This window comes from Panthera leo, chromosome B2 (genome assembly GCF_018350215.1).
Source record: "Panthera leo isolate Ple1 chromosome B2, P.leo_Ple1_pat1.1, whole genome shotgun sequence".
Lineage (NCBI taxonomy): Eukaryota > Metazoa > Chordata > Mammalia > Carnivora > Felidae > Panthera > Panthera leo.
In genome coordinates this window covers 139,969,229-140,113,407 of record NC_056683.1, presented here as the reverse complement: position 1 = coordinate 140,113,407, position 144,179 = coordinate 139,969,229, and the positions used below count along the sequence as shown (strand labels likewise).

The following is a 144,179-nucleotide window of genomic DNA, read 5'->3' as shown; positions in this document are numbered from 1 at the left end:
AGACAAAGCTGTCTCCAAATTTGTGTGCACTATTTTGTCCCTGTTACCCTTTCTTGCATGGGAATGGTCACGGCTCATGCCCAGAGCTATAACAGAGTAGACAACGTCAACTTTGGAAGTCTAGAAGTCCACCAGCACCGGAAGACCAAAGAGCTATAGATTTTCAGTTTGGCTTTGGTATGGGCTTGGGGTTCATTTCGGGGAGTTTATCTTTATCCATTTAATCTGGCTGCTTTAATGATGTCCACTGAATGGCTTGGAGGTACACAAGTGTGAACGTATTAATGTCTTTCTGGGGAAGGATACAGGGCACATCTCTGGAGCAGAAGGACCAGGTCTTGGCTCAGCTCTCCTGGCCTTTCATCCATCTTAGTGACCACTGCGTATTGCTACACCATTAAGGGTTTTCATGGTGCTATCCTGTCTCTCAGTGATGGAAAAGTAGCTGAAATGCCTGGGTTGACTGCCAATGTTTATTTTGGTGGCTCTGTGTGTGTGTGTGTGTGTGTATGTTTTGACTCCCTTTTTTATTTAAAATTTTTTTTAATGTGTATTCATTTTTGAGAGATGGAGAGAGACAGAGCATGAGTGGGGGAGGGGCAGAGAGAGAGACACACACACACACAGAATCCGAAGCAGGCTCCAGGCTCCGAGCTGTCAGCACAGAGCCCGACGCGGGGCCCGAACTCACGAACCGTGAGATCATGACCTGAGCCGAAGTCAGATGCTTAACTGACTGAGCCACCCAGGCGCCCCTGTTCTGACTCCTCTTAATAAAAATATACTGATAGATTAAAAGCCCCCACCAGCTTTTGTCATTACATTGAATGTATACTGAGAAAGACTACCTTCTAGGTAGGGTGAGAGGTCCGTCACTGACGGCGGTCGCCCTGCAGATGCCAGGAAGGCAGTAATGTTGGGCATTAGGTGTACCCATATTTGCAGAAGACAGAATTTCCACATTTCAATATGCACAGAGATTACTCCATTGTCCCCCCCCCCCCCCCCACATACCAATGCTTTGGAGCCCATTTTATTTTGCACAAAGATTAGCAAACACCAGTCTGAATCCATGCAGACATTTATATAATTACCGCAAAAGAAATAGCATTTTTAGACAATGAAAATCTGGATAATCCTTAAAACGAAGTTACATCAGTAGCCGTAGACTTCAGGCAGCTTTGAAACACCGTGTTCACTGAGGATTTCGCAACGACAGATGGGGGAGGTTTAGGGAGGTAGAGAACCCGGAGGAAGAAAGAGGTGGGCACAGTGGCGGGGCCCAAAACAACACCCCTTCGCAACCTAAACACTTGAGGGAATGATGCGAACCTCTCTCGGGGTCCCTTTACAACCACAAGAAGAGTGCAAATGGAATGTGGGCTGTAGAGGCTTAAAGAATGTGGCAGAATGAATAGAAGACAAAAGTGATATGTCAGCTGTAGAAAAAAACCCTCAGATCTGACCAGCGGTTTATCCCTAGGAATGTCTGTGGTGTTTAGGTGGCTCCTATCACCTGAAATGGGTAGCTCCTGCATTTCCTTTTCCCTCTGGAAGAAATTCGGAACATCCTGTGTTCAGAATCTGCCTCTGTAGGCCGGGTCAGCCTGAGAAAAGCACATTGGATTTTGCTGTTTACATATCTTGACAAACCCAGCCTCGGAGGCGATGCATCTAGAAAGAGCTGTGAGGACATTAAAATGAAAAGCTGGCGTCTTCCCTGTTCACTGAAATATTCACTTCAAGGCAAACTCACCGCTCAGCCTGAATGTAAAAGCTGCTGCTTGAAAGCGGGTTGGAGTTAGTTTGAAAGTTAGTTCACTGCAGAATGCCCTGGAATCAAAGGGGACATTGCCCCTTAAATTTTGAGAGAGTCAGACATGCACCCCACCCAGCAGGATGAACTGATGACAGAGAATAAAATACACATGCATATTTATGACGCTTACCTAGTGTTTCTAGACAGCCTTTCTTTTAGGAACTCAAAAGCTTTACAAGTCTCACCTCAGGGACTTCTGGTGCTGGGGGAGTCCCCCAAGACCCCCCGGTTCACCTCTTTGCCTCCAGGCAGGCCTGATCTAGGCAGGTTCGAGCCTTTCCTCCTCCTGCAAGTCTCCTGGGGAAGGGAGCTCACAACCTTTATGAAAACCCATCTAATAATGAGATTCCTCCTGTTACCCTTGAAGCCCATTTGTTCTTCTTTAAAAGAGACTTTAATAGTCTGATCACAATTTATATACTCAGGCTGTTTTAAAGTCACCTTCTCAGCATGCTACGGCTCACTTAAATCTTACAAACCATTTTTCTCAGGTCCTATGTTTGTCTACTTGATTTCCTTGCTTCCCTCTACTTTGGGTTGGGGTCCGGGGTTGAGGGGCGGGTAGGAGATGGGTGTTTAAGGGGCAGGGCATCTGGGCTCAAACAGCCATCAGTCTGAGTGTGTGAGTCTCAGCTCCAGTATTTCCTGGCTGTGATTTGGGACAAATTACTTGGGCCCTTTAAGCTTTGGTTTCTTCGTCTGCAAAATGGGGATGATGGAGTTGTGACTCCCTGAGTTGGTGACTGTCTGCGTGAGATGTTTGCGTCAGCCGTCGTGCCATGCTGGGTGCAGAGCTGTTTCCTCGCCGTGTTATTTCAGACACGGTTTTCCTTATGCTCCGAAGCAGATGTGCTTTTGAGAAGCTGCATACAAGTTCCAGTTTGGTGAAGGCAGGACTGGAATATGGATCATTTGTGTCTGGCCCCTGTTCTGGTTGGCTTGATTTCTTTCTTTAAAAATTTTTTTTTTAATGTTTATTTATTTTTGAGAGAGAGAGAGAGAGAGAGAGAGAGAGAGAGAGAATCTGAAGGAGGCTCCAGGCTCTGAGCTGCCAGCACAGAGCCTGACGCGGGGCTTGAACTCATGAACCCTGAGATCATGACCTGAGCTGAAGTCGGACGCCTAACCGACTGAGCCACCCAGGCGCCCCTAAAATAGTAAATTTTATGTTATGTGTATGTTACCACAATGAGAAAAGAATAGGTAATGAGTAATTTCATTTCTGCAAAGAGAAACTCTTTTGATCCTGTAAGTGATGGGTTCTTGAGTTTTACGGAGGCACAGTTTCACATATTAGGCAATCCAGTAGCCAACCAAGAATGTATTTCATACTTTATCATACATAGGGTGTGTCAGAGAATCGTAAAACTGCTGTAAGACCATTCTCTTGTCTGGTTGGGTTAAGGATACATTTAGACAAAGAGAGGGCACAATGGAAGTCGGTCTCTGTTACGTGATCGATCCCAAGGAAGAGGCAGGGGATGAATGCGCAGGAGGCAATGAGGGAGAAGTGGGGAAGAAAAGGAGGCCAGCAGGGCAGGGGGTGAGCTGTCTCACTGCCGTGCGGAACCAAGTGGGAGAATTAGGGGCTTTCCCAGGGCCTTTTAAGCAAGGCACTGGCCTTCTGAGTTAAATCAGCAAGGAGCCAGTTTTAGAAACTGTTTTTTTAAAGTCCATTTATTTTTGAGAGAGAGAGAGAGCGGGCAGGAAAGGGGCAGAGAGAGAGAGAGAGAATCCCAAGCAAACTCCACACCATCAGTGTGGAGCCCCATGCGGGGCTCGAACGCACGAACCGTGAGATCATGACCTGAGCCGAAACCAAGAGTCAGACGCTTAACCTACTGAGCCGCCCAGGCGCCCCAACAAGGAGCCAGTTTTAAACTGGAGAAAGCAAGCAGCGTTGAGGAAATGTTTGTCAGTGGCCAGGAATGGACTTGAGGGAAGGAACCAGAAATGCCAGCAGCCCATCTTGTTTTCTCTCCGTGGCTGCGTTGCTTTTCCAGACTGAAGCAATTCTTTTTGTATAGATGGCCCCTACCCCGATTGGGGTTCCTGTGCCTGGAGAGCTTGCTCAGCCCACCTCCCCCCTCCACGTGGTTCCCCTCCCAACTTCCCTCCCTCTGTTTTGGCAATGCGTTTCAGACACACACACACTCGAAATACTAATGTTGTCTTGGCCTCCTGCCTTTCCCTCAATCTGCATATTGTAGACATCAAATCATTTTCCTTTTTTCTCTTGACGGAGGCCTGGTTACGAGGATAGGCAGGCTCATGCTATGGAAACTAAGGGGAATAGGAACTTAGAAGGAGCCGGCGGATTTGGCGATGAGGTGATCCCTGGCTACTCTTTCGGAATTGTTTTTAGTGTAATGGTAACAGTGGGTCTGGGATTATAAACGGCCAAGTAGGGAATTTGGTAAGCAACACGTGGCTGGGAAGGGTATAGTGCCTTGCGTAGATTTGTTTCTGGTAGGAAGTATGTCCGTATTAAGGGCAAGAAACCCAGGAAGGTTCTTCTCATTCAAGCTTGCAGCCCAGAATCCTGGCCTTTCCCCTCATTCCTTTGGTTTTCCCTGGATGGTGGTGATGGGTGGCTTCACCCTCCCAAACTGTCTACAGTGAAGCAAAGCACACCTGCACTTCACCATTGCACGGAGAAATGTGTGCTACTGATCTGGCTGTAAGCCTAGCAGGAGTTTGGCGTTACACACACTCCAGATATAAAGAATAATGCAATTTCCCCCTCCGTCCGAAGCCGGCTCCAGGCTCTGAGCTGTCAGCAAAGAGCCCAGCGCGGGGCCCAAACTCACATAGATGTGAGCTCATGACTTGAGCCCAAGTTGGTCGCTCAGCCGACCGAGCCACCCAGGTGCCCCTAGATAATACACCTTCTTGAATGAAATAATTGATGACTTTTAAAGCATTACCGAGTTCACTATGTGTTTCTTTTTAGCCCGTTGTTATCAAAACCACAACTATTAATGACCCAAGAGAGTAAAAGAGAAAAACTAAAACTTGGATTTCTGTAAAATGTAATTCGCATGGCTGTTTAGATGATCTGTTTTCGCTCAGTCCCTCCCTGCTGTTGGGCAGTGCACCAAAGGGAACCATTAACAACAGTACCTCCTTTAGCCGAGTGCCCCCACCGCTCCATGTTTCCCCCCAATTTCTGTTCTTGCTCTGCTGAGCCTGGGCTGTGGGACTCATGGCTGCACACTGGGCCTCCCGAGGTTTGCCACCTTTGGCTTTTTGGGTAGAAGCTTCTGGTCACTCTGCTGTCCTATCCCTGGCGTTGGCCTTTCTCAGAGGTCTCCAGCTTGGTCTTGACCCAGAGAAAACCACCGTCTGGGCTGGGCCTTGCCTGGTTTAATCTGGGCAGAAGGTGAAGGTCAGGATGTGGTGGGATTCAATCATTTATAGATGTGACATCATTTTTAAAAAATCAACAAAACCGAAGTCAGATTGTGTAACTTACCGGCTTAGCATTGTTCCCAGGGACTCTCAGCTTCTCCTCTCTGAACTCCTTCATTCTTGTCACTCTGACTTGTTCTCAGTGGTCTAAGTCTGTCAGTCTGTTCCCTGTCACCATGGAACCTTTGCAAGCAACCACCCACCCCTGCTACCACCCTGGAAGGTCCCCAAAGCATGGAAGACCAGCGTAGAGGAAAGACATCACATGGGGCCAGACCGTGCAATTCAGACTGCTGAAGCCAACTGGTGTTCCAGAAGGACTGTTCCTGGGGAAGAGAACAAAGTCTGGGCCCAAGTATATGGCAGGGAGTCTGGTCTGGCCGCAAGAAGGATCTTAAAGATAAGCTCTAGGAATTGTTTCCCAAGTTTCCAGCCTTTGGCCACAGAACTCTGATGAGAGTGCTGCATTATCACAAGGGGTTTGTGAATCCATTCAAAACACTGCCTATAGAATGAAGAAGTGTTTCACACATAACTTTTTCAAATGTATATTGATATGGTCATTAATAACGTACATGCAAATATGGCTGAGTTCACAGTTGCTTTTTTTTTAACATTATGGCGTCTTCTCTCATATAATGGCTACTAAAATGATAATTTCCAAGCAAGCGTACTCAGATTTTCAGTAAATTAGGTTCAAATCCTAGCTTCAACCTTGTGTGATGTTTCTTAACCTTTTCTCTCCATTACTTCACCTACTGAATAAGGTTTATGATACCAGAATCATCACATTATTAAATGACATAATATATATGGCAGGTTATGAATATGCTCTACAACACTTGAATACAAGAAATATGTGAGGTTCCTTGTGTGTGTTTTAAATCTGTTTTTAAACAGATTTAGCAGAGAGGTGTACCTTGCACCAAAATTCAGTGAGAGAATTCGGTGCTATGCCTGCTGCTGGATGTTAAAAACCGGAGCTCTGAGTATACTTTTGACTTTTGCTGGTCGATATTTTTATTTGCATGAATGAGTTACAGGACAGTAAAATAATGAAGATGTGTTTCAGAAGTGCACTAGTTTGTAAGGTCGCTAGATGTATCTCCTTTACTGAATTGGATAATAGTTCTAAATATTGAAAGAATATTTCTTTAATTTTTTACGCCACTCGCAAACACAGCTATGGTCCACAGACACAACACATTTTTAAGCTTGATCTGCATTATTTGCATTTTCTCCATCGCTTTTTAAAAAACAGTGAGACGTAATTGACGTATACCATTATATTGGTTTCAGATGTTCAATATAATGAATGATTCACTATTTGAATATATTGTGAAATGATCACCACAATTCTCCATCACTTTCTTAAATCTGGATCAGGGGTCAGCAACATTTTTCTGTAAAGGAACAGATAATAAATATTTTAGGCTTTGCAGGTCATACAGTCTCTGTTTTCACTATTCTATCCCACCATCGTAGAGAGAAGGCAGCAAAGGCAGTAAAAACTTTCATGGCTAGGTAAGGCATACATGAATGGGCATGGTTGTGTTCAAGTAAAACTTTATAGAAACAGGTGGTGAACTATATTTGGCCCGTGGGCCACAGTTTGCTGACTCCTAGTCTAGAGCAATACGTTAAGCCCTGATCTGTAGGGTTTGCCAATTTCTGTGGTATAAATACTCCCATCCAGGTATAGTGAACATAGATGCCTTCAAGATGCCATCGAGAACATAGATTATAGTAAAATGTAGTCAAATGGGTAGGAAATAGGGAGTTTTTAAAGCAAAAAAAAATTTAACGTTTATTTTTGAGAGAGAGAGACAGAGAGAGAGAGAGAGAGAGCTCAAATAGGGGAGGGGCAGAGAGACAGAGGGAGACACAGAATCAGAAGCAGGCTCTAGGCTCCGACGCGGGTCTTGAACTCACCAACCGCGAGATCATGACCTGAGCCGAAGTCAGACGCTTAACCGACTGAGCCACCCAGTCGCCCCTATTTTTAACAATGACCGTGTTTCATAATTGGCTCACAAAATTTCTCAAAATTTAACAATCGACTCTTGTGAGCCAGTAGGCCGGCTGCAGCAGGATCCTGGTTGCCTTCCCCCATTAAAAACTCATATAAAATTCCACCATATAAGGTGCTAGAGAACAGAAGAGGAGTTTGTTCCAAGAAAAGCCTTCCACTCAACGTTGCCAATGATATATCCTGGCCCAGGCTGGCGGTTCCGTTCTCTTTACGGTCAGGGGAGCATAGAGATCTTACGCCAGCTCTCCAGGCATCCGCCTCTCCAGGACCTACGTTCAGCCCCATCGGAGTTGTGCACGGGCCGTGGCTCCTTATGGAATCCACCTTCTCAATCCTCTCCCCTTTCCCCTTACGTAGACCTTCCCCTGCCCCCCAGGTACAACCCCCTGTCTCCAGCTGCCTCACCTGGAGAGTCCTCTCCTCTCAGGCCTGCATTTGCAGATGAAAGCCTGGGAGCTGGGGGGCTCATTTGGACTTGTGTTTCTTTGTGGCTCAAACGGGAGGGATGTTAGAGCCCCCTGTACTCTACCCCCCTCCATGTCCAGGCAGAGTGGAAAGAGGAAGGAAAAAACAATACCTCTAATTCTTTTGAGATTCCACCTGCAATGAGAATAAAAGAGGAATTACTCAAAGAATTCACTGGCTACCTGTTTCTCTTGTTTCGAGCAGTGTTAGCTATAATTGTTAACAAATGTTAGCTATCCACGGACACTTAGGTTGCTTCTGTATCTCGGCTGTTATAAGTAATTCTGCAATAAACAGAAGAGTATGGATACATTTTCGAATTAGTGTTTTTGTTCTCTTTGGGTAAATACCCAGTAGTGGAATGATTGGATCGTATGGTATTTCTATTTTCAATTAAAAAATTTTTAATGTTTATTTATTTTTGAGAGAAGGAGAGAGAGAATAAGGGGGGGGGGGGAAGGGGCAGAGAGAGAGAGGAGACAGAATCTGAAGCAGGCTCCAGGCTCTGAGCTGTCAGCACAGAGCCCGACATGGGGCTCAAACTCATGAACTGCGAGATCATGACCTCAGCTGAAGTAGGATGCTTAACCCACTAGAGCCCCCAAGGCACCCCGTTTTTGATTGTTGAGGAACTTTCTTACCGTTTTCCACAGTGGCTGCATCAGTTTGCATTCCCGTCAACAGTGCGCGAGGGTTTCATTTTCTCCACTTCCTTGCCAACACTTGTTATTTCTTGTCTTTCTGATTTTAGCCGTTCTGACAGGTGTAAGTGGTAACTCATTGTGGCTTTGATTTGCATGTCCCTGATGATGAGTGATGCTGAGCATCTCTTCCTGTGTGTATTGGGTCATCTGGATGTCTTCTTTGGAAATATATCTATTCAGTCCCTCTGCCCATTTTTAAATTGGATTGCTTGTTTTTTTGGTGTTGAGCTAAGTGTCCATTGATAGACAGATGGATAAGGAACAGGTAATACACACACACACACACACACACACACTCACACACCCACACCCCACTGGAATATTATTTACCTATAAAAAAGATGAGATTGTGCCATTTGTGACCACATGGATAGGACCTGGAGGGTAGGATGCTAAGTAAAATAAGTCAGACTGAGAAAGGCACACACCATATGATGTCACTCATTTGTGGAATCTAAAAAACCATAGCGAATAATAAACACAAAGCAGAATCAGACCTGTAAATACAGAGAACAAACTGATGGCTGCCAGAGGCGAAGAGGGTGGGACGGTGGGCAAAATGGGTGAAGTAGGGAGGGAGATGTAGGCTTCCAGTGATGGCACGAGTAAGTCATGGGGATAAAAGGCACAGCACAGAGAATGTAGTCAAGGATATTGGGATAACAATGTATGGTGACAGATGGTAGCTATACGTGCTGTGAGTGTAGCACAATGTATAAACTTGTTGAATCACTGTGTTGCACACCTGAAACTAATGTGACACTTTATCAACTGTGCTTAAAATTTTTTTTAAAAATTTAGCTATCATTATTAATAAATAGAAGAAACTTGCTATCTAGGTTTTACAATAAGTTCTGCAGTAAAACTAAGAGAAAAATTAAATGGAAATAAAGGAGACATTGCCTTAAGCCATGTATTTACCATAGATATTCTAAAAACGCCTTACAGAATTAGGTCATTTGGGCCAAAGTGTATATTCAAACTTTTTAAAAAATGTTTACTTATTTATTTTTTGAGAAAGAGACAGAGCGTGAGCGGGGGAGGGACAGAGAGAGAGGAGACACAGAATCCAAAGCAGGCTCCAGGCTCTGAGCTGTCAGCACAGAGCCGGATGCGGGTCTCGAACCCACAAACCACTCGAACTCGTGAACCCTGAAATCATGACCTGAGCCAGAGTTGGAGGCTTAACCGGGCAGCCACCCAGGTGCCCTGGTGATGTATTGACAATGATGATGGCCTAGCCTATACAGCGTGTAAGAAAATCAGAAAACCAGTAGGCAGGTGACAGCCTTTTAAATTGCTGCCTTTTAGGGGCGCCTGGGTGGCTCAGTCGGTTGGGCGGCCGACTTCGGCTCAGGTCATGATCTCGCGGTCTGTGAGTTCGAGCCCCGCGTTGGGCTCTGTGCTGACAGCTCAGAGTCTGTTTCAGACTCTGTGTCTCCCTCTCTCTGACCGTCCCCGTTCATGCTGTGTCTCTCTCTGTCTCAAAAATAAATAAACGTTAAAAAAAAATAAATTGCTGCCTTTTAAATTTGGGGGATGTGGCAAAATTTGGTCTTCAACTTCACCAGTAAACAGGCATGTTCCTTATTTCATTTTTTGTCTCTTAATATAAGTATCGGTGTCTGGGCCAAAGGAAGGTAGGTATTAAGTCTGCAACTCTTCCAAATAACTTAGGGAGGCATAGTTTTTCTTCCTTTCTTCTGAGGTGAGCTCATTGACGATTATCATTGCCCTATGAAAGGTGCACAGCAAAACAGCACTGCTCCTGGTTCTGAACATTTGCATCCCTGAGGCAGTGAACCAGCCTGGAGAACGTTACGTACAATGCACGGGGTGCCCAACTGCTAATCTTTGTGGCTTGCGTTGACCTTTAATACCCCAGCAACAGAGTTTTGCACTGTTTTTTCTTTCCTATCTGGATTCTTTCTTGGCATCTAACTTAAAATGACTTCCGTCTTACCTTTATTTTTAGAGCAGTTTTTGGTTTGTAGAAAAATCGAGTAGAGAGCCCCGAGCCCCCCTGTATGTTGCCTATTGTTATCTTGCTACAATCCACGAACCGATATGGGTACATTTTTATTAGTCAAGTCCACAGTTTGATTGGGGTTCCCTCTTTGTGTTGTGCAGTTCTGTGAATTTTGACAGAAGCACAATGTCTCACGTATCGGTGAGAATAATTTCATCTGTCCTCTATCCGTGTGGCCTCCCTTTTGCTTCCCTTTGCCTTTGTTTAATTCTATTTTTTGTTTTCTGGCTAGGTTCTTCCTGCTACTTGGAAAGGCCACTTTGTCTTACTTCGTTTGCCACCTCCATTCCAAAATTCAGTCCTCCACGAATTGGTTTCACTGTTACAAATTTAGTAGATAAGCCAGGGAGTTCTATATAGAGGAAAACACTTAAATCCTTTGAAATCTACTGTGGTTTTCTGTGCCTTTTAGGAAGCTTTTTCCTTAAATATCCCACAGTTTCAATTAGGTCTGATACAGCATGTCCAAGTTGGGAGGCAGACCTGAATCAAATCTATTTTGCAAGCCCATTTTCTCCTTTAATTATCTTGAGCCAAATGTTTCTAGTGCCTAAATTATGCTCCTACTCCCCATAAATGTGGCCCTCTGGAAGATGTATTCTCTCTCTCTCTCTCTCTCTCTCTCTCTCTCTGAGGTTCCCAAAGTATTGTTTACTGTGCTACAGCTTTAGTTAATGGAAAGCATCTTACTTGGATCTTGGAGCTGACGGCTTATTCGACGCCCATCTGCCTAAAGTGAGTTATACTTAAAGGATAGCAGTCTGTAAGTGTGATTAAGTCGTATGTAAATAGCAGTAATCCCCTTTATTTGGGCTGTTAGATCTGGCGCAGTTGAGACTCCCAGTGAGAGTTCCTTACGTAAATATACAGTCTTGAGAGTAGCCACATAGACAGAAATGTTATATGAAGCAGTATGCCATATTTAATTTTGATATTAGTTTATGAGATTAGCAGTGATGAAATTTATCTTGGGAAAGAGAACTGACAAAGGTCACCCTAAAGGAAAAAAAAAATCTCTTTGATTTTCAAATTTTGCATAGAAAAGAATTCCCTCTTGTCTTTCTTCTTCCTTCCCTCCCTGCCGTCAGAGATCCCAGGTTCTCCCTTAAGCCCTTCTAGCTGGTGCCAGTTCTCTTTGAGACATACCCTGGGAATTGGCTTTCTTTATAAAGAAACAGAGTTCAGGAATGAAGTTCAAGATGTTTTGCCCATGACTATTACTTGGGGCATTTTTCGATCTCTATTGCCTTGTTCTCAGTCAATGGGACCTTAATCTCTCTCTTTAGAAATTTTTAACAGTACGTATTTTGTGTTTGGTAGGTATCCTGATGGAGTTCAATAAAGCCCTCAGATCTGAGAAACCAGATTGGCCTGGGGCATTTGTTTTTCCTTGCCTCGGTTGACCTCCAGTCTTATTTAATTCATTTATTTGCCATAGTTTTAACTGATCTTCTGTATTATAAGCACTGAAAATACAACTCCTATTACCATCATAGTGAATCCATTAAATAAACATCTTGTGTGCTTCTCCTGGTACGGCAAACCAGAGAAGTTTCTGGAATGTAACAGCATAACGCCACTGTCTATCCACACACATGGGAGCAAAACCCCACGAGTTATTTTCGGAGTTCAGATGGCTTCAGTCTCTTTCTTCCTTTGCCTCAGTGGGCTGGGGAGTTTCTGCTTTTGGTGGTGGTTCAAAATAAGTTAACTTAATGCACCGCATTCGTGAACCCTCGACCCGCTCTAGTTTCTAAGTGAGGTACCTTGGGAAGGTTGGTGTGAAAGTGCCGTAACGGTAAGCAGTTGAGCCCATTGGCTTTTATTTACAGTTTGCAAATACTTTCCCATACCTAGAAATGCAAGAGTACTGATTCTACAAAACACAATAACAACAACAAAAAAAACACATGGTCACAACAAATCCATCTATTTTTAGGCTGAGAATATTATGTTGCTTCTTCCCACATAGCATCAAACATTTTCTCATCCTATTTATACCCCAACTCCAAGAAGATTTACAGCCTTGGTTGCTTGTGGAATTTGAAGTACAGGAAATGTTTTAGTGTATGTCTACAGTGTCTGGAAAGTGCTGTCATGGGCATGAATGATGTCGACTAAAATGTAACGGCGTGTCAGCTGTGTGCTAGGCTCTGGGTGTGCGGGCACCTGTTTCATTTACTGTAACAGTAACAATGGCTCGACATTAATGCTAACAGTGGTTAAGTGTTCGTCCAGAGGGAGGAGGGTGGCTGGGTGGGAGAAGAAAATCTCTGTCAGGTCGCTGTTCACTAGCCTTCTTTCCCTGTTGCCGTGGCCATGTGGCAGTCCCCTGCGGGCTGAACCCTGTCCTTGACTTGGGAAACCATGCTGAGGGCCTGTGAAGAGCCCGATTCAGGCATCCAGATAAAACTCACCATCAGATCAAGTTGGATTTACTGCTCGTGATTCTTCAATCTTCTACCAAGTTCTGGTAACTAGGCCTCTGGGCTGGTCCTGTAACCACACCATGATGCCACACCCAGATCTAGGGGCTGGACTCTCGTCATGACCCACATATCTGCATATCCTGCCAGGACCTGGCTTCCAACCATGACCTGGCTCCTGCCAGTACTCCTTCTCCCCCGGAAGTGAGCCTACCTTCCTGTACTTCCCTCTATTTGCCTTTTCTCAGAGTCTTCAGGGTCCTGGCTGCAAGGCATTGTGATTCTTTGTTTATGTCTATCTCCTTGAATAGACTATGAGCTGCTTAAGGGCAGTTACTGGGCCATTTCTCCATCCATCCAGACATATGGCCACCCGTCCATCTGTCATCTGCATTTATTGAGCACCTATCATGTGGAAGGTGTTTAACACTAAGAACCAGGCAATGAGTAAGAGATCGTTTTCCTTCCCCTTTGTAGCCTTAGCATCAAGCAGGACACTGTAACTAGTGACTGGTAAATAAACGTTGGTTGAATGAATGGATGAGCCGGGGACTTACTGGAAGTTACTCATGATGCAGTGATCTGGCTTCTTACATGGATTTCCTCTCCTTGTCTACAGCAGGGTGGGCTCCTTGGAGCTGGTGTCTCTACAGGGCATGCCCAGTTTCCTGTCTCTGTCTTTCTTGATCCGATGTGTCCAAGGTCAACAGAGTTCCAGAACTCTAGTTGGATCCAAATTTTGGTTGCAGCTCAGCCAGTGGATTGGCAGTGACTGGCATCTTAGAAGGTGATTTTGCTGTGGGTTAATGAAGGCGGGAGCAAAGTCCCCCTCCCTCCTCTACCCCTCCACTGTTGTGCTGGTGCCCTTTGAGAACCTGAAGTGACGAGTGCTTGGTGCAGAGTAAGTGCTAGTCAATTTCTCCTCCTCCTCCTCTCCCTCCCCCCTTCTTCTTCTCCTCCTTCTTCTCTTTCTCCTCCTCCTCCCTCCTTCTTTCTTCTTTTTCCTCGTCCTTCTTCTTTTCCATCTCCTCTTCCCCCTTTACCTCCTTTTTTTTTTCTTTCTTTCTTAAACTGAGTGGCTCAGTTGGTTAAGCACCCGACTCTTGATTTCATGTAAGGTCATGATCTCATAGTTCCTGAGATTGAGCCCTGTGTCAGGCTCTGTGCTGGGATGCTCTCTTGGGATCTCTCTCTCCCTCTCCCTCCTTCTCCCCTTCTCCTGCTCGTGTACATGCTCTCTCTCTCAAAATAAATAAAATAAACTTAAAAATAAACCCCAAAAAACCTCAGTGTAGAGGACTGGGTTTCCCTGGGACTCTTTCCAAGGGGTCCACAAAGTCCAGATCATTATCACAATAAAACTAAGATGTTACTTGCCATTTTCACTCTCATTCTCTCATGAATTGACAGTGGAGTTTTCCAAAGGCTACATGACATGTAACACTGAAGTAAATTAAGCACAAAAGCAGATATATAGGTATATAGTTCTTTTCTGTTAACCTAGACATGAAAAGATTTTCAGAAAGATAAAATAATACCATTTTTCTCACTACAATTTTTTTTTTTTGGTTTTGGAAATAGAGTTATTTTAATAAAAGTGTATTATTTGTATTAACATGTAATGGGTTTTCATTGTTATTTTTAGATGAATTAAGCATTTCTCAGCTTTAAACATTATGAATGGTATTATTACATATATCAATAGCAATAATCTGCATAAACAACATTCCTTTGGGGGTTTCAATAGCGTAAAAGGATCCAATACCAGAAAGTTTGGTAATCTCTGATATGACTGATGGTTAAATGTGTACATTTGGCAATCACAGGGCCCGGGTTTGCCTACGTCACTTACAGCTTACTGGCCACACCAATTACTACTGTGTGACCTTGGGTAAGTTACTAACCCTTCCCGGGCCTTCGATTTTTTTTTTTTTTTAACGTTTATTCATTTTTGAGAGACACAGAGAGACAAAGCTTGAGTGGGGGAGGGGCAGAGAGAGAGGGAGACAACAGAATCCGAGGCAGGTTCCAGGCTGTGAGCTGTCAGCACAGAGCGGAGCCTGATGTGGGGCTCAAACTCACTGACCACGAGATCATGACCTGAGCCGAAGTCAGACGCTTAACCGACTGAGCCACCCAGGCGCCCCTCCTGGGCCTTAGATTTTGAATTGGTAAAATGAGAAGAATAACAATCATTATCTAGCTCGCAGATTTACTGAGAGAATTAAATGACATAATACATACTAGAGATTTTGAATAGCCCTTGGCACAGAGAAGCACTGATTGGTTATTAACTCACGGTAGTGTTTTCAACGTAACATATATTTATTTCAGAAAATTTAGGAAATATGGCGAACTATTGGGGAAAAAGTGAAAGTCATCCATGATCCAACTACTCAGAAATAGTTGTTGTTTACCTTTTAGTGCAATTCTTTCCACTTAGTGTGTTTGTGTGTCTGTGTATTTCGTCTGCTTACAAAATTGCGTTCCATACACTGTGTAACATATTTTCAGCGATCCGTTATATAGTCTCATGAAGGATGAATTTTCACGGCTCTATTATATTACTTATATTCCATTATATCATCAATATGTGCCATAATACATTTAACTCTTCTCTGTTTAGACTGGGCCCAATTTTTCACCATTATAAATAATGCATAATTAACACTCCTATACATAAATCTCTGTCTATATCTGTGATTATTTTCTTAGGGTAAATTTGCAGAAGTGTAACTACTGGGCAAAAACTTTCCATGCATATTTCCAAGTTGCTATTTGGAAAGTTTGTATCCGTTACATTCTTTTCAACGGTGTATGAGAATGTCCGTTTTATGGCATGCGCATTGGCCAGCTTTTAAAATTATTGTTTTATTTCACAATTAATTACTTTTTGCCAGCCTGATAGGGTAAAGTGGCACACAATTTGAAAATTTTTTGCATGCTCATTGATCACTAATGAGTATAGTTTTTGAAAATTTGAACTTGTTTTTTTTCCATGCAATGTTGATTTATCCCATGACTTGCGACACTAACTCTGACCACTTGGTAAATGTGGTGTCTGCCTGGCTTCCCCTATTTAAAAAAATTTAATTTTAATTTTTTTAAGGTATAATTGACGCACAACGTTATATTAGTTTCAGGCATACAACATAATGATTCTATATCTGTATACACTGTGAAATGACAACCACAATAAGTCTGGTTAACATCTGTCACCATACATAATTACAGAATTTTTTTTTCTTGTGATGAGAAATTTTAAGATCTACTCTTGGCAACTTTCAAATATGCAATATACTATTATTAACTATGGTTGCCATGCTGTACATTACGTCGTCATGACTTATTTATTTTGTAACTGGAAGTTTGGACTTTTCGACCCCTTCACCCATTTTCCCCCCTTCCCCCTCCCCCCCCCCAGTAACCATTAGTCTATTCTCTATATTCATGAGCTTGTTTTTTTTGTTTTGTTTTGTTCTCTAGATTTCACGTATAAGTGAGGTCATACGGTGTTTGTCTTTCATGTCTGGCTTATTCCCCTTAGCATAGTGCTTTTAAGATCCATCCATATTGCAAATGGCAAGATTTCCTTCTATTTTATGACAATATTCCATTGTGTGTGTAGGTGTGTATGTATGTATGTATGTATGTATCTGTTCCACATCTTCTTTATCCACGCATCCACTGATGGACACTTAGGTTGTTTCCATGTCTTGGTTATTGTTAATAATCCTGCTATGAACATAGGCGTGCCGATATATTTTGAGTTACGGTTTTGCTTTCTTTGGTTAAATACCCAGAAATGGAATTGCTATATCATACGGTAGTTCTGTTTTTAATTTTTTTCAACGTTTATTTCTTTTTGAGAGAGAGAGAGAGAGAGAGAGAAAGGTAGAGAGAAAGAGGGAGACAGAGGATCTGAAGTGGCTCTGTGCTGACTGCAGAGAGACCCATGTGGGGCTCGAACCCATGAACCGTGAGATCATGACCTGAGCTGAAGTCGGACGCTCAACCGACTAAGCCACCCAAGCGCCCCACCTTTGTTGAAAATCAAATGACCATCTGTTCATGGGTTTATTTTGGGGCTTCCCATTCTATTTCATTAATTTATGTACCTGTTTTTACCACAATACTGTATTGTTTTAATTACTATAGCTTTGTAACATATTTTGAAATCAGAAAGCATGATGCCACCAACTTTACTCTGCTTTCTCAAGATTGCTTAGAATGTTTCAGATCTTTTGTGGTTCCATATAAATGTTCGGAGTATGTGTTCTATTCCTGTGAAAAATGCCGTTGGAATTTTGACAGGGATTGCACCGAATCTGTATATTGCTTTGGGTAGTATGGACGTTTTAACAATATTAATTCTTCCAGCCCATGAGCACAGAATATCTTTCCATTTATTTGTGTCTTCTTCAACTTCTCTTGTCATTGTCTTTCAGTTTTCAGTGCACAGGTGTTTCATCTCCTTGGTTAAATTTATTCCTGGGTATCTTATTCTTTTTGATGCAAGTGTAAATATGATTGTTTTGTAAATTTCTCTTTCTGATAGCTCATTATTGGTGTATACAAATGGAACGGATTTTTGTCTATTGATTTTATATCCTTCAATCTCACTGAAGTTTGAATTTTCATTCTATGACTTGCTGTTCATTTCCTTTGAATCTAAAAAAGGAATGCACTAGTATTTTTCCTACTGACTTTTAAGAGGTTTGCAACTTTTGTCTATTAAACTTGTGGGAAATTTTTTTCCTGGTTGGTTGATTGACATTTTTTTTCAGTTTAAAAATTATGCTGAAAATATTTTGTGAAAAGTTTTACATGGTTATAACTACTTACTTATAAATTTTTTCATTACCTTTCTGTTTGACTTTAATGGCATTTGTGACTTCTGTTTTCTCATCTCTCCCCACCCTTTCCCCTGATTTTCTTTCCTTCCTTTCTCTTCTCTCCCTCTTTCTGTCGTAGTGACCTGCTACTCATTCAATTCTTTTATGTTTACCAGGGAAGGTTTGAATTTCCTTCACACAAACACTACACATCTGTTGTCACGATTATTTCTTGGATTTTTCTGTGAATGATTTTCCATTTCCTTTAGAGGCTCTGTTTATTGCTATTATGTACACAAGCTATTGATTGTATATTTATCAATATACAATAAGAGCTGTTATATTAACAGCTCTTGAGTGTTGCTATTTTCAGAGTTTACATAAGCATCTCTTGGTATTTTTAGATGTGTAATCATATTATATCACTGTAATTTGTTAATTATTTATTAATGTCATCTACTCTTATATAAAAACATTATCTATAACGTTATGTATTATGTTATACAAAATATCTATTATATTATATATTATTTGTTTTATGTCATATTGGTTAATTCGAATTTACAGCAGGCTATTAAGTAGTTACCGTGGTAGCAGATGTTCGTATCTGGGGTCATCTAGTATTTTGCAGTTAAATGATGGCTGATGATGTGAGACAACCAGTCTTTATTATAGTGGCTATATGTCCTTCCACTATTCCTCCTTCTCCCTTCCTCCCTGTCTCCCCCCACCGCGCCCCCATCCTTCTCTCCCTCCCTCCTTTCTTTCCTTTTTTTTTTCCTAATAAGACACAGGCAGGATCTTACCAAATGGCTTTTGGCATTGACTGTACTTAGTGAAGTTTTTCCTATGTGATCTCTTAAAAATTTTTGTAAATTAAAAAATATTTTTTATGTGATCTTTGATATGATGTATCAACATCATGGAGTCCCTAATAGTAAGCCATCCTTGCATGGCCAGGGTAAACCCATCTGGCCAGGTTTTAATTCCTTCTGAGGTTGTAGGATTCCCTCATCTTCCAGAGATTAAAGATGAGGGAGTTTGACTAATTTTGTAGGTATTGGTAATACCTTTAAAGATGCTTTAAAGATGCAAGTGTTTACAAACTTTCTAAATTCAGTGGTAAAATTTATTCCAGAAATTACTTTTTAGGTTTGAAAATAATACCACCTTTTTTTTTTCCTGTGCAAAAGCCACTTTGTAAACGATATTTCTCACCAGTAAAGGTGTCCTTCCTCATCCTTTTCCCTCTTTTTCTTTTTAATTTGACTTGTACCTCACGTGTTAGCAGTAGTTTGAGAGTTGTAATCCTAATCCAATTACAGAAAATGGTTATACTGCATTAAAAATGCATTAAGGATTTCATTCCTTCATTATTTACATCACTCTACAGAAAACAGGGACTATAGGGCTAAAATATGGGTGGTTGAGAGACCAAATGTGGAATAGATTAAAGTGTCTATAATAATAACTAAACTATAATACTTCAATTATTTAACATGAATATGTTGTTAGTGTATTGGAATTTAGAAACATTATTTTTCACGCTACTGACTGAGATTACATTTATATCTCCAAAATAAAAAGGATTATAGTAGGTTACCTCAAAAGAATTTTTTCCCTCATTTTAGTCTTAGAAATTACTTTTTTTATCCTAGCTGCCAGTGGGATCAAAACCAAATAAATATGACTTCAATTAAAATTAGTGAACTATAAAAGAAGCCTCAAACTTTTAAAGAAAACACAGAATTGAGAAAGTTTCTTTCTAGTAGATTCACTTTTGGATTGGAGTCGGCTCGGCAGCCCTGAGTCATTTCTTCGGCCAAGTAAGGACGGTTGTCTAAGTGTTAAGTCTTGTTATCACCGCATTTAGAACATATGAGAACTGCTTTCACTGTCTCTACAACTTGTCAGGCTTCAGCTGGCTCCCGCGGACACTGGGGTGCTTAAGTGCCCGGGTCCTCTCTGTCCAGGATGCAGGGTGGTCCCTCAATTCCCCCCATCTCAGCTTTGCCAAGGGGCATCACCTATCTTCAGGCGTTGGAGACGATTCCTCAAAGTGGCTCCCGCAACCGCAGAATACTGGGCTTTGGTCCTCGGAAGGGGGTTTTAGTCGTGGTTCCATGAACAAGATCAACGCTTGAGTCCATTTGCTTCATACTGGCCCCAGAGGAAACTGGAAAGGAAAGTCCTGTCTCTGGCACCGCGTTAACCCAGCTGAGGGGAGCGAGAGTGACTAGATGTCCCGACTACTTGTCCGTGTAGATGCTGCCTATGTCTAATTGGACATTCACAGTTAAGTATTAAACTCCTACTATGGGCCAGGCACTGTGTTAGGCTCTGGGGCTAAAAACATCGGGGTGGCATTGTTCCTTAAAGTACCTAAAACATTGTTCTATGTTACTCACGTGCCTAAGAAATGCTTGTTGGGTATCTTCTGCATATTTGGAGTTTAAGGGAGGGCAGGCTATTGGTCAGATGGCAAGACATAACTGGGCTCCTTGGTTTTATGTAGAGGAGACCGTTGACAGGTCTGTGCCGACCTAAGTCAGACAGTTGGTCTGACAGTAAGTAACACGATTAATGTTACAGATTCAATTCCTTGGATGAAATGAGGATGAAAAGTAATTCCTAGTCAGCTTCGTGTCTGGCTCAGCAAAATAGTATGCTCAGTTTCAAAATTAATATTGCAGAAAATATCAAAGTGTGATTATTTATACTAATTGTTCAAAGCTATTAACCTTAAAAGATTATTTTTCTTGTTTTTATATCTCATGTTTATATCTTGGTTGTAGCAAAACCAAGATAATCAGCACTGGAAAGAGAGCCTAAAGGCTTTAAAATCATGGAGGGAAGAATCTATTTTTAGACTGTTAACGAATATATTTGGTTTTGAATTTTCAATCGGACACACTTCATTAATATATATAGTGTAGCGATGTCAAGGAGCAGAGAGATGGGGTGGCTTTCGCTGTAACTCAGCATCTTGTTGGTTTGTTTTGAAGAATCTGTACAAGTGGCCTCCGCGGCTGGAGTCCCAGAGATGTCTAACGGTGTACATGGGACACGCCAGGGCTCCTCCGAGGGGCTTGTGCGTGGAAGCTGACCATTCCCGGCCACGCAGGCTTCGAAGTATCCTTTCCTTTTGGCATAACTGGAAAACATGCTGGTAATGGGAAGGTGGCAGGATGGCGTGTCCGGGTTGGAGAGGGAGATGTAGATACAAAAAAAATGCCCAAAGCACCTGTGTGCGACCAGCAGGTGCACAGCATCCTGCCGGGGAAGAGCACAGGAGTGGTTCAGGAAAGCCCCACCGGGGGCAGGACCTCCAGGGTCTGGGATGCACTTCCTTCCACACACACCAGGAAGTCCTGGGAGGGCAACAGAGGGACTCTTGAGGGAACTGGGGTCGGGCTCCTTCTCTCCAGTGGCACAGCCACCGGGGTCAGAGGACTCACCCCCCTGGCGGGACTCCTCGAGCCCTCAGCCTTGTCACAGTGGCACCCTTCCCGGGTTTATCTCTCGGCCGATTCTTTGGGACCTCTGTAAGGTGCACCATGCCCCACACCACCACCCTCTAAAATCCACATTCTTCAGAAGGGCCTATAAGGACGTGAGCCCTGGGGCGTAGCCCACTGGCTTTCTGCCAGCTCACTGCCAGGTCACTGGTACCACCTAGTGACCGCCTTGTGGGGAGTGAGTCCCAAACCGGCTTTGGGGAAGGTGGCAGAGCATTAGCAATGCAGCCAAGGCCGTTCTGAGGTGTTGTCTATGAGAAACAGTTAAGTTCAAGAACATCTGGGGGAGATTTGGGAATAGGTGAAAATGGGGAGATGGGGAGAGGGAAGGGGGAGGGGGGAGGGAGGAGAGAGGGAAAGAGGGAGAGAGAGATCGGTGGATCTAGGTCACAGCTGCTGAGGAGTTAGGAGGGACGAGACAGACACTCTGGCATCACGTTGCTTCGAAGTGAAATCGGGATCGGCCAAGACTGAACAGCCCTTTAAAGGGAAAAGAGACTCCAAACCAGTACTGTGATAGATCTGTTATTTTTAAGGAACATCCTTTAAATTTACGCACACACACAAATAGAGAGACAGGGAAATGATGAACATATACCCTTTCCTCAGTGAAATCAGGTTAAGAATTGTAACGCATTATCGTTTAACTGTTTAAAAAATATCCTTTATTGGTTATAAGCACTAAGAGTTTGAGAGGAAGTTTTATCGGGGTTCAGAATCTTGTCACCAAGATGGAGTTTTGTCATTTAAAGACCCGAGAAGCTAAAATATTAGGAGAATAGTTTATTAACTTCTGTTTCTTTTGCTCTAGATCTTTACCTATAAGAAGATGAGAAATAATTGTATTTTTACCCAGAGAACTCATATGCCTTGGGGGGGGGGAACCCCTTTCTGTTTCTAGGATGGGTTTGAAAGTCAGTTGGCACCGGGGGGTGGGAGCCGGGGCCTTGGCCGCCCTCCAGGGGCTCTCCGTGACGTAGACAGTTCCAGTGTGGGCCTGTCTGAGGTTCAAGGGGAAAGGAGTGAGGATAAATGGAGTTTTCCTTTGAAGTTAATAACCTCCTGCAAAGGCTTTTAGTAGAAGAGCAGACACCTGAAACAGCACTTAACGTCCCCCTTTCTTTCCCTGAGATGGTCAAACTCCGTTCGAGAACGCGTGGTCTTTGAGAGGCGGGTGTTGGCCAATCACCGGGTCTGTGTGCCAGGCACACCCTGGGCAGGACCCAGGACCGGGTGGTTTATGCCCCTTCTCAGCCTCACATGTGGCTTCTCCTCAGCTGGGGGCCCCGCACAGAACAAAGAAATGCTTGGCTCTCCTGAATGCCTCTTTCCCCCAGCCCAGGCAGGAAGGAAGCCAAGAGAAATGTCTGAGTGGCCGAGGTTTCTCTTTTCCGTTCTACTGTAGGACGCAGGAGACCCTTTTTGAATTAGCTCGGTTTTCTTGTTCAAAGGCACACTCTCCAGACGGCATTTGCAGAAGTCTGTCTGTAACAGTCTGTGTCTTCTTATGCCTGGGACTTATTTGGGGAGTGAGAATCTTTCCAGGATGGATTCTGTTGGCCATTTTGGGCCACTTTTGAAAATGCTGTGGGGACACGTATTCTCAGATATGTTCCACCTGGGGCGACACGTGGATGCTTCACAAGGAGCACAACCAAACAAAACATCACGGTGGCCTCACGCTCAGACAACACGCCAGTGGGGGCCGGACGTCGTGTGTACATGAGGGTGAAGTACATGCTGGTGGGGACGTAGGATGGGGGAAGATGAACTCTGAGCGTTTGTAGGCTGTCGCACGCGCATTATCTCATTCAGTCTTCCCAAAGACCATTGTGCGGTGAGATATTTCAGACTCCTATTTTACCCATAAGGAGACAGAATCAGGGAGGTGAAGCCACTTGTCCGTATCATAGCTAGTATGTGCTATAGCTGGATGGGGTTTGTGCCCAGCTCCCAGCTCTGGTCACAGCTTCTCTGTGCTCCTTCCCTCCCTGTGGTTAGTGGTACAGGCGGTGGCCTGGAGGATGTCCCAGGGTCTCAGCCGGATTTAGGGTGGTTCGTTGGGTCCCCTCAGATTCAGATGCTTCTGCCGTAAGAACATCCAGATGGCACCCTTTAACCCAGAACTCTTGGAAGCAAAGTTCCAGAACAGAACCTGAGAACAACAGAAGGAGAACCAGAACAACAACCTGAGTTAACACGATGCAGGTTTCCTCGACAGCTACGTGAGAGAGTACAGAGAATCGGGCTTTGGTCGCAGAGGACATAGGTTGGAATCTAATGGCATGATCTCGGCCAAGCTACACAACCTCTGAATTCAGTTCTCCTCTGGCTTATAATCGTTTGTACCTCAGAGAAGTGTGCGTGAAGGAGGTAATGCAAGGAAGTACTTAGCACAGTGCCTGATGCACCGTGAGAGCTATGTGGAGTGCGGTGTTAGCATTATGTATAACTAGTTGAGTTAATTGGACAGATCTGACTTTTTTCCAGTTGTCGCATCACTTGGGTTGGATTTTGTCTCACCACTGGTATCTAACAGGCCACCTTTCCATGTCAGTTCCTTTATTCTCACTCTAAGTACGAGCTTATGTGTTGATTATTCATAGGATATAGGAATCACCTGGATGGGTGTTAGAGGAAATAAATAAACTTCTGAAGAGAAAGCCCAGTGAAGAAAAGCATTCATTAGGCCCGCATTCATTATGGTAGTGTAATGAGCATTCATTAGGTAGTGTAAACGTGACCAAGTATTGCTGCATGGACCCATATTTATTTTCCAGTAAACATTGCCACTTGTAGTTTGGGGGTTTTAGGATCTTGGTATATTTATGCTATATCTCTCCTGTGGTTGGTTGGCTGTGGGTGTACAGGCTTCTCCTTAACGTGCCAATGCTCTGTGAAAGAAGACCTCAGCGTCAAGAGTGATCTCGGGGTATACAACACGGTTCTAATGTGGGCGTGTCTTGCTGTTTTCCCTAGCTTCGAAGGACTAATGTACTTACAGAGTATATATTCTGGTAGTCCACAAGCTTTTAAGAAACCATGCTTGGGGCACCTGGGTGGCTCAGTCAGTTAGGCGGCCGACTTCGGCTCAGGTCATGATCTTGCGGTCCGTGAGTTCTAGCCCCGCGTCGGGCTCTGTGCTGACAGCTCAGAGCCTGGAGCCTGCTTCATATTCTGTGTCTCCCTCTCTTTGACCCTCCCCTGTTCATGCTCTGTCTCTCCCTGTCTCAAAAATAAATAACTGTTAAAAAAAATTAAAAAAAAAGAAACCATGCTTAAACCTGAGTTTAGAAAGTCTTAAAATCCCCACTGTCTTAGTTCTGGCTGCTGAAACAAAATACGTGGCTTATCAACAACAGAAACTTACTTATCGCCGTTCTGGGGGCTGGAAATCTGAGACCAGGGAGCCAGCGTGGTCAGGGTCTGGTGAGAGCCCACTTGCGGGTTGCAGACCCCTGACTTCCTGTTGTAGCCTCACCTGGAAAAGAGCAGAGAGGAAGTAAGCTCTCTGTGATTCCGAGAAGGGCGCTAATCCCAATCATAGGGGCTCCACCCTTGTGAACCATCCAACCCTGACCACCTCCCAAAGGTCCCACCCCCTAATACCATCACATGAAGAGGGGTTAGGGTTTCAACATACGAATTTGGGGGGAGGTACCAGCATTCCGTGTACAGCAACCACCCACGCCCTCTTGTTTCAGGCTGAGTCTGAAGGTCAGTTGCGATTTCTTGCTGACCCTGTGCTGCTTTTATCGGCAAGGAGTCTGCTTCACTCATCTGTTACCGCCCGTCCTCTGTGGGTAGTTACATGGGTGACCTCCATTCTTGTCACCTCATCAGGCAAACCTCCTTTCTGACTTCCCTTTCGTATAACCCAACTGCCCTTTTCTGTATTCCCTCCCCTCCCGCCTGGATTACCGCTCGCGTTCTCTGGTGGATATCCCATCTCTTTCACTGGAAAAAAAAAATTCCGCTCTGGATTCCTCCACGGATCCTCCTGAAGTTTTCACTGACTAATCCTACATGGTTTCAGCCCTGCTGATTATTCCAACAGACACTCAACAAGGAGGGAGAGAGAGGAAAGAGAAAAAAATGATCAAACTAGTATTTATTGAATACTTAGTAGATAGCTGGAACTTTTAGGTTCTGTCGTTACCTTTTGAAAGCAGAAATTGAGGCTCAGAGAGGTCAGAGATCCCACAGTTTTATTTGTGGCAAAGTAGGACCTACATCTAGACCTGTCTGATTCAAAGGTCCACATTCTCTACATAATAATAGTGTTTATACCTTTTTTTCTGGGATTATTGTTGTCTTTTAACCTTGGTCATTGCAAAACAGAACACAGATAGAGAAAACCACATACAACAAATATGTAGCCTAGTGGAATTTTATGAAGTGAACAAACACCCTTGTAAATGCCTTGCAAGTCAAGAAATAGAACTTTGCCAGACACCCCGAGGGGCCTCTATGTGCCTTATCTCTGTCACTGTCCACTCCCTCTCAAGGCAGCCACTACCCTGACTTCTTCTGCTTCTTCTTTTTTTTAATGTTTATTTTTATTTTGGGAGAGAGAGAGAGGGAGAGAGAGAATCTCAAGCAGGCTCCGTGCTGTTGGTGCAGAGCCTGATGTGGAGCCTGATCTTGCAAACCATGAGATCGTGACCTGAGCTGAAATCAAGAGTCAGAGCCTCAACGGACTGAGCCACACAGGCGCCCCTACCCTGACTTCTTTACAATAGTCACTTCCTTGCATTTTAAAATGGTTTGGCCATTCAACTATGCATCCGAGACAGCATTTATTTGACATATATATTTTTAATTTTGTAATTATAGATTGCCCTATATCCCTTTATTTTCTTTAAAACTTATATGTTAAGGAACTTGGCCATTTGAATTTCCCAGAGTTAAGGTTTGGTGCTTGTAGATGCATGGGACGTTTTGACATGTGTTTCTATCCTGTGTGTTCTCTGCACATTGGCAGCTGAATACGGAGGCTGGTTGAGACTCTGGTTTGCTCTCTTCGACAAGACTATTGGTGACCTTGTGATTTTCATCAGGAGGAACACAATGCCCGCTTTTCACTTTTTTTGATGTTAGCAACTGCTCATCTTCAATGCCTAGATCCATTAATTTATAGTGCTTGCCAAATGGTGGTGTTCTAATTCTACCATTTTATTTTTATATATTAGCTGGAATAATTTTATAGCATAACTCCCCCCATCCCAACTGCTATTGGTTACCCAGAGGTATCATTCAGACAGTGAAGACAGTATAAGTTCTTGATTTTGTCCTTTTATTTACCCAGTTTTTGAGATTATGCATTGGTTCTCTGCCATCTTCAGAAAGTGACCACTTAAAAAATTATTCTAAAAGTGTGGATTTAAATATGTATGTTAAATTTCAATCCATTGCAATTTTAATTCTTACTAAAGCTCAAACAGGCCTTGAATGTATTCTTGATATCTGGTATGTTAGGATATACTAGACTTATCTTCTTATCCTTACATTTCTTGTCCCACCCACTGCCCCAAGAAGCCCTCCCCCCATCTTTTCATTTTTATTTTATTTTTTAATGTTTTTTTCTAACTGAAGTATAGTGGACTGATGATATTACATTGGTTTCAGGCACCCCTCCCCTTCCACTTTTTAAATGATGGGAAATGACATTTCAAGGCTGCCATCTAGGAACCCACAATACTCATTGTTACTGCATTGCTCATTTTTTCCCTAGGCTTTTCCAGTGGATAGATCTAGGAAATAAACACAAGCATATGCATGTTTAAAAATAAAATACCTCATGATTAAAAATAAAATACCACTGATACCTCCAATTCAAATTTAGTACTATGGGATTTTTACCTAAGCAGGATGTACATTGTATCTGTATCTTCTTTCTTTTATGTCAAGAAGGACACAGAATGAGGGAATTAGAAGATCCCATAATTACTTGTTTGCTTAATCTCATATCACCCACACACAAAGTATAGGAGTAACAATGCTAATAGTACGTCACCAATTTTTTTTTTAATTAAAAATTTTTTTAAACGTTTATTCATTTTTGAGAGAGAGAGAGAGAGAGAGAGAGAGAGAGAGCATAAACAGGGAAGGGGCAGAGAGATACAGGGACACAGAACTCAAAGCGGGCTCCAGGCTCTGAGCTGTCAGCACAGAGCCTGACACAGGCCTCAAACTCATGAGCTATGAAATCATGACCTGGGCTTAAGTCAGATGCTAACCGACTGAGCCACCCAGGCACCCCAGTATATCACCAATTTTGATTAATAAAAATAAGTAAAATTATTAAAAGTAGTTAAAGTATTTTCTTAATGTTTATTTATTTTTGAGAGAGAGGGACAGAACACAGGTGGGAGAGGGGCAGAGAGAGACAGAGACAGAATCTGAAGCAGGCTCCAGGCTCTGAGCTGTCAGCACAAAGGCCAACACAGGGCTGGAACTCATAAGCCATGAGATCATGACCTGAGTTGAAGATGGATGCTTAACTGACTGAGTCACCCAGGTGCCCCAGTAGAAATATTAAATAAAGTTTTTATTAAAAAGAACAAAAAAAGCAGGCAGACATTGTATTCTTCCTAATGAAAGAATGGAAGAGCACCTATAATTTTTCAAAGGAATCAATCCTGAGTTTTCTCAGGTCTCTGAATGCAGAGACTTATAAATTTCTTCCAGTTTATAGGAAATATGCTATCTTCACTCCTCTCCCATTTTAAAAATGACTGTGCTATATCCATACTACCATATCATTTAGCTATTACATATTATAATCTCTCCCTTTTATTTTTTTTAGCCTTAGTTCTACAATTAACTATGTATTTAATACTCATCACAATTCTTTTTGTTGATGCCCTTCTAGTCATTTTGTCTGTCTGAATTCATTAGAAATAATGGATTCCTTAGGATAGGCTCATGGAAACAAAGCTCTCTGAGTTTTGCATGTTAACAAGAGTTTGAGCACTTTTTACCTGAAGGCCAGGTGTGCTGGGTATAAAATTTTGAGCTCATATTTTCTTTCTCTGAGTATCTGAAATATATTTCCTTATTTTCTTTTGGAACAAGAGTTGGTATTTAATAGTCTACTGAAAACCCACTTTCATTCTTTTATAAATCACAAGTTCTTTTTATCCAATGTCCAAATGATTTTTTTTCTTTTTTCTTTAAAGTCTGGTGGTTTTTTTAGAATACATGTTGGTGTTGATCATTCTGGGGTAGTCTCAAGGATACAAGAATTCAAAGAGCTCTTTCAATATGTGGTCTGACACTTTTTTTCTTTTAATTTGAGAAAAGTTTTGCTTTTTTTGTTTTTGTTTTTGTTTTTTTTTTAGTTATAATTTTTACGATTTGTTCTGCTCCCTTGATTCGGTTTTCTTTTTCAGGGACTACATATCGATATGTTAGATTTTCTTTGCTTATCTCCAATATTTGTCATTTTCTCTTGATCCTATTAAAATCTTTTTACAAATTTATTTTTTTAAATTCCTTCCTTTTTACTCTCTGAAGTCACTATGTTATTACCTTTATTTGCTCTTGTGTTCCTTATAATTTAGTCTTCTAGTGATTATTTTATGTGTAAGTTTTTCTTAAGTTTTGTCCCTACATTTCTGAGTTTTTCTAATTCTAATTCGTTGCTCTTTCCTGTCTCATATCATTTTCTTAAAGCCTTTAGTTTGTTTTGAAAGAGTATATTGCAAGGTTGTGTGTGTGTGTGTGTGTGTGTGTGTGTGTTTAATATGTCTTTCTGGGATGTTTTTGTTGTTTGTAGTGATGTTGTTCTGATACATATTTTATTTTTTGATAGTCACTTTGTATGGGAATTGACCTATATATATTTTTTATTCCTCATTTTAATGCGAATTTAGTTCTCTTGAATTTTTAGATGGAGGCTGAGTTCATAGAGTTTTGCTTACTTTGTAGAGCTCCCTCTTATGGTATTTTTATATAATGTTAAAAACATAGTGACAGCTTGCTTCCTGAGATTTCACAATTCTCTTCCCTTCATCTCTGTCCCACTTTTCTCTGTATCTTATCTTTTCTTTGCCTCTATCATCCCTATCCTGCTCAGTTTTGGTTACATTCCTGACTGTCTCCTCATGGGGCCCCTTCCTGGAAGGAGACTTTGTTAGTTTGCTAGTCAGTTTGGAGGGTTCAGAGGGACCAGATGGCTGGAGAATCTTCAACCTTCTAGTCACAGATTCAGCTGCTCTTCTCAGATTTGCCCACCACACTTTCCCGGATACACCTGTCGGTTATTTTTGTTTTCACCTTCGTTTTTGTTTTCATTTTTGTTTTGTTTTGTTTTGTTTTTCTTCTCCTGCTCACAGGCTTGCTCTAAATCCTTCCCTTGGATTCTACCTCGCAGTTGCCAGTAACGCTCAGGTATTGGGGCATTAAGTACTTTAGCAATATCCACTTATATTTTGGGACTTGTAAAGAAATCTTGTTGCCTACTTTTGTCACAGATGTGGTCCATGTGTTTCAGTTGTGCCATCTACATGCTCTGTTTTACGTCACAATTCTGGAAGGTCCAAAACTGTGCCATTGACACCACAGCCATCCTCCCAGAATTCCTCTACTAACTGGTTTCGCAGGACTTTACATCTGTGTTCCGTGTGATATTATACAAATTGGGCTGAGCCCACCAGTTGTTCCCCTGAGGCTGAAGGGCACCCAAGGACAGGAACCATGCTCTTCTTCCTTCTACTGACGCTTGTCACTGGACAGAATTGTGCTCTGAATGATAACGATGGGCCTGCCTCCCCATGACCGCTTGTGTGGTAAACAACAACTGGTTAACATTTCCTTATTCAAATTCAAGAGGAAACCAGCCTTTGTCCTTTCATTTTTCTCATTTTCTCTAGAATTAGCAGTAACAGTAATTAGGGATCTGCAGCCGGATCCCTAGAATACGCCTTAACGTGTTCACGTTTCTCTATTCTAACCCCAGAAGATGGACTGTGAACCAAGATTTAGAGTTAACATTGACCCTCCCTTTTATTATTTTTTTTTGGCCTATAAAACTTTTACTTGGTCTCCGTGTAAAATGTGCTGTTATAAAAGCACAAGGGCATACGTGTCTGAAATAACCTTAAGTGAAAAGAAGTAAATTAATTAGCATCCAGTAGATTCTTATTGTTAAGTGGGAATGTAGCCCTTCCTGTGGGGATTGCTGTTAAACAAGATGATTGATAAATTGTTATATTCGCACAGTGTCGCTCAGTGATATAATCATGCCTTTTGTAAATATTTAGTCAAGAGAGCAATCCAGCTGTTCCCAGTCAGGTTTCATCCAGTGTCAGCCAATGCTCTGTGCCTCTGATTTATCTCTCGTGCTGTTTAAGCATTGAGGAAGCTCACATTTTTATGAGCCTCTAAATACCCATAATAGTAAATAGTGAAAATGATGGCTACAATAGCAATAGCCCAAGTAATTATAAAGAAGGATATCTGCGATGGCCAGAAATAAGAATAAGGAAGAGGCTATTTTTTTTTCTTTCTTTGTGTAGAAATAAATGTCACTACCTCTACCTTTAGAGCCACTGTTAATACCAAGAAGCCCATCACCCCTCCTTAACAGGGTCATAAAAGACCCATGGATGAGACTAGAAAGTTCTGGTGAACTGAACTTCTAACCTTTGACCATTTGTTGGCTGAAGAATAGAAAAACGTTCTAGAATGTACTTTTCCATTGTCTTTTTTTGAGTTGTTCAGAACGAATCAGTGCTTGTTTTAGGAGTTTAGAGTGATGGCATTGGAAGAGGCAGAATTATTCTTCCTGAGCCCTTCAGGCTGCCCTGTGGAGGTGGGAGCAGAGAGGAAAGCCCCATATGGAGCAGGAGATGTCCTCTGCAGACACTTGTCCTACCAGAGGAGAGTGGGCTGGTGGGCTGGAGCCATGGTGGGAGAGGCCCCTGGAGGCAGGCACCTCACAAGTCTGGGAGTGTGAAGACTGAGATCTCTACCGCAGGCAGACACAAGAGTAACAGAATGCAGGAGGGTCAGGCAGTGGCTATCACTGTATGAATTAGCAGATTTATTAGTCCAAGGGCCAACAGATGGAACAGAAGTAGAGGTGTAAGATACACCTATTGCTCATGTTGTCTCCTGCTGTATTTCATGATTTGTCCAATTCCCTGTCATTTGGAATCAAAGACATAAAGAACTTCAGAGGTACCGATATTGAGAGGCCTTGCATTTCATCACCATTGTTTTCTGGGTTATGGCAGCCAGTCGCTCTACTATGAAGGTAGAATTATGGCAATCAGGGTAACAACGGGGAAAAATACACTAAAAATATGCAAGTTACATTTTGTTTTTTTTACCTAGAAAAGGTCTTTGTTGCGTGAGCTTCAGTTAAAGCTTATATGGTTGACTATTATTTAAATTAAAAGAAAGAGTGTATTCATTTTTGAGAGAGAGAGAAAAAGAGAGAAAGAGAGGGGAAGGGAATGAATCTGAAGCAGGCTCCATGCTATCAGCGCAAAGCCCCAGGTAGTGCTCGAACCCCCGAACCATGAGATCATGACCCGAGTCAAAGTCGGTCACTCAACTGACTGAGCCACCCAGGCACCCCGTGCTTGATCATTATTTAGAGCTTTGGGCTATGTTTCCATTTATGCAGTGAGCCACTGAACTTAGTATCTACTTTTTTTCCTAAAGGCTAAACTGATTCATGGAGAGGCATCGAGAACCCCAGTAATAATTGTAATTCAGGTGGATGATATTAAAAGAGTCAATGTTGTCGGTGTCTGCCCACCTCAGAGGAAAATCTTGTAAGAAATGTGAGCCAAAAGTGGAGCGGTTCACCATCAAATGAAAGGCCCACTACAAAAAGCTTTCCCAAAGATCCTGGCCAAGAGCTAGGCCATATTTTATGGGTGTAGTCAGCACAGTGGGAAGAATGGGGAAACTCAGCCGGGCCCATTATACATCTTACAACAGCCCCACCATTAATTAAGGATCTTTCTTGAAGGTAATATGACATTCTAAAGTCATAGCTTTAGAGAACCTTTTTAGAATTTGATAAGCGCTTCCTTGCCTAATGACTACCTTAGTTCCACAAGCAATAGGAACCGCAGTGAAAGACCCATTATTTACATTATTCCAATTGATATTTCCTCATAAATTACACTTTTGTTTTCCAGACCCATTACATTTCCTGTGTGGCTAATTATATTAGGCAGTTCCTTTAATTTACACACTGTTTCCTGCAATTTACACTCATTTCTCAGAAAATGCTGGGTAAGCATCCCCATTCTTTGCTTTCAAAGAGCAGACCAAGGTTATTGCAAGCATCCTACCAGTGTTTAACACCTTCCTTAAAGACCGATCACTTTCTTCTAACGTTTTCAGAAGGTGATCCAAGAGCAGATACTTTGATGTGACAGACTAATAAATAGGAACCGAGACTATGGGTAAATATGCAGATGTGAACAAATTGGGAGAGATAAAAAAATAGCATTGATAAGGGGTGGTCTACCATAGGGGATGGTCAGGGCAGCCCGGGAACTTGTAGATAATTTATAAGGAGACAGCACGTTCTAGAAGAGATTTAAATTTCACACCCTGGTGGTTTTTTTGTTTTTCCTTTCCTCTGATCTTCTCTTGATGGTTTTGTCTATTCACTCCATACCTGAATTGATGAAGTGAGGACCTGGTTATCAGTGACACTGTGCTCTAAATCCTACAAAGATGCTTCTACGGAGCAGTGTTTCTCAAACTTCTACAGTGGAACCCCTTCTTATCAGAGTTCCCAGCAGAAGCATGAAAGAGAAAGGGTGGGTTGTTTGCTTGAAGCAGAGGTGTCTTGCCCCCACCCTTCTAATTCTGGTCCTGGTTATTCAATTTATTGATTCACTAATAAGCATTTATGCTACACAAATCATGACCAGGGTGCTATGGACAAGACTGGCTACAGCTTGTAAGCAACCTGGACGATCACACAGGGCCCAGCACTTGGTTTATTGCTCTGCTGTCATGCTCTTGCAATTCTTAATTTTTGAACCAGCAGCCCTGTGTTTTCATTTTGAAGTGGGCCCTACATATGATTTATCTGGTCCTGATATAGCAGATACTAGAGGGGAAAAACACTAAACCCAATAGGGATCCTGACCCTAAGGAATTTACACTATACATCTGTTCTAGTTACTTAAAATCTAAGCCCTGTGGCTTTCCCTTCTGGAATATCCTCAAGAAAATTGCAAGGAGTATCATGGTGGTCCCAAGGCCGATGGTCATTGGGTTGATGTTGCTTAGCGATGGCCACTCTGGAGGGAAAGTCCCCTCCCTCTGGGCTGGAACATCAGTGGCTGCCACGTGATACAGAGGTTCCAAGAGCAGATTCTGGACACTCTTTGTTGGCCTCAAATGGGTAGAGTCTTTCTATATTTAGCCGTTGTTTGTGAATCAGACCGAAATTAGGACTGAGGGGTTCATCCAGTTTTCCCATGTCTAGGTTTTGGAAGCTGTTTTGATTTAACCAGGAAGCGTATACAAAGGCAACCTTCTCAGGTATTTACCGGATGATTGGCCTGGGCTGTGAATGGGAAGAGGGAAGCGTGACAGGATCATGAAACATTCCTGCCGCGCTCAGGGGACTGTTCGACTGGAAAATCCCTTTGCTGCTTGACTCAAAGCAACCAAAATAAGCAGACGTAACACTCTTGGCCCTTCCGAGTTTCTCTCCCTGTGGCCTACAGAAAGAAGTCCATGATTTGGACTGTTGCCTAGCATGAGGGACTTTCCTCTGTTGTGAACAGGACATCAAGAAAGAAAAAGGAAACACAAGGAGACTCTGAAATAAGTAGCATGGTTGTGAGACCTCATTTCCTTACATTTCTTTCTTTTTTGTGGGCCAACAAGCTCTTTGTAGGATTGCATGAGGTTGACTAATTTCACCGGTGTAGTCCTGCAAGGCAGCTGGCTGGCTCCCGGGTGGGGTCAGTGCCCCACACTGTGTCACTTAGGAATCTTCGGTGGCCAATGACAGAAAGTGAACTCAAACTACCATAAACAAAATGGGGATTTATTGGAAAGGTTTTGACCGACTTTTGGGACCCAAGGAGAAGAACGTGGCTTATCTAAGGAAAACGGGGACAGGAGTCTTGAGCCTTCGGGATGCTCTTAGTCTGTTGCCTGGTGCCTCCCTGCCTTTCTATTTCTGTCTTCTCTCTCCTTGCTGGGGGTGGGGGCGTCCCCATGGCCCACATGGCTGAAAACATGGCAGGTCACAGTTTCCAAGCACCTTATCTTGGGCCCAGTCACCAAAGAGAGATTAGTCTCTCTGCCTCAGTTTTGGCCTTAACTCCTGTAGAAAAAATGCTGTGGGCTCAGCTTGGGGCAGTTGACCAATTGGACTAAGAAGCTGAGGGTGTGGGATCACACTGACTGTGTGAAAACAATGGAAATGGCATGGGAGGGAGAGAGATAGTTTCCGGAAGGGGTTGGTAAGCCCATTCAGGAGTTTGCTCTATATACACAAACTGTAATTCAGTAATTCATATAGTGGTAAATTTCTTTCTTTTCCGGATAAGGTGACAAGACTTGATATATTTCAGGGCACTATTACGTGATAGGTCTGGACTTTATTAAGGGCTTTGACAAAGTTTCCTGTAATATTTGTGCAGATAAAATGAAGCTGTGAGGTGACAGACTAGCTTCAGGGAGAAGGGACGTCATAAGAGGGCAAAGGGAATAATGGAGGAAAGTCAGCTGGTTTCAGGGGAATCTATAGCAGGCAAGTTGGTCCTTTGGGATTGGAACCAGGAGCATCCAAGCTCGGAGGAAAGTCTGATGAGTGGGAGGGATGGCAGGCTTTAGTTGGAAGCGGGAATACCGACGAGGGCCCTTAAAGGGGAAGCCAGCCCATGAGGCGGGGGACACAAAGCAGCAAAGGGGGCGGTAAAGTAGCCGATCCAGGGGGATTTTGCATAGTTTCTCTCTCTTGTCCTTCAAATAGCTATTGCCTGCAGCTGAGCCTAGAGCAGTGCCTGACCGGAAGCGTGTGAACTGAATACCAGCCGAAGAAATCCACTTCTCTTTGGATGACCAAAGGGAGTAGATTAATGAGCTAACACCAACCAGCGGGCACTCGCCATGGCCAGCTTTAGGGCTGTACTCTAGGCTCCAGTCCTTGAACTGATTAATACTTTGAAGGAAGGCACAGAAAGTCCGACTTAGGCATCCAGGCAGGATAAACAGTGTGCTAGAAGGTAGAGTCAGGAGTCGTAACAACTTGGTAGGCTGAAGTCATGGGTGTGAATACAGAGAGCACTGAATATTTCTAAATGTGAAGTCCTTCACTGAGGTAATTAACGGCACAGGTACAGAATGGGGGTTTGGTGGCTGGAAAATCTGGCAGTGTCTATGAAGTGATTTTGAGGAGGTCACTTGGAGTCCATGGTGTGAATGGAGATTCCCATCAAAGCAAGCAGAATAGTCTCCAGAAACTGGTCTCCAGAATAGTCTCCAGAAACTCCAGAACTAGTCTTAGCGTCTCATGACGTCAGATGGTATTTGGGATAATTTAAAAGTGAAGTGCTATTCTTCTGAGGGGTTGGACTCATCATCCAGAAACTTGCCTACGGAGACGCTACGGAGGGGATTCCTGTTTGAGGTGGAAGCTTCAGCTACAAAACCTCTCATCTTCCTCGTGACTAAGAATCCAGGAGACCAGGTTCCCTTCTGAGCCCTGCCAATAAACAGGCGAAGATTTGGGGTAAGTCACTTGCACTCTCCGAGCCCCCGTAAAATGGGGTTAATAATTCCTGCCCCCTCTCTCTCCGAGGATCGTCACAAAGTGCAAATGAGAGAAAAAGAAAAAAACCCAGGTGAAAGGAGATTGAAAAGTAGAAATCATTCTCCCCTTGTAAGATTTTATTTCGACTCTTCCCTTTGTGGAGTTTTCCACAGCCGCCAACCTCCACAAGCCCTGCTTCCTGCAACCTCGCTCTCTTGACGTTTCATCCTCTGGAAAGTTTTGTTCAGGGGTTTACACTCGTGGCTTTGAAGCCATCTATCAAAACTCCTCTGCCAGGAACTGCATTAAGATGTTGGCAGCAGGTGGCTTATTCTCCCCAAATGTGCTGCTTGTTCCAACGAAGGAACGTTGGAGAAGGGTGGAGAGTGGGTTTTCTCCTCCTTCTGCCAAACCACATATATTACGATGCCATCTAAAATCTAAAGAGGCGGCTTCTTCCTCAGGAACTTTCCACAAGATTAGAGTGGGCTAACTTCATCGCACTAATTATTACTTTCTCGTCTTTAATAAATACACGAGTTACCATTGAATGGGCACCCCCGCGACTACGGTGTCAGGTGGCCCTCACACTTCCCGCACTCACCCCTTCGGGAGGGCTCCCCAGGAGCAGAACAGTGATCTGTACGCAGCAAAGGACGAAGGCAGTTTGTAATTCCATAAAACACTTTGAGGCTTTCAGAGGGTGCTGTATACATCAATAAATAATAATAATTTTCACTCTCTCTTCTTTGTAATACTCCCTTAGAAGGTTGAAAATAAAATTTCTTTTGCTATTGATTTTGTCCTTCTACATTTGGCAAACATTGATTTTTCCCTTTCCTAATGGAGCAGAAGCCAACAGAGCTGTATTTCATTTACCTCGCTCTCTGAACTCGGCATCACGGCTGATGTGAGCAGGACCGCAAGCGGCAACCAGGGACACCAAAGGCACTTGTTTAACTGGAGGGCACGGGGTCTCAGAAGACGTCGCCTTGCGTATCGTGCGTAGTGAGTTCCTGGTAAATGCTTGACTTCAGTGTAAGCCGGAATATTGTGACTGATGCAGGAAGGAAAAGAGCTTTGAAATGTGGAGCTGCACGGGGGGGAATGTTAACAGCTGGAAAAAGAGGAATGCGGGGCTAGGACGGGGTAAGGTGGGCGGGAGATGAGAACGTGTCCGTCTTAGGCTGCTGGCGTTGCCATAACACAATACCGCGGGCTGAGGGGCTCAGTCAACAGACACTTAGTTGTGACAGTTCTGGAGGCTGCAGGTTCAGGCTCAGGGCGCCAAGCATGGCCAGGTTCCTGGTTAGGGTCTCTTCCTGGCTTGCTGTGTCCTCACGTGGCAGAGATAGAGAACGAGTTCTCTGGCGTCTCTTCTTACAAGGGCGCTGATGCCACCCTGAGGGCCCCACCCCATGGTCTCGTCTCAACCCGGTCGCCTCGGCTGGCTCCCTAGCCATCGCACCGGGGATTAGGGCTGCCGCGTAGGAATTTGGGAAGACGCGTTTCGTTCCGTAGCGGTATCCTTCCCACATTGTCGATTTTGTGCCGGTCGTTTGGAGAGTTCTGCGCACAAGCATCACCTAATTTAATCTTCACGCCAGTGTCACTCCCCCTGCAGTGTGGCGAGCAGGTGCGCCTGGCACTTTGTGTTGCGTGCCAGATCTGTTAGGTGGAGGTGCGGGAGCCAGGTTCAGAGGTCCCGCTGTGTCTCAATGAGCTCCGTCCCAGCATGACCTGGGAGCCAGCTGCAGGTAAGAGAAATGCCCCGGGTGCCCATGTTTATTTCCATCTCACCGTGCTGAGCTAAGTAGGTTAAGCAGAGGATGCCAAGTTAGCAGGCGCACAGTCGATAGCGTTCCCTAGAAATGGAGCTCTCGGTTTTCTGAGGGGAGGAAGGAGGGACTCAGGGTGAGGCTCGAGCAACTTCTCAGGAAGGGCAAAGTCCGGGGCAAGGAGCAAGTGCATCAAGGCCAGGCTTTCAAGCGAGATCGTTGCTGGGGGTCCTTGCGGTGTGGTGACGGTGGTGATGGTCACCACTGCCTCTGGGCCTTGTGCCACGTGCCGGAGAATCTGCCCCCTGTGGCCACAGCTCAGGAGCGCGTAGGTGCCGGGAGACACAACCAGGAGCTGGGTGCTGTGCACACATTTGCTTAATTGAGAAGGCGAGCGCTGGGCTGCGAAACTCTTCTCATCAAACACTGAGCACAGTCCTGTGCTGAGCACTGGGAGAGAAAGTACATAATATGGGAAGACCCTCTAGGGTTGTCGTTTTCTTCTCGTACACCGTTCAACCAACTTTTCTCTCTCTGGCGGGAAGAGGGAGGCGATTACCAGATTTATTCGGAAGAAAACAAAATACACTCTAGCATGCGTGGAGGCAGTGGGCCCTGAATTCCCTAAAACTGACCTTTGGGTTTCCAAGAAAATCCAAGGGAGTCTGAGCGCACTGCCAGGTGATGTGACATCCCAGCATTAACGACTTCGGTAAAGATGTCTCTTTGGCGAACTCCTGTAAACTAAACTGTTAAGAATCAACATCGTCTTTTGAAGGCATGCTCTTCACGTGCTCGCTTACTGTTTTGTGAAAGCCTGCTGCTTCCGAAAAAGGTTTGAGGAAGCTCCTTGCTCTGGGGATTGAAACTTTATGGTTTCCATGATATGTACAAAGGGTGGGGGTCAAGGCAATTATCCTGATAAGGAAGGTTAAAAAGCCTTTCTCCTGAAAACCCGGATAATTGAAACTATCGTCTATTTCGGCTTCCTAGGCCGGATAATAGCTTCAGGTCTATACTCTGCACACCTAGACTCTCCAAGCAGAAACTGACGCAGTTTACAGGTTGGAACATCAGGAAATCTGACTGCAGCGTTAATGACAGGCCGGCGGCTGCGCTGCCAACGAAGAGAAAAGGAACAAACGCGGATCAACAGCCGTCTCATTCTTGTTCTTTTAAGCGATGTTAACCCACACGCTCAATGAAAACCGGAATGCACTGATGCAGAATTCCTGGAGCTCATGGAATTTTTGAGCAGTGTTTAACTTCTATATCCACTTTTCGGGAGGCGGTCTGGGGAGAAATTAACAAGCGAAAATTGCTCGGCTCTATAAACGTGAAGAAGTGGGCATGGGGGATGGATGGTCCTCATTTGCTAAATATACAGCTCCTTCCTCGGAGACATAAATAAGAACACCGCCTAAGTAGGTCAGATTTGAGCTTGGGTGGGCCTTTCAGAAGCCTTGAAAGCTGCACCGTGAATATGCACTTCAAAGCCAGAATCCATTTTTTGTGTGCACATTTTGTTCCCGAGAAGTTTTCCATCTGTTCTCATGTCATGGCTGTGCCACCGTGGCGTGTCCTCAGACTCTGAATTTCTGGCAAGCCACAGAGTTGATTTGTAAGCGTGGCAGGTAGAGGGGATCACTGGGAGACCCTCGCGGCCGGCACGGGGAGGGTGGGGGCTTCGGAGGAACGAAGGGGAGGTGCGGATGCTCGCGGGGCAACATCGCTGTCAGGGTCTCTTTCTGGGCTGCAGGACGTTGGAAGAGAGGAGGGAGGGGTCGCAAATGCCTCCCCGGCGGGGGTGGGGGGTGGGGGTGGGGGGCTGCCTGGAATGCAAAAAAAAAAACCCAAAAAAACAAAAAAAACCACCCAGCCTGACAAAGGTTAGTGAAGCTCTGCTGTTCTGAATTCGGGATTCTGACAGATTTAAACGCTTTTTCATCAGCGCCAGTGCTACGTGATCCGCCTGTCACTTTCCCAAGTGCCATCTCCCCGACTCCTTTTTCGAGGAGCCCCGCGAGGGGAGGGAACTTTCTCACTAACATGTCACTCAATCCACCCACCCAGACACCCACGGCTCGTGGAGACTGGCAAAAAAGAAAAAAAAAAAATCTGGATTTTGTACCAACTTGAGAAAATGCTTCAAGCCTTCCTCCCATACGTGTGATTTATGGGATGTGACACGACTCTGTAGTATTGTTATCAAAAAGCTCGAGGTTTTAGGTGAGGGAGGGCGTGAAGGAACTCTGTTATTTTCCCAAGCTATAGTCTCACGAATAAGAGGAGAATGCACGTTTCCGGTACCGGGATTGGCTGGCATCGGCAGAATTCTGATGGTGCTGTTAGGAGCCATGTATGAGAATTGCTTTTGTCTGCCCTTTGAAATGGAACAGTTTTCTCTGCTGGCCGCTCACTGGTTCCATCCACTGCCCATCAGCTTCCAGTGCCCATCTGATCTATTGGTGTTGCAGCCAGTAGATCTCAAGTGGCACCCAGCCTCTCCCATTAGAAGGCACAGAACTCCAGGATCAGGTCCTACCAGCTCCCTCCAGCCAGGAGATCGTGACAATAAACGCCAGGGGAACAGAGGGCTTCCAACAGGGGAGCCACGGCTGAGGGAGCCCCTAGTAGCTTTGCAGCACCCACATCTTGGAACACAGGGGGATACCTGAGCCAGAGGGCACAGGTTCTCCTCCCAGTCCCATGGCCTCTGAGATTACAGGCCCTGGCTCTGTTTCTTTATCTGTAAAAGGAGAAGGTTGAATTGATGATGTCTCCTGACTCACAGAGTTCTGGGATGCTTTTATTCCATGGGTAGATTTGGGGATAATTGGTATTCACAGAGTTAGAGGTGCCTTATTAGAATTCGTCTGGTTCAAGGGATATTAACTTGGGCTTTATGAATTGATAACAGGCTCGAAGATAACTTGGGTAGGTTAGATGGATCCCTTAGGAGTGTACATAACGCTTGAGGTGTTTGTGCATTATCTCTGGGAAGAGTGACCATAGCATGCGTTGGAGTTTTCAAAGGAGTCTAAAATCTGGAAAGGTCAAGATCTACCTTGAGCAGGATCCTCTGGTCCAAATTCCCTATTTTGCAGTGAGGAAAGAGGGTGGGAAGGTACCTGGCTTGCATAAACTCTTGGTGCCACAGCTAGAAGTTAAACAGGGGTTTCTGCTTTCTGGTGTCTGCTCCCTCAGCCCTACTGTGGTGTGCTCTGGGGGATGGTGGCGGTGGTGGTGAGAAGGGTCTTCTACGGTGACCAGGGCTCATCTACATCTGGCTGGGCATGTCCGAAAAGAGGTCCAAGAGATCGCTTATAGCGCCAAAGCCACAAAACACACTCCGAACCCAGAGTGGCCGTCTTCTCCCACACCCGGGTCTAGTCTCGGTTGTCCTAACTAGCAGCTCGGAACCTCTTCCGCTGACGTGACCTTCCCTTTGGAGACAGCAATCCAAACTCTCACCTAATTTTTATAATTTAACCTTTCCCTTCACTGTCTGCTTGGGCTCATTTCAGCTGTCTCTTATTTTCCCTATAAAATGGAGTGGAAGGGAAGAGGCAGTCCAGGGAAAGAGGCAGGGCGAGAGAGAAGTAGGAGTGAATGTGTTGCATCCTGCCTAATTTGCTAAGTAGAAGGATACTGAACCTAATGTGGGGGGGGGGGATCAAAAGAGAACTAAAATTTGAATGAAAAACAGCACAGTTTGCTCCTTTTCTGTGGCAAATTGAAATAGTTCGGATACTATAGGATGGAATATGAATATCATTGTTGGACTCTCCCAGGAGAAGAAGATGATTTGATGGCATTCTGCTCATCCCTCGGATCATAAGACCTGGAAAAGGATCTCTCAACTCCACTGAAACATGCGATTTTTATGAGAAGTGTGGAGAAGGAAGTCTAGGATCTGTGCTGTCATTATTCTTATTTGTTCCTGATGTTCTGTGTCTCTCTCTGATCGTATTTATGGATGGATAATATGCAAGGTAATTGAGGCGTTTTTCTTTCAGTTTTGTATGTGGCCCCTCTAAGGCCACCATTATACAACCACTATTTTCTGAGTAACCTAGCTTCAGACTCCATCTTCCCTCCAAGTGAGAGGTAGTCTTTGGGTTGACGCCGAGAGGTGGTATAATATACTGGCAAGGGTCTAGATGCCGAGTTGGAAAATCTGGATTAGTGTTGACCCCACTACCTCTTTGGATTTCTATGTCATTCCTCTGTTGTTGGAACTGCCTCCCTTCCCAGTCTCTGCTGAAGGGTAGGCCTGGTCAGTCCACAGATCCTGGTCACGGTTGATTGTATCATACTTGACCTCTGGCCCCAAGATGAGCCAGTGAAATCCACAATTTGCAGACCGTGGAGAAGGTGGTTAGAAGGGGTTGGGCTTCGAAAGTGGAAGGTCATATGCAGGTGGGATCAGATTTGGGTACCATGGCAGCCCAAAGCCACATGCAAGCTGGAGTCACAAGGGACAGGAATGAAGACCGTGGCAGATATGAGAAGGGGGCAGACGTGTAGGAAGAAGCAGAAACAGGAGGCAGTGGCTTTCCATTTCCGGCAACCCCCCAACTGGATTCTGTGAGAGTCCCCTGGACTCTTATAATAATAAATCTCCCTTTACTGAATTAAGCTAGCCTTGAGCGGGTCTGTCTTTCTTGCAACGCAAGCTTCCCTTACCAAGACATTGTGCTACCTAGTCCAGCCACTCTTCTTCTCTGGTCCCCGTTCCATCTTATGTAAAATGAAGTGGTTGAACTAGATAGCCTCTAAACTCCCTTTAGATTTCAGGAATCTGTACTTTTAATGATCTCTGCTGGCTGTGCATGAGGCTTTAAAAACCAGGGGTGCTGGGAAACTCTGCCCTTCTCTTTGTCCTGTGTAGGCTGGGTATGCGATGTACTTAGTCCAAAGTACCTTCCAGTGCCAATCAAGGTTATGTCTGAATGGAAAGGTGCTGGCTAGGGGGAGAGGCGCTCCTGCCAAATGGTACGTGATGGGCCGGATTAAAGGCTTCCTTGGGCCCAGCCTCTCCTGAGTCCCCAGTAGACTCAGGCACCGCGAGAAAGATGTTGGCAGCTCCTGAACATTCTCACTCTACATGAGCTGTATAAATAAGCACAGCCTTGTTGATTGTACATCAACTTGATGGACTAACTATGGAACAGTAATTAAGCCAAAGAGAACATTCAGAAGTACTTATTGCTATTTGCTGTCTGTTCAATCCCCAGAGTGCTGCAATAAATAGAACCATAAGTTTAATTAATACCTGCAGGTCTGATTACCCATTTAGGATAGGCTGTAGTGGACCAGAGGTTACAAAGACATCCCGCTGTGAGTGATGTTGAAAATGTCTGTCTTCGCCTGGAGAAGAAGTTTGCTGTGCCCTGCAGAGTCCTTCGGGGTCCAACGGAGGTGGCCCCCCGTCGAAAGGAGGAGACCACGGTCGGGCAGTCCAGGACCGCAGCACCGCCCGACTGGCTTCCACTGGGCTCTGAAGGCCTCGAGACTTTTCGTATCCTCCCCTGGTCTTCTGAGGTGGCGCCGTATTTCTGTTGGCGGATGTGAGGCCGCCGCGCCCCTCCCCAGTGCATCCCAAATCTAGGTTCCACAGGATGAAGCAGGTAGAGGGGCCTGCCAGGTGGCCGAGACAGCCACTGGCCCTGCAGTGGAGAAATGATAGCCGGGGGAGGACCATCTCCTCCGTCGTGACTGTGTCTGGCCCGCAGCCCGTGCTGGTCAGGGCTCAGCTATCTGGGTTGTGGGTGTGAGTAGGATCTTCCATGGAGCACTGGCTCGGGTGTTCATTTGTCTCCTTTCGAAGATGTGGATGATGGCACGGGGGGCCCGTAGCGTTGCCACGAGGCGATGCAGTGTAAGTGGTTCGCTCACTGCTTGGCACGTGGAAGTGTTCACTAAACAGCTGCCATACGCGGGTTCGTATTTGTCAGGCACCGTGCGAAGGGCTTCTCTTTAGCAATTGCCTCATTCAGTGTTTATTACAGCGACGATTATGATTATCCCCCTTTTACAGAAGAGGAAACTAAGACCCTGACGATTTACGTAACTTGCTGAAGATCACAGAGCTGGTTCCGGTGAGGTTTATCCGACCCTGGAGTCTATGCCCTTAACAATCATGCATAATGACTAGGAAGATTGGGAGTGTGTGAGGCTGATGCCCTTTGGGAGCTGAAGTGAGGGCCCAGGAACTGGGAAGTGCTCTCTCTTAGCAGGTAGAGGTGTGTTTGAATTACAGGAGGAGCATTCCTGGCTAGAGACTGGTGACTTATAGAGCCTTTCTCCTCTCCTCTCCTCCCCTCCCCTCCCTTCCCCTCCCCTCTGCTCTCCTTTTCCTCCCTCCCCTCTCCTCTTCCCTCTTCTCTCCTCTCCTCCCCTCTTTGTCCCTTCCCTTCCCTTCCTTTCCCTTCCCTTCCCTTCCCTTCCCTTCCCTTCCCTTCCCTTCCCTTCCCTTCCCTTCCCTTCCCTTTCCTTCCTTTCCCTTCCCTTCTTTGTCTTTTATCCCTCCAGCTTTACTGAGATATAATCAACACATAAAATGGTGGGATATTTAAAGTTTACATGTTGACTTGAAATACATATACATTTGAAAGGATTCTCCCATTGATTCCATTCACACATCCAGAAGACCCCAAATAGCCAAGGCAATGTTTAGAAAAGCTGGAGGTATCACACTTGTTCATTTCAAATTTTACCACAAAGTTATAGTAATCAGAACAGCATGGTATTGGCATAAAAGCAGACATATGGATCAGTGTAATAGAACAAAAAGCCCAGAAATAAGCCCACGCATATATGGCCAACTAATTTTCAGCAAAGGATCCAAGAACATAATGGAGAGAGAGAGCAGTCGCTTCAGGAAACGATCTTGGGAAAACTGGACCCCTATCTTACACCATACACAAAACTCAACCCCAAATGGATTGAAGGCTGGAATAGCCTTTCTGACGTAGAGCAAGGGGCTTGAGAGCTTTCTTTTGTGTGGCAGGGTTTTGTTTCTAAAGAGAAAATTCAAGGAAAAATAGTATATTGAGGGTAACGAACAAAGAAGTAATAATTGAAAAGAAAAATAATGTGTTTATAATGAAAAGAAAGAAAGGTAGGAAATAAAGGAAAGACAAAAAAAAAAAAAGAAATGAAATTAAAAATAAATACGGATGGTGCGTCTGGGTGACTCAGTTGGTTAAGCATCCGACTTCAACTCAGGTCATGATCTCCCTGTTCATGAGTTCAAGCCCCACATGGGGCGCTCTGATGTCAGCACAGAGCCTGCTTCAGATCCTCTGTCTCCCTCTCTCTGCCTCTCCCCTGCTTGCTCTCTCGTGCACTCTCTCTCTCTCAAAAATAAACATTTAAAAATTAAAAAAAAATTCCTCATTTAATTCCTCATTTAAGTATATAACTCAGTTGCAAACCAAAAGGCTCTATAGTCCACATGAAACTAATTATACTATATAGTTTGATGAATAATGAGTTTGCATTATAATGGGGTCTTAAAAACTCAGTTAAGATTCTTTTCTTTTCTTTTCTTTTCTTTTCTTTTCTTTTCTTTTCTTTTCCTTTCCTTTCCTTTCCTTTCCTTTCCTTTCCTTTCCTTTCCTTTCCTTTCCTTTCCTTTCTTTTATTATTTTTCATGTTTATTTTTGAGAGAGAGAGCATGAGTGGGTGAGGCGCAGGGAGAGAGGGAGAGACAGAATCCGAAGCAGGCTCCAGGCTCTGAGCCGTCAGCACAGAACCTGACGTGGGGCTTTGAACTCACAAACTGTGACATCATGACCTGAGCCGAAGTCGGATGCTCAGCCAATTGAACCGCCCAGGCACCCCCAAAATAAATAAACATTAAAAAAAATAAGGGGCGCCTGGGTGGCGCAGTCGGTTAAGCGTCCGACTTCAGCCAGGTCACGATCTCGCGGTCCGTGAGTTTGAGCCCCGTGTCAGGCTCTGGGCTGATGGCTCGGAGCCTGGAGCCTGTTTCCGATTCTGTGTCTCCCTCTCTCTCTGCCCCTCCCCCGTTCATGCTCTGTCTCTCTCTGTCCCAAAAATAAATAAATAAAAAAAAAAAAACGTTGAAAAAAAAATAAATGGGGCCATAGGGGGCAATGAATAATGAGAAATTTAGGAGAAAGAAACAAGAGGTGAAAACTGTTGGACAGTGAATCCATCTACTGGACACAGACACCGTGTAGACATTATCAGCATCAATATTTAAGAACTCAGCCCCCTGCTGGGCAGGCCTGATTCTGATTCAGGAATCATGCCATGTTTAATAAAGCCAGAGAAGGGACAGCAAGCCACGTCCTGCGTCTGGGTGAGAAGCGCTTGACATTCTATAAGAAATGCTTCTTCTGAGTCCACAGTGATGGCTGTGTTACAGAGAGGGAGTCTCTGGACCAGGCAGCTTTCCTGCTTATGTCTTGCGAGTGCTTAGTTAGTGAAGGAAAATTACTCAGAAACGATAACATGGGGATTTTCCATGAATTATATAGCAACAAGAGTGAAGAGATAGGGTGTAATATTTGTGACAACATTGAGCATTTAGAAACACTTTCACATAATGAGAATATCTACATCCCTCCTCAGAGACGTAAATGGATGCAAACAGGAATCTATGTTTTTTTGGGAGATTGGCTTGAAAAAAAATTCCTGATATACTCGTGGAAGCTAAGCTCACTAAATTGGGACAAGGCACGTGGTGGTGACTCAAAGCCATTTCTGAATCCAAGACCAAACTTCAGATACAGAATTTATAATGGGTCCAAGGCCAGTCAACTTTTTATTGGCTTTCAGAAGAAGCTTGTAAGCATTCTTACGTCATCTCGTGTCCAGTTTCTCCAAAATTAAGTTGAGATCCTACTGATTTATAAAGGGACAGGCCAACCTTGTTAATAAAATATACTAGTTGGCGAGAATACTGCTCGTTGCTTTGAAATAACCGGGCCGCCTGGCTCTGGCAGCTAGAGTGAAGGGAGCGGAGGTCAAAGCCAGTACGGCTGGTCCAGTCTTTTTTCTTTCTCTTTCTTAAGAAATCAGATCAATGCACGGTTGATACAGTTCAGTGTCACAGAATCTATTGAAAAATGAAGGCAAAGGCACAAATACCTTGTTGATCGTGCTATAGTGATATAGTTTCATTATGTAGATGTGGTCTGAGTCTGCACAAGTAAACGTAGTGAAAAGTGAGGAGGAAAATTGAGGCAATTTCATGAATTATTCAAGGAGAAAAAATCCCTTTGCCTCAATTATCCATAGAGTACTTTCCTTTGAAAGTGAGAAAGTGGGAGAAAAAGGGAAGAGAAAAGAAAGCAAGCTTGATTGCTTTAATTCTCCATTTTGTAGATTAAGGCACATCCATAGATGTTATTATTCCTCCCTGTGCACTGCAGTTTACTTCTTGACAAAATATTTCTTTGCCATTGTGTTTATGCAGATTTTACGCACCCTTCATTTTTCTCTAGTTGAATGGTGAGAACTTGAACTGATGCTGTTCTTGTTTCCCATAAATGGAGTGCCTATTCAAAAGACTAATTTCCCAGTAATCCAACTTATTCCAAACATTCCACCCACAGGGCAACAAGTTATAGAACAGGATTCTGCCTGAAGACGTAAGTCATAATTACCATCAAAAGATTTATCCCACCTTCATTTCCTTGGTGATGGGAAATAACAGTGTTTGGACCTAGAGTAGAAATTTTTGTGCAAAAAATACAAATGTCCTCAAAGTTTATCTGCTAGGGGCCACCGTCTGTGGTTTGCATGGGCCAACTGGGAGCTGTGTGTGTGTGTGTGTGTGTGTGTGTGTGTGTGTGCAAAATCTGCCAGTCACATTACAGATATTATGCCGTTGTATATTAGGACAAATTTCTGTCAGCAGTAACTCGTCCCAACAAAACTAGCATTTGTGACAATTTTCCACGAGATGGAAGTAAAGTGTCTTGAGGAAGGTGTGCTTTCAAGTTCACATAAAGTCACCGTGTGGACTGATGGAAGCTCTGGTTTCCAATTATCTCAAGATTGAGAGAATGTGGAGAGGGTCTAGAGGAAAGCAGCGGAAATAATTAGTTTGGGAAATAAACCTTAGGAGGAGATGCTGCTGGAACAGGGTTACAGAACCAGGAAAAAAGAATGTTAAATAGGGAATTGGTATTGGTCTTCTAGAACAGGAGGACGTGACATGTACACATGGGCTAATGGCTCTTCTCGGTGTCTACCAAAGGGAATGTGAAATGGTGCGGGCTTACATCGGATGGATTGAAAGTATATCTGGGGCGCCTGGGTGGCTCAGTCGATTAAGTGTCCGTCTCTTGATTTCGGCTCCGGTCATGATCTCACTCAGTTCGTGAGTTTGAGCCCCGCATCGGGTTCTGCGCTGACAGCACAGAGCCTCCTTGGGATTTTCTCTCTCCCTCCCTCTCTGCCTCTCTCTCTCTCTCTCTTTCTCTCTCTCTCTCAAATAAACAAACTTAAAAAATAAAGTATATCTAACTTAAGTTAAATATAGTTGCTTGATTGGAGTTCGCTACGAAAAAGTTCCCATGTGGCACTAATTTCATAACAAAGTACGTCCTTCTTAAAGGAGGGATTTTTACTGTTAGCATCTATGACCTGATGTACCTTGTAGGCTGTGAGACACTTGGAGAACAGCTCAGTGCACTCACCATGTGTCTGTGTGACCAGAGGCTTTTCAGCTGATTCTCGTTAGCTTGTAAAATGTGCTTCTTCAAGGGTGTGGTGAACTTGGGGCTCTCATTAACAATGCTGGTTTCTGCTTCCCACCTCTGGCTTGCTGAATCAGAATCCTTGGTGGGTGGGACCCTGGATGCTCCATTTTCTCATATATATTTGTTCTAGAATTACTAAGTTAAACAATGAGCTATTTGGTGACAGGCATCAGATATTATTCATTTTAAAATGCGCAGTATTTTGTGTTATCAGGCTCTCAAGAAATGAATCTCTTAATTGTTAATGCAATGCAATGAACTGTGCTAACAGTATAGCAAATGATAAGGTTATGATATTTAAATAATTTTACAGTAGCAACTCTGATTTTGTGAAGGTTTCAGGATTATTACATAAAATCACTTTGCGGGTTTCTGAAAGATTGGAAAATTATAAAGCTTATTAATAAAAATGTACTCTAACCTCTTGATGACTGTATTTAGCATAAACAAGTCTTAGTCTGGGTGAAACTGCGTGTGAAGTCTTACTTCCAAGCATTCTTTTCTTATGTCGATAAGTGCCTTTTCTATATCAAAATGGAAGGAAGGAATCAAGAGATTTGTCTGTAGGTAAATGAGACATACCGAGTCCCGGCAGGTGGTATACAGCTGATCAAAAATTCTGAACTTGTACTTGTGATAATATTAAAAAGGTAAAAAAAATAATGTTTTAAAGTGGAATAATAGAGCCTATGTCAGCCACTGGCTGGAAGGAAGCTGCCTGCTTTCCTGACTGTGTGCTCTCTCCTTCTCCTCTAATTAACTATCTAGAATAGAATTCAGCAATGATCCACCGATTGGTGGTTTTTGCTGTAAAAGGAGAGGACAGATTTCATTATAACAAGAGCATCCCGAGAATGTATCCTGAACAAATTATGCAGGCTGTGTAATCTTGAATTTCTCTGTCCATCTCTCCCTGCCTTTCGCCACGTGACTCCATACAGATGTGCCATAACTTTGGTCCCAGTCTTTGCCCCCTCCTTTAGTTCTTTTCCCATCCACCGTGCAGTAGAAATGCACTTTGTTGATAATGTCAACCTTTGGCTGCATAGCCACAAGGCAGAGATGGCCAGGGTAATACATTCAATGAACCCTTGAACCTCTTGGTAATTCAACCATTCAACTGTCGCTCAACTAAAAGTTTCAACTGTGGTAGCCAAACCAATTGTCTAAAGTCTTTTCTAACTGGTTTCCTGGCTTCCTGTTCTCTGCTGATGGCCACAAACACCTGGGTGGGTCGGGAGAGGGGGAATCATGGAATTATTGCCAAGGGGTTTTGAACCAGCCGCTCGGTCATTTCCTCAGCCCACTCCCACTGCTGTGCAATGAGTCCTTACCCCGCACTGGCTCTGCGAAGGAAGCTGCCATTTTTGTACGTCAAAGGCAATTGTAGATAAGCAGTTTCCTATGACTCAGCCTAATAAGTGTTATCTTGCTTAATCTTTGAGGTAACTTTATGAGATGAGTATTACTACTCTCATTTTCCAGTTGAAGAAAGATGAGGCTTGGAGTGATCACAGTGACCCAGCCAGGATGTAGAGTGTGGAATGATGCCGTCATCTGCCAGCTCCCTTGGGCCCCACCACTGGGCTGGCTGACTACTCTGTGTGCATCAAACATTGTTCATCATGTGAATTATTACATTTCTGGCATCAGACGTATGTTATCAATCTTGGATGTTTTGTGATTAATAAAATTTAAAGTATCTTCTAAATTCATGGTGTTGTTTTTGAAATTAGGTATCTTGTCAATCAAAGGGTGTGCAGAAAGGGGTGCCTGGGTGGCTCAGTGGGTTAAGCGTCTAACTCTTGATTTCAGCTCAGGTCATGATCTTGCAGTTAGTGAGTTTGAACCCTTCATTGGGCTCTGCGCTGACAGTTCAGAGCCTGCTTGGGAATGTCTGTCATCTCTGTCTGCCTCTCTCCCTCCCCCACTCATCTCATGCTTTCTCTCTCTCTCAAAAATAAATAACTTAAAAAAAATGTGTTCAGAGAAATTGCCCCAGTGTTGCATGGGTATACAACATTGATTCTGCTTCAAATCTAACCCTTCTAATAATCATTAAGCCCTTTCTTTCTTGGGAGGAGTTTGGAACTTGTTCCCTGGACCCCATTTACCAAGGTGTGTCAGCTCATACCTCTCAATGTCTTCCTTCCCTTTGAGCTGCTTTGAGTCTTTGTACCGTTGAAAAGATTCTGAGGTGTGGACATAATCCATATGGAGAGATCGGTGACACGCTCAGCCCAATGCCTGTAACAGAGTAAACACTTGGTGAATGAACATTGTTGTGTGTTATGTGGGCATTCTCATGACTCAAGAGCTCAATCTGTCAATACTTTTGAGTTGACTTGTAATATATTTAGGCTTTTTGATTCTTCTTTTAGCCATGTGCCTCTCATCTGTTAATTCCATCTAAAAATATTTCTAGATATTATCTATTATCCATCTATCCATCTTTCAGTCAATCTTTATCATCATCATCATCATCATCATCTATATCTTCCATCATCCCTCCTTCCCTCCCTCCCTCCCTCTCTCCCTCCATTCATCTATCTATCTATCTATCTATCTATCTATCTATCATCTATCTGTCATCTATCATCTATCTATCTATCTATCTATCTATCTATCTATCTCATCTATATCTTCTATCATCCACTCCAATCTTATAGGCTTAACCTGCATATCACTTTCAAGTTCTCTTATTCTAGGTCCCCTTCTCTAATTTTGTTCTAGACTGGAGTTATATCATTTTTACAAGTGCCATGCTTAGATGTGTCAAAAATGGCAAGAGGTTGTATGTGTGCAGTGGGCAGATTACGGATGTACAGTTTTGTTATTAAACATATCAGTTTACATATGTTGCTTCCAAGCGTTTAAGGAGGGCTTTCAGGTACTGACCCAAGCCCCTGAGGCTGAGCACCTAAAGGAGGCAACAGGGCATCGTGGCGTGATGGCTATTTTGTGATACTGGAATCACAGGCTCTGAGTAGTTTGCTTGAGAGTGGGTAGAAGGAAGTATTAATTAGCAGGTTTCAGTTTCTACCATTCGAGGAGAAATGGAAATAGATGTGAAATAACTTGCAGGTATTGCCAGTGTAAAGTGAATGATGGCAGTCAGTTGGGTTTATAATATGGTGGCATTTGAATTGGATATGCTAGCATTGAATCACCCAAAATATGTATTTATGCATGAGATTGGTTCAAAATTCATGGTGCAGTTTTATTTTTAACAAGAAATAAATGGTGCTTCTGACTTTTGTCCTTAGGTTGTTCATGACAGTGATTCAGTGTGGCCCTGTACTAAATGGGATTCATGTAGGAGATAAACACACTTAGAAACTAGTTTGAAAGAAGCCATTCATTGAGGCAAGAAAAAACAAACCCTGCTTGAATAGACAGGACTTATTATGTTTCATTACCCTCAGCAAAGATTTATACAGCACCTACTATGTGCTTAGTTATAATTCAAGTAACTTTGGTGTGGGCTTAGCAAGGAAATGGTTTTAGTCGAATGTTAAAATGAAGGGCCATTTATGGCTCGTGTTCATTATGTACACTTATGGGGAGTGTATTATTTGTCCCTGTTCATAGGTTATTGGCTATTATATATGTATTCATGTGTTTGGTTGTGCTTTATGTATTGAACGTGTTTCAAATAGCCGTGTGCATAACTTTTTAGTCAACTAAACTGGAAGTTTTCTCAAGAGAGTTCTCACCATATGAGTTTTGTGTAGCACCTGTGCACAAATACTTAATGTTTTCCTTCAGAAACTGCACTTCCGTGAGGGTATTAGCTCATGGCATTAAGTGAGGATAGTGTTTTAGACACCTGTAATTTCAGTTTTTAAAGGGTGTTATGTACACTCGTTAATCATCGGATGGCATCGACTGCGCTTTTGCTAAATGGAACGTATTATTCTGGCAACCTCATCGAATCCTGTCAGTCACCCTACGTGGAAGGCACCGTTGTCACCCTCATTTCACAGATGAGGAAACTGAAGCATCCAGTTGCTGAGCGGAAGAGCCAGGATTTGGATTCGGGTGTTTCGGCTATAGAGCTGCTGGTCTCGATTCTTCCGCTGTTCTTGCTCTGACTTAGCTTGGTTTTAAAGATTGGCACTGAGTGTAGTTTATTCTTTGAACGCTGAAGGTAGAATGCAGGAGAGCAGAGCAGCACAGAAATGGAGCAAACAGCTGGGTTATCTGTCTAATGTTCATCCGACTGTGTTAATGCAACCTAACGGCCCTATTTGCAGGAACCATCCAGCATTGCTTTCTTCTCCTTCCCTCCCCCCGCTTCAGCCCAGGCCCCCCCTCCCCTTTCCCGGATTCATTTCCCCTCATCCTCTACTTCATTCCTTTGAATTGCCCCTTTCCACAACGCTCCGGATATTTCCCAACACTCAGCAGTTTATCAGTCCATGCGTACCCTGTCTATTGCAGTCTGAACTTGGTCAGAGGGTGACAAAGACGTGATTTGATGTGTTGGGGGTTTAGTTCAAATACTGTCAGTCCTTGTTTTATTTAATTAATTAATTAATTAATTTATTTATTTATTTTTGACTTTCCCAGTCCTATCCCTTAATTGCATCCCGGGCAGATTTCTTGGATTTCTGATCTCTTTCAGTTAAGAATCCACACTAGTTCATTTGAGACTGTGTTCTTCCCCCTCTCTCCCATCTAAACCCTATGCCCCCTCAGCCTAGGCCCAGGGTTTTCAGTGGGCAGGGGTGGGGCCCCTCTGGCACTCTTGTGACCCCCTTCCTCTGGAATGGGGGTGGAAGAAGACAGGAGAGCCCTCAAGGGCCCTCTTGGATTTCGGGCTCTGCTGGAGTCCCCTCTGGGCTACTGCTGATCCCACAGGCTAAAACTGGCTTTTTTTTTTTCTAACCCTGTGTGCTCCCTTTAGGGGTGTGTATTCTGCAGAGAGCTCTGCCCCCACTGCACAGATTTTTGGAGGTCATTTCTTTCTTGACCCCTTAGAGCCCTCCCTCAGCTCCTGCCTCCGTGGAACACCCCACGGTGTCTGGCTGAGAGTGGAAGTCACCTGGGTGGTCAGGCTAGCCCCTCGCACGTCACATCTGCAGTGTGGCTCAGGTGTGTCCCCTTCTCTGGGGCCAGGACAGGGAGAATCATGCATCCGCCCACACACACTGGTGGGGAACCGATTGCCCCTCTGGCTGGTCCCGCTTCTTGCCTTGCTGTTGTCTTTCCAATTCTTGCCCCACCCACAGAGGGCAGCTTGGTGAACTCACTGCATGAACAGATGCCCAACCAGGGTAAGATGAAGCCTGTTTTCCCCTTTTGAAGGCAAACCCGACATTAATGAGACATTATCTTGGTCCCCTTTTTTTATGGAGGGAATAGTCATGGTACTCTTCCAACCTAGGTAGACTATGCATTTCTTTCTCAGCCTTCTCTACCCTCACTAGTATTTTATTTTATTTTATTTTATTTTATTTTATTTTATTTTATTTTATTTTTTATTATTTTAATTTTTTTCTTGAGAGAAAAAGTGTGTGTGCTCATGTGAGCAGGGGAGGGGTGGGGGGGGAGAGAGAGAGAGAGAGAGAGAGAGAGAGAGAGAGAGAATATCTCAAACAGGCTCCCCAGTGTCAGTGCAGAGCCCAACACGGGGCCCAAACTTGCGAATCATGAGACCATGACCTGAGCTGAAATCAAGAGTCTGACACTCAACCGACGAGACACCCAGGCGTCCCTATTTTATTTTTATTTTTTAAAAACTAGGCTGACTGATTCTAAATAAGCCCTGAGGATTTATCTGGTTCAATTTCAGCTCTGTGTGTGTGTGTGTGTGTGTGTGTGTGTGTGTGTGTGTGTGCGTGTGGCTTATCTTTGTCCTTAGCCTTAAGTCCAGCAAAAGTCATTTAAAATACCTACTACCTTGACAATTACATGTTCAACATACATTAACATGCATTGAATGTAGTGCAGTACTCCGTAATCCTAATCCGTTTCTTCTTGAGTTGCTGTCGGTGAGAAGTGTGGGATGGGAGTGTAATCAACAGGAAGGCAACACTGATTGAAGTGTCAGGGATAACATGGTTTAAGCCAGATTACAGAGATCACCACCATTTGCCCCATACCTTCAGTATTCCATTTTTGGTGGAAGGTGTTTGTGAGGAATAAATAATATGCGGAGTATTTGTAAATACGATGGGATACATAAAACCTTGGATTGTGAGTAACTTGTTCCGTGAGTGTTCCGCAAAATGAACAAACTTTTTTTTTAAATTTTTATTTATTTGTTTGTTTTGAGAGAGAGAGAGAGAGAGCGAGGGAGGGGCAGAGAGAGGGAGTAAGAGAATCCCAAGCAGGCTCCGCACTGTCAGCGCGGAGCCCAGTGTGGGGCTGAAACTCACGAACTGTGAGATCATGACCTGAGCCGAAACCGAGAGTCGGACACGTAACCGATTGACCCATCCAGGTGCCCCGATGAACAAACGTTTCTAATAAATTTTAATTCGATACACGAGCGGTGTCTTGCAATACAAGTGGTAGGTGATGCCGAATGTCACTTGATCACAGCTGAGCCAATGGTTCTTGAAATTCACTTTGATATACAAGAGCTTTGGATTATAAGCTTGTTTCTGGAATGAATTATGCTCACAAACCAAGGTTTTACTGTACTTTATGCCAGAATTAACTATCAGTTAGCTACTGGGATAGGGTAAAAACAGAATGAATACATAAAATCAATATGTTACCTTAAAATTAAAATATCTAATATTTTCAATTCCTATTCATGTCAAACTCCTTAGTAAAATTCCGATAATTATGTTTAATTTCCTTTCCCTTTTTTCTGCCCATATTCTGGGAACTGTCCTATTAATAATGAAATGGGAGATAGTAGAAAGATAAGAGAATCAAAAGGGTTGCTTATTCTTTCCTTAATTCTTTCCTTTGATTAATCAAGGAGTCATTAATAATATTTGAAGAATATAATATAATGTCATTAACAACAAAATATTAGAAATATGTGTAGCAAACCAATATATGCAAAAGTTTCTTCATTAGGAAAGAGTTTAGACTTCACACTTAAGATTAAAGTTCGCTGAATTTAAATTATAGTACAAAAAGAGATTAATTCCATTAATATTTTTGCAGAAATTTCCAGGGCTTAAACATAGTGCGGCAGTTTTCATCTATGCCATTAGGTCCTTCCTCCACATACGATACTGTCCCTTTCTCCCTGGCGTCCCCCGTTCCCCAACTGCACTCCTGCAAAATGATTCTTTTCCTCCCCACTCCACCCCAAATCATCAATGTGAATTAGCCATAGTGAATTTCACAAATAATCAAGCTACGGGCTGGGATCCATTATGGAACAATGCAAAATATTGGCAATTGTCCTAGGGTATTTCTCCTTGGCTGTGTAGAGGTCTCTGGTGATGTGGGGAAATGTTGTCGAACTCTGAAGACAATTCCTCGTCAATATAACTTGTTTGTTTTTAAAATTTTAATTCTTTTCTGCATCTAAATTTAAGGAACATTAACTTAATTCAACTTAATATTTATTAATGGCGACCTTAAAAGCAGCGAGGATGCTCCGTTAAAAAAAATATACCTTGAATTAATTTATTTTTAAAAAATTGTTTATAACGTAGAGGGTGCCTAGGTGGCTCAGTTGGTTAAGCGTCCGACTTCGGCTCAGGTCATGATCTTGTGGTTTGTGAGTTCAAGCCCTGCGTCGGGCTCTGTTGCTGACAGCTGGGGACCTAGAGCCTGCTTTGTGGATTCTGTCTCCCTCTCTCTTTGCCCCTCCCCTGCTCGTACTCTGTCTCTCTCTTTCTTTAAAAAATAAATAAAGCATTAACAAAATTTTTTTTAAATTATGATAGATTTCAAACACACACACACATGATAGGAGTTAGTGTAAAGAATACATATATACCTGTCACACGTCTTTATTAAGCCTTAATGTTATATTACTTACTGCAGATATATTTTTCAGTTATATAAAACATTAAGATGAACACTGGGTGTTGTACATAAGTGATGAATCACTGAATTCTACACCTGAAAGTAATAATACACTCTATGTTAACTAACGGGAATTTAAATAAAAACTTGAGAAAGAAAAAAAAAAGATACAGTTGAGCCCCCTTATAAACTCCTCCTTAATCTTATTTCTTTTCCTTCCTAAACTATTATCATGAATTCAGGATTTATCATTTCCCTGCATATTTTTGTATTTTTACTATAGTATAATAATAAAACATATGATACTATTTAGCATAGTATAGTATTGTTTTCAAAAGTTTAAATGTTTTATTAGTGGTATAATACTCTACTTATTCTTCTGCAAACTGGTTTTTTTGTTCGACATTATGTTGTTAAGAATTATTCATGTTGATGGATATAGCTTTAGTTCATTCAGCATTAAATGCTTGTCTATTGTTGCATTGAATGAATGTACATTATTTTATTTATCCATTCTCCTGTTGACAGACATTTGGATCATTTCCAATTTGTTTGTTATACAAATAATGCAGAACTGATTATGCCTGCTGGTTCACATGCATGAGTTTTCCTAGGGCAGAGGTTCTCAAAGTGTGGTCCGTGGGCTCCCTGGGCTCCATGTTACCTTTTTCAGGGGGTCTTCAAGGTTGAAACCATTTTCATAATAATAGAGATGTTATTTGCCTTTTTGACTGTGTGGATGTGTGCACTGGTGGGGGAAAAGCGATGATTGGTCAAACCATTGAAACCTTAGCACGAATCAAAATAATGGCACACACAGCTATTTTCTTCTTCACTCCCATGCCCTTGCAGAAAGAAGCCATTCATTTAAGAATGTCTTGGGGCGCCTGGGTGGCTCAGTCGGTTGAGCGGCCGACTTCAGCTCAGGTCATGATCTCGCGGTCCGTGGGTTCGAGCCCCGCGTCGGGCTCTGTGCTGACAGCTCAGAGCCTGGAGCCTGTTTCAGATTCTGTGTCCCCCTCTCTGTGACCCTCCCCTGTTCATGCTCTGTCTCTCTCTGTCTCAAAAATAAATAAACGTTAAAAAAAAAAATTAAAAAAAAAAAAAAAAGAATGTCTTTAGTGAAGGACTTAGTAAGTGCTTAATAAAATGATTTTAACATTTAAGAAAATTTTGGTTACATTTCAACTCTTGAGTACACGTCTTCTTAAATTTACGTGTGGCACAATGGGGAGTGTACAGGAAGCACTTCTGTGAGATACAGTTTAAGTTACAAACTGAACTAGCTACATTTTCATGGAACACCATTTTTACTTGAAAGAATGATGGGAAGATAAACTATTGGGAATCTAGTAGACATTTCCTCAAAAATGAATGAAGCAATCCTTTTACTTCAAGGAAAACAACTGGCCGTGTTTGTTTTCAATGATACAATTTTAGTTTGCAAGCAACAATTAGGATTTTGGAAAATTTGTGACAATGAGCTTAACATTTCCTAATAGTTAAAGACTTAGGAGATTGGTGATCATGTTAACAAAGAACATTATTTTTTGATGTTGTGTAATGAAGTATGACCACATTTGGAAGATCTGTGTAACTCGGCACACCAGTATTTTCCAAACGATCAACCCACGATGTTGCAAAATTATTCATGGATAAATGATTTATTCTAAGTGCAAGGCTAAAATTTCTATGCATATTTCAACCAAAACAATGTAATTGTATGGACCGTGCAGAAGAAAATCTGAGAATCCAGCTATGCTAAGCCAGATACTAAAGAGATTTGCAGAAATCTGACTAATATTTTCTGGTTTTGGAAAATATAGTTAATAGGTATGTTATTGGAGAATTAATAAATATTGAAAATTTTATCATTTATATTTTCTAAACATTTATAGATATAACACATATATAAAAGCTCTTGGGCCCTTCGACAATTTTAAGAATGTAAAGGGGTTCTGAGGTAAACAAAAATTTGGGCACTGATATTTATTTTAGGGCATAGCTATAAGTGGGATTTCTGGGTCATGGGTGTGGATATCCTCAAAGGTGGATAAGAATTTACATTCTCACCAGTAGAATATGAGAGCCCCGTTTTCCCACATCCTCACCAGAATTTTGTTTGTCAGACTAAAATGTCTGCCAATCTGAGGTATGTGAGATGATATCAATGTTATTTTTATTTTGTATCCCTCTGACGACTAGTGAGTTTGACATGATTATACACATTTATCGGCCTTTTGGTTTTCTTCTCTGTGAATTACCTATTCATATCCTTTGTTCAGTTTCCATTCCTAACATCCCATTAAATTGTCTTTTTTTTAATTTGTTTTCTTAACGAATTTTTAGGAGTCCTTTATATTTGTTAGTTTCTCATCATCTGTCAGTTATATGTTGCAAATGTTTTCTCTCACACTGTGGCTTGTCTTTTAATTTCACTTATCATGTCATGGTTTTGTTGAACACAACTTTTAATTTTAATACAATTGGGTATGTCAATTTTTTGATTCATTCTTTTGGTTTTGTATTAACAAAAATTTTTTTTAATGTTTTTATGTTTGAGAGAGAGACACACAGAGTACGAGTGGGGGAGGGACAGAGAAAGAGAGGGAAACACAGAATCCAAAGCAGGCTCCAGGCTCTGAACTGTCAGCACAGAGCCGGACCTGAGACTTGAACTCATGAACCATGAGATCACAACTTGAGCCGAAGTTGGACGCTTAACTGACTGAGCCACCAAAGTGCCCCTGGTTTTGTATTTCTTATGTTGTCTAAGAAATTCTTCTCTACCCCGAGCCCATGCATGTCTCCATGTAATAAATGACTTTGATATATATATTTTTTGATGGTGAACAAATCAATGAATTGTCTGCTATTGAGCCATCTTTGAATTCTTGGAATTCAATCTAACTGGACATGATACTTTAAAAATTATTAATAATTATTTTATATGCTGCTGAAATTTATTTTTGGATATTTTATTTGGGATTTTGCCACCCATGCTTATTGAAGTGATTAATTTATTACTTTCATTTTTATGGTGACTTACCAGTTTGGTATTCTGATCTTACCAACTTTATAAAAAATGTTCGATAATTTGCTCTCCTTTTCTGTTTTCAGTATCTGCTTGGATGATAAAGCTATTGTTGTTTCCTTGCTCTTTGAAAGTTTGAATAAATTCACTTGTAAAATATTCTGGCTCTAGTGTCTTTATTTGAGGGACTTTTGATTACCAATTCAATTTCTCCAGTTATTATTTGTTTATTCATCTTTTTTGTTCCCTCTTGGGCCAGTTTTAGAAATTTATATTTTTCTAAAATATGTTTCTTTTAAGTTTTCAAATTCATTACATAATATTCATAGCATTCTTTTATGATGTTTAACTTCTACTGTATATTTTTGTGTACCTTTTTATTGCTTTCTTCTTTTATTTTTGATCAGGTTTGCTAAAACTCTCCCTACTTATTAGTTTTCTTTAAAAGAATCTCCTTTCAATTTTATCCTTTCTATTATTGCTTTGTTTCTGTTTCTTTATGACAATCTTATTATTTTCTTCTTATTATTTTCTTTAGGCTTACTTTTCAGTTATTCTAGATTCTTGAATTGAACATTTATTTTACTCTTTCAGTTTTCTAGTAAATGGATTTAATGCTATAAATTTGTCTCTGAAGAGTGATTTAGCTTCATCCACATGTTTTGATATGTAGCAATTTCTTGTTAACTCAGGCTTTATTTGATAAATTCACTTTAAGATATCTAAACATATACATTTGTTATGTTTTTGCTACTTTGCAACATTGCTTTCAAATTTAATGAACCACAATCAGAAGAGATGGTATGAATGATATTTGTTCTTTAAAATCCTGGTATCATGCCAATATTTGGAAACGTTCTATATTTTCATGATAGATGATATAGTCTTTCTGTGGTGTGGGGTTCTCTCTGTACCTAGTTAAGCAAGCTAGTTAATTTTGTTTTTCCAAGCTGCCGTTTTCCAACTAGTACTAATTTCCCTCGATGATCCTAAATTTCCTGGTTTTTTCATTTAATTTTGCCAATTTCTGCTTTATATATTTTAAAGCTACGATGAATACTAATTTCATGTTTGTTATCTTCATGTTGAATTGTGTCTCTTATTATTATATACTGTATTTATTTTTATTAATTCTTTTCAAACTTTAAATATATTTGTCCGATATTAATATTGTTACATCAACTTTATTTGTCTAGTATTTAAAGGCTATATCTTTTTCTAGCCCTTCATCTTCATTCTCCTGCGTGTTTTTTTTCCTAGATGTTTCTCTTCTGAGCAGCATATGGCTTGATTAAAAAATCAGTATGATAACCTCTTAGTTGATGAACTTAATTAATTTACAATTATGATTACTTGTATATTTGAACTTAGTTCTACTATCTTGTGTATTCTGTTCACTATTTTTTTCTTTATTTCTCCTTTCCCTTCCCTGCCTTTTGTTGCAATGACACAGTTTTTAATATTCTGTTCAGATGATTTGGAAGCTGCAAACTGCATTGATAGTGTTTAGAGGTTGCTTTTAATCTTAAAGGTTCTTACTTATCCACATTTTAAGAAAACCAAAGTCTGTAGTTATTCAGTATTTCCTTCTTCCAATGACAGTGAGTCTTAGCATAGGTACCTACTGGGTTGTCGTTGACTGTTATCGTAATTTTGAGTTATTATTTGCTGTTTTTATAGCCAATATTTAATCGGATTATTAACTTTTTAAAAAAGTTCTACATTTGTCTCAAATTCTGCATGTTCTTTGTTCACTTTTTTTCCTGCTAAATTCCTTTTTTTTAAAAAACACCAGTTCCTTGAGTGATACATTCCTAGTCTTTATATGCCTTCAAGTGTCTTTATGTTGTCTTTACTCTTAAATGATAATTTGGATGAATATCAATTTTTTGGTTGTCACTTTTCTTTCCGTATGTCAAAGATATTATTCTACTGCTGTTGCCATCTACTTTTAGAAAGAAATCTGATTTATTTCTTTAGTTAAGTGGTAACTATCTCCAGTAACTCAGTTGGACAATTTTGGACACTGAAAGAGGTTGGATTTGCAGGGTGAGCCCCACTGGGGCCCACGGTTTCCTCTTCGGCATCATGTCTGTGTCAACCTACTGATGGATCTTTTTGTGCAGCGCTGAGATCGATTGGTACAGGAATGTTCGAGACTCAAAATATTTGTCATGAATATCCATGATATTTTTTCAAAAGAGACTTCTAAAAATATTTAAAACGTTGCACACATATGAATTAGATGCATTTCTCTATTCGTAATAAGAAAAAATAGGCTCTTGAACAAGTTATGAAGAGATCCCTTTGCAAGCAGAGTTGTGTTACAGGTAAAATGCGGAAGCAGGACTTTGAGGCACTGACTTCCAATTCTGGGTTCTACTTGCATGACAGTGGGCATGTTGCTGAGTCAATCAGTCAATCAATCAATCAATCACTCTTTCTCTCTTCAGTTGGAGAGTGAAAGCGTTGGACCAGATTAGTGGTTTTCCAACTGTGTTCTGTGGAGTCAACTTGGAGGTCTTTGAAATGGTTGGAGCCACGCACGTGAGCTCTGGGCCTTCCGTTCTTGCCTGGACTGTTCTTCTCTTTTTCACCAGTGTCTTGTCATGGTGTTTTGTGTAAGGTTTCTTCTAAAGAAAGCATTCTGGTAGCTACAATAATCAAGCCACTAAACTATGTAATCTGGAAAGCCATTTCTAGCTCTGAGGCAGTTTTCATACAGATACATAAGGATGACCACTCACCTGTCTCACATGTTTTCAATTACTGCTTGCTTTGTTAAAGTTGAATTCCAGTTTTAAACCTTTACTCACCTCAGGGTTTCCGGGCACCATAAAGCAATTTTTGTGTCATCTCTTCTCGAGCTCCATGTGCTTCTGGAAAGCCTTCAAGATAGTTTAGAGCCAAAGTCACAGCCCTTACTTCTTTGTTCCTGTCTTCGCACAGGACGAAGGATACCTTCCTTACTCCTTCTGCAGTAAGTTCTTCCACCTAAGGAGCTTGAATCGCTGCCCCCTTTTTCCTATATCCGATGTGGAGGCCCTGACATATGAACTCAGGGAAATCATGATTATTCTCCCTCCCGCCAGTCTTCTCTGCACCTTCTTCCTAGGACAGTTTCAGCTGGATGACTAAATTACAGATCCGAGGGGATTTACTTCCATTGTGATTTGCAGAGTTTTAGCACCAAATGGAATGAAATGTCTCTGGGCTGCAGTTCTAGGGTTTCGCACATTTCTACTGACGGCTATTTTATATATACATTTTTAAAAAAGGATTAAACTTTTTAAAAGCATGTTTAGCATAATAATAGTTTTTGAATGTAATTTTTTTTTTTTTTTTTTATACCAAGAGAGAAGATCTTTCTTCTACGCCAAATGATCTTGATTTGGTATGAGGTCCCGGCACTACACTGGCACCTTCCATTTGTAGAATCCACTTGAAAGTTGCTGCTGTTTGGAGAACCCAGTTGAATGAGAGGTCGTGGTAAAACATCGGAGACTCTTAAGTACGGAGAACCAACTGAGGGTTGCTGGCAGGGGGATGGGCTACATGGGTAATGAGCATCAAGGAAGACACTCGTTGGGATGAGCATTGGGCGTTATACATGGGGGATAAATCACTGGAATCTATTCCTGAAATCGTGATTGCACTATATGCCGACTAACTTGGATGTGAACTAAAAGGTAAATCAATTAGTTACTTCACAAAATGAGAGGTCATGGTGTCATTCAAGAGGTGCTAGAGAGCTTTCCTTGCTTGCGTGAATATTTAAAATGAAACCTTTCACTACTTGTAAAAATTCAGCAAGTGTTGATACCAAGGTTTTGTTGTTCGTAAACCCTAGGTTGTATACATACACAGGGTCCATGGATATTATAAATATTTTTCATCGAGTGGATTAGTGTTTGTAGACTGATCCTTGAAAATTCTGAATAGCAAAGTTTCATGCGCAACTAACTTTTGTCTGAACAGGTAATACGTATTGGAGTGGCCATGCATTTTTCATGAGTTTCCATTTCTCTTGTTTCTTTTATGGTTGCTCGTACTAGTCGAGTTCTTAACTTTTCTGGGTTAATTCTTTCCTTCCGTGATAATTGAATATGTTCCAATTTGCTCTTTTTTGTGGGTTTATAGTGTCCCTTCTAATGGGATATATTGGATTTAGACATTTTTTAAAAATTTACTCCGGTGTCGTATTCCAATGGTGAGATGAACTATCTATCATGTCAGCTTCAAGATTTCACTGCAGTCCGTTGGGAATGCAAGGCAATAAAAAGGTACAGTTTCTTAACTGTAATCAAGGAACATTCCACATGTTGTTTGCAGGAGCATGGGATTGTAGGAGAAAAACAAGCAAGCAGATCCTGTCAATTTAGTCTAATCACACCTTCCTGTCGGTGTTACCATTGTGGTCTAGCCTACATACAGAGCTTGTGTTTCTGTTGGGGTCTCTATTCTGGGAACTCTTTCTTTCTTTTTTGTTTTTTTAAACTGTTTAATTTTTGGAACTAGTATTGAGGGAGCAGCGGGTGGTAAAAATGTATATTTTGCTTGGTGGTTTTTACATGGAAAAGGAAAGAATAACATCATATTTTGGAATATAATTTAAACTTAAATTTCAGTTTAAATCTGAGTTAATGACCCTTCCCCTAAGATTGTGTTTATAATTCTTAATAGCACAAGTACTATTCAAAAACCGGGATAGAGTCAGTTCTTTAATATCTGTGTAAACACTGATGTTATCATCCCTTTCAAACAGCTAATCAATGAATGAAAAACAATTTTAATATTATCCAGATCAGAACCCAAGTTTAGCAATACCCCAAATATGATATAAAATACCTTCTACCCATAGGTATTTTGAGGAACACTCACACCCCTCGTGTGATTTTAGAGGCAGCCATGGCCTCGTTTGGCATGACTATGGGGAAACAGTTCCCCTCTAGCCTTTTGGGAAGGCAATTAGTCAATATACCTCTAAACCCGTAAGGTTTATCATAAGGCATTTACAAAACTTATGTTCAAGAATGTCAGTATAAAGCCACTTAAAATAGCAATAAATTAAAGGAGAAAAAAACCACTCTGTATGGACTGAATGTTTACGTCCTCCCCAAATTCATAGGTTGAATTCCTAACTCCCACGGTGATGGTGTTAGGAGATGGAACGTTTGGGAAGTGATTAGGTCATGAGAGTGGGGGCCTTATGAATGGGATTAGTGCTTTATAAAAGAGACCCCAGAATGCTCTTTCCCTCTCTTCCATGTGAGGACACAATGAAAAAGAAAGCCATCTGCAACACCGAAGAAGGCTGTCTCCACAACCCCTCCCCCGCAAACTGTGAGAAATACATTTCTATTGTTTAAAAGCTACCCAGTCTGTGGCATTCTGTCAGGGTAGCCCAGGTTAATAAAGACACCTTCCAAAAGCTCCGTAAATATGAGAACGGTTACATAAATTCAGATAGATTTGTATATTGGAATAATATGCCGCCATGAAAACCTTATACCCGTATAGCATTAATTAAAAATAGTGGAAGCCGAGGTTGTACAGAGAATGTGGTTCCTGTTTTATGCTCGAAACAACGCCAGGCCCACATACGTGCATTGAAAGAAGATAGTTCCTTAGGGTAGTGGGGTTTATTGAAGAAAATGTCCGGAACATGTCCCGTGAGGAGCAGCGTAGCGTAATGATAAAGAGCAGGGAATAGGAAGTCCCATTGCCTGGCTTCAGGTTCAGGTCAACCATTCATTATCAGCAAGGCCTTGGACAAATAATTGAACATTGTGTGCCTCAGTTTCCTCGCCTGTAAGATGGGAATAATGGTAGCCTTACGTTATGAGCTTCGTTGTAGGATTAAATGAGTTATTGGTACTGAAGGAGTTACACCTGTTTGGTAGAGAGGGAGTGCTGCATAAATTCTCTTCCTCTCATTTCTGCACCGAGTGCTGAGTGTCCACTGATAATCGGAAAGCAAGGCCTCAGCCATAGAAGACTCATAATCTGGAGGGGGATGCAGATATCCCCCCAATAATCCAATAGGTCGATAACTAAAAAGTATGATAAGTACCATAAAGAAAAGTAGTGTTTTTAGACAGAATAATGGGGGGAGAACCCAGTTAAACTGGAAGGTCTACAAGTGTCTCCAGATGGAAGTGACATTCAGTAAGAGAGATGAGCCATGGTTGTGCGGGGAGCAGAGAGGAACAGCATGTATATGAAGTTCTGACTCACACACGTGAAGGCGGGGAGCCGGCTGAGGCAGAGGATGAGGGCCAGGCTGCTGGAGTCTGGTGAGTGCCGTGGCCGGCGACGCAGGGAAGGTGGAAGGGTGGGCCTGGCCTGATCAGAGGTGCCTGGCGGCATTTATCCCCCGTGGACAAGCAGTCCTTGGAAGAATCTAAACAAGGGAAGGACGTGACCCGGTTTCCTGTTGAAAAACACTCTGATTGTGGAGTGAGTACAGAGTTGGAGGTGAGGGAGAGTGAACGTAGGGTCATCTGGGGGCCTCTGGAGCAGGACAGGCAGGAGACAGAGGTGAGGGGGGTGAGGTGGACTGGGATGCTGGCAATGGTCGAGCAAGAAGAGAACAGACGCCAGACATTTTGGAGGAAGAAGCAATTTAGGCTTGGAGATGTGGGATTAGGCACAAGAAAGGGTCTATGTTGACTTCCAGAATGATCTCCTGAGTAGTTGGGTAGCTGGATGCCCCTTTGGAGGGACCAACGGGAAGAGGGCAGTGGGTTAAGAGGCAACGACTTTTCCTTGCACTTTTCTATGTTGTACATATTTTATCTCAAAAACAAGTTAGGACAGCATTTAGTTTAGAATCATTTAGCCGTAGGACAACTTAAAACTATTTGCTGACAAAAGTACAGAAAAGGAACAGAGCAGGAAAAAGAAAATGCAGCAAGGAAATAGGTGTCAAAGAATGCATGCAATTTGCTGGGACTGTGCTTTTTGGTGTTCATGAATAGACTACTTTTTGAAGAAGAAAATCAGATCACATAATACAGGCTGATGAGTAACGTGTTTTTGATTCACTATAAAATGTATCTTGAGCATTGTCTCAAGTCACCAGATATGCTTGCAGACGTATTTTAATAGCTGCATAGTATCTAGTTGTGTGGGTGTGAACTATTTTATTTCATTCATTGTTAGTCACTTATGTTATTTTCCGTTTTTCTCTGTTATAATGAGGTAGGTAGCCATGATCATTACTGCAGCTCTCTCTCTGCATCCATCATAATTACTTAAGGTGAGTTATTAGAAATGGAATTATTCTTTCAAAAGTTTTTAGTCTTCTTGAGTTCTTTCACATGATATTAGCATCAAGTGTCCTGCATATATGTATGTATATAAATATATTTATGTATATATACGTATATATATATGTATAATTTATATATGTATATATATATTTATGTGTTATATATATATATTTATGTGTTATATATATATATATATATATATATATATATATATATATATATATAACTTTGCCCTGATACCTCTTTGCATATTCTGAACTTTTTGGAGGACGTTTTGCTTTATGTTACCTCCTCCCTTGCCCTTCTCTCACTCTGTCTTTCCCGATCTTTACCCAGCCAGTTTTTAGCTCATTGGAGAGTTTAATGCATTTAAACTTATCGGTATATGCAGTGTATTTGGTTTGTATGTTATTTTGTGCTTCCTTTGCTGCTTTCTTTGATTTTTATGTTTTAGATGTAAACTATGTTTTCATTTCTTGGAAAGCTTGGCAACGTTTGTATCTTTCTAGTTCATGCTGAGCACCTAGTCATAGCGGGCACTCAGCAAACACTTTGGAAAAACAAACAGATTCTACTTATGGTTCTACTAGGTTTTGGTGTTTCCGTTGCTGTTTTCAGGAGCATTGTGGGACATGTTTCTGTAAGTGTTCTAGGCTAAGGTGAACGGTCCCCCTCGGCTTGTCTCCTCCCTTCCAAGAGAAGGGGCACAGCAGTACCCTTTTCTCTTCTTGCCTCTATTTGCCTTTGTTCCATTTATTTTGTTACATTCTAAGCATTAAGATTCCCTTTGTTCGTATTCTCTTTATTGTACACAGAAGCTTATTTTATTTGTACTCAATTTTTTAAATGTTTGTTTATTTCTGAGAGAGAGAGAGAGAGAGAGAGAGCAGGGGAGGGGAAGAGAGAGAAAATTCCAAGCAGGCTCTGCACTGCCTGACACGGGACTCGAACCCATGAACCGCGAGATCGTGACCTGAGCTGAAATCAAGAGTCGGACGCTTAACTGACTGAGCCACCCAGGTGCCCCTTCTTTGTACTCTGTGGGGCGCAAAAAGAATTTTCTAAAAATGTTCAGGATCCTGCAGTAGATCATTTTCAAAGAGCTCTCTTCCACTGAGCGTCTTGAGGGTGGATCCTGCTTATTGCTGTTTTCCTGTCATTACTCATCCTTGAATCGTGTCCAGACCCAGTTTTTGTCCACAGACAGGAGCCTTAGATGTGCTTGGTCTCTTCCCTGCCTTCATGTGTGATACTGAATCTTCTTTTCAGAGTCACAGCTAAAGAGATGGTTGTCCGTCTCTCGGTCTGAGGTTTGGTGCCCAGCAGGGTTCTGTCCAGAGCACGTCTGCTCTAGCAAGGGGGATTTTTCTCCTCTCCTCTACTCCTGAGGATTAGGATGTAGACCTATTATTCCTTTGGGGCCGCCGTTCAGTCCACTCGCTACACAACAGGTTTTGAAGAGATTGGATGTAGACCAATTAATTCTGCATACCTAAACCCCACAAGTGACTTTTTTTTTATTGAGCACATATTACAGCAATTCCAAGGCTTGAGTGTTCATGAGAATGCAGACAAAGGTTGTACATAGATCAACCCCTATTTTTTTTTTTTTTTTTTTAGCCAGGGTTTAAAGTCAGCAAGTATAAGGTCCCCTTACTGTGACGGTGAGTGACTGGGCTGTCATTGTTTTTCTACCCTCCTTTTCAGCAGGGTACCCAGCCCAAAGGCACGCTGCAGAAGAGCCTGGGAACACGTAACTCTAGTGTCCAGTCCTTGAGTGAGAGTTTGTGGCGACTGGCTAGAGGAGACGGAATTGAGGAGTGTTGGTCGTGGAGAAAAGCAGGTGCTTCTCTCTTCTTAGAGGAGAATCTAGAACCACAAGGGGTGTGCCAGACCTCTTTGGGCTTCTCGGGACGTAGAAAAGATGAAGAGATGATGGCGAGGTGATCAAAGAGGAAAGAGGTCTTAAATATCAGAAATGATTCAGTCTGCCGTCAAGGATAGCTGGGGAGGGAAGTCAGCAAATCAGGAATATTCCGTATTCCCTGCTGCGCCCCCACCCCCCCTCGCCCTCAGGAGGCAGGAAATAGGTGATGATCAAGCAGAATAACTTGCATTTTAAAGTACCTTTCTCTAAGGACTTCAAAGTAATTGTTGATTTTAAAAAGCATTCATCTTGCAGAGTTAGCTCCTGTTTCATTTTTAACTTGCGAGACCTCAGCTCACAAATGCCAGGGTTACACAGGAAATTAATTTGAAGGTCTCCAGGCTCACATGGGACCATTTTTCACCATCGCATCACCTGATCTATCTCGGCAACATTGACCTCTGGCCCCCCGGGTTCCTGGAAAGGGGGGCAGTGCTGAAGGTTACCTCCAGGAATCAGGAGCTGCTGGAAGGAAGACCTCACACACTGAGACCAGAGAAGGCTCATTTTTCTTAATGTTCACACAAGCCACCTTGGCTTCCTTGATTGCTATTACAAGAAGAAAAAGGGGAGGGGGAGGGACGAACCCTACTTAGGTTGTTCCTATGTGCCAGGCGTTGCATAGTTACCCTTCTCAAGTGATAAAACTATTACTGCTGCTGTTTTGATAGAAACAGGGGAAAAAAGGTTTCTGAGAGTTTCGGTCACGTGACTGAGGTCCCTGAGAGGCTCTGAAATGGCTTTGATCCCGTGTAGGTGAAGCTCTTGCTCCTCTCTGTGCGGGATCTGCCCGGCCTCCTTTTCCCCCTTAGCCTGTTTCACTGTCCCTTTGCCGGCATTGCTGCAGCCACACGGGTGGCTTTTCGGTTTGTTGAACACACCAGGCCAGTTCTGGTCTTAGTTCCTCTGCTGTCCTTTCTGGAATGTTTTCCCTCGAATCTTGGCCTCCATGGCTTTTCCTCATTTTTCAGCTTTCAGTGCAATAGCATTTATTCAGCAGACCCTTCTCTGATGCCCCCCCCCCCCCATTGAAGCTGCCACTCCATCCGGTTTTCTTCATGTCGGGTGTCCTGTCCACCCCACTGGAATGAAAGCACCATGAGGGCAGGGTTCTTTTTTCTTTTCTTTTTTTTTTTTAAATATGAAATTTCTTGTCAAATTGGTTTCCATACAACACCCAGGGCTCATCCCCACAGGTGCCCTCCTCAATACCCATCCGCCACCCTCCCCTCCCTCCCACCCCCCATCAACCCTCAGTTTGTTCTCAGTTTTTAAGAGTCTCTTATGCTTTGGCTCATGAGGGCAGGGTTCTTAATCAGCTCCCCCATCCACTGGCCTGGCATGTAGTAAGTCTTCAGAATACACGCATCGAATGAATGAATGAATGGATGAATGAATGAATATGCTAACTTCCTAGTGACATTGGCTAGACATTTTGGCACCGTTTTCCTCCATGGTCCACGTGGGCCAACCTTAAGGCTAATTGTGATGCCGTTTCCTTTGGACCTGAGAAATTATCTCCAACATAGTCTGTGTATCATGTACATGTCCAAAACTAAAGCAGAGGAAGTATCAGTATCTACACTAAATTGTAAAAAACAAAAAACAAAAAACAAACAAAAAAAATTGTAAAAAACAAAACAAACAAAAAAAAACCTAGATTGAGCGATGTAAATAACCAATCCTCGATTTCTGGAAAAATCCAGACAATCTCCCTGTCTGCACGTAGGCTGAAGAAACCACACAGATGATGGGAGATGTATTTTATGTAGTGGAGGCATGTAAGAGAATAATCTCTTGTCTTCAGTTGACTAAGTAGCCCAATAGCAGTCGATTGTGGAACCCAGGAATTAATATTAAGAGTTGGAAGCCATTCACAACTCTCAGTACAGTAGTGAGGGAAAGGTCCCAAACTGAACCCGTTATTTTTCCTCTGAAAATGTTTCTCCTCCAGGATTCCCAGTCTTAGTGATGGCACCCAGCTACTTTGTTACCCAAGCCATACGCTGAGTGGAGAGGGGTCATGCTTAACTTCTTATCCCTTTAAAACCCAAAGCAAGAAGTCCTGTGGAGGCCCCTTCTCTGCTTATCTTTTCAGTTCTGTCTCTTGTTAGCAACTGCATTACCTCCTTCCACTTGCTAACCCCCGGGTCACGCTAAACATGAAAATTCCATAGCGCATCACATTATCTAAAAGTTAAATAATGTGCTCAGTTAAATAACTCTGCTCAGACTCCGCTTAGAATGTCTCCTCATTTTGTCCACCCCCTCGACACCCACTGCATTTCCATTACTCAAGTCAAGTGTCCTCTTCCCATTCATATTCTTTTCTGTTTCTTTCTACCAGTAGAATTAGCCCCTCCTATCTGGGAGCCCGGTATACCTTTTGCACACTTAATTCATCTTCCTTTCTGGTGCCTGACATAGCACCTTTTCGAAAGTACTCCATGCCTGCTTAATGAATGAAGATTAAGATCCGTAGGCAGTTGGGGGCAGTTGGGTTGCTTCCTTCCGCACCAAAATCTCTAGTGTTGTGAGGAATTTCACACTACATCCCCTAAGTCTGTCTGGTTGAAAAGTAGGAGAGCCTAGGATTTAGAAATTCACAACGAATGCTCTACAAAGCGTGTCAGGGATAATCTTTACATGAATAATTGATAGTTGACTGTAGTGTCATCAATTAGTAATGGAGGTCAGTCTTATTTCATTAGAATGTAACTTCCTGGAGGTACAGCTTTTGTTCATGTAGGTCCTAATTTCTTAAAAGTACAGTGTCAAAAATAGTGTGGGCGCTCAAAAAGTTGGAGATCAATTAATCAAGTATATCAGGTTCCAGAGTGACCAAAGGAGAGGCTGATATTCAGGAGACCCATTTGTTCTCATTAATAAAACAATCTTATCCATATTAATAAAACGATCTTATCCATGTTAAAGTAACAGAAGGTGGAGGATAGGAAAAGGATCTATTAGTGTGGTCCAGCTGGGGACCTCTGAGATCATTCCTTCCTTCCCGGAGCTCATGAATAATAAAATAAATCGGTGTGACACCAGGGAATAAGCTGTAAAGTGTCACAAAATGCCAGGAACAAAATCCATCCAAAGTGCTCTTTTTCTTCCTGAGGAAAAACCTAAAAGAACTTTTCTGATTACCTGACAGTCCATTTAATCCCCAGGAAACATTCCTTTGTTATAGTTTCAAGGAGAATTACTTGAAATAATCCTTTGTACAATGTGCCTGGTTCTATTTTAGTTTTAAGTCGTGTCCCTTTTCTTTTTGAATTTGTTAAAAAATAAAGACATCTAATCAATGCCCAAGTGGAAGTGGTGTGGCCAAGTCGGAGTTTCTTTTTCTCCAGGATGAAGTTACCTTTTGTGTAGAGGCCTTTTAAAAAGAGACTTAAAAGACTCTAGGAGCTGAGAAAGAATAATAAAAAAAAATCCTGAATGTTATAATTAAACTGGACAGACTTAGCCATCTCTCTTGAGTATTATTGGAGAGGAGCATGCTTTTGGACCAGCCCCACTTATGGATGTTCACAGTGACCCAGATTTTAGGGGACTTGGACATTTCTTGGCTAAGTACCCAGGAGGATTCATCTGTAGCATTTGGTCAAGGGGAAGACACAGCCCTGGCAGTAGATAGGCCAACTGGTCAACTGTGTATCACTTGAAAAGTGGGATGAAAAAGGATAGGGAAAGGAAGAAAAGGAGTCCAATATCCTGTGTGTCTTTGACACTTTCCCGTATTTTGGTTTGGAAATACATCAAAGCAACAAGAATAAAAAGGAAAAAAAAATCAGAGGGATTTTAATTTAGAAAATAAGGCACTATGTAGGTCCATGCACATGGATTCTGTCTAAGAGAGAAAGGTAAACCACTTTGGGTGAACTTCTGGTGGTGACCACCCCCCCACCCCCCCGCCATTGTAAGGTCATCAGCCAGGAATTATTCTGTGCTTTTCTTATCTTCCTCAGTCTCCTCCTTCCTCTTTCCACTCTCCAACGTGGGGAAGAAGATTGGGGTAGGGGACGAGTGTAATTCCTGATGAAGTTCTAACATTTCCCAAACTCATTCCACCCAATGGCTCAATCCAAGTTCAAAATGCAAAATGAATTAACAGTTAACATGGATGCAATAATTCAGTTCACTGCACAGGTACTTTGTTTTTTGTCTTTCAAAAATGTATTGCTTTTTTCTTTCTCTAGAGGCAGTTTCTTTTTGATCTTTAAATAGTAACTTAAGGTTAAACCACAGAATAATGTTTTTAAGAATGAAAACTGTTCCGATAATTTTAGGGTAGCTGGTTGGGAGAAAGATTCATGAAAAATTCAGGTGGAAACTTTTCTTCACTCTTTTGTTTAGAGGTCTTCAAGTTTTTCTTAGAGCTCTTTTTTTCCTTTTCTTTTATCTTAGAGGAAAAATGGTAGATTCCATGACTGCGTTTTAAAACAAATGCTTAGTTAAAAATAATATCCAATTTGGCCTTAACTAGTGCATAGCAGAAATAACAAAAGGCAGTTAATGTGGTAGGAACTAAATGCCCATGTCAAGTTGCCAGCGCATTATCTTTGTGTCTTTTACAAGGAGGACTTCACTTGCTGAAATGGCTCTTGACAAAGTTAAGTGGGCCCAGATATTGTTTGGGAAATTGCCCTTATTTTGTGTGCTTCTTGTTCCAGTAATGGAACCCATGAGCAGTAGATAATTGTAGCGGCCTCATCTATCAAATAATATTAGAAGTCAACAGCTATAATCTGAGCCACTTGCTTTACACAGCTTTTCTCTATATTTTCTGTTCAAATTGTCAGTTGTTACCTGTAAGTGTCCCCATTCCCTGTGGTTGATGGAAGCAAAAAGATTTAAGTAAATCAGGAGGTGAGTTGTGTGTGGGCTTGGGCCCAGGCTCCACAGCCAGCTTACCACAGCAGATGATAACAGCTCCCTGAATAGGGAAAAATCATGGTTCTTTGTACTACATTATATGTTACTATGACTGGTGCAGAGGCTGGGAGAAAGGGTGTTTTTTAGAGATAGTCTGGGCTGTTAAAAACTGAGTTTAAGAGGGTCAGAATGAAACCTCTCATTACAGGAGGGTAAATCCACATAGCGTTTCAGCATTCTGACCTACTTTTGTTCATTTCTTAGACCCCTTCGCTAAAAGCAAAGTTGCCTAAAAAGAGAATTGTGCAAGCTTGGTGGTAGGTACGTGGGTATTTATTATACTTTTCCAAAAGCTCATTTGTAGGCATAAAATATTTCATAATCAAAAGGACAATGTTTTGTGGGCATAGTCATTATAACCATGTTTGGTTTCTTTATTTATCAAAGAAAAATCAGAAAAATACCAAAGCAATAGAGTAAAAACATGAATGCACTTCATCCAATGGTTGACATTTTTTAATGCATATAAACATATATATATGTTTATATATGTATATATATATATGTTTATATGCATTAAAAATATATGTGTGTGTGTATATATATATATATATATATATATATATATATGTTTACATATATACAACTGTCTATATGTATGAATTACAGGATCACATTGTATCTGCTTGCAGTAGCCTGTGGTTTTCCCACTTAATATATTGTAAGCATATTTCTATGTTCATAAATATTCATTTGCTATACTATATTTGTTGGTTGCCTTATATTCTATTATTATTCTATTATTATATTCTATGCAGTATCTATTATTAGATACTTAGGATATTTTCAGATTCTCACTATTGTAAACAGTGCTTCGAAGAATATCCTTGCATCTAAGACCTTATCTACACCTATGACAACTTCTTTAAGTGAAATTATTAGAAGGGTATTGAATAGTTAAACAGTTTGCATGAAAGAGGGCAAAATACTTGCTATTATTTTAAGCAGTACCTGAATGATCCTGCCTTGCTTTTTCTCCTCAATGTCAACTAGGCACAGATGCTTCATAGATGTTTATAGTCATGGAGACATGTTCTATGGAGGCGGGGGTGGGGTCTGCATGTCCTAGAGCATCTGTGGATAACGGTGATCAGGGACAGCTCCAGTAAGGAGAAACTTCAAACACATCCATGATGGGGGTCCTAACAAAGGAATGGGGGCACCCATGGTTGGGGACCGATACGGTCAAAGACACAAGGTGGCATGAAAGCCCAGAAATAAGCAGACTGACAAATGCAGCTGTCTGGGTAGGTGGCCCCTGATGTTTTTGCCACCAGCCTCTCCTTTCTCTGAACCCCCTACAGAATGTAAGTTTATATCGTCTACTTTAACAGGGCAAAATCATCTCCTCACATTGTTCTGTCACTGAATATTTGCTATCATTGCTCTCCCAATGGGATTGTAAAGTATTTGGGGGCAAGGAACAACACCAGCCCCTCAGAGGCCCCAGCTGCTATGAACAGAGAAAGTAATGAGCAGAGATCTGGAAACCTGTTCCATGGTCTGAACTGGCCCTTTCTGTCCTTGAATACCAATAGTTCTGCTTGTTTCATTTTTCCCTCTTATGCATGATTCTGTTTAAGAGAGAGAGCTGGGATTATTAAACATACCCCTCCCTCCCAACACGCACACTTTTTCTTTTTCCTAACAAACTTTTTTTTCAACCATTCCAAATGATCAAACTTGTGATTTCAGTTTTCTATTTTTAGTGGTATTATTATTTTGGGGCATTTCCTTGACCATCGTTTTCTCAACCTGAGTATTTTGTCACCCAGTCACTAAGTGTTGCACACCAGGTTTGTCATTATAACCCATGGGTGCTGAGAAAACAGGAAGGGAAAATCAGCATCTTTAGGTAGCCTTTATCTAGTGGGGTGGTAGAAAATAATTTACTCTCCAGGGCTATCCTTCTATAGCTTCTCGCACTGAGCTGCACCAAATGAAGCACAAAGTCAGGTTAAAAAAGCCACTGATGGTTTTCAGTGGAGCTCAATGAAAAGATACTTGCTTCAATAGAAGTTTCTGTGTTGGGGACTCTGGCCCAGCAGCAGCTGTGTTTTTCAGCCTTTGATTGCTGCAGAATCACCTTTCTGGCTAACGGAGAGGCTGTGTTTCTACTTCCATTACTAAATAACAGCACAGGGCCAGGGCCATGAGCGCTTTCCTACCCAGAGCCAATATTTCAGCCCCGATGTCCTGAGGCAGTCATTTACATTCCTAACATGTAATAATTTTTCGTATACGGTATTTCAACAAAATGTTTATATAGTTCAACAGTTGTTCATGGCACAAATGAAGGAAAAAAAGGTGATAATTTATACAACTGTGTGATGAAGAATTGCCAGTTGCCATTAGAAATGTGCCATGTAATTAACACCAATCCTTTGCAAACTCTTCTAAAAAATCAAAGAGTACAGAACACTCCTAAAATCATTTTATGAGGCCAGCATTATCTTCATATCACAACCAAACAAGACCTACTAGAAAAGAAAACTACAGGCCATATCCTTGATTAATATAGATGCAAAGATTCTCAATAAAATAGTGCAAAATAAATTCAGTAGCACATTTAAAGGATCGTTCATCATGATCAAATGGGATTTATATCTGGAACGCAAGGATGCTTCAAAATACGCAAATAAATCAATGCAATACATCAAATTAATAGAATGAAAGAAAATGAAAATAGAATGAAAGAAAATTAATAGAATGATCATCTCAACAGATACAGAGAAAGCATTTGACAAAATTCAACATCCATTTGTGATAAAAACTCCTAGCGAAGAAGGAACATATGTGAATATAATAAAGGCCGTATATGACAAGCCCCCAGCTAACATCATACTCAGTGGTGAAGGGTTGAAAGCTTTTTCTCTAAGATCAGGAACAAGACAAAGATGACGGCTCTCACTATTCCTTTTAAGTATGGTACTGGAAGTCCTATCTAGAATAATCAGGCCAGAAAACAAAAACAAAAACAAAAATGTCAGAATTGGAAAGAAAGAAGTGAAATTGTCTCTATTTGTAGATGACATGATTTTATATCTAGAAAATCCTGAAGACTCAACCAAAAAACTTTTAGATCTAATCAAGGAATTCAGTAAGGTTGCAGGATACAGAGTCAATGTATAAAATCAGTAGTATTTCTACGCAGTAGCAAGAACTTTTTTGAAAAAGAAATAAAGATATCTATCCCATTTACAATAGCATCAAAAACAATAAATTATTTAAGGAATAACCAAGGAAGTAAAAGAGCTTTACTCTGAACATCACAAGACCTTGATGAAAGAAATTGAAGCCACATATAAATGGAAAGGTATCCCATGTTCATGGATTAGAAGAATTAACATTGTTGAAATGTCAATGTTATCAAAAGCCATCTATAGATTCAATGCAATCTCTGTTAAAATTACAATGGCACTTTTTTTTACATAAGTGGAAAACAATCTTAAAACTTATATGGAAGCACAAAGACCCCAAATAGTCAAAAATAAATCCCAAGAAAGAAGAACAAAGCCAGAGGCATCACAATTCCTGATTTCAAGCTATACTATAAAGCTATAGTCATCAAAACAGTATAGCACTGGCATAAAGACAGACAAGTAGACCAATGGGACAGAAATTGATAGCCCAGAAATAAACCCAAGCATATATGATCAACTAATATTTGACAAGAGAGCCAAGAATACTCAATGGAGAAAAGACAGTCTCTTCAAAAAATGGTGCTGGGATAGTTGGATATTCATGTTCAAAAGTATGAAACTGGACTCCTGTCTTACACCACTCACAAAAATTAATTCAGATTGAAGACGTAAATGTAAGACCTGAAACCATGGAAGTCCTAGAAGAAAACAGGGGAACAAAGCTTCCTGACATGGGTCTTGGTGATGATTTCTTGGTTATGACAACACACAGGCGACAAAACAAAAAATAAGCAAGTGGGACTGCACTAGTCTAAATAGCTTATGTACAGCCAAAGAAACCATTAACAAAGTGAAAAGACAATGGAATGGGAAAAATATTTGCAAATCATAGCTAATAAGGAGTTAATATAAAAATGTGTGAATAGCTTATACAGCTTGATAGCAAAACTCCAAATAACTCAATTAAAAAATGAGCAAAGGGCCTGACTAGACATTTTTCCAAAGAAGATATGCAAAAGGCCAATAAATACATGAAAGGATGCTCAACATCACTCGTTATGAGGGAAATGCAAATTAAAAACTAGTCATGCCTGTTAAAATGGCCATCATCAGAGAGATAAGAGATGACATATGCTACTATGGAAAAAGTATGGAGGATCCTCAAAAAATTAAAAATAGAACTACTATATGATCCAGAAATTCCACCTCTGGGTATTTATCTGAAGGAAATGAAAATACTAACTTGAAAAGATATGTGCACCCTCATGTTCATGGCAGCATTATTTATAATGGCCAAGGCGTGGAAACGATTAAGTGTCCAGTGATAGATGAATGTATAAAGAAATTGTGGTATGTGTGTGTGTATGTGTGTGTGTGTATTAATGGGTGTGTGTACATCCAATGAAATATTATTCAGCCATAAATAAGGAAATTCTACCATTTGTGACATGTATGGACCTTGCAGGCATGTTATGTTAAGTGAAATAAGTCAGACAGAGAAAGACAAATACTGTAAGATCTCACTTATATGTGGAATCTAAACAAAACAAAACAAAACAAAACCCAAAACAAATAACTCATCCCCCCAAAGCCATACTCATAGAGAAAGAGATCAGCCTTGTGGTTATCAGAGGTAGAGGGTCGGGAAGTAGGAATTGGAGGCAGGTGGTCAAAAGGTACAAACTTGTAGTTATAAATAAGTCTTAGGGATGTAATGTATACCATGATGAGTAGGTTACACTGTTATATGACATGTAGGACAATTTGAGAGTAAATCCTAAGAGTTCTGATCACAAGGAGAAAATTCTTTTTTTTTTAATTTTTTAAAAAAATTATTTATTTCTGAGAGAGAGACAGAGACAAAGCATGGGGGAGGAGTGGTGGAGAGAGAGGGAGAAAGAGAATCCGAGGCAGGCTCCAGGCTCTGAGCTGTCAGCACGGAGCATGACTTGGGACTTGAACCCACAAACCATGAGACCATGACTTGAGCCAAAGTCTGATGCCCAACCGACTGAACCACCCAGGCGCCCCGAAAATTCTTTTTTTTTTCTTCTTCCTTTTCTTTTTATTGTATCTATATGAGATCATGGATGTTGGCTGCAGCTATTGTGGTACTCGTTTCACAATCTGAGTAAATCAAATCATCATGCTGTCCCGCTTAAAATTATACAGTGAGGTGTGTCAATTATTTCTCAATAAAACTGGTAAAAGAAGAGGCGTGCCATGTGACTCTTCCCCAATGCATGCTGCCTAAAAAGCAACAACAAGCAACATCGGCAACAACAACAACAACAACAACAACAACAAAAGAAGCAGTAGAAATTTAAAATGGTGCAGCCGTGTTGAAAGTTGTGGCAATACTAGCAGATAATAGAATGTGCTCCTGAGATGCTGAGCTGTGGGTGGCTGACCCGGGATTTTGAAGCGATCCTCTGATACTTGAAATCATTTCAAGGTTAAATGGAAACCGTGAGCTCAGATTATCTGAATCCTCCTGCACCTGGATAACGTATAAAGAGGGAGCGAGAAACGTAACCTGTGCGAGTGTCGCTGTTCTCCAGGACGTATTTCCATTGCTAGAGAGCAGCCTGACCATTCACTTCTTTAAGTTAGCTGCTCTGAATCTCAACATCATCATTTTTGTACTAAGCGGGGATTATGAAGGACTGACCTTGTTTTGAAATGTTTATGTTAATTTACCAGTCTTTAAACATTTAGTGTATGGACAAAGTCCTACATATCCTGAAAATAAAGATGGGAACACTCTATTCAGAGACTACTCCAACGTCTGTTATTATATTCTCACAACAACACTGCTAGGTGCTTGTAATTAATCTCATTTTACAGATGAATAAACAGAGGCCCGGAGAGGTGAAATGAAAAAGCTAATAAGTGGTAAAGGTGTGAATCAAACACAGGTCGATCTGATCTCCAAGCCAGCGTGCTCAGTCACTCGGCTCTCCCAAATACTTTATACTAGAACCCCTTTCGTGTTTCTGACACAGAAACTTCTCTGACCTGGAGGGCTTAAAAATGACTGTGTTGATTACAAGATAACAATATTTCATTCCACTCGATTTCATTTCTTTAAAGGAGAAAAAAATCATCCATTTGCAGCTGATTGCTTTGCCCTTTTGTGCATCTATTTTGTGTGTGAAGGTTTACAGCAATGTATTGACTTTCTTCATTATCTAAATTTTATGCACCTAATGATACTTGTTAGTGTGCTTAGTGACCTTCTTTAAAATTTTTGCAATAAGAACGCACCCCAAACAACTCATGTGAGTAGCTTTTAGTTGGTAAAATGCTTTCAGTGACCAAGCTAAAGCCATATATACTCATTTGTGTGAATGCTATTCTTGCAATTACTGTTGGAGTGACGGTTTCTCTGAGGGATTTGAAGGATGCAACTTGTTCAAGTTTAATGCCATCTATTATGAACTCTGCTGCATGCTGTTAATAGCTGGAAGGCATTGATTTTGTTTTCTGCTCTCTTATCTCAAGCCCATACATTTTGCTTGCATTATTGACTGTTCTGATCATTTCATGCACCACCTCTTTAGAAGATGTATGAATCAATGTCAGCCATGAAACTTAAGTTGTTTATTAGGCTGCCACATAGGTTTACACCTTCGTGAAAATCATCTAATGTGGTCGGTGTCAGACGTTTCAAACAATTGTTGACCAGGTCTGATGAAAGAGGACAGCCTTGGAACATGTCACCCCTGGAGGAGGAAAGTTCACTCAATTATTTATTTGGGTCACATGTTATACTTGACTGGATGCACTTTTTAATGATGTTAATTAACTTCTTCAGGGTGTTAAATTAGTTTAGAACTGCTATGATTATAGCATGACATAAATTGGACTCTCTATTCGAAGAGATGCATTTGAGTTTTACAAACCGAAAGGATATTTTGTACCGAGTTAGTGCAAATGGAGCTGCATTGCTTACATTCGAGCCTACTTGATAGACGACCCGCACCGACTTCAGATCAATTTCACACTTAAATCACAGAGTCAAAAAAACAAGTTCAGGAGCCTGAAAGCCTGTCCATCATTTTATACAATTACTGAGTTCTTTAGCCAGCACCCAAAGAGCATCAAATTGCACCTCTAATCCAATAAAAAGTGTTTTCCATAATTAAGGCAATTATGAAATGCCCTACAAAATCCATTCTTAGGGTTCAGCTTCTAAGTGCTTCCTGTGCATACAGCAAATTTTGGATTAGTATAGGCTAGATTTTCTTCCCTAATTTTTACAATGCTTTTGATTCATGTGGCTTGCTTAGTATTTTGTGGGGCATTTTTCAAATATGGAGAGCAGTTCTCCTGTCGGTATAGGAGGCGAAGGGTTGCACAGGGTTGCATTACTCATGGCCGATTTCTGGGACAGCCGTGGATCCAGTAATATCATGTGACTGGTTCTTCTACACATGTGGTGGGAGGGGGTTTTGGGAAAGTCTCCCTCGGCAATCAGTCACCCGGACCTGGACATAATGTGAAAACCCTGCTGACTAGTTAAAAATTAAATTCAGAAAAATGGTAATCAAATTGTCGTTAAGAATTTATTGCTCAGATGTTTTTTGATACAATTCTTAATCAAATAGAAGTACAAGGACAATTTATTTTAAATATTATACATTTATGGGAGAGATGCCCTGTAGAGGCTTGAACTGTGTCCCCCTCCCCCCAAAGTATGGCCACCATGAACTTGAGAATGTAACTTATTGGTATAAGAATCTTTGCAGAGGTAAGGATCTTGAGATGAGATAATTCTGGGTTAGAGAAGGTCCTAAATCCAATGATAAGTCCTGAGACGAGAAGAGAGGGAAGAGAAGAGAGGAGAGGGAAGGGAAGAGGAGGGGAGAGATGAGAACCATTTGAGATGGAGGCAGGGGCTGGACTGGATGCCAAGGAACGCTGGGGCTCAGCCGCCAGCAGACCCAGGAGAGAGGCAGGAAAGAATTCTCCTGCAGAGCCTCCAGAGCGGACTGACCCTCTGGCACCTTGCTTTTGGACTTTTAGCTTCTTGAGCCACGAGAAAATACATTTCTGTTGTTTTAAGCCGCCAAGTTGGTGGTAATTTGTTATGGGGGCCCGAGGACGCTAATACCTGCTCCCAGCTACTTCCTGAGTCCGATACGCCGGTGTTACTCGCTTCCTCCTTCCCATTAAGGAGTCTCCTCACCACGGCCCCTCCACTGGAATGCCATTTGCTGCCACTTCTGCCTGCTGAGATCCCTCAAGCTTCCAAGGCCAGCTCACATAGCCCCTCATCTGCCGGGTTCCGGTACTTCTCTCTTCTCTGGATATCCATAGCACGTGTCTCTATTTCCAGGGCCCTGCTGCCCACGTCCGCCTTATATTATGCTGAACGTATTTGTTTCCTCCCTTGATGTTTGGAAACATGCCTTGTTCAGCTTTAAATACGCTAGAATGCTTAGCACAGACCTTCGTCTATAGTCAGGTTTCAAAATATGTTGAATCTAATTGCATGGCATCCTTTGCCATGAGAAAAATTCTGTTTTTGTTTCACAATTTGGGTATCAAATTGTGTATGCAGAAGAAATTGAAGCCATGGGAGAAGTAATTTCAACAAAGCCAAAATTCGATGATTCTAAAAGCAAGCGTTGTAAGAACTGCTTATATTTCAATATGTTTTTGAATGAAAATATGTTGTTCAATGGATAATTCCAAGTCCAAATATTTTCCTGGGGAATATGATGTTGAATCATACTTACAGTTGGGGATAGTTAATTCACTGTGTTAATCAGTATGCATTTGACTTCTCTATTTTTAGTCATATTAGTTACTGAGATATTCTTCTGAAATATATTATGCCTGCATAATAAAAATATTGAGCTAAATCTCTTTATTCAAGACTTTAAAAGCACCTTATTCACTGCTAGTTGATTTCTGACCGGTTCGTTTAGCGATTCAAACAAGACGATGTGTTTTGTACAACACAATGTACTTTTAGAACTGCCGTACGTAACATACTAATTGTGAAGTTTAAAAAGCAGTGCTCACCTCTGAATCGCCAAATCCAAATAAGCGCTCAACATTTAACCTTGGTTCAGATCACCTTTCCATACTATCTTTGTTTGGTACATGCTTTCTTTCTTTCTTTCTTTTTAAATTTCTTAATGTTTATTTAGTTTTGAGGGAGACACAGTGTGAGCAGGGGAGGGGCAGAGAGAGCGAGCGAGAGAGAGAGAGAGACACAGAATCCGAAGCAGGCTCCAGGCTCCGGGCTGTCAGCACAGAGCCCGACGCGGGGCAAGAACCCACAAACCGTGAGCACATGACCTGAGTTAAAGTCAGATGCTCAACCCATTGAGCCGCCCAGGCGCCCTGGTACATGCTTTCTGGATTTAAGTTCTTTCATGCCATGTCTATGTGTGATGTGGTCTTGCCGTTGCTTCCATTCTCATGATGTTAGGCTTTGGCGGGGTGTGGTGTGGCTGAGAGGAACAAGCAAGGTCCTTGGCTTGAGGGAGACTCAGATGTGTATACTGGGTCACCTTTCAGCCAGTTGTGTGCCTGTCACCAAACCACTTAGCTCGACTGAGCCACAGTTTTATCATCTGTGAACATGACTAATGATAACTCCGTCGTAACACTGTCATGAGAATTAAAGTGAATAAAATAATATCTGTAAAGTGTTTAAGCCAGGTCTTGGCACATACAAGGTGCTTAATAAAGAAATGTTCAATGTGGTGTTGTTGTAGATGATCAAGAGTTCAACCATCTGAATTTAATTCTTTTAATAATATCTACTGTTGTAGGTCCTGGCAATTTAACAAAGGTGATTCACAGGGTCTGCCTTTCCAGGGAGGAACCAGATATTTAAATAGGAAATTCAAGGCTGAGGGTAGCCCGAGAGATGGTCCGGACACTATATTTGGCCCACATTATCACCCAGGCCATTCAAGGTTCAACTTGACCTTTTCTGGGTAAACATGGCAGAATATGTAGCTCTTTTCCCTCCCCGAATCCAATTAAAATGGCCGCAAAGGAAGAAAAATGAATAAACACACAAGCAGAAGGTGAGTGGAGACCCCAGTAAATAAAAGAACGTTTCCAGAAGCTTGGAGTGGCCGCTGACTGAGCAGAGCAGAGGAAATAACAATCCCATGGGCCTCCTCCATGGGGGAGAGTGTGAGAAATTAGCTGATCCACTCCGCAGAACCTAGAGAGTGGGGGCACGTTGAGGATCCAGGTGATGTGGATGGCAGGCAGTGGGGAGGCATCAGGCTGAAAATAGGAGATTGGCACACAGTCTGTACATGACCTGGTTGAACCCCATGCATCAGCTGGCTACCCCCACAGGTGGTTTACATCGTGGACAAATGAAATCAAGAAAAGAATTCGGATTTAGCCACAAGGAGGCACAGCAAAGGGTAGAGATAGAGCGGAGAATGAAATTCAAGGGATGAAGTGAATGTCTCTGTAACTGACCTCTAGTTGCCCTTTCCCTACTCTGCTGCCAAGATACTGGATGTCAAGAATTTTATCCTGATCTCGTCTCCTCCCACCGCTCCCCCCCCCCCCCCCCCCCCCGCCACGTACATCGAACAGGGCAGAGTATCGATAGATTGTTTTTTTGGAGAAACAGTATGACCATAAAGAAAAGACCTTTACGTATTCAGAGATGATTCATATTTGCTTTAGCTGGATGCTTGGGCAGGATGGGTAGCCTGGGGTGCCTTTAAAATGAAAGTCTTGGTTTTCCAGAATGCCAGATAGTATAATTTTGAAATACATGCTTATCTGAGGGGTCTTCATTGTGAAGGCCGATTCAGAGGGGAGATTTTTTTCATTTTTTTTTTTTTTCTTCAAGATTTGAGACGTGATCCTCCTTGTGATCTCCTGGAGAGTGGACGATGTATTTTTGGTTTATCCTTATTGAGACTATGGCCTTTTGGGATTGTAGCTTGTGGTGGAATGGAGTGTGTATCTCCTATTTTACATTCCATCTTTAGGCTTTGTCTGCTGTGCCTTGTGCCCCTTTGAGGCCTTGAAGACCAAGTTCAAGTTCATCTGGTTTGGTGAATGACTTCAGATGAGAGTCAGCTTTGGGGCTCTGCTGTTCATTCTTAGACTGGCTTTTACCTGGATTTTGCCATCTGAGTATTCTTTTCATTTATTTGTTTTCTGTCGGCTCAATGATGCAGGCTAAAAGATAGCTTTTAGACTTCATTAGGCATTTTTAGTTGTTTATGGCAAATAGTGTGGTTAGAGTATATAGTTTACTATACCACCGGAAATAGAAGGCAGTAACTCTTTTCAAGTATATCAAACAATATTCTTACACTTAAAATCACCAATTCATTCTTTTTAGAGAACTGAACAAAAGAAAATGTGTCTAAACTATAAAGAGTCCAGTCAAATTGCCACGACTGAAAGGCTGATTGGATACTGATCAAGTAACTAAGAGAAACCGAAATATCTTCGGATGTTTAAAAAACACAAAGCAAAACAAAACCACACACCGGGTCATTTATCTCGTCGGGCGGAATGCTCCTTTGCCCGAGGCAGGGGGCTGGGGAAGATGACCTGTGAATGCCCCTTCAGTTCTGTCATTTTATGATATTTGTGAGGAAAAAAGCTAGACTTTCAGAACAGTTTTTCCCTGTGAGTTTGTGAAGTGATATTATGAAACTGGTCTAGTTTCTGTCTGTCAATTTCAACTTCCTGCAGTGAAATTTCCAGGTACTGAGTTTTACTCTGCAGGACACAAATTTCTTTTTCTTGTGATTTGTCCGTTTTATTAGGCCTTCCAAATCACATACAAAAATGTGTAAAGAATGGTTCCCTCCATCTGTGTCCGTAGGGATTCCCTTTGACTTCTCCGCGGATAAGATAGACTGAGCAGCAAAAATAACGAAATCAATTTTCCATTAATGGCTGATAGAGTAATGAATGTAAAGATGAAAGGAAGCAGAAATACTTTTAGTATTCAGAGAGATTTTGTCGTTGTTGTAAGTCACCAGGGTCTTTTGTGAGATGACTGACATAGAAATATGCTCATCAGGGGTTATTCATTGATGTAGAATTTGATGTCTGGTGCCTTATTGGTTCCCCAAAGTTTACCACCATGTGACAGTGCCTGTCCCTTTCAGTTCTGCCTAATTAGGACATTCTATGGCCATTAGTATCTCCTACATCTCCGATACTGATGGTGGAAAGTAAATTGGCCTGCATGAAATCTTTAACTTATATTAAGTATATAATAATATAAATAAAAATAAAGCAAAAATATAATCTTATATTAAAGAGTTAAAAAAAGACACCTCAGAACACAGCTGTATGTTTTGCAAAGTATTTTCATATTTCCTTTTTCCACCTGGTTTGTCTAACACCCTCACGAGGCAGGAGGGCAGACATAATTGTGACCATTTTGAAGACCCTCCTGTGTCCTTTTGCCTAGGGAAACTGCCTTTCCCCATTAGTAGGCTAAGTTCCACTTACCTCCCATTCCCCTCACCCACCACCAAGAAATTAAATTTAACAACAGTACAAAGAAAAAAAAATCAAATACCCATGTCCCACCATCCTGAATTAACAACCATTAATATCTGGCTTTCTTTTTAAGGAATTAACACATTGTAGGTATGTTGACGTCTCTTAATGATTTCCCTTTGTCACTCTCCTTCTGAGAAGAAATCACTAATATGTCGATTCAACCAACCCCGCAATCACCTCCTCCAAGAAGGCTTCCCTGGTTGTTGGGTGCCTGCCCCTGAGCTCTGCCCCCACTGAGCCCTGCTGGCCTGCCAAGCATGGCTTATGTTGACTATCAGACCCTGTATTTGAGCCGTCTTGTCCCAGAGGACCATCGCTGGGTTCGTTTTTGTGTTCCTTATGCCTGCCATGGGGCCTGGCCTAGAGCTGGGGCCACTGAGTGTGCGTGTTAAAGAAATAAATGAGACGAGGGAATCCTAGACAGTTTAATTTGATTTGTCCAATTTCACCGTTTCCAATTTCTTCACTGTTATATTTTTACAAAGAGATATCGGCTTTGTCCTGGGGAGCAGTAAAGTGCTTCATTTAATCGGCACCTACTGAATGCCTGCTGGGGTCAATGGATGAGTGCGCTCCCACCCTCAGGGGCCCTGCATCCCCACAGAGCCCAGGCCTCTTCTTCCCAAGCTACTGGTTAGCCGAAGCAGGTAGGCGAGCATGGTAATAGTCTTGATGACGTCTGCAGCAGGCTCTTTTTTTTTTTTTAAGATTCTTGACTCTGTAGTAAAACACTATTACAGGTAACTTTTTATATTTTTATCTTGATTTTTTTGTGGTAGCTATATATTATTTTATAAGAAAAAAAGTTCAAAAGAATTAGTTAAAAAGAAAAGATAATGCTAACTCGTACCTTACTTTGGGGAAAGGGAAAGGCTAAACTGTGGACCTGTGCGTTCTGTGAATCAAACTCCCGGGTCAGTTTGGCATTTTTTGTTTGTTTTCTGGAGTTTACCCGTTTTGGGGGAAGAATCACTCTGGGCCTATTCGGTGATTTCACTTGCTCATCTCCTAAGATTTCTGAACATGGGGTGAACAATGTTATACCACGGATGACTCTGTATCTTTACGGGATCCAGTGGCCTTGAATTCTTTTCAGATGTGGAGTCCATTACAGGGAAGTTTGATGAGGGGTGGGGTGCACACAGTAGGACCTCATGCTGCCTGGTGACAGCACGTGATGGGTGGTTCCACGTGGCTGCTGTGGTGTTCTGGGCTAGCCTGGGGGTGGCTTCTGACTGCTCTCCTCATCTGTAAAACCATTTGACCCCACACTTCTCACTTCTGGTTATTTATTTTACTTACAAATGATGTCTAAGTATCACTGTCCTAATGTGTTTTATTTGTTGTAAAACATATACAAAAATAGGGCACCTGGTGGCTCAGTCGGTTAAGCGGCCGACTTCGGCTCAGGTCATGATCTCGCGGTCCGTGGGTTTGAGCCCCGCGTCGGGCTCTGTGCTGACTGCTCCGAGCCTGGAGCCCGCTTCGGATTCTGTGTCTCCTTCTCTCTCTGCCCCTCCCCCACTCGTGCTCTGGCTCTCTCTCTGTCTCTCAAAAATAAATATTGAAAAAAAATACGAAAATACAAAAATAAAGTTACCATAGGAGGAGGGAACAAGATATATATAATGTAAAATTTTTTTCCACATTCTAGTGGATTAATGTAGTCCCCACCTTGTGGGGGACGCCAAGTAGAGGATATTGAAAGACGTGAAAAGGATGTCAGAGCAACTTCCATGTGGGAGAAGAAACAGGTGTTAGCCCCAATGGAATTTTCCGGGCAGGTATAGACAGCTGCTGCTCTAGACAGAGGAGAAAATGCATGCTATTTGCCAGCCTCCAATATTTTGGGTTACCATGTCGGTTGGTAGCAAACAGTATCAGAGAGAGGGGAAATGAGGAGACACCTAAATTATGATAAAAGGGAAGTAAGAGTCTCCCTAATTAATTGTGTCCATCTGTAGAGATCGCAGGGAAGGAAATGAAAGGCGGTAGCAGCCAGCAAGGCAAAAATCTTGCAAATTCTTCAAATGTGAATAAGATTCTGTGATAAACCCTCACTTTCTGGTAAGCATTTTAATGGATCCTTTAATTAGCTTTTCTGGAAAGTTCACTGATGATGTGCTGGAATAATGATCCCCTGTGCTCTAAAGTGTCTAGTCATTAGCTCACAAGGTGACTGAACATACTAATGCATTTGCCTTTTAGACAGTTTAAGCCTATGTTCCTAATAAGGGCCTTGCTTTGTTTTGAGTCAGCCACGGAAGGGAGTGTATGGGCTGGGCCGTCTCCCAAATGGTAATGACAGTGAGCCAGACCCAACTTTCTCCCAGTCCCCGTGTAACTGTAGCTCCTGCAAGGAGATCCTTGGGGCAGATCTTTCTGGAACTGTTCGCGCGCTGCCTGCCACCTCTGTGGAGAAGTTTTGGCTCAGCATCGACAGGCACCCTGAGATTTGGAATCCATTCTAGAGGAGGGAACCGGTTGTGTCTTATCACCCACATCGGTAGCATCTTTCGGAGGACGCACCCCCCCCCCCCCCGCCCCCATCGATGTGTATTTATTTTTCCTTCCAAATGGTGCGTTATGATTCCATTTTATTTCCCGGGCGTGCTTTCCACCCTTTCCAGGTGCAGGTCGGTCCAGTGAGTGGTAGGTTAAGCAAGGCGTGTGGGTGGAGACTGGGACGTTGCCTCTGCTCACAGCTGAGCCAGGGACGTGGCCCCGCACCAAGCCGATAGCAAACTGGGCTCGGGATCCGATGTGATGCTCCCAGTCGGGTTTGGTTCCAGCATGCTGGTACATGCTAGCCTACACAGTCTTTTGCATTGCATAACTTCTCGTGCCCCTGGCTGAGAAAAGCTAAACTGCAGATAATGTATTCAGCATAAATTATTGCTAACCTTAGCTGGAATAGCACAGGCTTTTGGTCCTCTTCAGATGTGGAGCCAATGGGGAATTGTCTGGCTGCAACGTTTCCCTCCGCATCTTACGGTTCCATCAAATTCCAAATCTTGGGGACATCTGGTATTCCTCAAAGACATTAAATCTATAGAACTGGGGCCTGAATCATACGCTAGGAAGTGTAATTCACAGTTTGTTTTGTGAGTGTGAGCTATCAGTAACATTTTAAACGTCTAATTACATTTTTCATTTAATAATTCATTCTTGTATAATTCGCGACGTAAGCTATGCAACACGCTTATGTTACAAGACGCGGACGTTTTCCTTGAGTGTTTTTACACCGACGTCTATGAGACGGAGCAAAACACCAAATGCATATTGTTACAAATTTAACGTTCTGGCGACACAAGTCTTGTTATTTGGTCTGGCCCACCCGCTAGGCGACGTTGGTCAGGTGTATTCCGAGCGGTAATAAAATCTCCCACCTGCCCAAACTATGTATTCTTCACCAGGCTGTTTCGGAGAAATCTTCCCACCTTATTTGCTTTTAAGTTCCCTATGGATAGATTTTTACCCCCAAAGTATGGTTGCTCAAGTCAGCAAGCAACCTTATCAGGGGATTTTGCACCAACCAGTTGAAATGTGTGTGTTTTGTCCTACAAAAACCAAGGCTCCCATGGCTCCACATTATACTCGGTGAGAACAGACGCCAGAAGGCGAGTATTGCCCACCAGTCATACCGTGGAGTTGGCGAATGTTGATCATGATCATGTGGAAAAAAATTATCTAGTTTTTTAAATTGAAAATGTAATACTCCAAAGCGATAAAAAATAATTCAAGCAGTGCAAAAGGGTATACAGCGAAAATAGATTCCCTTCCCACCAGATCCCAATCTCTAATTCTGTTTCCCATGGGCAACCACTCTTCCCACGTTCTTACGAACCTTTTCTGAAATAGTCTGTGCATCGACAAGGTTTATACGTATGCCTCTCCTTATTTTAACAATACCCACAGGGTGTCCTACCTGTAGTAGTTAGCATCTTATTCATTCCACTTACCGGTTTATCTTGGTGAGGTTCCAAATCATCCGTACGATTATTTTCATGGCTGCATAGTAATCTACTCTTAGGAAGCACCATACTTTATTTTAACCCATCCCTACGGCTGGACATTTGGCCAGTATTAAAAATAGTGGATACAGGTGTGGATATCGATCTAGAGCATAAATGACTTGAAGCAGATTTGTATTATCAGAAGGGATCTACACTTTACTTTTCAGAGACATTGAAAAATTGTCTCCCCCAAAAGATCACACGGTGTGAGATTGTAAGAAAAGTAGACTCTTGTCACTGGAGGAGGATACGTGCAGAAACTCGTGCGTCCCCAGGTCTCAGAATAACAACAGCTGAGTGAGGAGGCTGGGGTGAGCAGGGCTCACTCATTGGTTGCCTGGCTCTACCCCTCATGTCGGTCTTGTGGCACATGTGATTTAAAGTCCTATAAAATGCTTCCCACATATTGTCTTCTCAAATCCTCAAGGCACACCTATGAAGCAGATATTATTATCTCATTATAAATCACTACACGACACTGATATTGGGGATCAATCAAAAAGAAAAGAAAATGTGATTGTTCAACGCGTGCTTGCCAAGAGTGTCTTTGTAATTGAAATAGTGCACGCTGCTTACAAAGACTATTCTAGGATCTCTGTGAAGCGTAAGTAAATTCCATCATTATGTGTCTCTGTAATACTTGAAATGAAAGGATTAAAAGAGGCACACTTGTCTTTTAGTGCTATTTGAGGATGTGATAGACACAAGAGTGTTTAAGTTGAAGCCACTTAGGTTACATTTCGGGCTCAATACAAATTTGTGACCTATTCAATTTCCCTTTATTTAAAGATAGCAGAGCGTATTCGAACAAGAAGAACAAAATGCACGATTAATTCCAAAATCTGTACGAAAAGACTCTATCCAGCGGGGCTTCCTATTTACTTATTTGGTGAGTTATTAGGAACAATTCATATCAAATTAGAATAACTGAATATCGAAAAGTCTAAAATGCACTGCGTAACAACGAATGTATGAAAACTCCTGCCGTGCGTGGATGTGTACTGTGTATCATGAGGATGAGAGGTCAGGAAATGCTTAATGGAAATATCGCGTAACCTTTGAAATCCTCCCGGGGACCCCCAAAATCACACAACGCCTTCATTGCCACAAAAGGCACCTATTAATTTGCTTGCTTATTATCTGAGACACGTAAGTCACGGGCCTTGTGTACTCGTTCCTGCTTTATCTCTATGTGGGTTCTCATCCTGGACCACAGGCATGTGGATTGCTTACCCCACGCACCCTGGCTGGTCCATGACTGTCTGGCTGCCATTGTAGAGGTGACGCTGTATTATTTCCTGGTCGGGGGGGATGCATTTGAGAACCAGAACATGTGGATTTGAATCTTGGCCAGTCATTATCTGTGTCTCTGGGCTTCAGTTGCCTCTTCTGTAAAATGGGATCTTGGCATAAACAATCTCACAGGGTTTTGGCAAATGTTAAATGAATTCATTATGTAGAGCTCTCAGAGCTCAGGCCCATCACTTAAAACAGGCTGTTTAAAAAGCCAGCTGTTGTTATTATTTTATGCCATCCCTTTTATGTTCAAAGCACTGTACTCAGTACTGTGAGGTAAACAAAAATTTAAGAATGGGAACATCCTTGTCATCTGTTTGCTCATTATGTAATGATGAGAACAAACCACACGTTATGAGGGAATAAGGAAAGGACTTAACCTAAATAATAAAAGACTTGAAGTTTTCACCATGGGGAAAAGGGCATCCAAATAGAAGCTAAGTGCCTGGGTGCATGTAACTCACACATTTAGCTAGTCATTACTGGCTACCTGTGATTATGTGCTAGGTAACGCATTAAGTACGGTGATACTCGTTAAAAAAAAAAAAAAGTAGGTCCCTGCCTACATGGGGCTTATCATTGAGACGACCAAACTGAGTGATGTGTTTGTGCCTCCGTCAAGAAAGGCGGTCCAAGAGGAAGAGGTGCATGCCATACTTGGCTTTGTGCGTTATTGTATATGGCTGTGATATAATGGTTGATTTATAAAAAGTGAAATAAGGATCACAATTTGTCATAGAGCAAGCCGATAGCAGTGGAGCCGGTTAATTGTCAGGAATCATTTCAAGTGAAATGGAAGAGCCTGAAATTTTCATGTATTTTTTAAAACGGAAAAGAATATTGAAAGCAATCTTAACCTAGACTAATTTTATTTTTTATTTATTTATTTTTTATTTTTATTTTTTAATTTATTTTATTTTTTTATTATTTTTTATTTTTTTCAATATATGAAATTTATTGTCAAATTGGGTCCCATACAACACCCAGGGCTCATCCCAACAGGTGCCCTCCTCCATGCGCATCCCCCACCCTCCCCTCCCTCCCACCCCCCATCAACCCTCAGTTTGTTCTCAGTTTTTAAGAGTCTCTTATGCTTTGGTTCTCTCCAACCTAGACTAATTTTATATGTCAATAGCTCAAATCACATCTGGAATGATTTCTTTTAGGGTGTGCTTGTGGTTTTCTTCTTCCGCTTACATCATTTGTTCAACAAACACTATGGAGTCTCTCCTGTCACAGGTAGAACAGGTAACAGGAAACAGCATTGACGTAGATAGCATCTTTGTTCTTTTTTAATTTTTATTTGTTTATATTTATTTATTTATTTATTTTTTGAGAGACAGGGACAGAGCATGAGCTGGTGGGGGGGGTAGGGGACAGAGAGAGAGGGGGAGTCACAGATTCCGAAGCAGTCTCAGGCTCTGAGCTGCCAGCACAGAGCCCGACGTGGGGCTCGAACTCATGAACCACGGGATCATGACCTGAGCTGAAGTCGGATGCTTAACCGACTGAGCCACCCAGGCGCCCCGATAGAATCTTTGTTCTTACCGGGTTTATGTGTTACTGAACCAAGTTAACATAACACTAAATAATGAAATAAATAAACCACCACACACAGTGTGCTCAGAGCTTAGGTATTCTACCTAAATGAACCAGTTGGATTCTCAAAGGTAAGTGTGGAGATGATGGGATAACCAGTGCATGGTGTAAAGAGTAGGAAAGATCTGCGGCTCATGGGGGCAGCGGGTATGATGACGGTTAAGATGAAGGGTCAGCTCTAACCAGCGGTTTGTACGGGAGTAGGTACAACACCATGGTCAAGGTGAGGAAGGGAGGCTTTCTTCCCCTCCAGATTGTGCCATCCACTTTGGAGTATAGAATGGCGAGAGAGAGTGAGAGAGAGAGAGAGAGAGAGTGAGAGAGAGAGAGAGAGAAATGAAAACTGAGGCCATCGTGGTGGGTGTGCTGGCTGGTTGTGTGGTTGTTCAATTATTGCTCTCAGCTCCAGACCCACCCTTTGTGCTTTGCTTGTAAGTGGAGTATAGAATGGGCACGAGGAAGGACCATCAGGCTTTGCTGTCGGCTTCCCAATTTGCTGCTGCTCCTTTGACTTTCCCACCCAAAGGCATTTGAGTCCAGGACCAACATTCTAGCCCACAGAGCATTTCTAAGGGTGGCTGCAGCTTCTTGCCGCCTTGAGAAGAACTAGAAGTCAAGTTAGTCTGAGATATTTGCTCCGGGGAGGAACTGTTAGTCCTAGAAGGACTCAGAACTGGCTGGAGTCAACCATTTGCCCTCGATTCAGGGCCACGTGTGGGCTGCTGGAATGTGAGCAGTCTCCACGCCTGCCTGTCTTGTGGTTAGGGAATGGGAAGTGTTTTCATATTTCGGATTTTATTTTAATTGTGGCTCAGCGACAGAAGGCCCGGGAGGGCTTTTGACCACCATGGGTAGAGATCGAGGAGCACAAAGCCAGAAGGAAACCCTTTTGTGAAACACTGGAAAACTATTCCCCAGCGGGATCCAACGGCAGAGTGATCTGGAAGAAACTTATTTAGAGTTCTTTCCGATTATCCGCTTTTCTAGGCAGGGAAACGTTTGTCTTCTTGTTCAGTGAGTGCCCACCCAATGAATATATCATTAACTAAGAAGCCCAATGCACATCGAATGATGCTGACGTTTTATGTCTAGAGCTAATGGCAATCTTAATATGACAACCCTCTGTGGCATCCAGGGGTACCCCGCACGGCAGCACCCTCAAGATTTCGCAAACAAGCAGCAGAGGTCTCTGAAAATTTGCCGTTATAATCAAGAGTTTATGGTTGCTTGCATTTGAAACAAAAATGTTTTCGGGCTGCGGGGATTAGCTTGGGCGTGCCAGTGACCTATTTTGTAACGCCGAGCTTACATCCAAGACCCTCCCGGGAATCGTGAGTCATGTGAGTGGAGCAGGAGACTAAAAACATGAAACAATTCCAGAAACAATTTCAAGTTTCAGATAAATTATAACGTAATTTGGTGTGTCTTTGAAGATGAAAGTGGTCGAAGGTTTTTATTGCGTCCCGTTGCACTTTTTAAAGTCGTTAGAAACGAAGCAAAGATTCTAGCTTTTTTTGGCTGATAATAATAGACCGCTCATAAAAGTGCCGGCAGAGAGGGGGTCGGCAGGTGCAGAGGTGCAGGCAGATAGAGGTGTGGAGTCTGGGCACGTGGCAGGACTTCTTGGGCCGGGAGTTCTTGTTCCTCCTAACCCGATGGGGCTGTATTTGTGTTCATTCCAAGAATTTCTGAGAAGTAAAGATCCAACGGTCACAACGCATGAAGCCCACGTATCTACACAGAGTGAGTAAATAAAGATGCCTAAACTGTTCTCAAGTAAATCCTGAGGGATATTTTGGCTCAGTACTTTTTTTTTTTGAGTAAGTGGGAGAGATAATAAAGTGATTTCCAGGAGAGACACACAGAGAAATTTCCAAGGTGGGGCGGGGGATGAGGCCAGGAGTCCCGGACTTCTCCACCTCAGGTCTGGGAGAGATGGCCCTAGTTCTTAGAGCAAGTCTTCTGTTGAAATGCCTGTCTCTAAGGCATGTATTTGTTCTTCTGGGTTAGACGCATAGGGGAATAAAATCACCCGAATGCAAAGCTCATATTTGCTCAAATAAGATTTTTTTTTGCCACAAGGTAACTGAGCCGTGCGGTACCAAGAGACAGCAGGTGGAGACGAAACTTGCCATGTAGCTCATTGTACTAAGCTGCGGAGGAACCCTGCACGCACAACACGCACCTCGTCGGCTCCTGGGCCCCAGGTCACCTGTGCGCACCGTCCCGGGAGTGTGTACCACGCTCTTCCCCTGCGTGTGCATGTTTTGGTGATCAGATTATTTAATACAATGATCTGGTTATAAAAGTCAAGTAGTGAGCATAAAGGGAGGGTCTTAGGTATCGAGGGGAAACTGAAAATAACAAAATGCTTTAAAAGATACGAGAAGGGGAGAGGAGGTAGGAGGGCCAAAGGAGTCCTCATTAGAGACAGTGCTGGAGGGAGAAAGAGAGAGAGAGGAAAGCTGAGGCCATCGTGGTGGGTGTGCTGGCTGGTTGTGTGGTTGTTAAACTATTGCTCTCAGCTCCAGACCCACCCTTTGTGCTTTGCTTGTAGAGCAAACTACGTTTTCACTTTGCCCTTTGGTGACTGCTCCTCGTTAGGCCCACACCAATCGAAGGTGCTAGAGAAAGATTTAAAGTCGGAAGAACGGCAGTTGGTTCCGGTCTCCGGTCATCTTGCTGTCCTGGCACCTGGCCCGTTTTACCAGTTCAGAGGTACCAGTTCCTCCTGATCAGAGAGCTGAGTTCCAGCTCTGGGGAGGAGGGGGCCCCTTCTCTAAGTTCCCGAGGCATCACCACCAGCCAGGCATCCCTCCTTCCTCTAGGACGAACAACCATCTGGTCTCCCTGGGACTCTCTTGGTTTTAGCATGAAAAATCGGTGTCCCAGAGCAACTGGGATGGTTGGTCACCCTACTTCTCTTCAGAGGTCTGGTCCCACCAAGTGACGCTCCCACTTCATTTCTTTTTCCATCTCAGAAGATGCTTCCAGAAGTTGCCTGAGACTTCCCCCTTTGACTTTTTAGTCATCCATCACCTGCTTCACCAATCCCTTGTATTAAATTCTCACTCTTAAAATAACTTGTGTGGTAGTTATCAGCTACTTTAAAGGTGTTTTAGAAGCACCTTCAGGGGACCGAAGATCATGGCTTAATGCCAAACCACAAATACAAATACAACAAACTAGCACTTTGTGTCACAAAAAGAGGGAACGGGCCCAAACCCAAAAGCTGGATTTCTAATTTAAGTCAGCGTAGAAGTAAGAAGTACGGAACGTCGAGCCATGGCTATCCACCGTGGGTGTCGCAACATTTCGTCTTAAAAATTAGGATGGCCTTCTTCCAGCCCTTCCTCGTAATTCAGAAGCCAGACTAGCTCACCTACCTCCTTCCACTAAACGAAATTTATGCAATTTGTCAAGGAAATGTGTCAAATAATGCGTTATTTTAAAACATGTATTAAGAATCCAAGATGTTTACAACTCTGGTAGCATTTTAATTGTGCTATCACTTCTCTTTCTTCTTTGTCTGCTTTGTCTGGTGCATCACTGAGGAGACATAAAGGGTCTGAGCGCCTGGCCCAGTCCTATTATCCCATAACCCTGTATCGTTTGGGGGGTTCCCAAGAAGAAGACCCTGAGGCCGGAATTCAAGTGCAAGTAGTTTAACTGAAAGGTGAAGGAAATGCTGGAAAGGAGGCAGGGAAGAGAAGCCAGCTGACGAAGGTGTCTGGAGACAATTACAACTGTGGGCCACAGGCACATAGACCCCTTGGGGAAACGCAAGGAGCCCGTGTAAGACACGCTCTGAGTTATCCCACCTGAGGGGTAAGGGAGCTGGAGCCTTTACACCCCAACTACTGTTGGACGTTAGTCAGAGCTGCTCCGGGGAGGCATTAATTCCCCAGCATCCCTAGTCCTCTATGTGGGCAGGCAGAGAAGACTCTAGAGGCCAGACAGACCCGCGGCCAAAGGAACACAGTCGCGGGGCTTGTTGTGGGAAGTCTGGCCCACATGCAACCAAGGGATGAGCGTGAGGGGCTATGGTTGAGGCTCTTGGCAGCGTCTGCTGTCGTTAGTATTTTTATTGCATGAAATCCCATAACGTGAAGAGATTTAGGAGCACATGTTCATTGCTATAGGAGAAATCCTGTAATTTGATTTGTCAACCCATAATCAATTCCTAGGGCTTGGGAACCTCTAATTCTTGTGTTGAGGGGCTCATTTCTAGCAGATGCTAGATCCCTCGGGGGCATATTTAGAATCAGGGGCAGTGTTGGATGTGGGATCTTGGCTTTCCCAAATTTATCTGGTGAAATTTCCAAATGCTAAATGATGGAAGATTTTAAAGGGGTGCAAGAGTTCTAAGAAATTTTAAACAATAGGGCAACTCCTTTCCTTTGTTCAGATGGGAAGATCGAGGAGAGAGAGAGGGGAGTGGAGAAAATGGAGAAATCGGACACGGGAGAGGATCAAGGGTGGCAACCCGGATAAAAATAGAGTGGGCAGAGTGGAGCGGATACGAAGGTGGCCTAGGAATCAAGAAAGACAAGTAAAGGGGGAAGACGGATGACTCGTGTTTTCACTAAATATTAAATCATAACTGGTTCACACAAATGAAAGAGACGCCAAGCCTACCTTCTGTCTTTCGGGAAGGTGTGGTAAATTTTGCATGCTAATTTACAGTCAGGAACAGGTGCCAGTGGGCGTGAGGACGGTAGTCCCTGAAATCCGTGGATCGTCGTCTGTTGCACCCAAATTCCCATGCCAGGTTTTGTGGTCTCAGGCCACACGACGTAAAATATATTTTGGTGGAATCTCTGAAATTGTAGTGTCAGTTTGCATAGGTCCTCAAAGCAGTACCCACGCCACCTTGCTTCTCCCCTCGGGGTGTCGTAAGAATACAACTTTCAGTAAGATCCAGCTGTTGTCTGCTTGCAGCCTGAGTTCAAATGGCGTGGGGAACCCTTTCAGTCCCGTGTCCCTGCTTGTGCTCCAGAAACGTAACAAGGAGAGAACCAGGCAGCTAGTGTTTTCTCCGGAGAGGATTTGGAACCATCAGTAGTTGATGGCGTTTGTTATGGTTTTTCATACCCTCCCAATCAGATAAAAGTATCACATCGTCTGTCCTCTTTGCCAAACCTGGGAGAAACTATTCGGGGGGAGCGTCTTGATGGGGACATTTACTACTGAGCAGTAATGGTAGCCATGAACTTTTCATAACGGAGTGAAAAAAAAAATCCTTTCCTTTCTTACTTGCAGACATCACCTAGGTGGTGCGATTTGACTTGTTTGTTTTTATTTATTACCTAGAGGTTCCCTGTGACAAATGCCGGGCCTTCAGGTTTAAGCAGACTTGATTTAACAACATCTCCAGATAAAATTCAAAACAGCTATAGAAGAAAATGAATTGACTTTACAGCCTGCTAGGATGTCGACAATGGCTCAGGACGTACACAACTCAGAAAAAAAAAGGGGGGGGGGACTGCGGAAGGAATCCCCTTTTCAGAGACTGAGCACGTTGGTTTGGAGTAGGTTATAAGTAAAATGGAATGACGTCCACGTTAAGCTTCCATCGGTGATGATCAGGCGCTGGAATGTTCGTGCCTGGGCTCATCTGAGCATTACTAATTCAGGACAGTTCTGTTTGTATGGAATTATTTGCATTTATGTTTTGCCCGAGTTAAGAAAGGGTACCCTCAGGTCTTGCTCGGAGCGTGGGGGATTAAACACGCAGCTCTCATTAACAAGCCTGCGAAATGTGCAAGCCTGCTCCACTCCCTAAACGCTTTGCAGGAAGTGTTCCTTCTGCCAGCGTGCGGTCTACAGCAGCACCTTCCAGATTGGAAAGCTTAGCAGAGTGGTATAGCACTGAGGAACAAGCCACCATACGGGAGGTCTGTCACCCAAAAGGTGGCTTGGGAGCCAGACGTTTTCATGGGACCAAGCCAAACAAGGAAGTTCGGGCAGGTGAGAGCTGGCCAGCGCCGTGCCTAAGTTCACCAGTTGGACTTTGCTCGAAGGGACCCTCTCACGGCTGACAGAGGGCCTCGGAACTCTTGGGTCGCCTTCGCGTGAACGCGCGGCAGCTGTGGTGTGTCAGGAAGGAGTCCCCTTTGCCACAGAGACGATGCCACAGTTCAAAGCGTGGCCTTGAACGTCAGACAGATTTGGGTCCCCTGCTCCCCAGCTGATTGACCTCGGGGATGCTGTTCTGCCCTTTGAAGCTTTGGTTTCTCCCACTACAAGATGGGTATAAAAACATGACAACTTGCCTCATGGCTTGTGGTGAAGCATCTTAACATAAGAAATGCCTAGCGCACAGTAACCACTCAAGAAATTTTGGCTTTTTTTTTTTTTTTCCTCAAACTCTCGGAGCCCAGGGATCAGTCCATGTGGGAAGCAATTTCCTCAGCACTTGCAGTTGCTATAAATCAATGGGCAGATTGCCTGGATTTGGGGTGGAAGGCAATTTAATTCCAGTGTCTCTACTGTTTGCTTTGTTTTGCTCTGAATTCAGGCCGTAAAAGGTAAGTTGGCATCAGCAGTCAGCTGTTGCCACCTACATCTGAATGCCAATGTCCTCTCATCTATTGACACAAGAAGAGAGTAAATAAGGTAATGTCCCCGGAATTTTCTTTACACTAAACGTGTAATTAGCCACTTACCCATGATGAGTGAAATTTAATTTCAGCTAAGTGAAAAGGAATGCTGATTAGATTTATTTTATTATCTGTTTACTTTCTGGGAAGAGGGCAGCTGGATAAAATATCTTCTTGACTCTACTTTTAATGTCCTGCAGTGTTGACCACTGAAACGTGCAGAAACTTGAAGCCACTGCACGCATAAATGCAAATATTCATTTTATTGGCATTTTCCTTCTTTTTATTAGTTGGAGTGGAGGTGAGCATGACCCCCTAGCTTCTGTCTGCCCGAATGCAGAGGCGAGAGGGGCGGGAGGCAAGCCTGGGAGAGAGGCAGAGACAAGTTAGGGCAGGGCCAGCCCTGTACAACACTGCTTGAAGGGGCTTCTCTCCTCTGCTTTCACTGTTTCTCTCTTTCCGGTGACCTTGCCTCCCCTTTGGCAGCCCAGAGCCCCTGCCGGGGCCCCTTTCCTGGACTCCCTTACCCCAGGATTCCTGGCTGTTCCTGAACCATTGTTCTCATAGCCCTATTTCATCAAGACCCCTTTTCCAAAGGCTCTCAGCGAACAGTTGTAAGGAAAGAAAGAGTATACATTTCTGCGAAGTTTTTATTTTTTTTATTTATTTTTATGCTTATTTAGTTTTTGAGAGAGACAGAGTACGAGTGGCGGAGGGGCAGAGAGAGAGGGAGACACAGAATTGGGAGCAAGCTCCAGGCTCTGAGCTGTCAGCACAGAGTCGGATGCGGGGCTCAAACACACAGACTGTGAGATCATGACCTGAGCCGAGGTCGGACGCCCAACCGACTGAGCCACCTGGCGCCCCTCTGTGAAGGTTTTTGTAAACGATAGTAGCTTCATGGATTTCCTTGCTGATGTCGTATTTTTGTGGAGTACACACTTTAAGAGATCAGTATTTAAACCTTAGGGAATGAATCAGAAATGTTGGAGTTTCAGGAAGGACTTTCTAATTGCCCTTCCAAAAATTTTTTTAATGTTTACTTATTTGAGAGAGACAGAGAGAGACACAGAGAGAGAGAACATGAGCAGGGGAGGGGCAGAGAGAGGGAGGGAGACAGAGAATCCAAGCAGTCTCTGGGCTGTCAGTGCAAAGCCTGATGTGGATCTTGAACCCACGAACCACGAGATCATGACCTGAGCCGGAGTCAGACGCTCAACCGACTGAGCCACCCAGGCGTCCCTCCTTTCAAATGTAACAAGAAAAACAAACCTGTCCATTTCTACAGTCTTAAGACACTCCTGTTAACCAGTATCAACCAGTTCCTAGAAAAAGAGACCGGAGAACATCCAGAGAGCAAGTCTATGAATTCCACCCCCTCGTTTCAGGGATAATTACGACATTGTTTACCATCGGGGCTCCATAAGCTACACTTGATAGAATATTCTCATTCTATTTTGTTTCAGGCTATGTGTAAATGTGGGGATGACAGATGACTTTTCCCCATTCTTCCTGTCTTTGTGGTTTCCCGGTCATAGAATTTGAATGAAAAGCTTTTGATCGTTGTATTTTTTATTTGTTACTGAAATAACTCTTTCGCTTACATTTAGGCAGCTCTGGGAATGGCCACTGGAAGAGCACACTTTAAATACTTCGGCTGGCACCACCATACTTCGGCCATCTGTCTAGGTTTCGAAGTACATGGCCTTCCTCGGGACCTCACTGGGGTGATACTTGGGGGGTGACTGTGGAGCATCTGTGAGCATCTAGGTCTTGACATGACCCCATTAAGATGCTCTGGCCTCTGTTCTCACAATCTTAGCTGTTCACTTTGAACTGGGTGTCTAGGTGCCCTTTTCTTTATAAGTGCTGTCAGCCCAGGTTGGCTTTGCCACAGCCTGACATGACTTTCTTTGGGTCTGATGATCTACTGGAGAGGAAGGCAATTCTTCCTTTTAAAGCGGGCAGATTTTCAAACTGGGGTGTGCTATGCAGAACTGCCATGAATCTGCCTATGGCTGTGACTTTGAAAAAAAAAAAGCTACTTTAACCTTGAAAGTCATTGAGGACAGGAAGTGCGTGCTGGGGACGTCACCAGATGTGCCACTTTCCTGGCCCTGGATGGCCACTCTCTCCACTCATCCCCTTTGCTTCTGGACCGTGGAAATCGGGGTCAAGGGGTAAAGGTATAGGATTGGAGGCGAGTGAGTTAAAGTCACGTGGTCAGCGAAAGGTGACTCCTTCCTACAGTGATAACCAGACTATTTACTCGAATGGGCAGCAGAAGCAACATTTGTATCTCCTTTTGAAAGACGGCTTACTGCTGAATTAAAATGATCTCAAACTTTGGGAATGGTGCCGCTGAGCACGTGGAAGAGGCCCAGGAAACACTGTCCCCTCCCCTAAAGATACTGTATTTATTATTTTCTAATGTGCTGTCTCTTCCCAGTGTGGCTAGGGTTGAATTTTAAACTTGTCATCGTGTGCAGTTAAATGTGAAGGGGTGAAGTGTCAGAAGCATTCACCTGCTTCCCTCCTCCCCCTGCTCCCTGCTCTCCAGCTTACCTTTTGAAAAGCGGATCATCAATGGCTTATTTATTTAAAGAAGTGTTAGGGCTATTAATAAATATTTTGGTAGCACCGTATACTTTAATAGGGCTGAACAGTAAACAAATCTGTGCCAAAAGAAAAAAAGAACAAAATCTCCTTCGCCCCAGGAGTAGAAAACTTCCTTTTATTGGCCGTTGCCACCTGTTCTGATAGATGCATTTTGACTGCGGCTCATCTCGTCTCTGTTACTTAGACAAGGGACGCACCTGTTGTCTGTCTCTGGGGACGTGACGAGATGCTTCATACCCGGTCTTTGCTAGGACCGAGAGGGAAGGAGAACTTTGAGTGTGGGTCAGAGTTCCTGTCTTAGGAATTTCAATTCCTTCTGATTCAAACACTGAGTAAATGAAGTCGATAGGAGTTTCCCACCTATTGAATATTAGCTCAGGCGAGGTGTTTCAAATAAATGACTTTTCTATCGTTATTATCAAAATCTTTTTAAAGATATACACACTTACTTGCCTTTCATTATAAGGGATAAGGAACGTATCTTTTAAAAATAATTTATTGTAATCACTGTGGCTGTCACCTAGCCTAGTGGCTGTATTTCAGGGTGACAATTCCAGGGACTCTTGTTTGCCATACTCTTTTACCCTGTCTGCTTTCCATAGCCAATTCCTTCTTTCGTTGAGCAAATATTTATTGAGCGCTCACTATATTTGAGGGAGCACAGGTATGAAGCTATGCTCAAGGGCGTCTCTGCCATTAGGAGCTGTGGAGTGTGGCTGGAGAGGTAGACACATCAAGATCTACGTTCAGTTCATTGGTACAAGTGTGCAGACGTGTAATGGAAGGTTTCACACAGAAGGGGCCATCTGGGTTGGGTGTTGAAAGATAAGTAGGTGGTTGACGCCCAGAGACCCTAGGAAGGAGCATCCCAGGTACTGAACCCAGCATGGGCAAAGGTAGGTGACTGTGAAAGTACATTGCATAGGACATCAGGGTGCCTGAAGGGGTGGGTGTGCAGGAGATTCCCGGAGATGAAAACTGTCCACTGCCCCCAGGGCTCTAATTTGTTTGCTGTCACTTTGCCTGCCTCGATCCTCTTCTCCTTCCTGCCATGACAGACCTTCATCTTTCATTGGCTGTGAAACTCGATACCTAACCTGGTTGTGTTTAAAATGAGAGTAATCAGCTTTCAGGGGAGCGCTTCCTCTATGAACAAAGGGTGAGGGCTCTGATGCATCCATTTCGGCTATTCAGGGACTTCCTGGCTCTCATTTGCATATTGGATGATGAAGGAGGGTAGAGAGGTCACCTTCAGAAAAACAAGGCGTCTTGCTAACTGTTTTTCTAAAGGCCAGAGACATAAACAGTTAAAATGGAACTCACTTGTGATGGAGGATGAATGAATCAGTGTGTGCAAAGCGTGTGGTTATCTTTCTATGAAGGGTGAGGTTGGATGCAGGAACACTGTTATTCCAAGAATGATGGATGGTGGCAAATCTCTTTGAGATAAATCGTGTCAGCTCCCACCAACATCCTTCCAACTGTATGAACTCTGCCCTTTGATTCTTGGATAACCCCCTGCTCACTGTAGATGTGAGACCTTGATAGGTATCAAAGCACCAGGGAAAAATAATATCATAAAAATAACCAACATCAATAGAGCAGGGAACAAGAATTACCTCCACTCCGTGGGCAGCAGCCAGCGAGGGACACAAAAAAGAAATGATTGACATCGGCATACAAACATACACCCTGATGAGACCTGGCTATGTAGTTCAACAAGAAAGCTATAGCCCATGACAACAGGAATGGACGTGGGCTTGAAAAGTGAAACACTTTGTGGATACATCCCCCCACCCCCCAGTGCATTGCAGCTGGCCTCTGAGGAGCCATATTGTCAGTTCACTGACCCCATCCCTGCCTCTCAACTCTACAGCTCTGGAGTCAGGTTCAAACAAGGTTGAATGTTGGGCTTCCTGGCGGGGACTATCCTTTCTGTAGGCCTTATAAATGGAGCCTAGGTGCAGGCATGCTTTGCAACATGCCCTCCTCCCTTGGCCCTAATCTTTCCTGGAGCTCACCTGAAGATCCCAGGTTATATGACATCACTTGCTAAAGGAGTGGTGTTGCCACTTGAGTCGGACCCAAGCACAGGGACACTGTTGAGGGAGAGTGCAGCTCCCAGTTGTCCTGAAGTTTTGTTGAGAAAGCAATCGTTTTATTAATACGCACTATCTACAAAGCATCGTTAGGTACTATTTGAGGTATTAAAAAATAAAAAGACAGGGTTATTTTAGAAGATTTGATAGTCCTGTTGGGGGAGAAAATACATAAATACAAAGATTAACATATCATCTCATGTACTCTGGTTGAATGGAGATTGGGTTTATCTGACAAAGCTTGCTAGACAGGCACGTTCTTATCTAATGCGGGAGGTAGCAGAACAGGCTTCATGGGCATGGGACCTATGGAGTCACACGTGGCCATACTTAGAAGGGCCCCCGTGCTTGGTTTACTGCTCTGCTGTTGCATGTTAAATTCTTAATCGTTTTTGAACAAGGGGATCCACATTTTAATTTTGCCATGGGCCCCGCAAATTACGCAGTTGGTTGGGGGAAGGGGGATATTTGTGACATGGCTGCCTCAGTCACCAAAGTGATATCTTGCAGAGGAACAGCTAATAGATTGGCTTGGTTGAGCTGAAAAGCCCACGTGTAAGAAGCGTGGAAAGGGAAGGCTTTGATGGGGGAAGGCGAGATACTTGATGGTAGTATGGGATTTCAGGAAGGAGTTGCCAACCATGGCCAACACTTTCTTTTTTATGCATTTGCACATAACTTGTATTAGCATATGCTGTCCTGAGGGGTGGAAAGGGTTAGAAAAGGCTTAGGTTCGCTGTTTCCCATCTGTCCCCATCAAGGATGTCGTGTGGACTGTTACATCCTTGCTTGTACCTCGGTGTTGGGAACCAGGCTCTGTGGGGCTTTCCCCGAAGGAAGTTCATGCCAAATATCTTGGAAACCCCTTTGCTTACCCTCACCACTTTTCTACCAGGAGGACTTAGGTAGATCAAAATTCATTCCATTTAATTTATGAGGTGTGAGGATCAAATAACCCATAAAAATTTTTAATTGTGTTTTAAGATGTCTAATTGAGATTGAAATTCATCTGGTTAAATTCCAAATAAACTGACTCCCTTAAAGTCTCCCCGGAGTCACTCTCAGGTTCGCTTGTGATCATGGTTAATGTTCTGAGGCTGGGTCAGGAGAGGCAATGAAAGGGGCTTCCCTAAACCCCAAGCCCATGTGATGATTTGAAATGAAGTGAAGGGATGAACTAATTCATTTCTTTGAGCCACTTTTTTGGGGAGCTGTGTGCTTGGAGAACTGCACTTGGCATTGAAGATCACACAATGTGAGCTGAAGACCAAATCTCTGATGATGCTGTGTGTCCTTGGGCAAGCTCCTTGGTTACCAACTCATTTCTACTTTCTTCCTCTAGCGTACTGAGACGTTATGAGGTTCAGCTGTGACTTGCGTGGCATTCTTGGAAACCAATTCATTATATAAACATGAGGTATTTTCATTAGCTATGTCAGATCTTTGAGAGGATTTCATACAGCCATGCTAGCTTCTCAAAACATGTAAATGTTAATGGCGTCAGAGTCCCTAGCCAAAAAATAAAAATAAAAATAAATTCCATGACCTTCATTCTCTCTGTACATTTCCTTCTCTTCCTCTTGGTCACTTTTCTCATATCAACTCATGTGACATCTTGGGGATCTCAAAGTTAGTCCTAAGTGGTGGTTGTTCATGGGTATCATGCAGCATTTTATAAAGGGAGAGCAAGTCTTAGCAACAGGAAGAATTGAAACTGGACAGAATAGGTAGTTCCATGGCGTCAGGTCCACTCTGGTCACTATTAAATCTGTCCCCTGTCTGTGGGAAATTACCTGGTGGCATAAGAGGATTTTTGTAAGTAGCAAGAGAGTGTAAACGGGTAGAATTCTTAAATTAACCAGGTTGTTTTCTGATCACACTTTATAATCAGACATAATTAAACCCACAGCAAAGGCCTAGAAGAGTTCGTAGAATTTCTTATGTCCTTAGGGGTTGGGTTTACGTCGTAGAAACTTCTCATGTCCTTAGGGGTTGGGTTATAGAGGCTTCACCTTTTTTGTCAGGTGGGTCATCGACTCAGGAGGTATCCAAGTGGTGGAACTAATAATATTTTTGAGACCTACTTGGTGAAGTGGGCATCTCTAAAGAAAGTGTTATATGCTTGTTAGAAGCCTAGTAAGAAACTTGTCTTTCCTTCAAGGCCAATTACTGGCACCAAGAGAGATATTTGTTGAGGATTTAGGAGAAATGACCACAAATTACAAAAAACATAGCATCGATTGTAATATGCATTATATCAGTAGAAAAAAGGTAATGGGCCTGAAGAAAAAGATGTAAATTGTGAGGAAATAGAAATAGTGACCTTGTGAAAGAGGGATTCACTGTGGTGCTTTGCTGGGCATCCCCTTCACCTTGTAGGAAGGCAGCAGCGGCCTGGAAATCTTGACTCCAGGTGGGTAGGGTTGTGGCCATCCTGCTGTACTTCATGGCAAAGTGGCCCTTGTAAGAATAACTCTCAAACCAAAATGTTTTCTCAACCGAGTTCACATCGTTGCTTCTCTGGGTAACGTTGTGGTTACCACTCCAATGGTGCGAGGATCTGTGGGCTTCCCTTCAAGACTGAGTAGAGACCACCTTTTCTTCTTTCTCCTCTTTTGGCAGCTTCCCATCTTCACCTGGACAATGGCAGTGTGGGGCTCATGATGGTTTGTGCCTCTGCTCATCTGTGTAGTATTAGTTTCCCTTATCTGACTGTAAGCTCTGTGACTGTAGGAACTATGTTTGTTGTGTTACCAGCTTAGTCACCCAGAAACGCAGGCTGGTTGTGGATGTTGTCATCTGTTACTCTTAGTGTTTCCATGTGGGAATTCTTTCTTGGCATTCCTTGGGAAATGTACATGTTTTTCTGAATGGTGAATCTCGAGAAAAATCAGTTACAAAATTGGGAAAATTGGGCAACAGACCTACTTTTGTAAGAACAAACACTTAACAGAGACTGTCACGGGTTCTAAGGCATCCCCTGAAGTCAAGTAGAAAGCAAGAGCCGAAAATATCGATACATGGATACAAATATAAAGGTCAACATTTGTAGGAATGAGGATGGGAACACATAGGAGAATATTGGCCACAATCTAATCAGTCATCCTTGGTTAGCTGCTGCCATGTTTTAAGTATGTTCTTGTGGCTCTGTCTGCTTCAAATGGTGAGTCTTTATTGAAAATAAAATAAATACGAATGTCTATATGGAGAGTATGTTTTCCACAAATCCTATAAGTGGTGCTCCAAGAATAACATGTTTTAGAAGCAAAATAAACCCTTCAATGGGCTATTCAGGCACATGATTCTTTTAGTACTTGCTACGAGATCTAAATGTTACATTTATTTGAACACGACCCAATAGTGTTTACTGACATTTTCCAGTGTTTGAATATCCTCTATAGACTATAGCTCTTTGAAGATACTACTAAATGTGATATTTCTTACGTATTAAAACTTTGAAAGCTATCCATAATAATGAGTGAAAATTATGACGAATGTTGGCAGTATTAAAAATAACTTCTAATTCCCAGGAATTCAAAATTCCTATTCCCAAATCCTAAAGATTAATATCTGTCGTGATTTTAGAAACACAAAGCTGCATAACAAACCACCCCACAAACCAGCCCCTTAAAACAACACCGATTAATTTATCATAGTTCTCTGGGCTGACTGAGCTCAGCCGGGTGGTACTTCTATATCTCATGTTGTTGGCGGGATCTGCAGTCATTTGGGGCTGTTTTGGCTGGGATGACTCATTTGCAAGGTTGGCAGTTGATGATGGCTGCCAGCTGGGGTCTTAGCTGTGCCTTTTGGTCCTATTCTCATGGTTCCCTTCTAGGTATCCTTTTCATGTGGCTTTAGCTTTCAGTGTGGAGACTGGGTTCTGAGAGGGGGTGACCCAAGGGTAAGCTTTCTAAGAAGAGAAGAGAAGCTGCAGATTCCTTTAAAACCTGGGCCTGGTGGCCCCAGGGTGTCACTTATGCTGCTTTCTATTAGTTAAAGCAATCACAGAGCTATGCCACTTTTAAGGGAGTAAAATTAAGCCCTATTTGCTGGTATGAGGAATGGCGCATGTGCTCAAGGAGGAGAGGAATTCTGGGGCCATCTTTGGAGACTGCCAACCATAGTCTGTCCACTGATTACAAACATTTGTGTCACTCTTACTTCCCAAGGTCTCCCAAAGACTTGTCTCTGCTCTCTTTATGTCCACAGAGACTGCATTATCCTGGATGTTTTCTTCACTTGTATGCTGATATTGTAGCAAATGGGGCTCCAGGGTGGTCAGACTTCTGGGTCCTTGGTTCTTCCTCTCAGCTGGCCCCTCAGTTGTCTCCATTTCACCTCAGGGCCTCTCCTCTACGCGATTTCTCCACCACGTCATGGGATGTTTTACATGGCAACTCAGGACTCCCAAGAGAGAGCACTCTGAGATAAGCCTTTGGAGCATATGTGTGTCAGGATTGCCCCTGTCCTACTGGCCCCAGCCGGCCACAGAGCCGAGCCCAAAATCAATATGGGAGGGCCCCACAGAGCCGGGAGGAGTGGCTCATTTGGGACCACCAAATTCGTAGGGTGCTGTGGATGCTCGGTAATGGTATGAATGAATGAATACATGAATGAATACATGTATTCTAGTTCAGTCACTTCCAAATCCCATTTTGGAAAAGTCAGGATATTTCTCTGAAGGGGAACACACTTCGTGTTTAGTCCCCTCTGTACCACGCATCTCAGCTCCTGAGCCATCTGACTAGACTGATCGTGAGACATGTTCGTGGAGATGGGAGCCCTCCCTTGATTCTAAGCCCCTACAGATTTACTCGGGCTCTGCAGAAAATCACTTACCTCCTTCCTCTACTCCTGGTGTTTGCTTTCTAGTCTTTTTCCACTTTTTTTTAGTTTAATCACGATCTGCTTTGTCACTACCCACCTCACCCATGCCTCTCCAACTGTAGGTCATTTCTACCATGGGCATTAACTTCGAAAATCTAACACGGGCATATCTCATTTTATTGTGCTTTGCTTTATTGCACTTCACAGATACTGCATTTTTTACAAATTGAAAGTTTGTGGTAACCCTGTGTCAAATGGGTCTATTGCTGTCATTTTTGCAACAGCATTTGTTCACCTCGTGCCTCTGTGTCGCGTTTTGGTAATTCTTGCAGTATTTCAAACGTTTTCGTGATTATATGTATTATGGTGATCTGTGATCAGTGATTTTTGGTGTTACTATTGCAACTGTTTGGGGGTGCCACGAACGGCACCCATATAAGACAGTGAACTTAATAAATATATGTGTTTTGACTGCTCCATTGACTGGCCATGCCATCATCTCTCTCCCTCTCCTCAGGCTTCCCAATCCCAAGACACAATATTGAAATCAGGCCAATTTAATAACCCTGTAGTGGCCTCTGAGCGTTCAAGGAAGAGTTGCCCGTCTCTCACTTTAAGTCACAAACTAGAAACGATGAAGCATGAGGAAGGCATGTTGAAAGCCACCATAGGCCAAAAGCCAAGTGGTGAATAAAAATTCTTGAAGGTGTGAAAAGTGCTACTCTGGCGAACACATGAATGGTAAGAAAGTGAGCAGCCTATTGCTGATATGGAGAAAGGTTTAGTGGTCTAGAGAGAAGACCAAACTAGCCACAATATTCCCTTAAGCCAAAGCCTGATCCAGAGCCAGGTCATAACTCTCTTCAGTTCTCTGAAGGCTGAGACAGCGTCTAGAACTTCATAGCTAGAGAAGAGAAGTCAATGACTGCCTTCAAACTTCAATGAACAGGCTGACTCTTTCGTTAGGGGCTAATGCAGCTGGTAGCTTTAAGTTGAAGCCAGTGCTCATTTGCCATTCCAAAAATTCTAGGGCTCTTAAGAGTTATGCTAAATCTACTCTGCCTGTGCTCTATAAACGGAACAACAAAGCCGGGATGACAGCACATCTGCTCACAACATGGTTTACTGACTATTTTAAGCCCACTGTTGGGAATTGCTGGTTAGAAAAAAAGATTTCTTTTAAAATATTACTGCTCATTGACAATGCATTGACTCATCCAGGAGCTCTGATGGAGATGTACAATGAGATTACTGTTGTTTGTATGCCTGCTAATACAACATCCATTCTGTGGCTCACGGATCAGGGAGTCATTTTGAGTTTCAAGTCGTATTATTGAAAAAATACTTATCTTAAGGTTATAGCTGCCATAGATCATGATTCCTCAGATGGATCTGGGCAAAGTAAATCGAAAAGCTTCCGGAAAGGATCCACCGTTCTAGATGCCATTAAGAACATCTGTGATTCATGAAAGGAGGTAAAAATATCAACATGGGGTCCTTTAGGGAAGGGGAGAAGTTGATTCCAGGCTTCATGGATGACTTTGGGGGTTCAAGACTCCAGTGGAGAAAGTCACTGCAGATGCGGTGGAAATAGCGAGAGAACTAGAGTTGGAAGCAGAGCCTGAAGACGGAACCGGGTTGTTGCAATTTCATTATCAAACCTGAACGGATGAGAAGTTGCTTCTTATGGGTGAGCAAAGAAAGTGGTTTCTCAAGATAAAATCTACTCCTGGTGGAGATGCTGTGACGATTGTTGAAAAGATAACAAAGGATTTAGAATATGACATAAACTTAGTTGATAAGGGTGGCAGGATCTGAGAGGATTGACCTCAGCTTTGAAAGAGGTTGATTAAATGTGGATTAAATGCTATCATATAGCATTGCAAGCTACAGACAAATCGTTCATGAAAGGAAGAGTCAAAGTATTTTTAAATTAAGGAATGTATATTTTTTAGACATAATGCGGTTGCATACTTAAGAGTCTTATATAGACTATATTATAGGTTATAGTATGGTACGGTATAAATGTAACTTTTGTATGCACTGGGAAACCAAAAAATTCATTTGACTTGCTTTATTGAGGTATCTGCTTTCTTGTGATGGCCTGGAACCAAATCCATAATAGCTCTGAGGTATGCTTACTTGTGTGCTTCTTAAATCACACACACACACACACACACACACACACACACAGATACAGACACACACACACACACACACACACACACACACACACACCTAAACCCATAATTCCTTCTCTCTTCTTCCCCCAAACTGCTTTCTCCAGAAGGGCCGGGCAATATTTCATTTTTGTATTCGAGCTTGGGCTGTATTGAAACTTCCCTGCTGTATTTAAACTTTGGCTCATCTCTTATAGACTAGAGATCAAGAGCCAATTTGAGGTATGGATTTGCTCTTTCGGACGTGTAATCCCAAGGGGGATGAATTATTATCACTCCCATCATTTCAGATGTAATAAAAACCTTAATCATGCAGGGGGCTTGGTTTCTGAACTCCTTGACTTTTTAAAAATATTTTTTTTTTGCAAGCTTAAATAATGTCAACAAATCCTGAATGGAAGGGGTTGTTCAAAGATTATAACCAAGCAGTAATGAGGACATTAGGCAGGGAAATGTACATGAGTATTATGCCTTCTTTTATCTCATCGAGTAAAATCTTTTTAAGAGAAATTTTGAGCTTTGTTACCCTGGAAAACATAACTGCTTATAGGGAGAGATGAGATCATGGTTTTTTATTGCACTGAGGAAACTTAATTATTAGAAATTCCAGACTTTCTAGGGGACTCTGACTCATGTTTTGAGACCACATTTTATCCAGCAAACCGTAACATTCACATGACCATTTCTCTCTCAGTTGAAGCATCCGGTGCAACATTATGCCTGAAAATGTTTACACATTTTTCGTAGGGTAGAATCCTGCATTTGTCCCTGCCTTATTTCTTTTACCTCCCACCCACATTGTCGGCCTCAGAGATGGAGGTACAAAGTGCATATTAATATTCTTCACTCCCTTCAACCAGTGGGCTGCAGAATAAACTCATGCTCTCTAGTCAAAGATGGGAAGATTTTATTATAACTTTGGTTCTACCTCATGGTCTTTGACCTAAGTCTCCTTCTCCCCAGTAAAAATTCAGATCTGACATGCTTTGGGTCAACCCTGGACACAAACTTATCTCTTAAATAAATGGTCACACTCACACATTTGTTTATCTGTTTAATAAGTATGTGTTGAGGATCTCCTGTGTGTCTGGTACTGTTCTATGCCCAGGAAGTAGAGCGGTGAGCAAAACAGACAAAATCCCTGTCCTCATGCCGTTTACTTGGAGGGTGGGAATACGGGCTGTAAACAAGATAAATAAGTATCATGTAATATGTTACCTACATGTAATTAGACTGTTAGCGTTAAGAATTAGTTGGTGATAAGGACTCTGAGGCAAGTGCATCAGGGAAGGGGATAAGAGGTGGCTGGAGCAAAGGTTGCAATTTTATTTTATTTTTTCAAATTTAATGAGGAGTAATTGACAAAGTAATTGTATACATTTAAAGTGTCCAATGCAGTGGTTTGAGATACATATACCCTGTGGAATGATTACCAAGACCAAGATAATTAAGGCATCTACCACGTGTGTGTGTGTGTGTGTGTGTGTGTGTGTGTGTGTGGTGAATGCTTAAGATCTATACTCAGTGGCTCTCAAGCATACAATGTTGTGTTATTAACTATAGTTGCCATGCTGCACATTAGAAACTCAGAACTTCTTTTTCTCAAATGTTTATTTTGTGTGAGAGAGAGAGCAAGAGAGCAAGGGGCAAGGGAGAGGCAGAGAGAGAGAGGAAGCAAGCTCAGCACTGACAGCAGAGAGCCCAGTGCGAGGCTTGAACTCACAAACCGCAAGACATGACCTGAGCCGAAGTTGAAGACTTAACCGACTAAGCCACCCAGGCGCCCCTTCTTAAAAGTTTGTGTACTTTGGCCAACAGCTCCCCATTTCCTCCTCCTTGCAGTCTGTATTTTTTTGACTCACATATAAGTGATATCGTATAGTATTTGTCTTTCCCTGACTTATTTCATTTAGCATCACACACTCCAGGTCCATCCATATTGTTGCACAGGGCAGGATTTCCTTCTTTTTTATGGCTGAATAATATTACATTTTACACACACATATACACACCACATAGATAGATGAACACATATATGTCTATGCACTGACACACACACACAGACACACACACACACAAATATATATATACACATCACGCCTTTTTTTTTTTTACCCATTCATCCATTAAAGGATTAAAAGACATTCAGGTTGTTTCTGTATCTTACTATTGTGAATAATGCTGCACTGAACATGGGAGTGCAGATATCTCTTTGAGATATTAATTTAATTTCCTTTGGATATATACCCAGATATATACTATTACTGGATCATGTGGTATTTCTATTTTTAATTTTTGAGGAATCGCTAAACTGTTTCCCATAGTAACTGTACCAATTTACATTCCTTTTCTGGATATCCTCACCCCCATTTGTTACCTCTTGTCTTTTTGACATTAGCCATCTTAACAGGTGTGAGGTGATGTGAACTATTTCCCTGATAATTAGTGATGTCAAGCACCTTTTTGTTTATCTATTGGCCATTTGTATGCCTTCTTTAGAAAAATAGCTATTTAAATCCATTGCCCATTTTTAAATTGGATTGTTTGCTTTTTTTTGCTATGGAGTTACAGGAGTTCTTTGTATATTCTGTATATTAGCCCTTTAAGAGATATGGCTTGCAAATATTTTTGTCCCATTCTGTAGGTTGCCTTTTTAATTTATCTTCTCCCATTCAGTAGGTTGTCTTTTAGTTTATTGATTATTTCCTTTGCTGTGCAGGGTTTCTACTGATGGTTTTATTGGGGTTCCTTTGTATTTGATGAGTCTCTTTTTCTCTTGCTGCTTTAAAAATTCTGCCTTTGATTTTAGAGAATTTGATTATAATGTGTCTTGGTGAAGATCTCTTTGGGTTGAAAATGTTGGGGGAGCTTTAAGCTTCATGTATTTTGGTGGCTATATTTCTCCCCAGACTTGGGTAGTTTCTTTCTTTCTTTCTTTCTTTCTTTCTTTCTTTCTTTCTTTCTTTCTTTCTTTCTTTCTTTTTTTAAAATTTTTTCATGTTTATTTTTGAGAAGGAGAGAGACAGAGCTTGAGTGCGGGAGGGATGGAGAGAGAGAGAGAGAGGGACACACAGAATCCGAAGCAGGCTCCAGGCTTCAAGCTGTCAGCACAGAGCCTGACGCAGGGCTTGAACTCACAAACCATGAGATCATGACCTGAGCCGAAGTCAGACACTTAATTGAGCCATCCAGCTGCCTCTCAGCCATTATTTTCTTAAATAATTCTTTCTTTCTTTCTCTTTCTTTCTTTCTTCTCTCTTTTGTCTTCTAGGACTTTCAGTATGCAAATACTGTTGTGCTTGGCATTATCCCATAATCAACATAGGCTTTTTTCACTCTTTAAAAACACTTTTTTAAGCTTATTTATTTATTTTGCCAAAGAAAGAGAGAGATGGGGGAGGGGCAGAGAGAGAGGGAGAGAGAGAATCCCAGGGAGGATCTATGCTCAGTGTGGAACCCAACGTGGGGCTGGATCTCACAACTGCGAGCTCATGACCTGAGATGGAATCAAGTGTCGGATGCCTGACTAAGCCACCCAGGGGCCCCCTTTTTCACTCTTATTTCTTTCTTCTCCTCTGAATGGATAATATCAAGAGATCTGTTCTCAAATTTGCAGATTCCGTCTTCTACTTGAGCCTGCTATTGAAATCCATATTGCATTTTTCATTTCATTCATTGTATTGCTTCGGTTTCAGAATTTCTGGGTTTTTTTTTTAATGATTTTTTAATGATTTCTATCATTTTTTGTCGAACTTCTTGTTTTGTCCACACACTGTTCTCTTGAGTTCATTGAATTGGCTGTGTTCCCTTGAATTAAACTGAGATTCCTTAATTACTTTGAATTCTTTTTCAGATCTCTATTTCTTTGGGGTCAGTTACTAAAAACTTATTGTGTCCTTTTGGTGGTGTTATGTTTCCTCACGTTTTCTGAGTTTCCAATGGCTTTGCATTGATGTCTGTGCCTTTGTGGGAGGAGTCACCTCCTCCAGCCTTTTTCGACATGGCTTTGGTGGAGAAAGACTTTCACCTAAAGGTAGATGTGGGTGTGCTAGCTAGGCACAGTGTAGCATCTCTCATTCCTGGGAGGGCACAATAGCATAGTCTCCATGTAACTCCATCAGCTTAGGTCAGTGTCAACGAAGACGGTGAGTTCTTCTGTGACCAAGACTACAAAGATCCCAGTGGTGGCTAGGGCTATTGGGGTCCTTGAAGGTAAAGGTCGCTGGAGTCCTCCTGTTCTCCTTCTTTGCCTGTGGGAGAAAGTTCGAATGGAGGGGGTTCCTCTTGGTTCTGGGTCTTGTGTGTCTGCACTCAGAATGGCAGTAGACCCAGGGTTCTGGGGTCAGATGTGCTCTGAACTACTACAGTGCCTGCACTTGTTGGCCCTGGTGTCCGACGTGTAGGTATGTGTGGGTCTTTCATGGAACTGGGCCCTGGGTCTCTGGGACTCACTGCAGTGACTAAGGCTCCAGAGGAGGGTCGTGCCTTAGTAGCATGGGTCTGGGATGACAGAGTGCACTGGTGGTTTGGGCTCAGGAAGCAAGGTGCATACCATGGGGATGGTAGCTTAAAGCCCTGACTCATTGCGGGGGATGGTTAACATCAACAGCATGGCCCTGGTGATGAACCATTAAAGCCATATGTCGAACTGTCAGAGCGGTGGCAGCTCTCCAGTCCTATAGATTGTGAGGCACTATGACATCCCAATGCCAGATAGTGGGGCAGAGCAGTGACTGGGGTTCTCGGGGCAGGTCTCACCACTGCAATGGCTCCAGCTGTGGGGAAAAGATGTAGCAACAGGGACTCTGGGCGGCTCCATTAGCTGGCTTCAGGGTTGGTGGGGGTCCTCAGCAGCCAAGCTTGTTATCATCCGTGGCTATGAGGCTTTATTTTAAAAGCACCGCTCTGGCTGCCGGGTTAAGAACAGATGGTAGGGGGCTAAGAGCAAAAGCGAGGAGAGTAATTTGGAGTCTGTTGCTATGACTAAGAGAGCAACAATGCTGGCTGGCAGTGGGGTGGGGAAAAGTGCGGGTGGGAAGCGAGAGAAAGAGGAGAGTTGAGGTGGTAGTTGATGGGAAGGACAGAAGTGCCTCTAACTGAGCTGGGAAGGCTTTGCAGGAGCAGGCAAGGAGGGGGTCATGTGGAGCTCAATTCTGGACATGTTCCACTGAGATGGCTGCTAGATGTCCAGTGTGGATGTTGAGTGCACCTGTGACTCCATGAGTCCAGAGTTGCCGGGGTGGGGGGGGGGTGGGGAGGTGGGAATGCTGTAACTGGACATATAAATCCTCTCTTCTTCCTCAGATTAGACCCTGAGCTCAGCCCATGTGTCTGAGGCCTGCTTACTGCCCGGTTCAGGCCTTCTGGCCCCCTGGAGGCCCTCCGTCCCAACCCGGTTTCCTAGAATAACCCAGCCCTGCTGGCTCTGGGACACTGATTGTGTCCTTGTCCATTCTCTCACCTTCTCTCATTTATTGTGGACCTAATTCAGAGTTCAGAGTCCTTCGCTACACCCCAACTCCTGTGATGATTCTTGGCAATCTCAGCTCCCAGGTGAATGGTCTACACCACATCCTGGCCTCTCAGTTTTTCACCTTCTTGTCGGCAGTGTTTTGCTTTTTTCAATGTTGGCTAGCCACCCCCTCCCATGGCCACATCTTAGATTCCTTCACCATAACAGCTTTAGAAGAATCCCCTAAATATATGAAATGGTAATATCGTGCTCCTACTAAAGGTTTTTGTCCTTCTAGCTAACTGTTCAAGGAACCCCCAGTATAATCATCCCTTGACCTCATTGTGGTCCACTGAACCCCCTAATTGCATTAACTCCCTTCAGCTTCCCTTCATTTTTTGTCTAGCCTAGGCCCCTTGCTCAATCAGTATGAAGGTCTTGCAGACATTTTCTTCTTCTGGCTATCCTACTCTCTTTTCAAAGCCTGTAACCAAAGCACTTTAACCACACCAGAGAGCCTTCAAAATTACCTATGCCTGGGCCCCACCGTGGAACAACAGAATCAGTCTTTGAAGGAGGAGCCTGAGTCTCAGTATTTTTTTTTATAAGCTCCTAGATGGTTCTCATGCCCAGGCAAGTCTGAGAACCACTGCCCTGATGAACCCAGCTATCTGCCTTGTTCTGCTTGCATCTGAGTTCTAGAGCCTAGTCAGAGGAAAGCACTACTGAGCAGACTGAGTTCCTTTTAAATTCTTGGTTTCAGACCTCAGGAAGGTTCCCTCTCCTGGGCCATCTGAACACACTTCTCTGCAAGCTCCGTGTCCCCTTAAGGGATGGTTTTCTCTGTCTCCGCTCTTCTCTCCCACCTCTCTCCAGTGCACACTTAGTTGGTGACTTTACCTCACACCTCACCGGAAAAATGCAAGTCATCAGATGGGAACACCTTGAACTCCTCATTATTTCCCTTTCATGTGCTGGGTGTGGCCACTTTAGTTCATACTTATACCTTGTTTGTGTTCTTATTTATTGCCTTTCTCCTATAAGACTGTGAAATGTGAGGGGGTCTTCTGAGGGGGGCCTTGTTGCTTGTTTACCAATGTATACAATTGGTAATGTATACAACATCTAGCATAGGGTCTAGATCCCACCTAGAGAGAGGAACACTCTAAAATTGTCTGCATCATTAAGGAAGCCAAATCTGGATCCTATGAGTTAAAGCAAAGATATAGAAATATTTTCAGTGTTTTTTTGTGGCTAGGAAAAAAGTTAGAGATCATTCTAGTTGAGCAATCTTGCTTTCTAAAGGCCCAACTGAAGCAGGTCAAATGCTCCTCCTAACCAGACAGATGGTTGTAGAGACGGGACCAGAAATCTTACCTAGACCAACCTGTATGGTCAACCACAGTGAGTGGACGAGTCAAATGCCATTTTCCTATTTTCATTGGGCTTTGGCATGCAGGGTCTTATTTCTTAGGGAAGAAGAGTTTCCTCTGTGGCGATGTTGGGTTTAAGCCAGTAAACTGGCTTGTGTTTCCATAGCGCGGACTGATAGAGATGGGGATGGCCCCAGGAAGGAGCTGGCCGTGGAAAGAGGCCAGCCTTACAGAGCACAGAACTGAATTGTTCTCACCCATGCATTCGATACTTTTGCCTCCAAATCCTCTTCTTAAAAGCACTTTACTAAAAATAAAGTTTCTAAGATATTGAGTAACTTTAAGGAAAAAGTACCTATAAGGACTTACATTGTGCTTGTCACTGGGTAATCGCACACATTTTGACAAAGGTACCGTTGAAACAAGAAATAGTAGAAAGAGAAGCAAAGATATCTCCTTCTTCCACATTAAACTTGTTAAAAAAAGAAAAAAAAATCCTAGGTTGAATCAGGTAAAGATTATTGCCAAACAGAGTGTTTTCTTGCGCGATTTGGCCGACTTGTCTAACAGTGAGTGCCCGGATGTGGACTGGCTGTGGAGTGAGAGTTTGTTAGTGAGAAGGTTGAACACCTTAATTGGAAAAGTCATCCGTTTTAGAGTGTGTGGAGTAGGGGACTTTCCTGAATGCACTCAACCTCAGAGAGGACCATTAGGAGGTAGTAGCTGTCTGCCCAGCTCCAAACCCAATGAGTGTCCTCATGTGTTGGTACCATGCTCCCCTTCTAGGGTGACCAACCATCTTGGTTTGCATGGGACTGATGGATTTCTCAGGATGCAGGACTTCCAGTGCCAAACTGGGAGAGTTTTAGGAGAGCTAAAATGGCTGGTCACTCTAAATACTGGTACTTGTTGGGGAACGACTTTTCTCTCCATGGTAAGAAAATCCACCCGGCCTTTTTTTTAAGTTTTGTCCATAGAAAAGGGCGCCATGAATCCAGACCCTGCTTTCTAGCCTGCCCACCATGATTCTATCCTCCTTTGGAAATTGGAATCGGTTGTAGATGCTCTGCCTTCAGAATAGTGTTAGCTGTCCTACAACCTGAAAACCCCAGCTAGTTTTCAGTTCTTATCTTGAATTTTCTGAAGAAGCCCTGGACCTACCCAGGGCCTTTTCCTACCAGGAAGATTATTGCAATATTACATGATCCAGGGTTGTAGCCCACCCTTCCTCCACCCCCTACCCAGTTTGGAGTTAGACCAGCAACGAGGGCGAGTTTGCCACTTATGATGGGGAAGCCGCCTGAAATCTCTAGTCCTTCATTTCCACATTTGAAAATGAAAGCGTGGTATTTCCCACATTTAAACCATCTCAAGCTATAATATTCGGAGACTCCAAGATTCTCTGTGAGAATGTATAGTAAATAGGATAAAAAATTCTCCCATAAATATTTCCAAAATTCATATAAAATTAGGTTGTCAAGTTCCTGTCTATTCATCTTTTCAAACTTGCTTGCTACATCCTGACACGGGGAAGAGTTGTCAAAATAAATAGAAATCTCACCGTTTGAAACATGCATTAATGATATTAGATGAGAAGGATTTTCCAGACAGTTTTGAACTCTTGTTACAGTGTGATTTATGTTGAAGTGTTTGAAAAGTTGTCCCGAAATTTGGCACATGATCACAAATTACCTGGTATTATTTAGCTCTTTATGACTGTTTAATTTTTATGAGCGTGTGCCTTGCTTTCCCAATTACGTTGTAAGACACTGGGGCCAGGAAGGAAGGGCCATACTTCCAGAAATTCTCCACAGTGGGTAGCACAGAGCTGTGCGCACAGTAAGCGGGAAGGCTGTGTGCGCCGTCATTCAGTGAGGGCATCGTATTTCTCCAAGTATTGGCATTTGTGTTGGTTGGTGGATGGCCGGTCAGCAGAGTGGCCTTGGAGAGTGAATTATGTGTGGAAATAGCTCTAGGTTATGTGAAGAACATCCATTCATTCATTAGGTTGTAATTAACCCTACAGGTTCCCACCATGTTGTTACGTTGAATAAAAACAGAGACAAGATGAAAAGCTCTTTCATGTTGACACAAACTTGAATAGGCCAGCTATTAGCCACTGATGTTGAGCTATATTTTGTCAAGATAATTCATGCCTCACTTCGAGGGGAATCTAATACTAGGACCATTTCCTCTACTGCTCAGCTCATAACCCACCTTCCGGTAATAAGGTACCATATCCTAAGATAAGCTGTGGGAGAAACATCAGAGTCATCACTTTACTTATTTTTAAATGCCAAATGAAATGGATCTTGTGCTGTTCGTTTCTGATGAAAACGAAGCTTTCTTGTCTTATATTTCTCATCCTGTTTAAAATGGCAACAATTCTGTTTGTGGCTATGGAGACTTGAGATATTTAGATATATCATGCCACAGACGTATACAGTATAATTATTGGCATTAATGAATTTTCCCAGTGAATCTTAAAACAGTTGGAATCATTGCATCCCTTTAAAAAGGGAAATCGCACATCATATAGTGATGGAGGCTGCTATGAATAATTTTGACCCACTCTGACAGGGAGGGAGACAGGTTTCATCTTAACTGTCCCCTCTAATCTGTTGGTAGGAAGTTAACTAGGGCCCTGGGGTAAGGATCACGAGGCTACCAGGAGCCAGGAAATTGTTTTTACAAATAATCGTATGGTAAATATTTTCGACTTTTAGAACCATGGAGTCTCTGTTGCACTTATTCAACTTTGCTGTTGTAGCATAAAAGTAATAGGTAAACCAAAGGGTGTGGGTGTGTTCCAATAAAACTTTATTTACAAAAATGAATAGTAGCTGGAAATGGCCCACCGGCCACAATTTGCCAAACCCCTGCTCCAGACTCAGAAAAAGCAGTGGCTAATTAGTTTTGTCTGCTGTGGGCATGAGCGCAAGTAATGATACGGATACCCTTCTTCCCTTTTCTGCAAGTGCCCATAGCTTTCAGTGAAAAAGAGTTCTGATCATCATTCTGGCTATGGATCATGTGTATAACCTAGTTATATCAATGGAAGTTTTAGATAAGAGTTAGCCCATTGTTCTCTACAAAAATTAATACAGTCCATAATTCCTTATTCATAATTCTAAAATCCTAAAAGCTCTGAAAACCCAAAGTGTTTTGTTGCAGGCTGCAAAATCCGAGCTGACCTGAACTCATTGGGCAGCAAAACCTGGCCAGAGTGGACATAAGGCCCTTCATCATCTTTATTTATCCTGCTTAATGCGACAATCCATGCGTCTTGCCGTTTGATTACAGAATGCCTTCCCAGATCCTGCTAGGACTGTCACATACTGAAAGGTATATGTACCAAATTACCCTTCTCAAGTCCCAAGATTTCTGAATCTCAAAACCATCTGACACTGGTTTTGAGTCTCTGACGAGGGAGTTTCTGATGAATTTCTAATGAGGGACTGTGGACTTACAAACACAAGCTCTCCTTTTTTTGGTGCTGTGTGTAAGAAATACATGTCAGAATAATGACAATAAATTAGTCTCATCAAGCCATCTGACCGATTACTGGTTATAACGGTGCGATCAGCTTAATCACCTGTGTTAATGAAGAGTTAAGCTTCCGATTTTTAAACCCAAGCAAAGCCAGGAAAATCAACATTAATCTTTCCCATAATGACCTTTTCTCTGCTTCTTTTGTGTGTAAATGCATGTCGGAAGTACTGTTTGCAGCACCTCTATCCATGCAAAACTGTGCAGATCTTTTTGGCCAATAACTGGCTTCTACAGACTTGGGTTACCGCAGCAGGCGTAACCAAGTGTGGTACGTTGCGGTGAATGTCAAGGCGATGCGTGAGCCGTTGAGTCACATTAGATCTCAGGACCCATTAGAGCCAGAAGTTAGGACTGGACCCAGTCTTGCCCTTCCACTGGCTGTGTCATAGGTGTGTTCTAGTTAATCCATAAAACAGGACTGGAAGAGTCCTGTGCTGTGTGGAACAGCACATCTCTCATTGTCTTTATTGTTTCTTATTGCCACCTTTTATCCACTTCTCTGCCGGCGTTTACTATTTTCCCCTTTCCATGGGACCATAATTTCCTTGAGAGTCAGAAAATATGTTTTGTTCCTTTTATATCTTCAGTCTTTAGCATAGAAGTGAAGATGTTTGTTGACTGAACATTTTTAGACTCAAGGACTCAAGACTAAGGGGGACCTCAGAAACCATCTTAGCCAAAACATGAGGAAACTGATATCTGAAAGGGTTTATTAGACCCTCTCGTGTACTGGACACCATGATCAAGCACTGTGCTGGCACTTCATTAATCCAGCGACAGTCGTGTGACTTAGGTGCGTCACCAATCCTTTCACAAACAAGGCAACTGAATCTCAGAAAGGGTCGGCAACCTGGTAGAAAGCAGTGAAGATTCGACCCAGGGTCTGTCATGCTTCCAAGTGTGTGTTTTCCCCCATTATATCGTAGGATCATCCCTCACTATTGTCTGACCATCCTAGACTGATAGATGCTTCTAGATCCTTCTAGGATAGTCAACTCATTTTGATTCATACCCACTAAAGGGTATTAAGGTGAGCTAAACATGATCCCTGCCTGCTAACAGTTTACAATCGAGGAGAAGCAGATGTGTGCAAACCTGGAGTATTGCCATAGCTTCTTCCCCCAGTTTCCAGCCTTACTGAGGTATAATTGACAAAATTGTAACATGTTTAAAGTGTACGATGTGGCGAATTGATATGCATATACATAGTGAAATGAATACAATAATCAAGTCAGTTAATATATCTATCATCTTACGTACTTGTGTGTGTGTGTGTGTGTGTAAGAACTCTCAAGGTCTAGTCTCTTAGCAAATTTCAAGTATACAATACAGTATTATTAGCTGTAATTAACATACTGTACATTAGATGCTCAGAACTTATTCACTTAAAATTGGAAGTTTGTACTCTTTGACTGACGTCTCCCCTTCCCCCCCACCCCTCACTTTCCTAGGCCCTGGCAACTACTGTTCTACTCTGCTTCTACGAATTCAACTTAAAAAAATTTTTTTTTAGATTCCCCATATAAATGATACCATCCTGTGTTTATTTTTCTCTGTTTGGCTTATGTCACTTAGCATAATGCCCTCCAAGTTCACCCCTGTTGTTGCAAATAGCAGTATTTCCTTGTATATATATCACAAATATAAATGTCAGATTTTCTTTCCGTGGATAGACACTTGAGTTGTTTCTATATGTAAGTGGTTTTAAATAATGGTGCAGTAAACACAGAGATACAGATATCTCTTTGGGAAATGACTTCATTTCCTTTGGTTATATACTTACAAGTGATATTGTTCTATTATTAATTTTTTGAGGAAACTCCATACTGTTTTCTATAATAGCTATACCGATTCACATTCCTACCAGCAGTATAAAAGGGTTCCCTTTTCTCTATATCCTCGACAAGACTTGTTAACTTTTATGTTTTTCATTTTAACAGCTATGGGGTGCTATCTCATTGTGGTTTTGATTTGCATTTCCCTGATGCTTTGTGATGTTGAGCATCTTTTCATGTGCCTAATGGCCATTTCTATCTTCTTTGGAAAAAATGTCTATTCAGGTCCTTGGTCCATTTTTTAACTGTGAGATCTATATCTATCTATATCTATATCTATATCTATATCTATATCTATATCTATATCTATATCTATATCCATATCTATATCTATCTATCATCTATCTATATAGCTATTGAGTTGCAAGAGTTTCTTGCATACTTTGGACATTAACCCCTTATTGGGTGGACAAAAAGCTTACTTTTTGTCTATTTTTGTAGTTTATACAAATGGAGTCATGTTGTATGTACTGTTTTATATCTGGTTTATTTTGCTTCTTGTTTTTGAGCTCTGTCTATACTATTTTGTCTATCAGCTGATAGATGATATACATTCTTATGTATTGCCAAGTAGTATTTCTTTATACACGTGTTGTTTATCCATTCTCCTGTTGATGGACTTTTTGGGTTATTTCCAGTTCTTGGCTATTCTTATGAATAATGCTGCTATTATCAGCCTTATATATGTCTTTTTGTGGAAATACATTTTAATTTTGCTTAAGTAAATATCTAGGAGTTGAATTTCTAGGTCACAGGGTAAATTTACGTTGAACTTTATTAGAAGCTGTCAATTGTGTTTTTTCTTTCTCTCTTTATTGTCAGTCACACTAGGGATAAATCAATGTTACTAATATTTTTATTTTTACTATTTATTTACTTATTTTGAGAAAGAGAGGGAGAGCGCATGAGCAGGGGAGGGGCAGAGAGACAGACTGGGAGAGAGAGAGAATCCCAAGCAGGTTCCACACTGTCAGCATGGAGCTTGAGGCGGGGCTCAAACTCACAAACTGGGAGATCATGCCCTGAGCCGAAAGCAAGGGTCAGTTGCTTAACTGACTAAACGACCCAGGTGCCCCTTACTAATATTCTTAAAGAAAAAACCTTTTGATTTTGTTAGTTTTTCTACTGTTTCTCATTTTATTTATTTGTGCTCTGATCTTTATGATTTTATCCTATTTACCTTGGGTTTAAATTCCTCATTGCTTTCTGGATTCTTAAGGTGAAAATCTAAATCACTAATTTTAAACCTTTCTTCTTTTATCATATAAGCATCTAAAGCTATAGTTTTTCCTCTAAGCACTGCTTTAGCTGTATCTCATATGATTCAATATGTTAGATTTACGTTAATGTTCAATATGAAATGTTTTCTAATTCCCTTGTGATTTCTTCTTTGACTCATTGGTTGCTTAGAAATATATCGCACTAAGTCCAAACACTTGAGGGACTTCTCACTTTTTAAAACTGATTTAAGATGAATTGCTTTGTGGTTAGAGAACATACTTTGTATGATTTGAATCCTTTGAAAGTTATTGATATTTGTTTTCTCCATTTATTTTTTGTTCCATTTTTGCTCTTTCTTGCCCTTTGAAAGTTAATATTTTTCATATCCCATTTTATCTCTTCTATTCGCTTTTCAGCTTAATTACTGTTTTAATTTCCTATTGCTGATATAGCAAATTACAATAGATGTAGTGTCCTAAAACAATGTAAATTTATTATTGTATAGTTTTAGAAGTCAAAAGTCTAAAATTAAGATGGCTACATTTCTTCTGTAGACTTGAGGGGAGAACCCACATTCTTGCATTTTCCGGCTTTTCGAGGCTGCCCATATTCTGTGGATCATTGCTCCTTTCCATCTACAAAACCAGCTATTATGTCACTCTGACCTCTGCTTCCATTACCACATCTCATTTTCTGGCCCTCTTTCACTTATAAGGACCTTTGGGATTGCATTAGGTCCACCTAGATAAAACGCGATAATTTCCTGATCTCCACATCTTTAATTTAATCGTTATCTGCTAAGTCACCTTTTCCATGAGAGATTACGTATTCACAGGTTCTGGGGATTAGGGTCTGTACATCTTTTGGGAGCTGTTATTTCACCTATCACAATGACTTTGTTCTATCTATTAGTATTTGCTGAAGGGATTATAATACACATCTTTTATTTATCATAGTCTAGCTTGCATTAATATTTAATCACTTTGTGTGTCATTATGTGTTAGGTAAGAACTTAACAACCATATAGTTTTATACCCTCCAATCCTTTGTGATACTGTTCCCACACATTTTACTTTTCTGTGTGGTATGCCTCCCAGAGGCATGTGGTATGCCAATAACTTTGTTATTATTTTTTCTTTAAACAGGAAATTTTCATTTAAAGGAATTAAGAGACAATAAAGAGTCTTTTATATTTAACCATGTATTTACAATTTCTGGCATTCTTCCTTCCATCAGGTGAACCTGTTTCTGTCTTATACAATTTTCCTGTAGCCTGAAGAAATTCCTTTAATCCCATTATGAAGGTCTCCTGTTAACTAATTCTTTCAGGTTTTGTTTAGCTCATAAGGTCTTTATTTCACTTTCATTTTTGAAGAACATTTATGCTGAATGTAGAATTCTAGTTTAATAACTTTTTTCCCTTTACCACTTTAAAGATGCCATCGTATTGTCTTCCTGCTTTGCATGTCTGATGAGACTGCATTCATTTTTTTTGTTGTTCTTTTGTATAGAAGGTGTCTTTTTTTTTTTTTTTTTCTTTTTGGTTTGTCTGCATTTGTGATTTTCTCTTATTTTTGGTTTCCAGCACTTTGAATATTATGTATCTTTGTGTGGAATTTTTGTATGGGTTATTGGGTTTCACTGATTTTTTTTGGTTCTGTACATTTGAAATTTGGAAAAAAAAATGGAAAAAATTCTGCCATATTTTCTTAATTTTTTGTATCTCAATTTTTCCTTCATTGTTTTAAGTTCAAATTACATATATGTTAGATTTTTTGATATTATTCCACATACTATAAGGGTCTGTCCATTTTCATTTAGTCTATTTTCTCTCTGTGCTTCAGTTTCCTTGGTTCCATATTTGTCTTCAAGTTCACCAATATATTCTGCAATGTCAAATCTGCTTTTAATTCCATGCAATGAATATTTGACTTCAGATCTTTTATTTTTTAGTTCTGGAAATTCCATTTAATTGTTTCAAATATTTTCCCTTTCTCAGTTTAGATCCCTTATCCATGGAGTCATTTGTTCATATTTTCTTTTAAATATCTCAACATATTTACAAACCTGTTTTACAATTTTTATCTGATAATTCTAATAGCTATGTCATCTCTGAGACTGTTTATATCAATGTTTTTTTCTACCAAGGATTATGAATCACATTTTCTTGCATTTCCATATATCTAGTGCTTTTTGATTATCTGCTGGGCATTGTATATGCTAACCTATCGATAGTGTGGATTATGTCCTTTACTTATAAGGAATATTAGCTTTTGTTCTGTCAAGCAGTGAGTTAAGAGGCTTAGTTTAATACAGAGCAGAAGCGCTCTTAAAGTGTGAACTTTCATAAGTGAATGCCCAGGGTGTCCATCTTGGGATCTCCACTTTGCTCGGTCAATGTCCCATGTCATACCATGATAAAACCTCCAGAATCTTGGTTGGACCTCCCCATATGCTAGGCTTTCTGAAGTCTTTCAGTGAGCACGCACTGCATCGTTTTGTTTGAAGACTCACAGTGACCCCATGCAGATTTCTGGGAATCCTTCACTTTTCGCCTTCTCCTGACCTGCAAATTCTGGCGGCCGCAGTAACCCCAAGCAGATATCTGTTTCCTTTTTCCAGTGAGACCACCAATCTCTGTTTTGGTTTTACTTTCATGTGCTGCACTTTGTCAAGTGCTTCCAGGCAGAAAACTGGGGTAGATGTGAAGTTGATCTCTTGTACTTCCCTTTTTTCATGGATCACAGCCTTGTGATTTGTAGTGCCAATGTTTGAAATTATTTGCTTCATACAATTTGTGAAGTTTAGTGGCTGTTTACAGTGGCTGAGTAAGTCTGATACTCATTCCTCTATCACGGCCCAAACTGGAAGTCTATCATCAAAGCTATTTGAGTTTAATTCCAATTATGAAAACCTGCTAGTTCCCTTCTTGGTGGCTAAACCACCACAAGGTGCAGAGTTGACTAACAGTGGGCCGGCTATGTTGTATGTCATGTATCTATAGACAGATCTTATTTCACATGTGATTTAGTGATGGGCCTAATAGTGTAATCTCAAACTATTGTTGAGTATAAATATTAAGACATCTGCAATAACTGTGATGGGATTCTTATTGATGATAAGATCACAGGCATTGCTAATATTACTTGACTTATAATTTCTATTTGGCCTAGTTTCAGGTTCATTGATCTTTTCTTCTTCAGTGTCCAATTTGCTATTAAGGCTATCCAGTGAATTTTTAATTTCAGATATTGTATTTTTCAGTTTTAGAAATTCCAATTCTTTTTTTGCCCCCCACTCTCTGTTTTTATTAAGATTCCCTATCTTCTAATGCTACTGTGGTTTGCCGTCTACATTGATGGTTAAAGGAAGTGCAAAATTTCAGTAAGGGTACATAAATGTATTTTTTTTCCTCTCCAAATTCACGGGTCGCCTGGGATCTAAAATATTAGTAACAGTTACCTCTGGGTGAGGATTATGGGAGATTGTTTTTTTCTTCTTTGTTATTTTCTGTTTTTCTCTCCTAACATTTCTTCAATGAGCACATATTACTTTGTAATTATAAAGAACAAATGTAGCTGAAAATCTATTAACACTTAAGTGGCATGTAATATTCTTTTCAATAATGTTAATGTGAATTGAAAGTATACTGTATAATTTTTTCATTATTGTATTCTATTTAAGGTGAAATGATTAAACAGACATGTCAAAATGATGGTGATTTTTCTTAAGGATGGAAAACATAGAAAAAAGCAATATGATTAAGATCATATTGATATCTTTTGTAACTGTTTTTTCAATTTTAACATATTTCATATCCTCTAATAAATTCATTTCATATATAGAAAAACCATTACTTTAAAAATGATAATTTATATGACCAGTATAACTGCAAATACTATGTGGTATATATGTGCATCTTTAGTCTATTACATTTTATTTTTCAGTGTTGGAATTCATAATAATTATGTCTTGTCATTGAGAGGAGATAGTTACTTGATTATTCATTACAGTTAACCACAAGTATCTAACCGGATTATTTAAAGGTATGAGTTATGTCGTGGGAGTAGGTTAAACTCTTGAGAAGTGAGTATTTTTTCCTTCAGGATATGTATTAAATCACTATTATGTGAACTGAGGTCATAAGCCAGTACTGATTAACTTCCAAATAATCATTTTAAGCAATCATTACTTAATATAAAATGATGCCACTTTCCTTTAGCTGTGTGTCTAATCCTGCTAGGCTTGGGCAGTGGCGTAGACAGAATAGATGCTGAAGGAAGCGGCGTTTCTAGATAAATAGTGAACTCTATTTAAAAGGTGACCTATTTACAGATTTAAAAACACGAGACAGGTGACTGTTAAGTGAACCATCCCGTGGGACTTTAATAAAAGCACCAAGTCCTTTCTCTGAAGGTGAGCCCTCTTACAACTTGGGGTCTGGGGCAGTCCGTGGGATTCCAGCAGGTTCCTCAAACACTGCCCTTCATGGGGGAAAAGGTGCCCGAACTCTGGATTTTGTCTGCCTCTCCAGTGCTTCACTGCCGTGTTCTGGGTGCCATTACTAACATTACTCGGTTGTACATGGCTAAGTGATCCAGCCCGGGACCATTGGTGCATTTCCCTTAGCGCATCTGGCATACAGATTCATTTCTAGGGGTATGGAAACAGCACTCCATCTTGAGCCCGAGCCCCAGTGATTTGTAGTACATTCTGTATTAATTGCTCACTATTCTGGGAACTTCACATATCAATTTGACTCTGTCATATAGTGCGATCATTCACCACAAATGTGTTGGAAATATATCCTTGCAGCAGCAACTGCTGAAATGAACAGATATTACTTTTTATCGTAAAATGAGTTATATCCTAGGCCCTCAGGCTTGAAAGGGGGTGTGTGCAGCCACCTACATCAATAACAAGGGAAAGAGAGACCTTCATGTATAAGTTTAGGTGAAACATCTGGCAAGTGGGCGATATTTAGATTGTAGGAAACATAGATGCTTGGCATCTTCCACGGTGGAGACGGTCAGGTCCTCCAGAAGCACAGTCGGCTCACAAAATGTGGTCGGGAAGCGTGCTCTCTGCTCGTCTCAGGAGAGGCCCCAGGACAGTGAGGGTGGCTGGGAGATTCCTGGGGCTTCGCATCACTTTTACGTCAAAATGAAGAGCAGTGAGAACAGGTTCCATCACTATTTTCCTCTCCAAGGCACTCCAGTTGCAAGAACTTTCTGGAATTTCTGTCAGGGCACAAATTCCCAGAATTGCATTTGGGCCCCTCACCTGTACTTCCTCTCTCTCCGCTGACCTCAGAACGCAGGTACCTCTTTATTCTGGGTCCTCCACAAAAGAGGATACGCCGTCTACTACTCTTAATCATTCAGACTCCCCTTTCTTGAGTATATAAAGCTGTTGGCAGGGGCGCTTGGGTGGCTCAGTCGGATGAGCATCAGACTCAATTTTGGCTCAGGTCGTGATCCCCACATCAGGCTCTGTGCTGAGTGTGGAGTCTGCTTAAGATTCTCTCTCTCTCTCTCTCTCTCTCTCTCTCTTTCTCCCCCCTACTTGTGCTCACACACTCTCTCTTTAAAAAAATAATAAATAAAAGCTGTTGTCTTGCTGATAACTACAGGGAGAGAGTTAGGTATAGTATAAAATGACAAATCAGAGAGCTCGTAAGAAATCTAAAAAAAAGTAGAGTAATGGTCCCCCCTTCTCTCCTGGTCTACACAGAAATAAAAAGTGAGGCAGGATATCTCTTAGGGCTCGCCTATTTCTTTGCGTGTTCCTTCCAAGTTATCTCCGTCCACACCCCTCCCTTCTATTCTTTAGGATGAGGTGAATCCTGATTTTGCCCGACCGCACAGAACACAGCTTGCCGAACCACCCAATTATAGGAGATAACCGAAGCTCTGGGCAAAAATATGGATCGAAAGGCCCCACTCATGAGGTAAAACGTCAGCCTCTTCAGAGGAGAGAATCTGCTTGTCTGTGTTTTAAATAATTGCTCAGGTAATTTATATTATCAGAGAAACTTGGGAAACATGGTAGAGACCGGCTCTTAGCACCAAGTAAAAGTCCCTCTCCACTTTTCTATACACTTCTGGACTTCACACGGAGTGGGGGAAAGGTAAGGCTGCACAAGCTGGTGTGCAGGGCACCTGGGCGGCTCAGGCGGTTCAGCGTCCGACTTCGGCTCAGGTCACGATCTTGCAGTTTGTGGGTTCAGGCCCCGTGTCGGGCTCTGTGCTGACAGCTCGGAGCCCGGATCCTGTTTCGGATTCTGTGTCTCCCTTTCTCTCTGCTCCTCCCCCACTCATGCTCTGTCACTCTCTCTCAAAAAGAAAATAAACATTAAAAAAAAAAAAAAAAAAAAAAGGAAGAGTAGGCCTGGTGTGATCTCCTGTCGTATGTGTGGAAATTGATGGAAACGTCCGTGAGAACACAGCCCCCCGTCACTGGGGTGCGGAATGGGTTTGGGTTTTGGTCTATGCAGTTCAGTCTTTGATGGTCTTCTACCCATATGTTGCAATACACAATAAATATTGTCCCTATTTTTAGAACTAATAAGAGCTTTTAAAAAAGACAGTCGCCTTTCTCAGCAACAGCCTGTTAAGCTTTCTCCACCTTCAGGAGGCCAGCCATTTGCGACTGATCACAGACAGCAGCTGAGGCCACCCCTCTGTGAACTGAATTTGATTGACGCTTTCATTCCTGTGTCTGGTTCCTTTTTGGCCATGATTAGATTTTCTGAGCCTCTTTTTTTCCTGTGGCCTTTTCAGGGAGCTCTGCAGAGGCCCCTGCTTCTCAGGAGAGCCATTCAGGAAGCCTGGAGATGGGCCGGAGCAGGGCTGCATGAAAAAAAAAAACAACAACAACAACAACAGAAAAAACCCAAACGCCAAACTGCATAAGAAAACAATCTTCCTGCCATCCAGCAAGTAGCAAAGTGCTCTTTTAATTGTAGCCGTTGCTATAATTTAAACGGAAAGTATTTTACATCCATTTTTCTCAAACTGCTCTAATCATAGTAGTTTTCGTTTTGCCTTAATGTAGCAAATACATCCGACTACTTAATTTTGCTCCTTTAGAAGATCGCACTTTACAATTAAGCGTCGCAGGCTGCTCTTGTGTGTTTCCAGAGTAGAAATAGACTGAGACATCTCCCTTAGTTATGCTATGACTTTAAAAAATTAAACTGTACTTCCAAATGACTTACTTCATTCAACTCCAAATGAAATAATGGCTTTAGATGTCTCTTGTATTTTAAATTTAGATAATTAAATTCAACACAAATCACATCGGGTATATAATAGTCAAATATCATTTTAAGAGATTATTATTTGAGTGGATCATTTTCTCAGGGGCTACTATTTGTAGCTAAGTGAATAACACTGGATTCTGCCTATCCTTATTAATGCCTGGGTATCTTTTCTTGTTTTCAATCCTACAGATAAAAATCTTTTTCCAAAGACAGATATATAGGGAGAGACAAAAATTCCCACGGGGATATTGTACTTTTTTTTTTTCTCCTAGGATAGATAAATTTCTCCATACACTTATCTTGAAATATTAGCTTACCCATTGTCCAGAGAGTGGCACTAGATTGAATGATTTTAAGTGCACTTTGAGATTATAATTTTTCCTGTAAACATTGTGTTTCAGGTTAATCAGCATCATGGGTGGGTCCTCAAATGATCGCAGATCCCGTGCGCCGTGAGGGGGGGGTGGGGGGCCGGGGCAGAAGTAAGCAATCACGTTGGACGGGAGTCTGAACTTGATAATGTTAACCTCTCAAACTTGATGCAGTCCTCTCCCGATTATTCTCTTGCCAAATCTGGACCAAGAGCCTGAAGAAGTGTAGCAAACCTGCCACAGAACAGAAGACTTGCCTACGGGTGTCGGTCACAGTCGGCCACGTCGTCTTGTAACTTTTGCGATAACCTTACGCTGCTTGACGTGACTAGTTTACCTGTCTGTTCTCACTCTTTTCATTTGAATTAAAATTTATGAAATGCACGAAGAGTATAATTAAGAGAAGTTAGCACCATTGGGCACAGATGTCAGCCTCAGGCCAAAGAAAGGACTCATACCTGAAGGTAGAAGGTCTACACTTTTTCATTTTTCTGTGCTCATTGCGATCTGGGGAAAGGCACTGAACATTTCAGGGCTATGTCCTCCTCGTCTGCAAAGTGGAGATATGCTGGTGTGGCCCACGATGGACTTCACCTCTACCTTCACATCGAGCTAGATCACTTTTCCAACTGTGGTTCCCCCTCATTGTGTCCTACCGTGAATTGTTGTTTAAACATATGAAACAAGTCTAAAAGCGTCTTTAAATATCTATCGAATGCAAAGCATTGCCTTTAAGAGATTTGACATAGATCTTGGCCATCTTAAAAAAGATAGGATTTCGAGGCAGGATTCTGACATGAAGAGGGGAGAGGCAGTTATTTTTGGAAATCCTAAAAATTAAGCCTTATCTTTCCTGAAGAGAGAAAAATAGCTCTTAAATTTATGTTGACATGAATATTAAAAAAAAAACAAATTCCTCCTTTGGTTCTGCAGGCAGGCCTCAGATGGACTAGGGCTGATAGGCAGTTTGCGGCAAAGGCTTTCATCTGTAGCTTGGCTTAACTTTTTCTGAATTACATTAAAAAAAAATCGCTAAGCAGGTAACAAATTTCCTTAACTTGTTTGATGCAGCTTTTGCCTGTATTTAGGGTGTGTGATGCCTATTTTTAAAAAGCAGGACATAAATAAAAGATATAAATAAAATATCATTTCACTAACGTTTTTCTTTTTCTTTTTTCCTCCGGCTTTTTCCAAGGGTGTTGAAATCTGCTGAGATTTATTTTGATGAAGGTAAGTCGCTTCTCGTTATCAGGCAGTAAAGATGTTCTGTTATTGTTTACTGTTTCAGCAGCTCTGAAAGGTGCCATCTGAACACTTGTGGTTATAATAGGCAGAAACAATGAAAAGCCATTTTTTTGCTGGTTATGTCCAAAGCTTTGATTTACCTCTTCAGAAGGTGAAAGATCTATTACTGACACCTAAGGTGGTTTTGAAAGATAACGGGTCACGGAGCCTCGTGAGAGACTTTCGAGGTTTGATCTTGGGAACAATGGTTAGTAGATGGAGGACGGTTTTCAGAGATGTAGATCATGGTCACGGACGCTGTGAGGCTTGTGCGGACCAGGCGACCGCTAGGTATAGTAATCCAGGTCAAGCAGAGAAGGTATAAAGTCATCACCTTGAGTTGCTTCTCGGAAAATGCCATGTGTTAAAGGGAGCACGTGTGTCTCAAGGGCAGTAATGCGGCCTGATCGTGTCCATATATAACAGACAACCCTAGACTGGGGAACAAGAGGACCTACCTGGGTCTGATGCTGGCCATGTATGTGATCTTGAGCAAGTTGTCTGCATTTTCTGGAACCCAACCCGGACTAGATCGATGACCAGGGAGCTCAAATCCCCCAAATGAATTCATTTTATTTAAATATGCATTTGTTGAATATCTAGATGTTAGGCATCTAAATGTGAATAAAACTCGGTTCTGGTGGCGGTGTTGAGCTAGATACAAAGGTGAATATGGACAGTGCAGTGTAGTGAGAGACATATTGGAGAATGGATATGGAATGACAGACACACAAATTTGGAAGCCATTTCTTTAGGGGTAAAAGGACTATTCAGGGGAAGTGAGGTTGCTTCTGGACGTCCTACGTGATGGTTCAGAGAAAAAAGGCTAACAGGGAAACAAAAGTGTTTCCCATGAAGGGCCAGACAGTAAATGTTTTTGGCTTTGCAGGCCACTTGGTTTCTGTGACAACCACTCTACTCCGACATAGCACACAGGCAGCAATGGTAAGCGAACATACGTGACCGTGTTCGGATAAAACTTTATTTATGGAAACAGGCCAGCTTTGGCTGGCTTGCAGTCTTTAGTTTGATGACTCCTGCTACACAAAGATGATTTGCGAAGATGAACTTCATCAAACACCCTGGTTAACTCATTGTGGCGCTTTTTCCCATCTTTGGGATTTTTACGAACGTGACTTCACAGACTTGTATATGGGGGTGTGTGTCTAAACCTGGGCACGTGCATCAGGAAACTGCTCATATCCTTGCAGCACTTACAATTTCTAGGCGTGGGAGCCCCGCTTCCCTCTCCCACACTTGCAGCTCATTGTCTGCCAGAGCTATGAGGCCATGCATGGGGAGCGGGGCAGGCGTGACTCTCCCCTCCCCTAAGTTCTCAGTCAGTGACTGACTAGACGTGGCGGAGGAGTGTCTGGGCTCCTGCCCCCTGGGGGGCGGGTTCCCTCTCAGCATGGGCTCCATGGACTGTGTCTGAGCTCTCCAGTGGGATTAAGTCCAATGGCCCGCTGTTGTACCTTGCGTCACAACACGCTCTTATTGGCTTATTTCCTCCCCTGTGTCCCGTACCTCCTTCGCCTATACGTCCACGCTTATCTCCTGAAGCACCACCTTGTACTCAAACCCATACATTGACATTCGTTTCTGGAGGAATGCAAACCAAGACGGTATTTGGGACATGAAGGACATAAACTCACCTCTATGTGATTACTTAGAAACTCCTCATTTAAGCGAGGCTGTGGGAAAACAACAACAACGACGACGACGACAACAACAACAAAACGGTTCATGAGTTCAAGCCCTGTGTTGGGCTCCGTGCTGACTGCTCAGAGCCTGGAGCCTGCTTTGGAATCTGTGACTCCCTCTCTCTGTGCCCCTCTCCTGCTCATTCTCTGTCTCTCAAAAAATAAATAAATGTTAAACAAAAATTTTGTTTTAAGAGATGGTGTGGAAAGCCCTTCTCCAAGTAGGGTCGTCGCAGGGCCATTATTGAAGATTTTATTTGGATGCAGAGACCCAATATTTTTCCTAACGATTGACAGATTTCCCTACTTATTGGTTAGGGTCAGTAGCAGAGGCTGTTGATCTCCCTCTTGATGACCCCCACCCCTGCCTGTGGCTGATGATAGTACCCCCCCTGCCCCTCTCTCAGGCACCTACATTCATCTCTTTTCCTCCTTCTTTAGGGCCAGGCACAGGTGCATCCTGGATATGTTGAGTGATCAGGGTTGGAGGAGGTTTGGAGAGATGGGGCTTACTGGGACGGCTTGGGAGGAGGTGAGGCCGGACACACTGCAGAGGAGGGGTGTGGCCGTGATGGGCCCCGAATGACTGGCTGAAGAACTTGGATTTCATCTTGCACCTAAGTTGAGCTACTGGCCATCTTTGAGGACAGTGGCAAGAGAGCTCAATAACATTCAATAAGTACTTGTCGATGACCGACATACGCTACAAATAGTGAACAGGTGCAGCAGTGAGGACAGGGAGATGCTGAAGCGTCATCTTAAAAGTCACTTTAGGAAACCCCTCCTGATCCTGCAGGTAGACGGCACCCCTCTGCATCCCACTGTTCCTTCTAATATGGCACCTCCCGCACTTTGGTGCATTTATGAAATACCACCCGTCTCCACCCCTACAGCCTGTCTTATCCACTTCCGCATTGAGCTTTGTGCTACAGTTAGCCATAATTAATGGGCTTGCCCAACTTTTTTTTTTTTTCCTTTATGTGTCACTAGGTTAATAAAAACATTGAGTTCAGACTCTAGGGAGAGAGAAGTCATAATCAGTCAACACGCTTCCTGAGAGGGGTAGTCTTCTTGCCCAAAGATCATCGATCATCTTTACCCTAATGCCCGAGACCTCAGGGCTCTTTAAGTGGAGCTTAGTTAGTGAGCTGTCTCTTTCTCCCTCCGCCAGATAAACGCCCAGAAAACTCTTAGACCCCTGGTTTATGGATCTGCAACCTTTTTGAGTAAGGGGAACTCCATTAAGTATTCATTGTGAAGATTTTCAAACATACACGAATGTCTTAATAATGAGAACAGTAATAATGAATCCTCATATGCCCTTGACTCAGATTCAGTTGTCCAGAGTTTCCCTTTCTTGTTTCCTCCATTCACTTCTTTTCATTTTTGCTTAAGTGTTTTAAAATAAATCCCAGCCAGTTCTCATCTCACCCATACATACGTGAATATGCAGCTCTTAAAAACATGGCCATTTTCGGGGCACCTGGATGGCTCAGTTGGTTGAAGGTCTGACTCCTGGTTTTGGCTCAGGTCACGATCTCACAGTTCCTTGAGTTTGAGACCCATGTAGGGCTCGGCCCTGACAGTGCAGAGCCTGCTTGGGATTGCCTCTCTCTCCCTCTCTCTCTGCCCCTCCCACACATTCAGTCTCTCTCTCAAAATAAATGAACTTAAACAAAAAAGAAACAATGGCCATTTTCTCTCATGTTACTAACAAAATTAAAAAATTAACCATAATGGGTATCATCTAATGCCCAGTACTACACTTGTTTCCCTGATTTTTTTTTTCTTTCCTTTTTTAAAGTTTGAATCGGGAATTAAATGAAATCCACATGTCATTTCCTTGTGTTTTCCTCAATTTCCCCTCTGTGAACTCAGCGTTCTCTGCGATGTGACCTTACTTCTGCTGGGGACATCTAGACTTGTGACAATCCTTCTGTGACAGTTTTTCTCCACCTCCTCTTTCTTTTTGCCCTTTCTTAGTAGCAGAAAATTAGGCTGAATGTAGATCGTTTGGGCGGGGTACTGAATTTGAACCTGTGTTTTTATGTTAGAATGCTGGTTCTCGTCTTTGAAGATTTGGCCGGAAGGTTAAAGCATCGTGAAAAATAAAACTACAGGTGTAAACCTGTAGTCTTTTTACCCCTTACAGCTTTGGCCTTATTACCTCAAGCAATAAGTCTGACCCTTTTTCCTCGGTGTATTGAAACTAAAGAGTAAGTAGTTGATCCCCACTGTTCTTCCCACAAGTTTTCAGCAGGGTGAGGCCAATTCACTGCTTGTTTTAGGCTTAAAACTGCTCCTGACATGTAGGGATGAAAGGTGGTGTGTAATTGAAGTCGCTGGGTATTGTGTGCCTAAGATGGGAGAGTGAGTTGAATTTCATGGGCTTTTCTGAAGCTTGCTCTCTTAACTGAAAATGTTGGCATTTTCTGCGAAGTCCGCTGTATGTTTATGGAGAAAGAGAGACTTCTCTTCAAGCACGGTGTGACATTTCTACAAAAATCAATGATTTAGAGGTAGGTAACCGAAATGAAATGTGCAACTTCACTTTCCATCTGTTGGAAAGCCTGCTGGGCTGGTTTTGAAATCTTCATATATGTTTGGTGTCCCTTCGGGGGGTAAAAATTATATTGACTCTGCACTTTGGAACATGTAACAAATATCTTTCGGAATGTGGCAAGAAATAGAACAGCCACCTAGTCCTATGTTTTCCAAAATGGATTTTGTAGTAATGTCTTAATTAAACGAACAAACAAACAAACAGAAAAACACCCACTTTTAGGACTAGGGTTTGCTTTTTCCTTTCTTCTTGAAAGATTTTCATCTTTATTAAACCTGATTACCTAATCCAGTGGAGGGGACGGTCATGAATGTGGCTCAGCACTGCCTTATCCGTGTGTCAAGCCGAAACTTGCTCTTTGATTATTAGAGGTAGTGAAGCTTATAGGAGCATGATGATGTTTTAATTTGAATTTTGAAAATTAAAAAAGCCTGGCGTAACTATTGACACAATGAACAGGGAGAGCTCAAGCCGCTTTGAAATCCAGCCCCTCCCCCAGGATCCTCGAGAGGTTTTATATCTTCTTTAAAGTCCTTAAAATATAAAAGGATTAACTTCTAAAGTGACTGATAAAGCCAGAGAGAAAAATACGGAAGAGTATGGAAAGGGTCTAATGAAAACTCAGCACAGGGCTGGCACTTAATTCCATCTCACAATAATAAGAGAAAAAGCATAATGGAGAGTGAGAAGCAGAGCCATTTACATAATAACTTCCTAGCAACAGCTGTAATGAACAAATACGGGCAGATGAGTCAATTCTCCAAGACACCACCTCACATCAGAGCTTAGAAAAAAGGGGGAAAAGGAAGGCACAAGTAAATATGGGAGAGCCCCTGAATTCGGGTTCTTTTCTATGCAGTTGCAGACTGGATCGCTTGCTCTTTGCTATTGTGGCTTAAAACCCGTTTGGCAAAGGAGAAGCAATCTGGTGAGAGAGAGAGAGAGAGAGAGCGCGAGCTCCTGAGGCCATCCAGGCCCAGCTGCGGGGGACGGGAGCTTCCGGGGGAGGTCAACCTTTGCTGCAAGTGGGTGTTTAGGGCTGATGCCTGTGAATTTCCTGGCTTGGCTCCAGGGGCACTAACATCAAAATCCTCCCCCTCCTCCTCCCCCCTCATCTCAATCCTCAGCATCACAACCATCATGTGCTGAACACTTCCTCGCTCGGTCAGGCACGGGCGCTCCACGCTCCACGTCTGTTTCTTGCAGACCTCGCAGTGCTCCTGTAAACGTACATATGATCATCGCCACTTTACAGATAAGGAAGCGGAAGCTCAGAGCAGGAAAAGCGATTGATAGTGAAGTAAAAATAGTTCACTTTCATGGAGCGTGTCCTGACCCGATGTGCCCGGCACCGTGCCGAGCGCTTTCCACGGGCTGTGGGATGCGACCGAGCTCAGATCGTAGATGAGGAAGGAGAGACCCCGGGAGGGCAGATGATTTGCCTGAGGTCGCATAGCTGCTCCCGGTGAGAGCCGAACTCGAATTCAAGCGGTTGAGTCAGGAGGGGGCAATGTTAGGAGTCAGACCTAAGGGTGCCTGATGCCGGAGCTGGCGCTGGTGCAGCCGCTCACGGGCGTGCACTCACATTTGGAGAGTGTAGCAGCCAACGATCAGACTGGATGTCCTCATGGCCACGCCAGCGGATGGGACAAGATTATGAGCGGGCAACCTGGGCTTCTGACATCTAAGTCCAATCCTGGCCAAAATCGTAGAGTCTGCGTGTCTCAAAGTGTGGGGTGTGTGTGTGTGTGCTTCTTTTGGTGGCACTCCAACTAGACAGTATCTCTCACCCCGGGACTTACCGTCAATACGTACTTAACTCACTTACCTGTGCCTCGTTCGAGTAACTGGCCGGATACCCCGAGAAAACTCTTTGTGCCACAACTTTAACAACTAAGAATGGATCAAAGGATTCTCCTTCCAAAGTAGCACACACATTTTTTTTTTTTTTAGATGCAGATGTTTTCAGTGCTTTAACCAAAGATACGAACTTCAGGCCCTTGACGGGGAGCAGGGGATATCTTGGTGTGTGTGTGCGCGGATGCACAGGGGGAATGGCTCAGAAAGGATTTTCCGGGCAAAAGAGAGACCTGAGTCTCTCTCTGTCTCAAAAAACTGTCAAGCAGGCCCCTGTTGCTTATTCCGTCTACGTTGTGATCCCCAGACCTACTCTTTCCTCCCTATTGGTTAACAGGAAGATTCAGCGAGGGGCAGGGATCTGGGGAGATGTAGCCCAAGGAAAGTGGGTCAGTAGGCTGAGAGACAGGGGACAAATCCCTGTTCAATTTCCTAGATTGTGCCCTTTGTCAGAGTTGCCTACAGATACGTTGCCTGTGTTCCAATTTTGCAGAATTACCTTCCCTGGTTAGCACCTACCCCCCAACCGCAGGCTCTGCAGAAATCCTCCCGACCTACACCCTCTTCCCTTCCCCTCTCCTTCAAGCGGTTCATCCTCCTCCGGCTCTGCCCGCGATTTGGGGTATCTGAGGAATTCGCCGTTTATCGAGCAGGTCCTTAAGCACAGGTGAATGTCTCCACTGCCTTATTTTAAGCTGGCTCCTTGTCCCAGGGCACCTCTGAGTTCTCTTCACACAGGCAGGCTCCTCGGCCTCCCCGCCACCTGGAGGTGGGGGGTGGGGACTGGGGCGCAGTCAGCAGCCTGGGCGCGGGGCCCTGGCGCGCAGGGACGGCCGGTACCCGGCTCCCTGTGATCTCGGCCAGGCCAACGCTGCTCCACGGGGCTCGCTGGTACTCACACCTGAGGCCATTAAAAAAGGCCCAAGGCTTAACTGGCTGGCGCGCGGGGGGATGAATTACCCAGTAACCTCAGGCGCCTGGGCTGCGCAGAGACAACAGAGAAAACTGGGACAGCGGAGGTGGGCGGTGGCGACGACCCCCGTGGAGTTCACCTGGCGTGTGGGCACCACCTCCTGGCAGCCTTCCCCTCGCATCCGGGGCGGGTGGAGGCGCTCCCCCTGCGGCTGCAGTCCTGGGGTGCGGGGACGCGGGGGTGACAGCCGCCGACTCCGTTCTCCAGCGCTGGTGTCTGAAGGTCGTGAGCTAGACTCTCTCAAACATGTTTTTCTTTTTTTCTCTCCCTCATGTTTTCGCTCTCGGTTCCTCGCTAATCCTGGGATTGGAAAAATTCTTTGATTTCTAGCCTTGAAATGGTCGGGGTGGCGGGGGAGGGGGGTGGGATGGGGGGAGACCCATCAGGCTTGTTTTTCCAGCTTTTGTTTGGGGTCCATAGGAAAGGTTTTGCATCGACAGAATGGTGCCCTGGCAAATTTCTTCTTTCTTCTTTCCCAGGTGGGAAAAAAAAAAAAAGTGCAGTTTACCTTCACAGTGAGAACCCCCCCCCCCCCTCTTTTGGAGAATTTCGTTCACAGCCACTAGCATCCTATATTAATAGACCAGAAAGGGCTACATTTCCCACCATGGAGGTTTCCCCCCGAAGCGACAGTCTCGTTGGGAGACTGTGGTGGGGGCTTAAACTGAGCACCTAAGGTCCTGGGCCGGCAAGCACTTCCCCACCTCTCATCTTTTTCCCTGAAACCTTTCAATGGAACTTACACTTCTCTGGGTAGGAGCAGGGCTTCCAGTTGGAGTTCCATGGCTTAGTTCGGTTCTTTAGAGAAGATTCTAAGACCCCCCAGTTGCATCCAGAGATGCATTGGCGGGCCTGGGTTTCAGAGGAAAGCGTGAAGCCTCACGCACATGCTGCGCACCGTGGTTTCAAATCGGGGCTTTGGAGATGAAGCCGTGAAGCCTCCCAAACCCAAGCCCTTAGCCGAAATCACCGGCTTCGATTTGCACGTTGGCTTTGCCACAACGTTTTCGCTCAGCCCCGTTCCAGGGGCTGTGACGTCTGGCGAATAAGAATATTTTCTGATGTTTAAGCCCTCTTGCTCTTTCCAAAAGTCAGCTGCCTGAGACAACGGAGGCACCTGTGCTGTGGTTTGCACGGTATTACTTCATGTACTCAGGGGCTCGCTGTTCCTCCAGCCTAAATAAATCTGGTGTCACCCTCTATTAAGTTGAAAAAAATATCTTTCCGCCGACTGAAATACGAAAAGAAAATGCAGAAAGCTTGGGCTTTCCTTTTGTTGTGCCTTCTCTTTTCAATCCTTGCAGAGGGTTGAAATACGTATTTCGGTGTTCAGCCAGTGAGGCTGTGTTTTATTAGCGGCGGTTGGCATCGTAGGCTTGAATTTACCATTTGCTGTAGGGTTGATTGACCCGGTCACAGCCAGACCGGAGGAAGCCACTATTTCGCTGCACCTGTCGTCATCTTTCCCCTCCCTTCCATACCGGAAGGCAAAGCAATGTCTCTAATTGCAAGGGGTGAAAAACATGCTTATTGGTTTTTCATTAATTGGTAAAAGAGAATTAAGTCCGTTGGCAACAGGTGCCTATTCTACCATGCGTCAGGGAGGGAGGCACCGGGTGACGCGGGCCTTTGCCTGTGCCTGTGGATCTAGGGCGAGCCGAAATCATAACCACTACCAACCCCCTAGCAAAGCCCATTTAGTTCCAGCAGTTGGCTCATTTGGCAACTGTTTGAATCACTACCCAGGGTTTCACAGATGCATTTCTGCTGCAGAGACCCTTCTCTTAGTCACACAGGAAAAGAAAAGGAGAAGAAAAAGAAAGGGGAGGCTATCCAGCAGGCGCACTGCTCATTGCTCAGGGTTGAGCACCCGCAGGCCTGATTGTTACAGAGTTTGTGGGAAGATGGCCTTTTCCTCCATGACCAAAACTGGTAAAGAACTATCAGGTGATGAGGAACCAAAAAGAAGGCTGGCATCTTTGAAATTTTTATTGTTATTTTTTAATGCTGAGTTATTTTTTAGAGAGAGAGTGAGAGAGAGAGTGAGCCAGTGGGGGAGAGGCAGAGAAAGAGGGCGACACAGAATCTGAAGCAGGTTCGAGGCTCTGAGCTGTCAGCACAGAGCCCGACGCGGGGCTTGAACTCACAAACCACGAGATCATGATCTGGGCTCAAACTCACAAACCACGAGATCATGACCTGAGCCGAATTTGGATGCTTAACCAACTGAGCCACCCAGGTGCCCCTGAAATTTTTAACTAAGGGTTTTGTACTAAGAGCGTTACATGAGGCCCAGGTAGCTTAAGGCCCCTTTAGACCTTTCTGCTCTGAGAGCCTTCTTTTAATTACTTACAGGAAAGAAAGCTCTTCGACTGCTGGTTGAAATATATGTAAACAGATCAGACATCCCACAAGTTTTTGATCTTGAACACTGCTGTAATTGAGTATCCCACATAGAATGTTAAGGTGAGGGGTCATTCTTTTTGAAATATATTCTAAAATCTCTGATGCAGAAGCATTCGTCTCCTTGTTAAAGATGTTAGTCATGAAGGAAGTTCTTATCTTGGAGACTTTGATAGTTGATACAAATCTTGAAAGCTCTATTTTCTTGAACTGATTTTGTCAAGGCAGATTTCATTTGGAGTAATAATTGTCCACCCTGGTCTTACGATATCTCAAGGCACCACTAATTCTTTGGTACTGAAAACTTTTCTGTTTTCAAAACTTTTCATAGATCTTTTCAAGACAACATTTTGTCCCATCACCTTGTCTCAAGACTTTTGATGGTTCTCCATGGCCCTTTGAATCTCGGAATGGCAGGGACCATCGAAGGTGGAAATAATCTCCCCAATAATCTTTTTTTCTGTCCCCAATTTATCGTTTCCAGCACTAGGGACTTCGCTACCTCATGAAGTAATTGGTTTCATTTTAGGCAGTCTGAGGTATTAACATATTTGATTTTGTATTGTGGTGAGCTCAGTTCCTTGAAGGTTGCACCAGTTGGACCCGATTTTGCCCATGAGAGCAACTATCACAATATCTGATCTCTTTTAGATATGATATTTGAAGACCTTACTCTGTCTTACATTATTCTCACCGATGTGGGCTCGGAGTCCTTTCACTATTTCACATGTCTGGTGGCAAGACTAGGAAAGCCCTGGGGACGGTTTCATTCACCATTG

At 42.6% G+C, this 144,179-nt stretch overlaps 1 long non-coding RNA gene across 8 annotated transcripts; it reads left to right on the top strand.

Moving 5' to 3' along the window:
• Positions 1–23,346: 23,346 nt before the first annotated feature.
• LOC122220522 lies at positions 23,347–135,668 on the top strand. 8 transcript variants are annotated; one of them, XR_006202910.1, is made up of 9 exons: positions 23,347–23,612; positions 62,848–63,181; positions 72,668–72,848; positions 73,839–73,895; positions 91,114–91,213; positions 94,903–94,962; positions 95,302–95,451; positions 95,777–95,937; positions 96,201–96,634. It is a non-coding gene; the product is annotated as an uncharacterized LOC122220522 (long non-coding RNA). The 8 variants fall into 8 exon arrangements; XR_006202911.1 differs by lacking the exon at positions 96,201–96,634 and having other exon boundaries at positions 95,777–96,033; XR_006202916.1 differs by lacking the exons at positions 94,903–94,962; positions 95,302–95,451; positions 95,777–95,937; positions 96,201–96,634 and adding exons at positions 133,813–133,847; positions 135,510–135,668 and having other exon boundaries at positions 23,349–23,612.
• Positions 135,669–144,179: the final 8,511 nt, after the last annotated feature.